Source organism: Pleurodeles waltl, chromosome 3_1 (assembly GCF_031143425.1).
Source record: "Pleurodeles waltl isolate 20211129_DDA chromosome 3_1, aPleWal1.hap1.20221129, whole genome shotgun sequence".
In the NCBI taxonomy this organism is placed as follows: Eukaryota; Metazoa; Chordata; class Amphibia; order Caudata; family Salamandridae; genus Pleurodeles; species Pleurodeles waltl.
Window position 1 is genome coordinate 293,059,788 of NC_090440.1, and position 144,179 is coordinate 293,203,966.

A 144,179-nucleotide genomic window follows, 5' to 3' on the forward strand; every position below is an offset into this window, starting at 1 on the left:
CCCAAGAAGGCGGGCATCTCCTTCGCCCCAGGCACCTCAGGCCCTGCCCCTGTTACCCCTGCTGCCCTCCGTGAGGAGGTCATTGACCTCCTACAGACCATCATTGTTGGGCAGTCTACCCTTTTGAATGCCATCCAGGGGGTAGAGAGGGAGGTGCATCGGAGCAATGCATACCTGGAGGGCATTCATTCGGGTCAGGCTGCCCATCAACGATCGTTCAAGGCTCTGGCCTCAGCACTGACGGCAGCCATTGTCCCTGTTTCCAGCCTCCCTCTTCTAACTGCCTCCACCCTGTCTCTGTCTCCTGTTCCTCAGCCTATCCCATCCACACCATCAGACCAGCCTGCACACACCTCAACACCCAAGGGCAGCTCATCCAGACATAAGCACCACAGATCACACAAGCATTCACCCAAGCAACACCCAGATGCAGACATGCCAACAGTCACTACCACCTATGTGTCCCCCTCCTCCTCGTCTCCCTCCTCCCTCCCTGTGACGTCTCCACTCACACCTGTATGCACACCACCATCAGCCAGTACTTCCATCACCAGCACACCCTCCAGTACAGTCCGCACACGTGCAGTCACCACCCCCACTGCCATTTACACGTCCCCTGTGTCCTCTCCCAGTGTGTCTGTCACCCCCTCTTCCAAGACACACAAACGCAGGCAGCCACCCACCCAACAGCCAACCACCTCACGACAGCCTACGTCACAAGCACCTGCACCCAAAGACAGCACACCTGACTCTCCTACAACCACATCCTCTTCCTCCACTCCCATACCCACTACACCTACCCTTTACATTGGTCCTAAAAAACTTTACCTCTCCAAACTTAACCTCTTTGACCCACCTGACCCACCCCCTCCATCTGCTAAGAGTCCCAAGAGCACCTCAGCCACCACCAGCCCTGCTTCAAGTGTCACCATTGTGCACGGGTTTTGGAGTCCACCCTTTCCCAGCACTGATACATCGGCCAGCAGCAAGGGGACAGCCAGCCCCCCCCCTGGAAAGAGGACCCGTAAAATCAAGGGCCGCCGCGAGAAGACTGACACAGCTGCCCCCAAGGAGCAAAGTCCTGGGCCGTCACCTGCCACAACATCCAGGGGAGGCAAGGGCCAGAGAGCCTCATCGAAGGAGGGCAAGGGCAGCAGGGCGGAGAAGTCAGCGAGCAGGGTCGCAGACCAGGAGGGCCCCACAAGCCCCATCCCGGGTGTGAGGGAGGACACCCACGGGCCCAGGACTCCGTCACAGAAGGGTCCAGCAACTGCACGGTCGGAGGGCGGCTAAGCAGGGAGTCCTGGCCAGGTCTGGCTCCCTTGAATGACTGGACAAGCACCGCTGAAGAGGGCCCCGCCGTGCAGAAAGGCACCGCTGAAGAGGGCCCCGCCGTGCAGAAAGGCACCGCTGAAGAGGGCCCCGCCGTGCAGAAAGGCACCGCTGAAGAGGGCCCTGCCGTGCAGAAAGGCACCGCTCCGCTGGGCCCCGCCGTCTCAAGCACCGCTCCGCTGGGCCCTTCCTATCAAGCACCGCTCCGCTGGGCCCCGCCGTCTCAAGCACCGCTCCGCTGAGCCCTTCCTGTCAAGCACCGGTCCGCTGGGCCCCGCCGTCTCAAGCACAGCTCCGCTGGGCCCTTCCTGTCAAGCACCGCTCCGCTGGGCCCTTCCTGTCAAGCACCGCTCCGCTGGGCCCTTCCTGACAAGCACCGCTCCGCTGGGCCCTTCCTGACAAGCACCGCTCCGCTGGGCCCTTCCTGACAAGCACCGCTCCGCTGGGCCCCGCCGTCTCAAGCACCACTCCGCTGGGCCCTTCCTGTCAAGCACTGCTCCGCTGGGCCCTTCCTGTCAAGCACCGCTCCGCTGGGCCCCGCCGTCTCAAGCACCGCTCCGCTGGGCCCTTCCTGTCAAGCACCGCTTCGCTGGGCCCTTCCTGCCCATTGACAGTGCCGGTTCTGTGTCGAGCTAGTGTTCACGTTGCACTCGGGGCACCCTGCCTCCTCCATTACCTGTGGAGTCTGTAATCCACCTGATGGCCTGTGTCTCTGCACTCCCCAGGATGGCACAGTGGGCAGACCACCCACTGTAGAGACTTGTGAGACTGTGGCTTTGCACTCCCCAGGATGGCACAGTGGGCATGGTGGACCCTTCGTGGATCTGGCGTCGTGGACTCATGTGGCTGAGGTGCCCCCCCTTCCCTTCCCCCTGAGGTGCCTGTAGTTTTGTCATCTGATGCCCCAGCAGTGTTCTCTCCAACGGACTCAGGTCTCCTGTGTGGGCTTTGCCCATGTGCTGATACACTTTGGCCCACGGACAGTGGAAATTTAAGTGATTGTGCAGGACTTATTACCTATGTTTATCGGTTTCGCAATGTTCTTACTTGATTTTTTTACAATTCATATTGCTATTTTACCATGACTTCAAAGAACCTCTTTTATACATAAATTTTGTTTCTCACTTTAATTATGTCTTTGCATTATTCCGGGGGGTTTGGGTGGTGTCACTATGACTTGGTGCTCTGCAATGGTGTGTAGATAGTTGGGGGGGGGGGGTCGCATATGTGTTTGCCCGTAAGCTTTTCTCCTCCCCCCTCCCCTGTGTCGTAGGTGCAGTACTCACCGTTGTCGTCTGCGCCGGCGTTCGTACTCGTGGTAGATGAGCAGGTAGACAATAGCTGGTAGGATGTTTAATTCGGGTTCCATGCTGTTCTCCGTCCTCGTGGAGTGTGTATAGGTGAGCGTTTTCCCGTTCGTCGTCTGTTTCCGCCGTGTTTTTATCGGCGGGGCTCCCGCCCCGGAAAAGGTGGCGGATTGGTGAGTTGTGATAGTGTGGGCGGTACATTGTCTGCCGTCTGCCTGTTGGCGGTGACCGCTGCGCTGTTTGTGTGTCCCGCCGTGGCGGTCGGAGTGTTAAGGTGGCGGGCTGTGTTGGCGGTTCCCGCCAGGGTCAGAATTCCCTTTTTTTGACCGCCAGCCTGTTGGCGGGTTGGCCGCCGCTTTAACACTGACCGCCAGGGTCAGAATGACCCCCTAAGTGTGAAGGTAAACTTTTAACCGAGGCCTCCCGCATCCTGTAGCCGAGCAGGGCTCCATCGCGGTCGGCCTTAAACTTTGACTTTGCCCTGGTCGAGGTGCAACCAGATGACCCGATTGGCGCTTTTTGTTTCTAGGTGCTGAAAAAAAATCTTTAAAAATTCATATCTCCGGTTCCCCTTATCCGATTTTATTCGTTTTTGTGTAATTTCAAAGATAAAAATATAATCTATTTTTATAAATTGGTTTTGGATTTTTAAACTGTTTCCTGTGTTTTATTTAATTACTGTTTTGTGATATTTGAATGCTTTACACTCTGTCTCCTAACTTAAGCCTTGTCGCTCATTGCCAAGCTACCAAGGGTTGAGCTGGGTTTAATTTACTGAGACCTAACTGGACCTAAGTGGAGGTTAGTGGCTTATTGCTAAGTGTAGGTACCTACCTGCCCTTACCAATAACCCATTTTCCAACAGGTGGTGTTATGGGGAGTTTGCAACCTTGCCGTGATGTGTGGCGCTATCAAGTGCAGCTGGTGTACGATGGACTCACGGTTGACTCTGTACATCCGGACCACATCCTGTTCCCTCATTCCTAATATGCTGATTCCCTATTGGAAAATTGGCTCCCTCCTTCTGTGCTGCCTCTGTGGCTGTTGTGGTGGCGTTTGTAGTTGCTCTACTGGTGGTGGTTGGATCTGCTGTCTTTGCAGTGACCTTCGGCGTGTACCAAGCTGGAGCAGTAGCACTTCCATGTGGTCCTGGTAGTTTCCAAAGCTTTTTCTGGGTTTTTTCTATGAATGGTGGCGTGTGAGCATCTTTTTAATGCCTGTGTCTGACCAGGTGTTTATCTTTGGTGCTAATCTGACTTTGCTCCATTTTTTGAGTCCGCTTCCTTTGTTAGCACGGTTTTTGCATCGGGGAATAAATATGGCGGTAGGGGGTTAGTGTCGTGTTTAGGATGGGAACTCCTACCTTGCATCTCATTAACTCAAAGTGGTTTTGCACATCCTAAACATAGAGCTAATGCCAATATTTTTACTTTAGATGCATCTAGCTTCAAAATATAAATATGGAGTTACGTTTGCACCATTTCAGTGTCAAAGTAAATGATGCTAAAATGGTGCAACCATAGTATCAATATGCCCCCAAGTTCATAGAGTTTGTCAAAGAATGTGAAGAAAAATCAGAACTTTGCAAGCACTGGGGGATGTTTTACACATGATAGCTCTAGTGAAAGACTTGGTACATGCTTATCGTATGGTGATTGGGAGCTGCATGTGAAGACTGTGGAGTTGCTGATCGTTGTGTTTCACAAATTCAATTGCATATACTACTTGAGATATGGTTCCTGGTATTTGCAAAGAGTGAAGAAGCAAGAGGTGTAAAAACCATATGTCTGCAGAAAATTCATCCAAGGACATTTTGTGATAAAAGACGGAGAAGGAAGATTCAATGCTGTGGCTCCAGATAGGAAACTGGAACAGATGATCCAGGGATCACAGAAAAGCTCCAAGGGAACTGTTGGTCAGGCACATAAAAGTGAATTTGTTGCTCAATGGCAGCTAGTCCTTTCTATTTGCAATGTTTTCAGAGAGATGACAAATTCACAATTAATGGATCATTGTGAAACTGTTCCTCACCATGAACTTGTAGGAAAGAGAGGGGAAGGTTTTAATAAACATGTGGACAGCCTTCTTTGCTTCATTCAGCAGCAAGGAAACCCCTTTGAGATGACTGAGCCTGTGCGACTTCAGAACTTTGTGACTAAACAATATGTGGATAATGATATAAAACCACGTCAGCTAGATGTCCTGGAACATGGATCAAAACTGTACGCAGAACTGAAGCAGGGGAGATTTGTATTGAAAGAGAAAAAGCTGCTTGACATAATCACTAACGCAACATTTCCACACTTTAGTTGCCATAGTAAGGTTTGTTCAACCTAGCCACTACAAAGCAAGTTACAAAAAAACAGGGCAGTGATCTGCGCGACGGGTGCAACTGCACCTCCCGCACAGAGGCATTCACGTCAATGTCCCGGCCGGGCCTTTCTGTGAGCCGGCGGGCAGAAACAATGTTTCTGCCTGCCGGCCCACAGAAATGTTCATAATGTGGCGGCGGGGTTCCGGGGTCGCTGGCGGTCAGGGTTTTGACCGCCAGCATGAACACGGCGGTTGTTACCGCCATGTTCCTAATGACCACCTGAGTTTCCAATTACTGCAAGTGGAATGATTGTCAATGAAGAATTAGTGCTTGCAGAGATATATTCAAAAGGTACAGACCATATTGTTCAAGTACTTAACAGTAAATTGGAGGAATCTGACCTTCGTGTCAAGCCACATGTTGAGGGGGTGTTCTAAATGGTTCCAAATGAGTTCCAAATGACACAGATGTTCTAATTGTGCTACCTAGATTTGTTGCAATGTTCATAAGTCAAGGATTGTTGGAGTTATGGATAAGTTATGGAACAGGCGAGAAAAGACTCAATCCTGCTTCATATTCTTTTCACGAAACTTAACCCTGAGATGCCCAGCATTCTTATCAAGGCACACATTCTTACAGGTGATGGCACTGAGCAAAATTGAAACAAAGCTTGTAGCTCTAACTGATGAACCTGTGAAGTTTCTAAAAGGATTTGCTGAGAGAGAAGAAGAATGTGACTTTCAAGATGTAGAAAAATGCCTTGTGCTTCTGTGGAAAATGATTACTGACTGTCAGGCATTTGTCAATCATTGGTACAGTAAGTTCAACAGATCAATCCCGCTAAGTGATCTTCCACCGATTTTATATTCTGTGCATAGACACATTAAAAGAGTGTTCTATTCGATCAGAAGATGTGTAAATGATTTGGATCATGCATATGTAGAGAAAGATTCATGTGAATTTGGCTGGGAAGTTATCAATGGGGTACTAAAACCTACAAAGTTTCTGAAGCCTCTACCTATAGAACTGACACGCACATATAGTTGCAAAACCTGTGCTACAAAAATATGTTCCTGTCAATATGCTCTTCTGAAATGTTCAACATTCTGCAAATATATCATAAGTGATTGCTGAAACAATTAAATAAAGTGAACTATGAAAATGTGTCTGAAACCGGAGTGATAAACATCATTTTTTTCATATTTAAATCATAAACATTGTATGGTGTATACATAAAAGGATTAAAGGCAAGTCTGTTTGGGCGCAAGCCACCCCCACAGGACACTGGGCCAGGTAATACAACATCAGAGAAGCTAGCTATGTTGGAATCAGCTGACGTACTACTTGGAGATCATGCTAGAGTTGAGAATTAGAATTCTGGTAGTAAAACAGAGGTTAAAATTTTCCAAAAAAGACTGATGATTTGTTTTGCCACTTCTAGGGTTATTATGATGCAAGACTGTAGTAATTTTGAGTTCATTCTCAAATGTATGCTAATGACTGTCTGTTAGAAATGGGATTTCTGGTTGGCTAGGGTATGCACATAAGCCAGGCAGAACCCAACCACTCTAGTCAGGGCAAGGGAGTTACACGTCCAAGATAGCCCCTGCTCACCCCCTTGGTAGCTTTGCATGAGCAGTCAGGCCTAACCCGGAGGCAATGTGTGAAGCTTTTGCACAATCCACACAACACACGTGACTCACTATCCCCACCACAAAGGAAACACAACACCAAGTTATGTGAAAATATACTGTATTGTACATAACACAATTATTAGACCAAATATCACATATCAGTAGAATCCTGCTACCTTAGCAGTTATCAGAACGTTACACATTAGTTACTCTGCAAGCTAGCAGTAATCACAGATAACACACAGGTTACTCAGTATTCTGCAACATAAGCAGTAGTCAGGAAACACCTTATTACACCAAAGCACTTGTCATAAGAATATCATAAACACCCATATTAGGAACATTGTAAAACATATGGCAAGTCAGAAAAACATATTACCATGTTGTGCCCATAAAACGAACATTTGCACACATATATGAGAACATAATCAAGATGAAGGCACCTCCAGTGCCCAAAGAACGAAGAAGGGGACCCTGGAGCTCCTCTGTGTAAAATGGGGGCTTTCTGAGAGTTCTGGGGCAGAGGAGGGTGGCACGCACCCCTCTGTATTACTGTCGGGCCCTCTGCTTAAAGGATGGCCCCTCCTGGGGCCTGCAATCACTGGGGGCCCCCAGGTCTCCACCAGCCCTCACGAAGGGGGGCCACAGTCAGGCAAAGATCCCAGAAGGAGGGGGCACCACGCACTTCCTCTGTTTTAATGACAGGCCCCTCCTGGGGTCCACGATATCTGAGGGGCCCCCCGGGCCTTCACTGGCCCTCCAACAAGAGGGGGGCCAACATTCTGGCACTGGCCCACAAGAGGCCACACAAAAGGGACCGGCGTCGCGGGGGACCTCCGATGAGGCGTCCGCCCCGCCCGCAGTCCTGCTTCCAAAAACAGCCTCGGGCTCCGGTGGGGCAGGGAGAGACTTCCTTCTCCCCTGCACTTCCTAGAGCGAGAAACAGTGGCCATGAGCCAATGAGGCCTTCGTCCCTGCCCACCTTCAACAGCAGCCCTCTGCGGGCCGCCCGGCCGTCCAAGAGGGCAGGCACCAAAGTAGGTGCCTGCCTGTGCCACAGGGGTGCTCCACGGAGCGCCCTTCACCCGGGGGCACGATAGCAGAGAGCTAGCTCCAATCTTCTGTTTTCGTGACTCCGGCGTTGCACTCAATACAGCCCGGGTCGTGATCTTTTTCCCTGCAATAAAGTGCTTCTCAAGCGCTACAAGAATAACAGAGGCAGCGCTTTCACAGCACTTAAGGAAGGAAGCGGTGAAGCGTTTTCCCAAGCGCTAGTTTTTGCAAATACCGAAGCACTCCTAGGGCTTCATATGGTGGCAGGGGTCAGGGGCCACAGCGCCCTGCCCCTGGGGAGCAGAGTTCCAGGAAATGGCCCACAGGTGGAGGGGCCCAGCAACAGGCCAGCACAAAGAGGATACAAGCAGGTGGCAAGTTCTTAAAGTGACCATGCAGGTCACAGGTCAGCACAGCAACAGCAGTCCATGGCGGTCCCTGGTGAGTCCTTCAAGCATTTCTGTGTCCAGTTCCAAGATGTCTCAAAGAGTCTCCAAATTGTTAGGAAAATTCTCCTGTGGTTATACTCAGTCCTTACAGTGTTTTACAATGGTGAGGGAGAGAAGGTTCCAACCAGTTACACTGGTTCTGGGAGTGCCCCCTCTCTCCTCCAGCACAAGCTCCAAACATCAGTTGGGGGTAAACGACCCTATTGTGTGAGGCCAGGGCACAGCCTTTACAAATGCAGGTATGCCCCGCCTCTCCCTTCTCTCAGCCCAGATGCACCTCTGTGACACCTCCACCCTCCCTGTGTACAGGCTGTCTGAAAAGTATGCACAATGCCCCAACTGTCACTCTTCCCAGACGTGGATTGGAGTCAAGCTGCAAAACACCAGAGTCATAAACACAGAGAAATGCACACTTTCTAGAAGTGGCATTTCTATAATAGTAATAAAAAATACACCCACACCAGTAAGCAGCATTTATTATCACCATCACAACAATACCAAACATGCCTACGCTACCCCTCATAAATCAGACAATACCCCTTACACATAAGGCAGGGTTTTTATAATGCAATCCTATGAGAAGGCAGCACTCACAGCAGTAAGACACCAAGTTAGGCTGTTTGCCACTACCAGGACAGGCCATGCAACCTGGCACATGTCCTGCCTTCTACATACATGGCACCCTGCCCATAGGGATAGCTAGGGCATACCTTAGGGGTGATCTACATGTAGTAAAAGGGGAGTTCTGGGCCTGGCATGTAAATTTAGATGCCAGGTCCCTGTGGCAGAAAACTGCGCACACAGGCCCTGAGCTGGCAGGCCTGAGGCAGGTTTTGAAAGTCTACTTCAGCAGGTGGTGCAAGCAGCGCTGCAGGGCCACTAGTAGCATTTCATTTACAGGCCATGGGTATAGAGATACTACTGGACAAGGGATTTAAAGGTAAATTAAAAAGTCAATGAGGTATAAGCCAATCATACCAACTTTAGATGGGAGAGCACCTGCACTTTAGCACTGGTCAGCAGTGATAAAGTGCTCAGAGTCCTAGAGCCCACCGCGACAGGTCAGCAGAAATAGGAGGCAGGAGGCAAAAAGATTGGGGATGACGCTGCAGAAGGAAAAAAGTCCAACACTGTCTTTACTTAAGCATGCTGCAGTAATCTACAGCCTTATTGCAGATGCAGATATGGTAATACAATTTGTGATAGCAAGCTGGCAGCCAGTCCATTCTGGCCTTGACATTACAAAGCATTTCATAATATAATTAAGGATCATTCAGTAAGGACATTTGTCAAAACTGTCCTTATCTTCAGGGATGTTTTTTCATTTCATGTACTTGCAATCTTTTTTATCAGATTTACCGTGAATCATTGGTTGATAAATGCCTACTTCCGGTCAGCTATACAGTTCCATTGATCATTGGGTAGCATACCTCTGGCGGGAACAACTTTCTTCTCTGCTGGCATACTATTGTTAGAGGCACCTACATTTATGATTAATTTGCTATGTTTACTCCAGCATGAGACTTTCTTGATTACATGACTCACACAGTGGTTCACTTAGAATCTATGGTGACACGTTGCCAGCTAACCTAGGGGCTGATTTTGAGTTTGGTGGGTTTAGGGTACTCTGTCAGAATGACTCATGATATTGCTCCCACCATCTCAAGGAACCTCTGCCCACCGTGTCTAGAGTTGTCCCCCAGCCTACCAGATATTGCAGAGATTCTGCTTTTGCAGAACGGTGCCATGGGACAACAGCACATCAGAATGCAGTGGCTGTGCCACTTCTGCCAAATCAGTACTGTCATACTAAATTACCCAACTAACTGACAGTGCCTTACTTGCAACCCTAATCTCACAGAGTGCCAAGCAATTGTGGCAACCCAAAAAGCAGGACAAACTAGCCCCCTCTGAGGGAACTGTAGTGAAACAGGTCAGTCCTTTTTGTACATTATCTCAGTCACACATATCCATAGCATCAGTAAAAAAGACAAAATGAAAGTTCACAATTTATTTATTGTAACTAAAGTAGTCTATTGTTAAGCAAATTAGGTGTGATTACAATACTGGCAATAATTATTCAAGTCAGAATAGCAGTTAGAAAACTGCATAACACAAATAGTGCTATCATGATGCAAATCCAGTGGCCTAAGTCTATCCTGTTATGGTGTGCGCAGGGAGACTTATTTTTATTATTAGTGATCTCTGGGAGCAGCAAGCCCATTTCCTCTGTTTGTGTAGTCAAGTGGTCCTCATTGGGAAGTGTAAAACCAGTTTACACAGGCTGCATGCCCTTACGGCATCTGTTCCAGAGACGGGTTATCTCTGCTAGAATCCTCCTGTCTAAAGCTAAACACTACCAGACCTAATTTATAACATTAGCTTGATACAGTGAAAAAGTACTGTGTTATGTCTATCGGAGCCTAGGAACACTTGCTGGGTGAACAGAAAACAACGCCTGGCACTTGTTGCGCCCTCTGAGCAGTCAGAGAATGTACAGACAGAATCCCAGGAAAGTGGCTGCACAACAAGTGGCATTACAGTGTGTTTCGAACAATGTCTCAAAATAAAAATGTATAATGTACAACAGTGCAGAGCGGAAACATCATAATTACTGGAGTGCTAAGAAATGAGGCATAACTATAGTCATTCAATGTATGGGCCTCATGACAGACAACTCTAAACATTATCAGGAACCCCTGAGATGGGGGAGTCTGACTACAAATACTCAACAGAACAAGCCCTATGCACGAGACTCTGAAAGAACTGATAGGAAGGATGGGGAAGGGAGAAATACTGAATGGCTCGTAGACTTCTTGGGACTGCTATCCTTGCTCTATAGTTCTCCATCACCGAAGGCAAGATGTAGTATTTTAAAATATGTGGATATCAATTGGAAAGCAATTCTCATGATATTTGCCAAGTCAATCCATTATCCACACTATGTGTAAACAGAACCCCAGTAGTGGACTCAGGGGACAGGAAGAGATGGTGACAGTCTGACCCTAGTGAATGGTTCACTGATTTCTAGTGGATCCCAATTTTTGCAGGACTTTTCTTCCTTAACTGCACTCCATCGCCTATGAGGAGTCTCCATCAGGAAGCTCCCCTGATAGCCATTGAACGCGATGCATGTTTACATCATGGCACCTTACATTCCTTGATCCAGTTGTGACACCAGACTGCTGTGGGTGCATGCTTCTTGCCAGATGCTTTTTAACATGAATAACAATTATGACTCAATGCTGCACCTTTGATTTTCCCTGAGTGAATAGTCCTGAAATCTCTCCACATCATGCATCCTTTTCTTGTTTAAAAAGCATACCATGGTTCTTTGCTTGCTTCGATAAAATCATTTCTTGGCATTTCAAACAGTAGCTTTTACATTCTCCGTTGTGTCCTTATGATGAGCTGTTAAATTGAAAGGTATTGAAACGCCATTGAGAGGTATTTGGCAGGAAATACAAATATTGATTGATTCTATGCAAAGAACCTTAGTTTCCAAACATTTAAGTAACTTTTCTCATTGCAGTTTAATAGAATTTTATAAGTTTTATTCCCTATTAATTACAGTCTAAAAGCAGATGCGTTAATCTCAACACCAAGAAACATAATAGCATAATCACGATATGGCAACTTTGATAAGATTTCATTAATGCGAGAATCACAATCATCAGAACATAACAAGGCGTGAACATAGATCAACTTAGCAGAGTGTCAATATCGACAGTTCAACAAAGCACAGATTCAGTCATTTTTTCTATTTGTGTCAGTTTAGTGAACACCAGCCCTAACCACTGATTAGCATTAGCATGTTGGGTTTCATGCAAAACAATTTAGAACAACAATTTGGAAAACATCTAACTATGGTCGCTGTCAAAAGTAAGCAGTTGGTACCTAGAAAGGAAAAGCAAACAGACAAATCACAATTGCATTGTCATAATTACCCTCCAAGGTTTAGGTCAGCTCACAGGTTCTGTCTTCGTCTTCAGGACATCAGTCAATTCGCCATCAGTCAAAACTCAGCTCCGGGGCAAAAGGGCACTTCCCTCATAAGGAGGCAAAGTGTAAAATGGACAATTTTAAGGGCAAGGATGGTTTTAAGTAAACCAACAAGTCACCAAACAGAGTGACAAAGTTTCTGGATAAAATCAATAGCATTCCCTACCTAATTCTAAATGACTCCCCTTGACATGGGTTTTTATCCCTTTTCCATTGTACATTCCCCCAAAATTCTATTGGTCATCTGTTATACCCCACTATCTTTAACCTATCAGAAAATACATTAGGTAACCTAACTCTTCACCCCATATTATTTTACAAGTCTTTGATTGGGCTTCATAATTGACGTCTTCAGAGGTGGCACGTCCGGTATGATTTCATCTTTCTGTAATTCTTTGCACATCTTTTGGTCGGCAGTTCCATTGTTTTCACCGGTTTGAAAGACCTTGTACATTACATTAATCTACACTGTTTCAGTTTGTTTTTAACATTTATTCTGCAAACAAGAAAAGGCTGTGAGAACGGATCTAACATGGTTACATTCGTCTTTTAGCTTGGAGGAGAAAATAATAATAAGGTTGTGTCCTTTTATGAGTCAGCACACTGCAAGATAGAAAAATACATTTAATATGAAAGCCAAGCAGCTAAACTTCGGCTCATGCTAACTTAAGGCCTATGAGGATTTCAGCACAGATTCAATAATGCAATCATTAGTATAAACTTATTTAAACGTAATATAAAACATTTTGGTCATTATTATTAGTCTACGTATACATTGACGGCCACTCCCCTTGGTCACATTTCAAGTGCACGTTTAAGCAAAAATTATTATTATTGTTTCTATGCAGCATTATCACACATTAATTCATAAACATTTTATGTTAATATAGATTATATAAGTTACGCTCTCTCAGTACCAACATGGACTCTGTTGTTTTCAAACATGAAAATTATGAAACCACCTCTCAACAGTGACAAATACTCGTTATTAGGTTAGTGCTGCTAGTGATGCCCCGATAGTGGAGAAAATAGTGAAACGTATGGAAATATGTAGCTGTTTCCCTTTTTACAATCTGGCTTTACAGTGCAGCTTTCGCCAGACAATTGTGTGAGAGCACTAGGAGAGGGGCTTTGCTTCCGCCCACATGCTGGGAGCCAGAAGTAAGTTTTGTTTGGGCATAAGTTGTGTACATCCACAAAAATGTGCTTGCTCTCCACACAGCTGTAAACAACATTATTCTATACTTCTACAGTTCTTTGCCTCTACCTAAGTACATATCCAGTCCCATGCTATCCTCTTGTAATACTTGACATTACCATATAACATTCTTTTAAAGCAAGAGCTATTGCCATTTCCAATGCTTGTTACTATTATTGCACTCTGTCCCTTAGGGCATGCCAAAAGGATATATTTACAATTGATGGCCTAATTCAACATCCACTCTTGGCAATGAAGCATTTGATGCCAGTTCCCTTTTAGACTGAGTGGTGGGCAAAGCATAAATTATCCTTTTTGAATGACTTGCACTCACAATTGGTGTATCAGAAGTAAGAGTGTTCCCAGAACTGATCAGGGAGAGACTGATAAGTGAGTCGAGGAGTGTTTTGTCTAATAAACATGCCTTAACATGACTAACATTGCACTCGCAAGTATGGTGTGTGAATACAAAATAAGACTGAGCAATAGGAAATATCTTTCTCTGAAGAGGGAGTCTCAGGAGTGAGTCTTGATTTGTCACTTTGGGAAAAAAGAACCCGTAAGAATATGTGCCTTGATAAGAACACTAGGCATCTCTGGGTCAGTTTTTGTTGTACAATACATGAAGCAGGATTATGGGCTAGATGTATCATGCTCCCGGTTTGCATTTCCTAAATAGCGATTTTTAAGAAATCGCTATTTAATAAATGCAAAATTAGATGTATGAAAATTGCGATTCGGTAATAGCGATTTCTTAAAAATCGCAATCGCTATTACCGAACCGCAATTATGGAATGTGACTCCATTGATCCCTATGGGCCTGGAGGCCCATAGGTGCGAATGGTTTTGCATTTCCGAATTTTCGAATTCCCGTTAGGAATTTGCAAATTAGGCAATGCAAATCCCAGGGTGCTGGGGGCCTGAGGGCCTCCTTTGATGCACACCAAAAAAATATTAGAGGACATGTGAAGTGTACACATGCCATAGGAGCATGCGTGCACTACATGTCATTTTTTAAAATGCATTTATAATGCATTTTTAAAATTGCACATGGTTCCCACCAAATTGGATTTGCATAATTCGCATTTAGGAAATGCATGATATATGTGCTTTGGAAGTCGTAAGTAGGAGTTCCCTATTTGTGAATTCCTATTTAGAGAATCACAATTTGCGATTATCTAAATAGTGTCACAATTTCAGGGAATCGCTATTTTAGCGATTCCATGAAATTGCACTGTGAATGCCTTTCATAAATCGTGAAAGGCATTTTTGCATTCGCAAATGGTGGAATTTTGAGATTCGCACCGTTTGCGAATGCAAAAAGCTTTGATACATCTAGCCCTGGGTGTATTTTCTTGCCTGTTCCATAACGTACGTTATAACTCTGACAATCTTTGACTTATAAACATTTCAACACATATAAGTTACACAATAATAACATCTGTGCCATTTGACAGTACAATGACTCGATTGGAACTATTTCGAACAGTCCACTCAACATGTGGCACAAGACGAAGGTCAGCTTACTCCAATTTGCTGTTAAGTTCTTGAACAATACAGCCCATACCTTTGAATATATCTCTGAAGACACCAACTCCTCATTGACAATCATTCCACTTGTGGAAATTCATTGTTAAGTGTAGCATCAGCAATGTTCTGGCAAGTTAACATCTCCACGTCAATCTTTTCGATGTTGATGACCAGAATTTAACAAGTTGCACAGGTATAGGTGTCGAATTTTTGATTGCAGGCAAAGTTGTCAAAGACAATGTGCATTTTTTGCAAGGTGCACACTGACTTTTATATCTGTAGAACAGTCTGAATGATCTCTCTGAAGTTTTGAATGAATTAAATCTTGACCATTCGCAATTGTGATTTATATTCAATAACAACAGCAGTTTTCAATGAGGACACTCTTTTGAATTGAAATACTTCAGGTGAAAGTTTTTTTCAAGCTCTTGTATAAGTGCTTCACTGGTTTGGTTGCAGCATCTCCATCAAATAATGTGTTTGTTGGAAGAAGATCATGTGACAGAAGGTCCTTGATAAATTCACTGCTTGCTTTTGCTATATTCATCTCTCTATGTGCTGGTGGAAGTTATTTTTTGGAACCTGTATTGTAGTGACTGGTTGGCCGAAACTCCTACAATGGAAATTAAAGCTTGGAAGATTAGCTTTAGTGATTATGTCAAACAGCTTTTTCTCTTTCAATACAAATCTCTCTTGCTTCAGTTCTGCATATAGTTTTGTTCCATGTTCCAGGAAATCTAGTAAACATGCCTTTATGTCGTTATTCACATATTGTTTGGTCACAAAGTTGTGTAGTCGCACAGGCTCAGTCATATCAATGGGGTTTTCTTACTGCTGCATGAAATGAAGAAGGCTGTCAACACATTTATTAAAACCTTCCCCTCTCTTTCCCACAAGTTTGTGGTGAGGAACAGTTTCACGATGGCCCATTCATTTAGAATTTTTAATCTCTCTACAAACATTGAAAATAGAAAGGACTTCATGGTAAACTAGCTGCCAGTGAACAACATATTCACTTTTACATGTCTGACCAACAGTTCCCTTGGAGCTTTTCTGTGATCTCTGAGTCGTCTGTTCCAGTTTCATATCTGGCGCCACAACATTTAAACTTCCCTGTCGGTCTTTCACCACAAAATGTCATTGGATTAATTTTCTGTATAGTTATGGTTTTTACACGTCTAGCTTCTTTAGTCTTTCCAAATACCAGGACCCGTATCTCAGGTAGTTTATGCAATCAAATTCACGAAACACAGTAGTCATTGACTCCAGAGTGTTCACATGCAGCTCCCAATCAAGTTGCCGATCAGCACGTACCATGTTTTTTAGTACAGCTATCATGTGTAAAACATTTCCCCAGTACTTGCAAAGTTCAGATTTTTCTTCTCATTCTTTGACAAACTTTAGAAACTTAGTTTAAATTCAGTGAAATCAGCTTTGCAAACAGCAGCATCAGTTAGAAGATCAATGTCCTCAGCCACTTTGAAACCTTCTAATAGACTGGGACATGTTGATTGCTTGTAGTGATTTTGCACATTTTGGCAAGGAAGTTGGGTTTGGAGCTTCGTTTGTTTATGCCTACAGCGGACATAGCTTCTTTTCTTGCAGCTACTTCAATGGTATAATCTTGAAAATGCACCATGGCAGTATCATGTGTGCTGGATGTTCCAGACAAAGAAGAGCTGTCTTCAAAATCAAAATTATCAAGAGCAGCGATTGTAAATCCTTTCCTGGCAAAGTGACTTGAAAGTGGTGTGCTGTCAGATTCACAAGATTTTACAGCATGAGCTGCAAACAAATTAATGCGCCGAACTATGTCATTATAACTTGTTGATACACTAATCCTATTCATTAAAGTGATTAGCTCTCAACTTTTGCGCTTGTCATAGATTGCGTGGGCAGTCATCATGTGTAGAAGAGTTTTGCTTTTGCCATGATGTAATTCATAATTTGGAAAAGACAGTGCATTTGTACAGCATAAGCCTGTCAGTTCATGGGATTGTCTTCCACTTCTTTGCTTATATCTTCAAAGCCATCATCATTATTGTCCACTTCTGGTCTGGAATCAAGAACTTAGGGGGTCATTACGAACCCCGGCAGTTCAGACCGCAATGCTGGCGGCGGCGGCAAAGACCGCCACCGGCACGGCGGTCTGAACCGCCATATAATGCAGACAGGGAGGGCCGCCTGTGGCTGCCCTCCTCCGCCGACAGGCAGCATTACGGTGGAGGGAATCATTTTCCGACAGGACAGCGCTGCAAGCAGCGCTGTCCTTTGGATAATGATTCCTTTTTTCACCAGCCTTTCCCTGGCGGGTTCCCCTGCCAGGGAAAGGATGGTAGAAGGGGTGCTCCGGGGTCCCCCTGTGGGCCCATGCACTGCCCATTCACTTGGCATGGGCAGTGCAGGGGCCCCCGTGCAGTGCCCCATCGCACAGGTCACTGTCCGATTTACGGGCAGTGATCTGCGCGACGGGTGCTGCTGCACCTGCCTCACACCAACATTGGCAGCGGCTACATTTGGAGCCACTGACAGTGTTACTGCCCTTTTCCCTGCTGGGCGGGTGGGCAGAAACACTGTTTCCACCCGCCAGCAAAGGGGGGAAAACATTATATGGCAAGGCGGGGGGAGGGTAGTCGCGCTGGCGGTCTTCGATTGACTACCAACGCGGATCTTGGTGGTTTTTACCGCCGAGATCAGAATGAGGGCCTTAGTTTGTAACAGTTTTGCTTTGCTGATATTAAGCGATGATGTATAAAATATTAAGACAACATCAGGCATTCTTGTTGACTCCAATGATTTGCAGAGCTCCGAGGCATCACAAAAGTTGCCATTAATGTTAGAAATGGGGTCTTTGGTTTGCAGTCAGGTTACCCCCTGTCCAAGCAAGGACTCTAACTCTAGTCAGGGTAAGTCACACACAATCCAAATTATCCTGTGCCCACCCTCTGGTAACTTGGCACTGAGCAGTCAGGCTTAACTTAGAAGGCAATGTGTAAAGTATTTGTGCAATAAATCATGCAATCATACAGTATAGCACCACAAAAATACACCACACAGTGTTTAGAAAAATATATAATATTTATCTGATAAGATGCAGGTCAAAACAATGAAAATGCAATAAGAATATGTTGAGATATCACTGTAAAAGTGATATAAAGTGTCTTAAGTCTTTTAAAAGCAATACTTGTCTCTTTCAAGCACAAAGAACCTGGTTTGCGTTCAACATCTCCGCAAAGAACCGCAGAGGAGATGATGTGTGTAAAACAAGGAGGTGTGCGTCAATTTCTTGGGCTGCACACGGCGATGCGTCGTTTAGTTTTCACGCAGGGATGGCTGTGCGTCGATTTCTGACGCTCGGTCGTGGATCCTCTTTGGGTTGCGGGGTTTTCGGATGCCCCGGGGATGATGCATGTATTTCTGGCGCTGACAGGACAAAGTCACAGGGGCTGCGTCGATCGGGTGGGCGTAGTGTGGAAATTTCTACCGCACGGCAGGCACTGCGTCGATTCCTCTCTGGAAGTCGTGCTGTCTCATTCCGGCTCGGTTGTGCGTCGATTCAGTGGGCCGTGCATCAAGTTTCCGGTCTCTATGCTGGCGCTGCCTCAATCTTCTTGTTGCAAAGTCGGGCTGCGTTGTTCCAGTTCAGCGTGCAGTGAATTTTTCACCACGTTGCAGGCTGTGCTTCTTTTCTGGCAGGCTGTGTGTCGATTTTTGCCACCCAAGGAGTCCTTCTTGTACAGATGAAGGGGGTCATTACAACCTCGGCGGTCTGCATGGCAGACCGCCGAGGTTGCGGGCAACAGAATACTGCCATTGCTGGTGGTATGGCTGGCTCCCTATTTTGACATTTCCGCTGGGCCAGCGGACGGTAACAGAGTTACCGTCCGCTGGCCCAGCGGAAAAGTCACATCAACATTGCCGCCAGCTCGTAATTGAGCCGGCGGCAATGCTGATGTGCAGCGGGTGCAGTAGCACCCGTCGCGCATTTCACTGCCCGAAATTCGGGCAGTGAAATGCGCGATGGGGCTCTGCCTGGGGGCCCCTGCACTGCCGATGCCAAGTGCATGGGCGGTGCAGGGGCCCCCAGGGGCCCCCTGAGTCCCCTTACCGCCAGCCTCTTCCTGGCGGTGCAAACTGCCAGAAACAGGCTGGAGGTAGGGGAGTCATAATCCACAGGGCAGCGCTGCTTGCAGCGCTGCCCTGGCGGATTATCTCAGCTGGGGCTAAAATGGCGGTATACCGCCAGCCCCGGCGGTGCGACCGCGGCGCTACCGCCGTGGTCAAAATACGCCGGGAGGCACCGCCAGCCTGTTGGCGGTGCTCCCGTCGTTTTGGCCCTGGTGGTCAAACACCACCAGGGTCATAATGACCCCAGAAGTCTTTTTGTTCCTGAGACTTCAGGGAACAGGAGGCAAGCTCTATCCAAGCCCTTAGAGAGCACTTCTCACCACAGCCAGAGAGCAGCAGAGCAGCAAAGCAGCAGGGCAACAGCAAGGCAGAAGTCCTTCACAGAAAGCAGTCGATGAGTCCTTTGGGCAGCCAGGCACTTCTTCTTGGCAGGATGCAGGTTCTGGTTCAGGTTCTCTCCTCCAGGAAGTATCTGAGTTGGTAGGGACAGAGGCCCTGTTTAAATACCCAAATGTGCCTTTGAAGTGCGGGAGACTTTAAAGAGTGGCTTAGAAGTGCACAAGGTACCCTTTCAGTTGCATCCTGTCTGCCAGGGTCCCAGTAGGGGGTGTGGCAGTCCTTTGTGTGAGGGCAGGCTACTGTCTTTTGACATGTAAGTATCAGGCCCTCCACCCTCCCAGCCCAGGAAGACCGATTCAAAATGCAGATGGATGAAAGTGAGGCTGAGTATCCTGTGTTTGGGGTGTGTCTGAGTGAATGCACAAGAGAGCTGTCAACTGAACCCAGCCAGACGTGGATTGTAAGGCACAGAAGGATTTAAGTGCAGAGAAATGCTAACTTTCTAAAAGTGACATTTCTAAAATAGTAATATTAAATCCAACTTCAGCAGTCAGCAGGATATTTTATCACCATTCTGGCTATACCAAATATGACCTTAGGGGTGACATTTAGAAAAAGGGGAGTTTTAGGCTTGGCAAGTACTTTTAAATGCCATGTCGAATTGGCAGTGAAACTGCACACACAGGCCTTGCAATGGCAGGCCTGAAACATGATTAATGGGCTACTTAAGTGGGTGGCACAATCAGTGCTGCAGGCCCACTAGTAGCATTTAATCCACAGGCCATAGGCACATATAGTGCATTTTACTAGGGACTTATAAGTAAATTAAATAATCCAATGGGGTATGATCTATTGTTATCATGTTTAAAGGGAGAGAGCATGAGCACTTTAGTACTGGTTAGCAGTGGTAATGTGTGCAGAGTGTTAAAACCAGCAAAAACAGTATCTACAAGGTGGAGGGAGATAGGCGAAAGTTAGGGGTGACCACCCTAAGGCTGTCAGGTCTAACAAAGTCGAAAATCTAAATATTTCAGGATGTTATTTAAAATGGTTCCTGTTGATTTTACTGCATCCTGTGATCTTATTTTGGCAGCAAAATCCTCAGGAATGAAATCAGCACAGAACACCATAAGTGGCACATTCTTTTTGGTTAGACTGACCAAATGAATTTTGTCATTGTACATCCTCACCAGAAAAATCTTAATTTCATTATTATGGTTCAATACAGTTTCATCAATGCTGACTATTATTATCTCTGATCTTTCTGAGTGTGAACCCGCAGCCACACTCAAAAGTTGCTTTAAAACTTAATTTGCTTTTTCAAAGAGTCCAAACTTAACTGAAGGCTGGTTATTAATTCGCTGCTGGGTGCTTGTTGTACATTCATATTTTAGAATGTAAGCATGCATGCAGTTCGGGTGGGCATACATATCCACTGCAAATACATTCACCTCGCTATTTAGATTAGATACTTAGCTGAAAACTTCATCTTGGAAGAAACTAACAGCAATTAAAAACATGTTTTCCCTTTGAGACTCACATACTCTGTAATTTGTTCTTTCGTCAATCCCTTTGGCACTTGTTCTGGTTAAACCACAGATAAAACATCCTCTGCATTCTGACCAGTTGTCTGAGGTGGATTAGGGTTTATCTTCTAAGTGGATGGGCATTGGGTATGGCTGACTTCACTTTCTCAGTAGATTCAGGTTCTTGTTGTGATTCACTGGTTTCTGCTATTTGTAACACATTTTTCCCAGGTTTTTTTCATTCTATTTGATTTGTAGCACTTGTTACATTGATAAAATATTTGATCCTCTTCACCCATCAGTTACAATCTTTGGTGAACTTCTTCTTGCCGTATTTATGCAGCATCTCAAACTCTCTTCTGACCAGTTGCAGTTGTTTTTAGCCTTTATTCCAGATTAGTTGGCATATGATAAATTTTTCTTTGTTGAAGTAGTCCTCAGATTTTGTAGTTAGAAGCTCTCTGTCATTGGGTGAAGATCCTTTGCTACTACCTGCTGCACTCATGTTTATGAATTTGAATTAACACAAACCTGAAACAAAAACTAAATTAAAATAAGTTACCATTGTGATGGCTAAAACACATCATTATAGAGCCACCATTTTGGAAAAGGGCCAATAGGTTGTTCTGAAGAAGTATTTTCTGTCTCTATAAGACTACTTGACCCCCAAAACCTATGTTTTGACACCAAAATTAAGTATATAGGTCTCATGGTTCCTGAAATATGACATCATCACTGCAACACATCCACCATTTTTAAAAATGTTGGCCAGAAAACATTTGCCTGGATTAGCAATGTCTACCCAAGCTAAATTACTTCTCTGGTGATACAAAGACACACATCAAAACCTCTGCACAAAAATTTTGTATGGAGTTATATCAAGGGGCCAGGACTAATAAATATTTAATTGCTGGTTCTAAAGTCTCAAAACTAAAGATATGATCGAACATCATTATATATATATCAATATATCAAAGTTAATGGTCTTTAAATGCATGAGTATTATGATGACCTATATGGAAGATGCCACCTTGTTTAAGTAATTACTATACTGACCCAATTCTTATATGCCTCACATCCACACAAGTATCTCTTTACTTCCTTTTTTTTAGGAATTGGGACCTCTGTTCCAATCCGGTGTAGTTGTGCCTTGCCATAGTGCACATTTTCTTTAATTAGTTATGGTAGTAGTGTTGGACCTGGCCCTTTCTGCAGGGTCATCCCCAGATGTTTTGCCTTTCTCCTCCTATTTTACGCTTATTTCTTTTTCGTTGGTCTTACAACTCAGTGCATTATACCACTGGTAACCAGTGCTAAAGAGCTTGTGCTCTCTCCTTGAAACATGGCAGAACTAGCTACACCCCGTTGGCATATGTAATTTACTTGTAAGCCCCTAAATGAGTGGCACAACATGTACCCAGGGTCTGTAACTTAAAGGCTACTGGTGGGCCTGCAGCACTGAATGTGCCACCCACTTCAGAAGGCCTTTAATCATATCTCAGGTCTTCCATTGCAGAGCCTGCATGTGCTGTTTAAACTGCCACTTTGACCTGATAAAATAAACCTTTTGCCACACCCAAACGTTCTATTTTAATATATATAGCTCATCCCTATGGTAGGCCCTAGACAACCCAGACAACCCAGAGGGCAGGATACAATGTATGTAAAAAATAGGACATGTACTTTTAAGTTCTACATGTCCTGGTACTGAAAAACTCTTAAATTCATTTTTCACTACTGCAAGGCCTATCTCTCCCATAAAATAACAGTGGAGTTGCCTCATAACATTTTATAAGTGTAATGTCCAAATGGAACAGGTTCATATTTCATGCTTGATGTCTCTGAAGTCACAATTTAAAATCCTAACTTGTGGTGAAGTCAGATTTTAAATTGCAATTCTGAAAATGCCACTTTTAAAAAGTTCACATTTTCTTGGAAACATGACTGGGTGGGGATGACATTTGGGCTTTGTGAATTCTTCCTGGACAGCCACGAACAATGGAAGCTTGGGTGTGTTAGCGCGTCTGACCTTAATAAGTAAACTTACAAGGGGACGCAAATGGGTCGATGAACCTTTTAACTCACAATTAAGATGTTTTTACCATAGATCCAGTACATAATCAATACACAATAATCAATAATCATTAGTGATCAATAACAACAATAATCAATGGAGTCAGTAATTGTCACGCACCATGACCTTTCAGTCATAAATAACAACACCTTTAGTAAAAGTTTAGAATGTTTATTTCTCTATATTAAAAATGCTAAGGTCATATAAATTAATCTCAAAATCAGATGAAACACATATACAAACAACACTGATTGTCCAAAGCGGCAGAAGAAATGCAATCTGTTGGAAAATGGGTTATTGGTAGGGCAGGTAGGTACCTACACCTAGCAACAAGCCACTAACCTCCACATAGGTACAGTTAGGTCTCAGTAAATTAATCCCAGCTCAACCCTTGGTAGCTTGGCAACGAGCGTCAAGGCTTAACTTAGGAGACAAAGTGTAAAGCATTCAAATATCACAAAACAGTAATTAAATAAAACACAGGAAACAGTTTAAAAATCCAAAACCAATTTATAAAAATAGTTTATATTTTTATCTTTAAAATGACACAAAAACTATTAAAATCGGTTCAGGGGAACCGGAGATATGAATTTTTAAAGAATTATTACTTTTCTAGCGCTTAGAAACAAAAAGCGCCAATCGGGTCATCTGGTTGCACCTCGACCGGGGCAAAGTCAAACTTTCAGGCCGACCGCGATGGAGCCCTGCTCGGCTACAGGTCGCGGGAGGCCTCGGTTAAAAAGTTACCTTCTGACTTAGTCTTTATTTTGAAGATTTTCTTCAGCGGGACGAACCTGCCAGTCGAATCCGACCTCCTGGAGCCCTTGTCCGGATACGCGATGCTGGATTCCTCGGTGGAGATTTTTACCTTCGGACTTAGTCGTTTTTTCGAGGTGAAAATCCTTCGACCGGGGTAAACCTGGATCTTGATCCGACGTCCATGGAGCCCTTCTCGGATACGATGGCTGGGAGGTCCCGGTCAAAAAGTTACCTTCGGACTTAGTCTCTTTTTCGGAGATTTTTCTTTACCGGGACGAACCACCAAATCAGGCCGGGTCGTGGTTGAGGCAAGCCGGCTAGAATTTCCGCGGCGGGTCGGTCCCTCTATGGAGCTTTTTTTCAAAAATTCTCAAATCTTCTCCAAACTTCTGGGGCTTCACCCAGATGTCCTTTTAAGGTTCTTTTGGGGTCCACAGCTCACCCCAAGGGTCCAGAAGTTCTGTGATGGTCCTTGGGGGGTGCGGACTTCAACTCCCAGAATGCACCTGGCGCAAACTCCTTTTTGGCCACTGGGCAGTGGTCAACTGGTCTCTTTTTTTCAGGAGTTGGTGCAGGGGACTCTGGTTTAGCAAATTTTCACCTGTAGCAAACAGGGAGTCCCTCCTTGAACCAGTTGAAGCCAGGCAAAGTCCTTCTTGTGGTGAAGCCCAAGTGTGCAGCTGGTGCAGTCCTTCTGAGTGCAGGGTCCAGGTGCAGGCCAGGGGTCCAGCAGGGCAGTCCTTCTCCTTAAGTTCTTTCTTCTTGAAATTTGGTGGGGATCTGAGGTGTGGGTGCAGGTCTGCCAGTTTTATCCTTGCTCCTGGGTGAAAAGCAGGGGGGCTCTGGTTCTCCAATCAGGGACAGGGTCGTCCCCCTGTGATGACCACTTCCTGGGAAGTGTGGCAAAAATCCATCCCAGAAGGCAACAGTCTCTAAAAATCCAACATGGATGAATCTGATTTTTGGAGGTTACATCTGGCTGAGCCCACCCACTGGTGTGGCTAAAAATCATAAACACACCCCTCTCCTGCCCTCTCCTAATCTAATCAAGGGGGCACCTAATTGTCTGGGGTTGCAGGATGTGGGGGTGTTGCTGGGTGCTCCAAATGTCCTTCTCAGCTTTTGAAGACCAGTTTGGCAGCCCTCCCCCTTCCTGCCTCACCATCTGCTGAGGGGAGATTCTTTCCCCCAAGCACATTCCTTTGTGTGAAGCCAGGCCACTTCACACCTCATCAAGGCAGCCTGGCAGAAGCTGCTGCAGGCTGGCCAATCAGAGCACAGCAGCAAAAACAATGCAGAGCTGAAATTGGCAACTTTTTAGGTAAAGTCTAAACTTTTTACCTGAACAAGTTATATTAAATCCAACAACTGGAAGTTGTGGGATTTATTACAACAATTAATTTGATACCAAATTCTTGGTATGTAACATTTAAGGAGACTTTAAAATTTAAAATAAAGTCTGCCCATTCTAGCCTATGAAGGCCATTTACTTCAATGAGGGAAAAACGAATTTGGCTGTTTTTACCTCACCAGGGCTTATAAATCTATTTTTATAAAGTCCCTGCTTATAGTTACATGGCACCCAGCCCTAGGGGCACATAGGGCACACCTTAGGGGTGACTTATATGTAAAAATAAGGTAGTTTAAGACTTTGGAAGTACCTTTAATTCCAAAGTCGAATTTGCATATAACTTTAATTTAAAAGCAGCCAGCAAAGCAGGCCGTCTTTAAAATGACACTGGGCACCTCAGCAGTGCACCTAGGTGTGCACCACCTATGCTGTGGTCCCTAAACCTACATGCCCTACCATATACTAGGGACTTATAGGTAGGTTAACTTAGCCAATTATAATTAGCCTAATTTGCATATCCATTTTACTCAGAGCACAGGCCCTGGGACTTGTTAGCAGTACCCAGGGCACCATCAAAGTCAGGAAAACACCAGCAAAAAGAGGAAAATGGGGGCAAAAAGTTATGGGGCCTCTGCAATCAGCCCTGTTTTCTCACACAATCTAATCAAAGCTTGAACTACAACACCATCTAAGGTTATGGTGCAAATCAATAGCAAAGTCAACGGTGTCAACGTTATAACATACATGAAATTCAGAAGAGAAATTCATCAAACATTAGTCCCTGTTATCGTATGTCATTAGTGAGATTCCTTAACTAACATAAGATTAGCATCAGCATGCTGGGCTTCATGAAAAACAATTTAGTAAAACAAATTTGGAAAAACATCTAACTATGGTAGAGCCATAGACAATCGGTTCAGTTGGTACCTAGAAAGAAAAAGCAAATGTGCATAATAATCACAGTTTTGGATATACCTCAGGCTGGATCAGCAAAGCAGAATCAGTCTTCGTCATCAGGACATCATTCGATAAGCAAGACATCAGGCTTCAACATCAGAATTTAAAAGGGCAAAGTCTTTAAGCATTCTCTAATCAAGACGCATAAGAAAGTAGTAGCCTCTCAGTCAGGAAAATAATGGGCAAAATGACTGCATGAAGGCAAGGGCTGTAAGCAAGCATGCCAAGTTATTTCTATGTGCATAAGCTGTGCCAAATGTCAATGTAGGTTCAAAACCTCTAACTATTACTATGCCATTATCTTTCGTTACTCCACTCCAATACCTAAACAAACGAAAACATAACATCGTAGTTTAAGTAAAAATACTTGATTTACTCCTGGTTATAAAATCTTGTTAGTAACAGACTACAACTTATCCCGAAGGTTAGAGGTAAGCTACTAATAGGTGACTCCTTCTTTGACTGATGAAGGAATCTGCGTACACACAAATCAATTCTTCGCATTCATTGTCTCAACATAATCAATTAGTAAGTGATAGAAAACATTAGAAGAAAGTTCTCCCTGCGCATTAGTATCCTCATACAAATATTTCTCATTTAACTTAAACTTCTCTAATGCCATTAGTGCAGTAGTCATTTCAAAAGCAGAAGTATGGTTGGCTCCTCTCTTATCAAGAACAGACATACCCACAATCAACACCACAAATAATATCCCACACATAATCGCCAAACCAATGCTCATATAGTTACAGTGCCTAGCACCTCTACCTTGTTGACTAATGTTACTCATGATCTGTAAAGAATCAGAAAGGAGAAGAAATTTTGAAAACTTGCAGCAAAAATCAAAAATAGACAGCTCTTCTTTCAGCAGTTCAGTTCACTTCCAGGATCCCTTGTCAAAATCGGTTAGCAGCTTTGTCAAAATCAGGTTTCAAAGGTCAAATCAGGTTATCAATGTTTCTTCCGGTTATTTTAAAAAGTCAAATCCGGTTGCCAATCTTCCGGTTATTTTTAACAGTCTCAACAGTCTCTTTCTCAAAAACAATTCTCAGATTGTTTCAACAGTTCAGTTCATTAGCTTCCTTCATGTGCCAGAATACTTACCCAGAACTTCTCTATCAAAACAAAAAGAGAAAAACTCTTGCTGCGGGGGGCGGGGCCAACCAACATGGCCGATCAGACGTGAGCTTCGGCAGCTCCGTCAAAAAGCCCCTCAGGCCATGTGTGAATGAGAATCGAGGGGGAACACCTTGACCCCCCGCTCGGTAGAGCTGCTGTGAGTCACGGGGAGGGGAGCGACCCGCCAGAGACAGGCCCCCTGGGCGGCATGGGATGTGGAGCGGAAGCCCCCGGCCAGGCGACCGGTCCGCCTCGTGGTGGGGGGCCGGAGGCGATTGGAGGAGGAGCGGAGTGGGTGAGGTCAGGGGCTGGAGCCCTTTGAAAGAGCTGGGGGCTGCCACGCCGCTCGGAGGAGGGGGGAGCTGGCCCACCGCTGGGCGGACAAGGAGCTGAGGCGGGTTCCGCTGGGACAGGAGTCTGTGAGGCAAAGAAGAAGTGCGGCCGGGCCCAGATGGTTCGGGCCCAGCGATATTTGGGGCTGCGGCCCAAATGCAGCTGGAGGTAACGGCCCATTGACTGAGTGGGGCCGCTGGTGGCACCCTTTGGGAGGAGGTGCCGGCCACCTTGTCTTCTGGAGGTATTCTTGCGGGCTTCCCTGTGGTGACGTGCCGAGGCCAGGAGAGACCAGTTACTCCCGGGAGGTGGGAGCGGAGGACGCCATTGCAGGCGAGGTGGCCCGGTAGAGCCCAGGCGCGGCACACCAGGACACGACGGCAGCTGGGGTAGAGGCCCTTAGGAGATGGGAGCTGAGCCCTCGGGATAGCACTGGGTGGCTGACCTGCGAGGGCTCTGGTGAGGTCTTGAGAAGGGGGAGTGGAGACTGTCCCCCCCCTCGCTACGTGGGTGGGCCCCCTCGGTGAGCTGAAACGCCCCTGTGGGGGGAGCGAGACGGTGGCAGTGTGCATCTCTGAGCGATCAGTGCCTGGGGGGAGCATATGCCTTGGCGGAGGGCGCAGGCCAACAGGGTCTCCAACTATTTTGCACCAGCTGGAGCGGGAAGTGCTAGCTTGTCACAGGAGGGAGAGATGGCACTCACGAAGGAGGACCTCCTGTCCTCCCTTCGCATCTTCAAGGCAGAACTCCATGAGGAACTCACGCCGACATTAAGGCGACGTTGGACATGTTCCAGGTGGACTTTAATGGGAAATTGTCCTCACGTCAGGCTGATGTGGACTCGATTGGAGCCCGCACTCTGGATCTGGAAACGCAGATGTAGGAACTGCAACAGAAGGTTGCCCCGGTGGAGATTGAGATCACGAGTACTAAAACGCAACTTCACCTCGCCGCGCTCAAGTGCGAAGATCTAGAAAATCGTGCGTGCAGGGACAACATCAGGGTGCACAGTCTGGAGGAGGTCCAAGGGGTCAGACCTGGAGGTATTTGTAGTTTGCTTTTTCTCCACCCTCTTGGGAGAGGATCAGCCGGAGGTTCAAGTGGAAACGGTGCACCGAGTGGGCAACCGGGCCACCAGCAAAGGGAGAAGGCCTAGAGATATTTTGGTCAAGTTGAGCTCATTTAAGGTCAAGGAACGCATTCTTTTATGGGTGCGACGACAGGACACTGTCTCCTTTCAGGGGGTGCATTGCACTCTTCACCAGGACATCGTGCCAGCGGATTGCAGATCTATACCATGGAGATCAGCTTTGTACGTTTGCTAACTGTTGCAGGGATTTTCATCTCCCTTCATCCGAACACTTCCATTATACGCAGTTAGTGCATTGGGTCGGTCACATAGCCTCATATGTGGGAGGCGGCCATCAGGGATCTTCTCCCAATTGAACGTTTTGTGCAGCGGGAAGGAGTGGCGAGGGGCAGTATATCTATGCTGTACAACATATTGGCCTCAGCGTAAAGGGCGCCAACCCCTCAACCCATGCCCTTTTGGGAACAGGTATTGGGCACCTCGGTGGGTATGGACCGTTGGCAATACCTATTTCATGACATATCCAAATATAATCGATGGGCGCCAGGGAAACACACTATAAACTACTCTACAATTGGTACCTCTACCCAGAGAAGCTTAAGAAAATATACCCCCAGGCATCCAACAGGTGTTGGCGAGGTTGTGACATGCTGGGGGACTTTAGGCACATTTGGTGGGACAGCCCTGCGATCCGCCCCTATTGGAACAAAATCCTCTCCCACTTAAAAGAGATAATGAGTTACCCCGTACCGACATCACCACAGCACATCCTGTTGGGCATTCACGCCTCGGGGCTGAAACGTCAATCGTAGGGGGATCGCGCCATTCTGTGGTTGGCGTTGGGGGCTGCGAAGACAACTTTAGCGTCCTTCTGGAAGAAAGTTGACCCACCCCCAATAGCCCTGCGGTTCACGAGGTTGTGGCGGGGCCTCACCATGGAGCGTCTGGCTGACAAAATGGACGGCTCGCACAGTGGTTTTGACTTTATCTGGGACCCCCTGGTCAGGTTTCTCTCATGGGGCCTACCCCTTACAGCATGTAGTCCACATCTTCGGGTGCTGCCCCTTTTCCACGTATAGGAGCCAAGTGCAGAGGATAGTTGAGTGTGATTGGGACTGTTCTCCCTAACTCGGGGAGAGAGGCTCTCAGCCCAATGGCCTCTTAATTCGCTTCTGACACGTAAAAGTAATAGGACACTTGTTGTGTTGTAAGGTTTCGTTCTTTATTTGTTTCAATTATTGGAAGCTGATGGCTGTGTTCACCATGTGCAGGGAGAAAGCGATGCCCTAAGCATGTGTTTCTCGCTGATATTTGTTAAACTTGCTGTGGGATGGGAGAGATAGAGAGAAGGCACAGACCATGGTGGGAAGCCTGAAGTCTTCTGTACATGGGCATGTTAACTTTATTGTACCGAAATATCAATAACAATTATTTTTACAAAAAAAAACCTCTTGCTGCCATTCGTTAGTAGTTGCATATGCCCATTCAGGACCTGCAAATCTTTTACTTGCTATTCTCTTTCTCTTCAATTTTCGATCACCATTCAGCTCTCCTTCACTTAGATCTTCTTTCCTTGTTGTGTCTACTTCTTCCTCAATTGTTGGTTCAACAACCACCACTTTCCCTTTCTCCACTTGCGATTCCGGCAAATTATCTACTTTCAGTGGACCCTTTGTCAGTATTCTCTTCAGGATTGAGCTTGACCTTTTCCTTGTTGAGTGGTGTTTTCTCTTGACGGTTCAGGAGGAGTCAGATCACTTTGACTTTGATTCACCTCAACTCCTTCCCCTTCTGGGTCTGGCAATTGCTCCTTTTGTCTCTCAAGATCATCTGCTTCTGGGAAAGCCCTCCTCTGACTAGGCTATCCTGCTTCTTCAAGTGAGATAGGCTCTCCGTCACCCTTCTGGATGTCTCCTCCCTTGTCTCTCACAGGATTGACTGAACCGTCAACAGCGAGCTCAGATCCGGTCTCAGTTCCCCTTTGTTCTCCTTCCGGCCCTGAGACTTGTCTCACTGTCGGTGGTACTTTCAACAATGCTTCTTCATGATCCAGTGGACATGCCACTTTCTTCATGTGACTTGTGTGAATCCAGTTTGGAATTCCTCCACACTTCACAGCTGTGGTAGTTGTCAAAACTACCTGATAACGTCCCTTCCAACGAGGCTCCATACACGTCTTTCTCGCGTGCTTTCACATGACAACCCAGTCCCCAGGTCTCAGGTTGTTTCCTGGGTCATGGATCGGTGGCAGTGTGGTGGCCTCCACCTGCTGAGAAAAAGAGCTGAACACATCAGCCAGACCTTTGCAGTAATCCAACACCATATCATCTGTAATGTTGACAAGTGCATTTGCAGGCACCTCTGGTAACCTCATTGCTCTGCCCATGAGGATCTTATGTGGCGACAGTCCTGTCTTCTGTTTCTCATTAACATCAACACTAAAGGCAAATGCGTCAGGCAATTTCAAATTCATAGCCACACACATCTTTGCAACTCTTGACTTCAATGTACCATTCATCTGTTTCACTAGTCCTGATGCTTCAGGGCTGTAACTACAATGCAGCTTCTGCTCAATGTTCAATGCTGCACACAGTAATTCAATTACTTCGTTGTTGAAGTTAATTCCCCTATCTGATTCTAAAGAGATCGGAAACCCGACACGCGGTATCAGTTCCCTAAGCAGTAGTTTTGCTACTGTGAGACTATCATTTCTTCATGTACCCTTCAATCCAGTGACTAAAGATGCAAACAATCACCAACACATATCTCAAACCTCCACACACAGGCATCACAATAAAATCCATTTGCATTTTGCTGAATGGACCTCCCGCTCTTCCAATGTGGCTCAAATTAATCACTGTCTCTTTTCCTGCGTTTAGTTGTTGGCAAATGACACATCAATGACAAATTGCTTCAGCAACCTGTCTAAACTTTGGGTTGAACCAATCATGTTTGAACAAACAAATCATTGCATCCCTCCCAATATGTGGTTGACCATGATAGTTCCTCGCCATTTGAAAGAACAGGCTATTTGGCAAAACCAATTGACCCTCCTCAGAAACCCACAATTCATCTTGTCTTTGTACACATTTCATTTTGCTCATTGAAAGTTTCTCCTCCCTGTCAACATTATTCTGCAATCCTTTTAATTCTTCCAAAGTGTCAATTATTTTCAATGCATAGCTTGTACAAGTTTCGTCTTCTTCAGGTAACAGTTCCCACTTGTCTTTGAACAATACACAGTTCAATGCACAAAACCTTGTGACTTGAACTGCATATCTATTTCCCAATGACACATAGTCCTACGACTTCAGATGTGCACTGCATTTAACCACGGCAATCTTTTCTGGCATTTGAATAGCATGTAATAACTCTTTAAATTCTCTCACCATTTCTCATTGGTGAACCAGAAGAGATCAGGAAACCTATTTGTGACCACAGTTGACCAAAATCATGGACTATTCCACATCTATAATGGCTATCCGTATAGATTGTAACTTTCAGCTAAGCAGAAACATGGCACGCTCTAGTAAGGGCTGCCAGTTCCGCTACTTGGGCAGAATACACTCTTCGAAACCAAGAAGATTCCAAGGTACCTGTAACTGCGCAGACAGCATATCCTGCTCTGTGTCCCTGTATTGTCTCTCAGACAAGACCCATCAACAAAAATAATTTGGTCATTTTCTTCCAATCGGGTATCTCTAATTTCAGGTCTCGGTTTTGTGCACAAATCAGTTACTTTGAGACAGTCATGTACAACATCTTCCTCTTTTTCAATTTCAGTATTTTCACTCAGAAGTAAGGTTGCCGGGTTCAGCACTGTACATCTTTTCAATGTCACATTTGGTGACCCGAGAATACTTGTTTCATATCTAGTCAACCTCGCACCAGTCAAGTATTGGGTTTTCATCCTTGTCAGTAGAATTTCGATGGAGTGAGGGACCATTACAGTCAGGGGATATCCCATCTCAATGCCCTCACACTGTGTAAGGCTTTGACCAACTGCGACAACTGAACGCAAACAACCTGGTAAGGCTGCTGCGACTGGGTCCAAAGTAGCTGAAGAATATGCTACTGGGAGGTTTATGCCTCCATGGACCAGTGTCAAGACAGACAAAGAACATGCATCTCGCTCATGACAAACAATGTGAAAGGCTTCGTGTAATCAGGCATACCTAATGCTGGAGCCCTGCACAAACCCTCTCTCAATTCAGTGAACGCTTTCATTTCATTCCGTTCTAACACTATGTGATCAGTGACTTCGCCATAAGTCAGCTTCTGCAATGGTCTTGAAATGACTGAAAATTTTGAAATCCATTGGTGACAATATCCCACTATTCCCAGAAAGATCCTGACATCTCTCTGTGTAGTCGGGGGACTTATCTGCAAAATCGTTGTAATCCTCTCTCTGGATAATTTTCTTGAACCCTTCTCAATATGGTGACCCAAATACTTCACTATTTTCTGACAATATTGTAATTTCAGTGGAGACATTTTATGACTATTCTTTCCCAAATGGTTCAACAGGGCAATTGTATCATACTTGCACTCTTCCCTTGTTTTGGATGCAATCACTAAGTCATCAATGTACTACACCAAGGTTAATTTGAAAGGCAATTCCAACAACTCCAAATTCTTTTTCAAGATCTGATTGAATATAGAAGGTGACTCTGAATACCCTTGAGGAATTCTGCACCAGCAATAGACTTGGTCCAGGAATTTAAAACAAAAGAGAAACTGGCTATCCTCATGAAGAGGCACAGAACATAATGCTTGTGACAAATCAATGACAGTGAACCACTCGGCATCACATGGAATCTGGAACATTATCACAGCTGGATTTGGCACCACAGTACAACATTTGACCATAATCTCATTTATTTTTCTAAAATCCTGAACAATCCAAACCTCCCCACAGGGTTTCTTTAAACCCATTATTGGTAAATTACATGGACAGCTCAATAATTTTTCAGAACCCCTTGCTTTACAAAGTCTGCAATTATCTGAGCCACTTTCATCAGAAAATCTTGCGGTATGTGGTACTGTGGAAGGTGAGGAAAAACTGCATTCAGTTTTATAGTAACTTTGACTGGCTCCACTCCCTTAATCAAACCCACTTCCTTTCCTGTCAAATCTCACACCTTCTCCTTTACCATTCCCTGCAAATCAGGATGGAGCTCTTTCGCTGTGAACATCAGGAAAAACTCAATCAAAGGGTACTCCTCATTTGCAGTTTCACACTCTATTTCTGGGACTTGGTCCTCTTTATCATCACTTTTCAACTGAATCTCAATTCCATCATTTGAGCAAGTAATCAAACACTTTGTTTTACACAACAAGTCTCTTCTCAGTAGGGATACCAGACTTCAATTGCAGACTACAAATTTATGCAATCCCTGGAAATTGCCAATCTCGACTTGAACTGGATCTGTTATCGGGTTTGTCAAATACTGGTTTTCTACCCCCACGCCCTGAACTGTTCTACCTGAAAGAGGCAAATTCAGAACTTCTGCACTTCTCACTGTAGAGCGTGTAGACTCCCGTATAAATCAAGAATGACTCTGTGACCCATAACCTTTCCCTTCACATAGGGCCCTCTCTGACCTACCTCTAAGGAAGTCGCAAGCACACATGGCTCCTCATCTGAACTATCACTTGTCCATTCACCATTTATTCTATCCTCACTCTGTAACGGGAATTGATGCACTACATTACTATTTCTGTTTTGCCTCTGTCCTGTGACCTGTTGAGAAATCATCATCTGTTGCTGCTCTATTGGGGCTTGAGGTATTTGAATTTGCTGTCTAGGTACCTTTGAACCTGCTATTGCATCGGCTGCAACTGTAACACTTGTGCACTGGGCATTTGCACCTGCTGTATAGGCTGAAAATTCTGCACTTGATTCACATTATTCCGAAAATTTGGATTAGGACCCCTTACTCTTGGTCCTCTCACATTCTGGAATAAATTGATGTAATTACTCTCCTGAACAACACCTTCCTGCACCATCATCGGACACTCCCATTTCCAATGTCCCATGGCTCCGCAAATGTGACATGGCAATAGCTTCTTCATTCCCTGCACATCATTCTGAACCACTACAGTTGTCGCGCTGCCGCGTGCGGCACGAGCCGAATATTCGGCTCGGGCCGCGGCACGCGGTCACAAGACTCACCGTGCCCCTAGGCTGATCTGCATCCTTCGAGGCCCCAAATTGGGCATGGGGCCTCGTTTTCCTTTCTTATACTGCGCTCACAGGCAGGTCTGACCCCCCCACTCACCTGCTCTTTTCTTTTCTGCCTTTTCTGGCTATCTGGTTGTGCCTTCCTTTATGTTTTTTCTCCCTTCCCATATTTCCCTTCTTTTCCCAGCATTCCTTGTTCCCTACTCTCTATGGCTCCTAGTCCATTCTATTCTATGTATCTTTTCCCTATCTAAGATGGTGTCCTTGTACTTCCTGTTGGTTGCTTCCTGTTTGTTGGTATTTAAGGTCTGTGATTCTTTCTCTCCTTGCGCTGCAAGACTTCCTGTTTGGATGGTGTCTTCGCTTCTGTTTCCTTACCTTCCTATGCTGGTTCTCGTCGGTTCCAGTATATTTCCTGTATTTTTGCCTCTGTTGATTCCTGTTCTTTTGTTCCTGTTTCAGGAACCTATCTTTTTGGAGGTTTTTTCCCCTTTTCAGGGTTTTTTTCCCTCTGGCGCTACTTCTGAGGGGCACGGTCTGCTCTTGGCGTTTCCATTGCCTGCAGCACCGTGGCTACCAGAAAGAGTCGCCCCTACCTGGGCCAAGGCCGAACATTGAAGACCCACGCCACTCGATCTGCGTACTCCAGGTTTAAGCAGCACGTAAGTCGTGACAACAGTATTCTAGTCTGGGCCACGATTCATATTACCTCCAAGACCTTTACTTCTCATCTGAGGCAGAAACTACATATTTCCCTGCTGCTGCTGTGGCAACTGCTGTGAAAAATTCCCTTGCACTCCTGTTTGATCTGCATTAATCTGCATCACCATCGCCTTCTCTTTCAACTTTTTCTGCTTCCACTCAATCTCATCACTACAGTATTTCACAACCTGCAACAATTCATAAATCGGCTTCGCTTGCCAGCAAATCAAATGACTCTTAATCATCTGGCTAATTTCAGTTCTCAAACCTTCCACAAATCTGAACACAAAATGCAGTACGTCTTTCGCTTCAATTGTCTTTGTACCACTGTAATGCTTGAATGCCTGCAACAATCTCTCATGATACGCATGTATCGACTCTTTTGCTTCCTGAGCTGTCCTGTCAATTCTCTGCCAATCAATATTCTTGGGTGAAATTCTCGATTTCAGAAACTCAATCACTTTATAGTAATATTTAATTACCTCAGGAGACGGTGCACCTGTATTCTTATCTCTCTCCGGTTTACTTGTTGGCCAGTCTACACTCCTCTTGCACTCAATCCACAAATCAGCTGGAACCACTATCTCTAGTAATGTGTTCAAGTCTTCCTACAAACACTTTGCAAGTTTCACAAACCTGTCTGTCTGCTGACACCATTCTACTGGATTTTCTCTCAATTTTGGATATTCATTTGTGAATAATAAAATGTCACTTCTGCTCCAAGGGATGTGAACAAAATTCCCCCCCCTGGAATCTCTCTCATCGGTAAAATCTTTACTGGATCTTTATCCTGCTGCACATTTTCAGTCAGCTCCAAAGAATCCCTTTTGCTCTTGTCTCTTTTCTTTACCCATCTGACTTCCCATTTATCTAATGCTCCCCAGGTCTGAGCACTCTGCAGCAATTCCTTAAGGTGTGCCTTCATTCCAGCAAATCTCATGTGTTCAAAATCTATTGCCTCAAAATCTAATCTGTAACTCCTTTTCAAATGCTTAGTTTTCTCTATCTCTATGCCGTATTTCTCTGCTAAGTCTGATAATCTCTGATGCACTTTGCTCACGTCTCTCGTAATCTTTAGGCACAGATATCTCAACTCTGCTTCTGTGTAGGATTCTAACCTATTCACCCCCATCGTTCCCTCAATGAATTCACCCGCTTCCATGCTTAGTCTAGCACAATTCAAATACTCCTCTCCTTTAGGGGCACTCTGTGGGGTATTCGGCTTGTCTAACTATTCAGTTAACTGCTGAGGTGTCAGTCCTAGTAACGAAATGTTACTTGCTGTGACCGGTGGCACTTGCTGTGCAACTGCATTCGGAGCCTGCAGTGTCAATCATTTCAAACTCTGACTATCATTTGGCCCTTTCACAGCATATGGAAGTGCTACGAATGGATTAAGGTCTAACACTGATCTGGATCCGTCAAAAGTCTGTCCCACAGGCTGAACATGTTCATTATGTCCTCCCCTTATTAGGCTCTGGGACATTGTTACCTGTTCACCTACAGTCGGCTTCTTCTTTGTGAATAAAGGTACTTCTGGACCAACAGTAATAGGTAGCGAAATAGCATCTGGTGCTGCTCTGGCACCTGCACTCTGTGGGAGAGTAACTCCCATATTTTGATTCATTATCTGAGTCATATCTGACTGTGTCCCTGTCACTGGAGTAAATCTTGGTCTTACCTGTGGCTGTACTTGGGGCAACAAAATCGGAGTTGGCTCAGTCTGAACCAGTATTGGTCTCGGGAAGACCTGCTCTGTTGGCACCACTAAGTTCAAAGTCGTTTCCATAAAGGGCACATCAGGATAAATTCTCTGCACCTGTGGCGGTTGCATCTGTGTCTGCACTACAGGAGTAGAAGGCGCATTAAGACCACTTTGCACTGCATTCTATGTCAGGTTAGCATCAACCTGCACTGGACTCACTGTCCCATTAACCTGTGTCGGGATGTTGGTTCAACACTAGTACTTGGATCACTCTCATGTACTGTATATGGTGGTGGTCGATAACTGTGTAATAAGCTCTTCATCGTCCGAATCCTCCTCTACTGTTGAGGACTTTATAGCCTCCTTACTCTCGGACGGACTTTTATTAGTTTTCCTTGTAGCCTTCTTTCCTTCCTTCTCATTTTCCTGTGTAATTGCTGGAAACCATCCCTTGCAAAGTCTCTGTTCTCCATACCTTCTGAACACAATCCCATCTAGCCTCCGCTAGAGTCTTTTCTGCCTTTCTGATCCTCCTCTCAAATTTCAATTACTTTTGCTGTCTGGCTACCAGCTCCCAAATCACTAATACCTCAAACTGTGCTGGTCTCGAAAGGGGCTTCGATTCATATAGCTCCATCTGTAAATGCTCCAAAACCCTCCAATTGAACGTCCCATTTGTAGGAAACAACAAGTTCCCATCTTTCTCTGTCAATTTGCACCATTGCTTTAACCAAAGACATGGCGCGACACCTCTTTCTTCCATTACAATGTAAGCTGGTGTATTCTCTGGCGGTATAGCCTCACCTACACTCACTGTAATATACGTATCTCCCCTTAGGGCACTTTTCAATGCTTTGAAAAACTTCATGTTTTCTACCTTTTGTTATTCAAAATCAAATTAGGAAGTGACTTTTACGACCCTTCTCACTAACCAACCTATACCAGCGCAGCTCAAATGACATCACACTCACACGTACTGCGGCTGACAAAGTCTTGCGGCTCGTCCTTCTAAACTCCAATTCGCACAAAAATAATGCAAAATATTGCGAACACTAATCAAAGCTCAAAAACAAATCTGCTGGTTTACTACAGTAAAGGTAACACAATTGATTCAGAAACCTTACGGATTTTTCACTGATGGCTCTTCCCGCACTTACAGCTACTCTTCTTTTTCTGTCTTCCAGATTCGCAAGCAAAATTTGACCGGCAAATTTTACTCTCAACTGATCAATGGGTCTGTCCTGCTGCACATAGGACTCGCCAAATCTCAGTCAAAATTTTCTTACACTCACTTTAACTCACACACTGACTTGTTGACCACGCCCAATCAACCTACTAAACCAGACAAATTACAACATATAACCAAGTGTCTCATACACTTTTCAATATACTCCGGAGGCTTAGACCACGCAGGGTCCGTACATCAACAACCACAGGACAGTTTTTGAGCAAAAAGAGCCACACTCATATGAAGTTCGACGACTTCCCTACTCTCATACTGCGGAGTACGCACACTCCTACTACAACTTCATTTGGAGTACTCAAACTCCCTAAAAACCTCACAGACCTCACAATTCACCTGTGATTTGCATAAGCTGTGCAAGCGCAACCTATTTCACTCACACTATCACTAGAACGCCGGGAACATCCTCAAACAACCATTAGCAGGATTCAGGATCTGGGCAAGTAATTTCTGGGCTTAAGGTAACATCTTCTCTCCAGTTATCATCATTGAAAAACAAAATCCAAATCTCAATAATATTGAACTCTCAAAGAACCAACTCATAAAGCTGCTACCATCTCTGGGAACACCTGTTACTGTGTACTGCACATCTATGATAAGCTTTTAAGGAGACTAACCATCAGTCTCTCTTACCACCTCCGTTAACTCCTGTCACTCTGTACCAGACGTCTATGGTAAGCTCCTAATATGAACCATCCTCTGCTACCATCTCTGTTACCGCATCTGACCTTAATAAGTAAACTTACAAGGGGACGTGAATAGGTCGATGAACCTTTTGAAACTGAATTAACCTCTTAGCTGCTGGGCCTCCCCACCCCCAGTGCTGAGCCCTTTTTTGGCTATTTGGGGTAGTTCGCGCTTAGGCCTTAATAACTTTTTGTCCACATGAGCTATCCACGCCAAATTTGTGTTCTTTTTTCCCAACATCCTAGGGATTCTAAGGGTACCCAGAGTTTCTGGGTTCCCTTGGAGGAGACCAAGAAATTAGCCAAAATACACCTAAAATTTTGTTTTTTTCAAAAGAATTACAAAAAAGGGCTGCCAAAGAATGCTTGTGGTTTTTACCCTGAAAATGGCACCAACAAAGGATTTCCTTTGCTAAAATCACCATCTTCCCAGCTTTCAGGAACAGGGAGCTGAATCAGAAAATCAAAATTTTCAACACAATTTTGGCATTTTAATGGGAAATACTTCATTTTTACTATTTTTGGTGCTTTCATCCTCCTTCCAGTTAGTGACAGGCATGGGTATGAAACCAACACTGGATCCCGGAAAGCTAAGTATTTCTGAAACGTAGACAACATTCTGAATTCAGCAAGAGGTCATTTGTGTAGATCCTAGAAGGTTTTCCTACAGAAAATAACAGCTGAAAAAATAAATATTGAACTTGAGCTGAAAAAAACAGCGTTTTAACTTTTTCCTGCAATGTCAGATTTTTTAAGCAATATACCGTTACGTGTGCTGGACTCTTCTGGTTGCAGGGATATATAGGGCTTGTAGGTTCATCAAGATCCCTAGGTACCCAGAGCCAATAAATGAGCTGCACCTTGTAATGGGTTTTCATTCTGTACCGGGTATACAGCAATTCATTTGCTGAAATATAAAGAGTGAAAAATAGGTATCAAGAAAACCTTTGTATTTCCAAAATGGACATAAGATAAGGTATTCAGCAGCAGTGGTTATTTGCCCATCTCTGAATTCCGTGGTGCCCATACTAGCACGTGAATTACAGGCCATTTCTCAAATAGACGTCTTTTTTACACACTGTCTTACATTTGGAAGGAAAAAATGTAGAGAAAGACAAGGGGCAATAACACTTGTTTTGCTATTCTGTGTTCCCCCGAGTTTCCAGATAAAAATGGTACCTCACTTGCGTGGGTAAGCCTAATGCTCGCGACAGGAAAGGCAACATGGACACATCACATTTTTACATTGAAATCTGACGAGTTAGCTGTGGATTTTGGCTTCTAGCTCAGCGGGCACCTAGGGAAACCTACCAAACCTGCAAATTTCTGAAAACTAGACACCTAGGGGAATCCAGGATGGGCTGACTTGTGGGGCTCTGATCAGGTTCTGTTACCCAGAATCCTTTGCAAACCTCAAAATGTGGCCAACAAAACACTTTTTCCTCACATTTCGGTGACAGAAAGTTCTGGAATCTGAGATGAGCCACAAATTTCCTTCCACCCAGCATTCCCCGAAGCCTCCCGATAAAAATTACACCTCACTTGTGTAGGTAGGCCTAGTGCCCGCGACAGGAAATGCCCCAAAACACAACGTGGACACATCACATTTTCACAAGGAAAAAAGAGCTATTTTTTGCAAAGTGCCTAGCTGTGGATTTTGCCCTCTACCTCAGCCGGCACCTAGGGAAACCTAGCAAACCTGCACAGTTTTGAAAACTAGACACCTAGGGGAATCCAAGATGGGATGACTTATGGGACTCTGATCAGGTTCTGTTACCCAGAATCCTTTGCAAACCTCAAAGTTAGGCCAAAAAAACACTTTTTCCTCACATTTCGGTGACAGAAAGTTCTGGAATCAGAGAGGAGCCACAAATTTCCTGCCACCCAGCGTTCCCCCAAGCCTCCCGATAAAAATTGTACCTCACTTGTGTGGGTAGGCCTAGTGCCCGGGACAGGAATAGATCACACAATGGTCAATGTTGGTACTTACATGAGGCAACTGTTGACCCTGGGGTGATCCATTCCTTACGCAGGCACTAGGTATAGGAACTCAAGTGGGGTAGTGTTTTTATCAGGACAGTTGAGGAATCACTGTGTGGTAGGAATTTTGTGGATCCCAGCATATTCCTGTAGTTTGTGTGACAGAAATGCAAGAAAAATAGAGTTTTTCATCAACATTTCAGATTTGCAGGGTATTCTGGGTAAGAAAACTTTGGGGAATCCACACAAGTCACACCTCTGTGGACTCCCCCGGATGTCTAGTTTCCAGAAATGTTTGGGTTTAGTATGTTTCCCTACATCGCCGTCGAACCCAGGACCAACAACACAGGTGCCTGCCTTACAAAACCAGTTTGTTTTGTGATAGATAATTTTGATGTCTCCACAATTCAATTTAGGCAGTGGAATTTGGGACTCGACCAGTGGGCGACACCACGGAGGATTTTCTTTTTTTTTTTTAAAGCCCTGGGAGGCACAGAAGCTCATCTGTGTCTTTTTCTACGTTATTTTACTTTCTACACAAACGTATTATTCAAAATACATAAACACTCATTAATAATTTGTATTTAGACACCTGCGCTAGAAGGTGTGACTGGATAGATTATCACTGGCAAGATGGAAGAGAGAAGCTGGGCACAGCCCCCTTATACTTGAATAGGTGAAGCCCTGTATCCAGCCAAAGGGATGCATACCCCTTGTAGTTAATCTGGTGCCAGGACCAGGAAGGCAGTTCATCTGAGCATTTCAAAGGCATGCCTCTAGAAGCTTCTCCACACTTCAATGGCACAACTGTATTTAAAAAAGGACCTCAGACACCAACTCTTCAGTACATTTCTGGACTACTATGCCAAGAAGATGGTCCGCTGTGCTACTTTAAGGACTACCACCATGCTGGACTGCTGCTCTAGAGGACCTGCTGCCCCGTTGTGCTGACCTGCTGCCCTCTTGCCTGGGAAGAAGGACTGGACCTGCAACTTCATCTTCAAACCAGGATCCCAGAGTGACTCTCTGAGCCTCAGGGATATGAAAGGCTCCCCAACCAGCTCCTGGACCTAGCTGCAGCAATGCTGATACCCAAATGGTGCATCTCAGGTTCTGGACCCTTGATGTGGCTAAAGAGATGTCGAAATCGAGCTTTTGGGCTCTTTGTGACAGCGAATGGGCCCAGACACACCAGAAACATGCCTCTTGCACTCATATTCAGTGCGGGCGTCGCCAGACTGTCTCTTTGCACAGCAAGTGTCGATTACCCTCGGAGGACCACCAATGCGAGCCTCAAGCCTGTCATCTGTGACATTGAGACTGCTGTTCACACCACGCCACCACCGTCCGTGATGCTTTCCTTGCTCCTTGTTGCCCTCTCCAATTTGAACGAGACTCTGCACAAAACTTGAGAAGGTAAAACTTCAGCATGACTAATCTGGGAATGTATCTGACCCACTCTCCATCATGGTCGGCCTGAACTTTTGATCTATGACCTGATCGAGTGCAACCAGATAGTTGCGGTTGGCGAGTTCTACTTTTAGGTCTTATTTTTCACATTATTATATAATAATTCATAGCTCCAGCTCTTTTCTTGGTGTAGGATCTTTAAGTGTGTTTTTTTATTGTTTTACTGTTTGAAGTGTTGTGCATATACTTTACACATTGTCTCTAAGTTAAGCCTGACTGCTCTGTGCCAAGCTACGAGAGGGTTGAGCACAGGATAATATGGGGTTTGCTTCTGCCTTACCCTGACAAGGACTGTGATTGCTGTTTGACCTGGACCCACACTCCAGTCAACCAGTAACCCAAATTCTTACAAGTATATTGATCATTTCACATTTTATTCTTTACTCTTCTCTCTAGCCTTCTCTCTGGCTTTTTTAAATTCATCAGTCTTGATGATGTCCCATATACAATGTTGGTTTGAGTCACCATTCAACTTTTACCTTTTCAACCAAATTTCAATATATTCACAGTACTTAAGAACCCCTTTCAGAGGGCCATGGGGCACACAAGAGTTAGTGGGCCCAACCAGTTTGTAGAGGCCTTTAATTCTTGATATACTGGGGCCCGACCTATTATGGATCCTGCTCAACTGGACCAAGTGCCCCTTCTGTACTTTACTCTCAGTGGTAGCTGTGGGTAAGCAGTTAAGGCTTCCTCAGTGGGATGTAGATACAGGTTAACAAGACTCATAACTCAAAATGACAGCATTGTGAACAATACATCAATGTCCAGCCAGATGCTTGCATTTACACGAAAAAGTAGTATTTTATTTTTAATTCTACACAGGCAAAAAATAACACAATCCACTTGGAGACCTGGGCCATAGTAGCTGTTAGCCGAATCCCTGTCCCACCCTCCTTTGTGTAACATGTTCAGGGTTATTCCCCATTTACTATTGGCTGCATCAGGAAATGCAAACTACTAGGCTGTACTTCTGACCTTGTAGGAAATTAATCAAAGGTTTCTACGATGCTGCAGCACCATTAACAGCAGGTCCCCCCGGGCTCCAAAGGCCCGATTTTAGTTTTACCCACTCAAGCGGTATGACAGTGTTCAGCAGTGAAGTGAGTGCCCTCTCCTCGGGTGCTCCCAAGTCTCTACTATGTACGGTGAAGTTGGGCTGCTTGCAATGGATGCAGAAGCATGTGGCGGTGCAGGCTATCCCATCCAGCAGCACTGCTAATTGGTTTCCTGTGATCAGAGCTGCTATGCTCCTAGACACAAAAGGTAAGTTGCTCTTCCCTCCACCAGAGGGGGGGTGATGGTGTGATCCACCAGCTCCCAACTGGAGCTCCAATGATGGTGTAATGTCCTTGGTGGTGACTCAGTGAACCTCAGGGACTTCGTCAGGTGCAGATCATGGTGTACAGACTTGACCAGCTGGCACAGCAGTTCTCCTTCGGTCTGGGGCAGTGGCCAAAACTCTCAACCAAAGTGGTTCTGGTAGTCCCTCCTGTCATATTGCATTGCCACAGAACTCACAATCAGGGGGCAGATTCTCCTTCACTGATCACCCTTACTACTGCGGCACCTCATGGCACATGAGGTCACCGATCTCAGCAGTCATGGATCATCCTCACCTGGTCCAAACTCAGTTTACTGGTGACCACTTCTGGCATACGGGGTCACAGTGACACAGCGGTGCAGAACGGTGCTGCCTAGTGCTTCCGATATGATTGAGAAAAAACATTCCTCTCTTTGAAGTTGTATGTTGGGGTTCTGCTTCTTTTGAAGTAGGCACTTCTTCTTTACATCATCTTTAATGTAAGAGGTCTTTCACAGCAGGCATGACTCTGAAGCTGATTGTCCTCAGCACAACTCATGGGAGTGACTAGAGTTTACACCTGGATGCCAGCCACAACATCATAGGGGTAATCCCTCAGCACCAGTCCTGCTCTTTATGATTCACTTATCAGCCCCATCTCCCTTCCTGAGATATGTCCAGACCTCTTCTTAGTGATCTATCAATGAATCAAAGAACAGTATTTTGAGATGTAAAGAGAGTCTCCTCCTTCCCTCCAGTGTGCCCCTACCCAGCTCCCAAAATGCAACAATACACAAATCTGTCTGGGGGATTCCTCTCCTCTTCATGTCTTCACTAGGCAGAGCTGGGCTTCCTAAAATGGAACCTAGGATCCGCCATACAATGTACCATTGCAGGCACACTTTCTCAGTCTATTTCCCAGCACACTTTGGGTCCAGCACTGTTAGTTCCATGCATCTTACCCTTATATGTACATATGTACTCAGTAGACACACTCAAGCGGGGTGCACTGTTCAGCACTAAAGCTTTCTTATATTTAACCAGGGTGCGCTCTTTGCAAACACATGCACTGCAAGCACACACATTCACTATGTGCACGCTGCACAACTGTTCACCCTTCTTGTAATGTACTGCAAACAAGCACCAATATACCCATCACAGATGGTCCCTGCACACACTGCACAGCACTACATTTCTCATGCACTATATTCCTTTCAGGCATACATGCACCCAGCGTTGTACTAACTACACATGTACTGCACAGTACTGCTCCATCCTTGTACTGTTCCTTTCCCAAGCACACATGCAACTAACGCAGTCGCCACTCCTGCACTATGCAGCACTCCACATCTACCTAGGCCATGGGTGAGTTTAGCACACAGCAGCAGAACTTTTAAAAAGTTGAATGAGACTGTAGGCCTCACTCCAGTGACACAGGGTACAGAGGTCATGTTCACTACTACTGATCACTACATGGTATGCTGCCACCACCGTGCTTATGCTAGTTAGCTCCTAGTGAAGGTGGTAATGATCCGTGTCTACTTATGACAAAAAATCAGCATTAGGGATCCAGACAACAGTAAATTTAGACTCCCAGGGCAGAGGTACACATCCCTTGCCATGCAGAGGACTGTTCCATCTCAACACAGTAGCTTCATATCAAGTATGTGATTGCATTAATTGCGTTAATGATAGTTTAAATTACATGCAAAGTTGCATGACAAGGATGCTACAATATGTGTGGGGAATCTATCTTAGAATCACAAAAGCATTGTGTGAGAAACTGGGTTATTGGTTTATTATGAAGTGAGCTCTGGTCAACCAGAAACTGCAGTCCTTTTCAGGATAAGGCACAAACAATCCCAAAATTAACACGTAATCAACTCCCTGGTAATATGGCACAGAGCAATCAGGCTTAACTCAGAGGCAATGTGTAAAGTGTTTGTGCATACCTCAAACAGTAAAACAGTAAAAAACATGACACACCAATAATACCACACCAAGTTAGAATAAACAGAGCTGAATTTAATAAATAAAGCAGGACCAACACAGCAAAAACCCAATCAGTAGAGACAGAAATATTCAATTTTGAAGGTTTAGGTAAAAATAGAGCCAAAAAGCACAAAGCGGCAACTGAAGAAATCTGGTCACGCCCGACCGGGTCCTGCGCAAGGGATGCGTTGTGAAGTTGGGGTGGTGCGGTTGTTCTAAACAGCTGTAATGCAATATGGGTATTTGCAAGAGGGCCAATCCACGCAGCAGCGGTGATGTGCTGGTTCTGCTTGGGTTTTCGCTGCGCAGCAGAGAAGATGCATCTGTTCTGTTGGATCCACAGAGCTGGAAGAGCACCTTAAGCCCACTTCAAAGGGTTCAGGACTGGGGTGGCACTATTTGGCAGGATAGACTCACAGATGGCAGTGTTCAGGTGCAGATGCATGATTGTTGAAGCCTGTTATGTACGTGAGGCTTCAGATTAGGAGGCCAGCCAGCTAGCCTTTGGAGTCACTCTGGTTCTCACCCAGGCAAAGCGCAACAGGCAGCAGATGAGAACAACAGCAGGCCAGAACAACAGAGCAGCAGTTCCTTCAGAGCAGCAGTCCAGCAGAGTGGCAGTCCATATAGCTGCACAACAGTCCCTGATCCTGGCAGAGGCAGGTCACAGGCACCAAATGGCTAAGGCAAGAAAATGCCAACTTTTTAAAAGTGGAATTTTCATAATTACAATTTACCATACGACTACACCATAATTTAGGAGTTTAAATTCTGATTCCAGAGACACCAAAAATTGAGGGGGTTACCTGATTTCATTTGGAAATTAGTCTGATATGGTAACCCCAATTTTATCCTATGTGAGAGGTAGGACTTGCAGTAGTGAGAAATTTATCTAAACAGTTTTCACTACCAGACCATGTAAAACTTAAAATTACATGCCCTACTTTTTAAATAAATTGCACCCTGCCCTGAGGGCTGTCCAGGGCCTATGTTAAAAAGGAAGGTTTGGTCCGCGAAAAAGGGTTACTTCACCAGGTCTAAATGGCTGTTGAAAACTGCTCCCACAGGTTCTGCAATGGCAGGCCCCAGACATGTTTAAAGTGCTACTTAAGTGGGTGGCACAATCTGTGCTGCAGACCCACTAGTAGCATTTAATTTATAGTCCCTAGGCACACGAAGTGCCACTTTACAAGGGTCTTACAAGTATGTTAAATATGCCAATTGGGTATAAGCCAATATTACTATGTTCTAAGCAGAGCCCCAAGAAAAGTAAAGTCTGCAGAGGCCTAAGGCCAGCATAATTGAAGTCAGCAAAAAGTTGGTGGAACCACACCAAGGATGCCAGGTCTAACACATTGACTTTTTTGTACAAATGTAAAAATAATTTAATTTTGATAAATTAACCAAAAATAATCTTATATGTATAGCATACAATTAAGTAACATTAATTGTGTTGAACAAAATCAGAAAAGTTTCATTTCTTTCTAGTTTGGTTTAATCTAGAAAATAAACTTTATTTGTTTATTCATAAGTTATAGGTTTATTTATTTAAATTGTGCTTAAAACAATTATAATGACATTCGTATGTCTGTTGTTAGAATAAGTCCTGTTGTTGGGAATATATATTCAGAAATATATTAGTTTAACGATAATTCGATGATTTTCCAATAGGGATTATGAATTTTATGTTATGTTTTAAAACATAGTGATGTTAATAAATATTGATCAATCACATTTATAATTGGTGATTCATATATTATTTTATATGTTAATGTTTAATTTTCAATATATGTGTTTTTAATTTGGGTCATTGTGTCTTTATTTATTTGTGTCATGTATTTTATACATAAAAAATTATGTGTGAGTACAGAGCTTCGATTATTTACAATAAATATTTTAGCACGCAACACTTTCCCCATGTGGATTACTTTGTAGTTGGAATAGTGTATGTTGCCCCTTTAATGTCCAACACTTTCCCTAGATTGGTTTAGATTGGAGTGGGAATGGTAAATGTCACCCATATAGTGTCCAACACCTTTCCCAAATTTGTTTAGCTGTAAGTAGGACTAGTAAATGTCATTCTTTTGGTGTCCACCACCTTCCCCAAATTGGTTTAGATTGGAGTGGATATAGTAAATGTCTCCCCTTTAATGACACCCTCCCCAAAGTGGTTTAGATGGAGTGGGGAATAGTAAATGATGCCCATTTAGTGTCCAACACCTTCCCCAAATTGGTTTATATTGGAGTGGGAACAGTAAATGTCACCTCTTAAAGTGACGTACACCTTCCCCAAATTGGTTTAGATTGGACTCGGAATAGTAAATGTCACCCTTTTAGCAGCCAACATCTCCCCCAAAATGGTTTACATTGGAGTGGGAATAATAATAGTCACCCCTTTAGTGACCAACACCTTCCCCAAAGTCACTTAGATTGGAGTCGGAATCGTAAATGTCATCCGTTTAGTGCCCAACACCTTCCCCGAAATCATTTAGATTGGAGTGTTATTAGTAAATGTCACCAGTTTAGTGTCCAACACGTTCATCAACATGTTTTATATTGAAGTGGGAACAGTAAATGTCACCCCTTTAGTGTCCAACATTTTCTTCAAAATGGTTTACATTGGATGGGGAATATCTAATTTAACCATTTTAGTGTTAAATTCCTTTGTTAAAATGTATTTCTAATAGACATGGTTTTTAATTTAATTAGTACTGTTGATATTTAGAAAGACAATTAACATAATTGTTGGTTGTATATTTGCAAAATATAGTATTATTATTAACAACTTTCCATAGAATAAAGATATGAAACACATTTGTTTTTCTTTTTTTTTCAAAGTTGAATGCATAATTTTACATTTGTAACATATGTAGGTCTTGTTATGAAAATATTTATATATTGATAAGTAACAATTGAATACATTTTTATTATTAACTAAACAATTCAAAACACATTTACATAGTATTGCATGTTGTACATTTTCAGTGTTTTTTCTATTGTTTAACTTTTTTTACTTTAAATCTGTTGTTTCATATACATCTTCTTAACATCATTTTTACATGTGTTTTTTTCTGTATAGATTGAATATTTGGATTTTTTTATACTATTACTTAAAGTACACTTTACAAATGTTGGTATATTTTTTAACATTTCTTAACAGGTTTTACATATTTAATGATTTTCTTTTATTTTTAAAAACCTTTCTACATTTTTGTTAACTCATTATCCCTTTCATTTTCTATATGGAAATATTATTGTTTTAGTTTTATTTAGTAGTCATTTATTTACTGCGAACTCATATTTTGTAGTTCATTTGTGTAATTGTTAGTCTATTTTCTGGGATCTGGGTTGTAGGAGGGTGCTGCTGTTTTCAGAACAGGTGGGTCCTTTTAAAAAGTTTGTTGAGGGGATTTGGGTGCTGAGGGGGTGTACAAAGGATTTCTAGAGGTTATTTATAGCGTTGTTTGGGGGGTTTTAGTACATTTTGTAGTTGTACTGTTTTCACTAGTGTGTTAGTTTAGGTTTTCATACAATATTTTAGTAATGTATCGATATGTTACATCGGGTTAAGTTCCTTGCTTTTTGATGATAAGAATAATGTATATGTTATTTTTGATCGTACTGTGTTTTTTGTGTGGGTTTCCTGTTTTACTTTGTATGGTTTTTGTTATAAATGTGTCTTATGGACATTCGGATTTTGCTCTCTTAATCAAAATCTGTTTTGTTTTCTAATAAACCAATATTTTTAAATTTGATCTGCTTTTTTTCATGTTTCCAAGAGAGTTTATTTTTCTAAACACTTTCTCTGATTTTTGTAGTTCCTACATACTTTGTATTTTTTGGGGGAAAATATTTTTCTAGTTTTTGGTGTATTATACTTTTTGACAATGTGGGGACAGATGATCTGCAGCTCAGAATAGTCGTTTATTTATTTGTTTTGGGTGGGAAATGTTACATTTTATCATTTATGCAAGTGTTCTGTGATTGCTACTTGGTATTGTGTATTTTATGTGTTATAATAATTTTACACAAGGTTTTTGGTTGGTGAGGTTTAGATTTTTTACATACATAAAATACATTATTTTATTAAAGCAGTCTTATGTAAAATGTAAATTTAATTTAATGTTTTGAATGATGTAATAAAGTATTATGTTTATTATTTATATAAAAACGGACTTGTAGATTGTAGGTCATGAAATCAGAAGGAATCCTGGGGCCCCGTGTTGAAGCTGGATCGCATGTAATTCCTGGCGGAAGGAAGGGTGACTTCCCCAGTACATCCTCATTAATATCCACATCTTTGAAGACAAGGAGGAACTGAGATTCCCAGAGAAAGAATTGTTTTTTTTTTGGGGGGTCATAAAATGCAATTATTTAAAGACCTAGAGGTTTCTACCTATACATTTTTAGGAGTTTTGTAGGTGAAGATTTATTTAATAAAATGCTTTTGGCTATTATTTCTAAGTAAGCTACTTCTTTGTTGTTTATGAAGAGTTTTACTAAATTGTAGCATTTTGTACAATCTTTTGGTTTGTTTACTAAGGTTAGGTGCAATTTGGAATACAGATTGCTGCATTTATTGTTGCTGGTAGCTTTGATCTTTTTGTAGGGCTTCCATAGATTTATACAGTGTAGGTTGGGTGCTGCTTAGTGGGGATTGGAGGACCTGGCCTGGCAGTTCGGGCGGAACTGTTCCCATGGGGAACAGGGTCGAGACTGATTGGCATATGGCTGGGTCCAAACTGGAGTGGCATGGCAAGCAAGAAAAATGATGGATTAAACCCAGATCTGTGACTGGGGTGAATGATTCGCTCTGCATTTCATCCATCAACTGTTGTTTTTGCATTAGTCGGGATTGGAAGGCATTGTGCCAACGATAGCCAGTGTTTCATGACTAAAGACATGATGACTAAAGCTATAAAAAGAATTGAGCTCTTCATAGTCCCACCTACCTATCTGTATACTGAGTTGCTATAACTTAACTTCAGTTCTGAACCATTTTTCCACCCAAACAGTTTTTTACTTGCTAGTAACATTGGAGCCTTATTAAGGTAGCACAATCAGTGCCAGATTCAAGCACCACCTGCTAAAGTCTGCCCAAAGCATCCTTACTCAAACCATGCTATTTCTCCTGTGCATTGTAATATACAAGTTTTAGTCTGTGCAAGAATCTTGATGTCACACTAAGTTTAGCTTAGATGATGCATGTGTGCAAATGTGAAGACAGGCTGTATTTTCTGAGAATGGCATAAATATGTATGATCTTATTATGAGTTCGATGTGGAGGTTGACACCATACTGGCATCCCCCACCCCCATGCCAGGCTCATTAAGAGTTTCCTGCTAGGTCAGCGAGCGGAAACCTGAATTTACGCCTGTTGGCCTAATGGGAAACAGCCTACAGCACTGTCTCTGGCTCGTAACCGAGCTGGCAGCAATACTCTGGAGTGCAAGGTGCACCAGCACCCTCACAATGTTCAGTATCTGCAAAGTAGACAGTGAACATTGTGAGGGTGCTTGCCAAGGAGGACTCTGCACCTGTTCTCCGCCAGCCTTTTCATGGCAGTTCTGCCGCCATGAAATGGCTGGTGGAGAACAAGGTAATAATTCCCATGGCAGTGCTGCTTGCAGCACTGCCCTGGCGGATTAGGACCGTCACCTACCGCCAGCCCGCCGGGATCTCCTATTCTGGGTGAGCTGGTGGTCTCCTTGCGGCCCAACCACCAGTGTTGAAATATGGAGCTTGGACCATCAGGTTGGCGGCGGTCTGACCTCCAGCTGTGAATCTGGCGGTCTAGTGACCACCAGACTCGTAATAAGGGCCGTCATCTTTGGCAACATATATGTTTCCAAGGATTTTTGGAGCAAGCTAAAATACTGTCAGTGTTTCCCTAATTAGTTGATCATCGATGTGAACATTTTCATTCGCCATTGAGAAGGATTGAAACTTCTGATGGCAACTTTGAATGGGTTGAAAGGGAGAAGCAGAGGAGACAAACATCTGCTGTACATGGATAAACAGCTAAATTACTGGAAATAGAGCCACCCAGCAGGATTCAATCAATGTCTACCTACTGGATCCATGAGAATGATTGCCAACATATTAGTCATAAAAGTCCTAACAACTGCTATCTGTGAGATTTTGACACAGGATAGTGCATACCGCTATGCGGCCCAAGCACTGTCTGTTCTTCTGCTGTGGCGCTAGCCATAACAGCTAGCAAGATGTTTCTGGCACTGCTTATAAGTGACATAAGAGGTCTTTGCTGTATTGTCTGTTTTATGTTGTTACTGGTTTTTATTCTTTGAATCTATGTAACGGCTGTAGGAAATCACATGTGCTTTTTAGACATTGCTGAAATTCATGAATTATTGCTGCTATCTATTAAATTGCATTACAGTTACTGCCTGTGCACACCTGTCAAAGACATGCACCATCCTCCATTATGGGAAATGTTCTCTACCCGGTTAAAGGCTGGATTTCTCTATCTGCTTTGGAAACCAACCCTAGAATGTACTAGCCAAAGTACATTTTAACCTTTGGGTATGTGGTTGAATGATGAATGGAGCAGCCATATTGAATTGACTCTGCTCCTGTACCAGGTAGTTTATCATCTCTCCTCACACTCCACCATATGCCCCTTTACCGTGACCCTAGTAGCAAGTACTGATTGACAAATTACACCATGGTAGTTCAATGGAACAGCATGCCTGAAGTGGTTCCCGAAGGCACAGCAGTCCATGTCACAGAGCCACAGCTGAGAGTGCTCTTTTGCCAGCATGCAAGAAAAAGCAAATCGGGAAGAGAAGACCAGAAGTGTTGGCGGTGCATTCAAGCTGTGAGGTTGGGGCAGGGACAGACAGAGCTCTATGTAGTCATCAGACATGCATGCAGACATATGAAGTGGCAAGGGGGCTCAGAGTATGGAATGTCTAGGCTGGAGCTGTCTGTTGCCAGCCTGTGGGGTACAGCAGAAAACACAGAAGATGATCAAAACTGTCTGGAGACAGTTGAGGCAAGCCTGTGATGCCAGCAGTGTAACTCACAGCAGACGAACGGGCAGACACACACTGCAGCTGTCCTTAGGTTCCATGAGTCCAGCTTTTCCTAGACTGATCTGGATATCGTAGCCCCCCAGCCCACTACCCTGCAGCAGATCAATAACCAGACATCTCTTATGGGAGAAAAGTGACCATCTCCATAGAGACTGTCTGGATTACCGAAACTGGATCCATGGACAAGACCACAGTCTCAATCTTGACAGTAGTGTGGTCAGAGTGAAATGAATGGCAAAGACTGGCAGAGGAGGACTTCCGTCTAGGGTCAAATTAGGGACTGACCAAAACAAAAGGCTACAAATTGTAATACACACAGCGAAGAGCAAGAGATGGCTATATGCGTTGTGTCAATTTATTTAATGTGGGTAGAGATGTGCAGGCAATATTTACCAAAGGAACATCACTAGTTCATTACAGGGGGATTTGTAGGCTGCCTCTGACCCCAAGTGTACAGGCTCTAGTGACAATTAACTCAGCTCAGTGGTACCACTCTAAAATTTTGCACCAAGCCATGAGAGGCTCCAAGGCAAGTGAAAATCCCTGATGGACAAGAGACACTTTTGCTGTGATAGTGCCTATGGGAGAAGTCAGAGCCAATATCATAGTGATAATGGTGGTTAGGGGAAACAAAAGTCAGCCCACAGTCAAGACGTTATTGTCAATCTAGGTCTCAAAAATCAATAAAGAGTCCAAAAGTCTCCACATCCTATCCTGTCTCCTGGCAGCTGATTGTGTAGATACTACTTACAATAATATCAGACTTCAAATCCTGATTTCGGGATCTTAAAGGAGACCTGGCCTCCCTGGCAGCCAGAGTCAACAACACTGACAGACTCATAGATGAGCAGTCAGAAGAGCAACACCAGAAAAAGGGAACCTTCCAAACTCTATCTGAAGTAGTAACATAAGGATTAGAGGACAACCCAGAGAAGCAGAAGGGAAGTGCATGCAACATGAAATGCTGGAATTGCTTCATGAAATAAGAAGGAATCTTGGGGACCCCATGTTGAAGCTGGACACATGTAATTCCTGTGCAAGGAAGGGTTACTTACCCAATTCATCCTCACTAGAATCCACATCTTTGAAGACAAGGAGGAACTGATGGCTACTGCCAGAGCAAAAGGGGTCTAGACCTAGAGGCTTCTACTTTGTGACAAAGAAAAGAGTTTAGCAGTATTACTATTTCCTCTCACAAAAGCTTGTGTATCAATTCTATGCAATCTTGCAATTGAAAGAGAAAAAAGTAATTGATAAAACACTGGGTAAGGCAAATAAAATTTCTAGGCTAGAGTATATTTACAATCAATCAAACAAATTTCTTAAGTGCACTACTCACCCGGTAGGGTCTCAAGGCGCTGGGGGGAGGGGGTGGAGGTTACTGCTCGAAAAATACATGTTTTGAGGTGCTTTCTGAATGTTAGGAGGTCTGGGGTCTTGCGTAGGTTGGTGGGGAGGGAGTTCCAGGTTTTGGCGCGAGGTGGGAGAAGGATCTGCCACCGGAGGTGGTGCGTTGGATGCAGGGACTGTAGCGAGGGCGGCAGAGCGGAGCTGTCGAGTTGGTTTGTGGAAGTTGATTCGTTCGTTGAGGTAGGCAGGTCCGGTGGCACTGAGGGCTTTGTGAGCATGGACAAGGATTTTGAAAATGATCCTTTTGTTGATGGGCAGCCAGTGTAGGGATCTGAGGTGGGCGGATGTAGTGCTTTCCTCTTATTTAGTTTCTAAGCACTAACATAACACAACAGAAATGCACTTCTGAGGTCAAAGAAGACTTTTATTGTTGTTATATGAATGACGAATTAGTAGCTTTCAAGTCCGCGTTAATCAAACAAAATATATCAGTTTGCAATATACACAGCAGGTTATATTTATAAGATATTGTGGCCCATATTTATACTTTTTGACGCTAAACTGCGCTAACGCAGTTTAGCGTCAAAAGATTTTGCGCCGTCTAACGCCATTCTGAAGCGCCATGCGGGTGCCGTATTTATGGAATGGCGTTAGCCGGCGCAAGCGGACCGGCGCTGCCTGGTGTGCGTGGAAAAAAACCACGTAGACCAGGCAGCGCCGGCGTAGGGGGAAAATGGCGTATGGGCGTCTTAAAATGGGGCAAGTCAGGTTACGTCGAAAAAAATCGTCGTAACCCGACTTGCGCCATGTTTTTTCGACGCCCATCCCCCATCAACATGACTCCTATCATTGTAAAGATAGGAGTCATGCCCCCTTGCCCAATGGCCATGCCCAGGGGACTTCTGTCCCCTGGGCATGGTCATTGGGCATAGTGGCATGTAGGGGGGCACAAATCAGGCCCCCCTATGCCACAAAAAAATAAAATAAAAATACTTACCTGAACTTACCTTAATGTCCATGGGATGGGTCCCTCCGTCCTTGGGTGTCCTCCTGGGGTGGGCAAGGGTGGCAGGGGGGGTCCCTGGGGGCAGGGGAGGGCACTCTGGGCTCATTTTGAGCCCACTTGTCCCTTAACGCCATGCCTGACCCAGGCGTTAAAAAGCGGCGCAAAAGCGCCGTTTTTGGTCACGCCCACTCCCGGGCGTCATTTTTGCCCGGGAGTATAAATACCACGTAAAGGCCTGGGAGTCATTTTTTAAGACGGGAACGCCTCCCTTGCATATCATTAACGCAAGGAAGGGGTTCACGCTAAAAAATGACGCACTCTCCGGGCACTTTGGCGCCCGAAGCGTCTAACGCCATAGTATAAATATGGCGTTAGTTGGCGTTAGTTTAGCGTCGAATTTGCGTCGAAAAAAACGACGCAAATTCGGCGCAAACGGAGTATAAATATGCCCCTGAATGCAAAGCAAAACAAATACTTCACCGTGTAGGAACTATTTACAGCTACATCTTTCTAAGGTCTGCAAGCTGATGACCCCTGTCAGCCGCGAGAAAGAGTTTCATCTACCCACACGGGATGCTGGCAGCTGGCGCCAAGCTCCAGCACGAGGTCCGGCAGATTCGAATCTCACTCTCTGCAGCCTGTTACATTCGTTACAAAGGTGTGCCCCCTCCTCTCAGACCTGGGAAACTGAGCAAGCCTTTTGGAGACTGGCCAGGTCTCCAAGACTACTCCTGTTCCCAAGCTCAAGCGAGGAAAAACAACGCCCATGTACCCTCTCTTATCAGGTCTAGTCTACTGTGAGAGCAAAACATCTTGGTTCATCTGGTGCAAAAACACAGCTTGGAAAAATACAGCTTGGATTCTCAACTGCAATGTCTAACTCCACGTTAAAGGCAATGGGCAGCTAACCTAAATATCAAATGCAATGTCATGTTAAAGGCAATAGGCAGCTAACCTAAATATCAAATGCAATGTCTAGTGTCATGTCAAAGCCAATAGGCATCTAAGCTGAATACAAAATGCAATGTCTTATATCATGTCAAAGCCCATAGGCAGCTGAGCTGAATACAAAATGCAATGTATAATATCATGTCAAAGCCAATAGGCAGCTGAGCTGAATACAAAATGCAATGTATAATATCATGTCAAAGCCAATAGGCAGCGGAGCTGAATATCATGTCAAAGCCAATAGGCAGTTAAGCTGAATACAAAATGCAATATATAATATCATGTCAAAGCCCATAGGCAGAATATCTAATAGCATGTCAAAGTCAATAGGCAGCTAAATTGAATACATCATGTCAAAGTCAATAGGCATGCAATGTCAAAGCCAATAGGCGGCTAGACTGGATACAGCATGTCAAAGCCAATAGGCAGAATACAGAATGTAATGGCTAATGCAATGTCAAAGCCCATAGGCGGCTCAACTGAATACAGAAAGTAATGGCTAATGCCATGTCAAAGCCAATAGGCACAATACAGAATGTAATGACTAATGCAATGTCAAAGCCCATAGGCGGCTAAACTGAATACAGAAAGTAATGGCTAATGCCATGTCAAAGCCCATAGGCGGCTCAACTGAACAAAACATACCATGTGCTACTGGTGAACATTGAGCAACTAATATGCGCAGTGGTGAAACACAAAGTCATTGGTCAAAACAAACTTTATCAAATGGCAGGACATTCCGCCCTTTGACCAATGAATTTTTGTTTCACATATCTCATATTTCAAAAAAAAAAAAAAAAAAATATCAGATCAAAGCAATCCCTGTAAAGCAATAGAAGTGAATTAACACATTGATTTCATAACCTTTCACATCAGATACATCTATACAGAAAAGACTGGGCAATTTTTATACTCTGAATGAGTCTCTAATTCAACAGTGTTAGCAATTTGATGTGGCATGAGTTCTGCTCATGTAAAGGTGCACGGTCCACCTGAAAGGTTTGCTGGAAGATAAGCAAAAGTCAGAGTTCCATACGAGAGGGAAAAAAAAAAAAACACAGCAAACAAGTTGAACTTGAACTGAAGGCGCAGTTTGCGCAAAATGGATCCATGGTGCTGGCACTTTACTCAGCCAGGTTCAGGTTGGGGATTCGGTCCCTTCCCCGACCCCACACGCACACACCGGAAGGGGGACCACACAGCGCACTCAGGGACAGTGGCGAAACGTGGTAGGATCTGCAAAAGAAACAAGTATGACTTTTCTTGCAAATAACATTTTTCATTTAAACTGCACCCTTCCTCTTTCTTTCCCTGTTTTATAATCAGCAGGACGTTTTTGAGGCCCTTTGTTATATTCTCTGCAGGTTCTGGAGGGTCACTTAGGGCTTCAGCCCACACATCAGCACTGAGGTTTTTATCTGCTGCGCCACAGCTTCCCTTTTCTTGCACTGTCAGAAGGGCTGGGGCAGACTCCTTCTTTACCAAACCTCCATTCACTGCATTTTTGTCAAGTTGGGCCATTCTGTCTCCAATTTGTATGAATGAATCAGATTCTTTTCTAGGTATCAGCATAATTTCGATTTTTCCTTGGTAATTTGCAGCAATCACTCTCCCTAAAACCTGATCAATTTGCCATTTCTGATCTGGTAACTTTCCTCTCCCCAACTGCTCTGTGACTGCTTGCATGACAGATTGCTTTTGTGCGTGCTGCACAGTTTTTATCAAATCTAGGGGAATGTGCATCTCTCTCATCTCTGCCCACCTGTAAGTGGCTTTTTCTCTCAGTTGTTCACATTTCTGGGGCACCCACTTAGCCATCCCCACTAAGGCAGAATTCTGGGTGAACACTTCTCTCTCTGAATTTTTCTCATTAACATCTGCAAGGTAATTGAACCAGTTAGGTACAAGCCATGTGGCTAAAACATTATCAAAGAACCAAAAATCAGCATAAAAATGACACATCTCACATAGCTCTTGCTTTAAAATTTGACACACATTATACAACGCTGTTCCTTCTACTGTGCCAGAAAACAACATTTCAGTCAATGAATCATTAGTAAAACAAACATGCTTTTTATCTTCAGTAGACACGAATTCAAATGGTGCACACAATTTCATTGATAACTCTTTTACCTGTGGTACTCTAGCCCTGTCTTGCAAGTACCAGATCCATTGTATGATTCTAGCTAAGGGCACTATTTTCTTTCCTTGTTCATGATTTAAATGTACATAAGTATTTCCTTCTTGCACTGCGCAGAAACCTAAAGTCTGCATTATTTCATTTGCCAAATCACAAGCGCGCAGCTGCATATAATTTTTCACAGTGACCATATACAAAAGTGTTAGGATTTCTCTCAAATGAGGGCTATTCTTTTTCCAAAAATCAAACAAGCTGATGAAACTCAGTGTCTCTTTCTCTAAAATCTTTCCTTTTACTTGGTAAATCACATTCTGGTCTCTCTCGTCGGTGTTATCAGTTAAGGAATGCATTTTGTCTGCCAAAAACCCTGTCTCACACGGAAACTCAGTGCAGCTGCAGCTCGGAGCTGTCTTAACCCCCTCATTACTGAAATGGGACAAGAAAGATTCTTCAAAAACAGCCCTTTTATAACTTTCAGTCGGGCTAATTTGCTCACGTAAATTCCTATTTTCATGTTCCAACTTCCTACATTTCTCCTGCATTTCTCTGTAAGCAGATAAAGGTATCCAGACCTTTCTGTCATCATTACTTCCAAAAGACACGTTTTCTACATATATACAAAAGGAATTATTTCTCAAAACATTATCAGGCCTTTTAGCAACACATGCATTTTCTTCTGTAATTCCCCAAACAGAAAACAATTCACAGTTTTTCTTAGCACCATCAGGCAGTTCATCAACACATGTATTCTCAGACATGGTCTGCCGTGCTACTGTGATTCTCCAAACAGAAAACAATTTCTGTAATTCTCCAAACAACAAAAAAACAATTACACTTTTAAAGTGTGCACTTAGAAATCTACTAACTCGTCAAACCCCTTCTTAATCACCTCTTAATGACCGACCCCACGACTCCAGGTACCAATTGTAGTGCTTTCCTCTTGTTTAGTTTCTAAGCACTAACATAACACAACAGAAATGCACTTCTGAGGTCTAAGAAGACTTTTATTGTTGTTATATGAATGACGAATTAGTAGCTTTCAAGTCCGCGTTAATCAAACAAAATATATCAGTTTGCAATATACACAGCAGGTTATATTTATAAGATATTGAATGCAAAGCAAAACAAATACTTCACCGTGTAGGAACTATTTACAGCTACATCTTTCTAAGGTCTGCAAGCTGATGACCCCTGTCAGCCGCGAGAAAGAGTTTCATCTACCCACACGGGATGCTGGCAGCTGGCGCCAAGCTCCAGCACGAGGTCCGGCAGATTCGAATCTCACTCTCTGCAGCCTGTTACATTCGTTACAAAGGTGTGCCCCCTCCTCTCAGACCTGGGAAACTGAGCAAGCCTTTTGGAGACTGGCCAGGTCTCCAAGACTACTCCTGTTCCCAAGCTCAAGCGAGGAAAAACAACGCCCATGTACCATCTCTTATCAGGTCTAGTCTACTGTGAGAGCAAAACATCTTGGTTCATCTGGTGCAAAAACACAGCTTGGAAAAATACAGCTTGGATTCTCAACTGCAATGTCTAACTCCACGTTAAAGGCAATGGGCAGCTAACCTAAATATCAAATGCAATGTCATGTTAAAGGCAATAGGCAGCTAACCTAAATATTAAATGCAATGTCTAGTGTCATGTCAAAGCCAATAGGCATCTAAGCTGAATACAAAATGCAATGTCTTATATCATGTCAAAGCCCATAGGCAGCTGAGCTGAATACAAAATGCAATGTATAATATCATGTCAAAGCCAATAGGCAGCTGAGCTGAATACAAAATGCAATGTATAATATCATGTCAAAGCCAATAGGCAGCGGAGCTGAATATCATGTCAAAGACAATAGGCAGTTAAGCTGAATACAAAATGCAATATATAATATCATGTCAAAGCCCATAGGCAGAATATCTAATAGCATGTCAAAGTCAATAGGCAGCTAAATTGAATACATCATGTCAAAGTCAATAGGCATGCAATGTCAAAGCCAATAGGCGGCTAGACTGGATACAGCATGTCAAAGCCAATAGGCAGAATACAGAATGTAATGGCTAATGCAATGTCAAAGCCCATAGGCGGCTCAACTGAATACAGAAAGTAATGGCTAATGCCATGTCAAAGCCAATAGGCACAATACAGAATGTAATGACTAATGCAATGTCAAAGCCCATAGGCGGCTAAACTGAATACAGAAAGTAATGGCTAATGCCATGTCAAAGCCCATAGGCGGCTCAACTGAACAAAACATACCATGTGCTACTGGTGAACATTGAGCAACTAATATGCGCAGTGGTGAAACACAAAGTCATTGGTCAAAACAAACTTTATCAAATGGCAGGACAGCGGAGATGTGTTTGTGGCGAGGGAGGTTGAGGATGAGACGCGCGGCTGTGTTCTGGATTCGCTAGAGTTTTCTCTGAAGCTTGGCTGTGGTCCCTGCGTAGAGGACGTTGCCGTAGTCCAGTCTGCTGCTTATGAGGGCGTGGTTGACCGTTCTTCTTGTTTCTAGAGGAATCCATTTGAAAGTCTTTCATAGCATGCGAAGCGTGTTGAAGCAGGAGGATGATATGGCGTTGATTTGCTGAGTCATGGAGAGAGATGATGCCAAGATTGCGTGCCTGGGTGGTGGGTGTGGTCCAAGGGTGGTGGGCCACAAAGAGTCGTTGCATGCTGTCTTGTTGGGACCGAAGATGATGATCTTGTTTTTTTTCTGAGTTCAATTTGAGGTGGCTTGCTGTCATCCAGTTAGCGATGACGAGGAGTCCGGCGTGTAGGTTATTCTTGGCAGTAGATGGGTTCCTCATGAGGGAGATGATGAGCTGGGTGTCGTCAGCGTATGAAATGATGGTGAGACTGTGGGGGCGGATGATGTTGGCAAGAGGAGCCATGTAGATATTGAAAAGGGTAGTGCTGAGGAAGGATCATTGGGGGACCCCACAGATGGTCTTGGTGGCTGTAGACCGGAAAGGAGGGAGGCAAACTCTTTAGGTTCTTTCAGAGAGGAAGGAGGTGAGCCAATCCAGGGCTTTGTGGCGAATTCTGGCATAGAAGAGGCGTATGCGAAGGGTTTGGTGGCATACGGTGTCAAAAGCTGCGGAGAGGTATAGGAGGATGAGGGCGACGGTTTCGCCCTTGTCCAATCTGGTCCTGATGTCATCTGTACAGGCGATGAGGGTGTTCTCGGTGTTGTGGTTTTTGCAGAATCCAGACTGGGAGGCGTCGAGTATGTTGTTGTCTTCTAGGAAGCGAGACAGTTGTATGTTTACTATCTTCTCAATGACCTTTGCGGGGAAGGGGAGTAGAGAGATGGGTCGGTAGTTTGTGAGGTCTTCAATGAACAATGAATCAAAGTGATATCCCAGGTACAGATGTGTCAGTGAAGAAACCACAGTGAAAAACAAGCGATATCCTGAAGAGAAAGGAGGTAGCCTTCTCCGGAAGCAGTGGTGGCTGTTAGCTCTGGAGGCCAGCCACACTTGAGATCCAGTATCAAACTAAAAATGATGAACAGTAGGTGTACCACCATATATATATGCAGGATACATGTTCTGCTTTCATTTTAGGGCCCAGGGTAGTTAAGAGTGGAACATGAGTGCTAAACAGATGATCCTTGATAATATTGTAGTGCAACTTTCAAGGGTTGGCATATATTTGATGACGTTTGACTTACTTAAATGTATTTGGTTCTTTATTTCTTCATTTAGGTTTTACGTTATTTCTAAAGTGCTACATTCACTCTCCAGAAGTCTTTGTGTGCTTAATGGTACAAAAAAAAGTTATAGAATTTCATACGAGGCTCAAAAACGTGATCCTATTGGGCTTTTGTTAGTAAATGGAAATAAAATAAACCAAAGAACAGTTGCGGCTGGTTTAGGGGCAAAGAGGTGGGGCTGAGGAGGGGGGGGTACAAAACAGAAACAGAAAAAAAAACATACCTGTCCATCGCCCAATCGCTGCATCCTCTCATCGCTGCTCGTCAGGCACAGGCTCTCAGCCTGCCCTGCGGCCAATCCTAACTCTGCTCTCATGCTGCTGGCAGCATGAGAGCAGCATCAGGATAGGCCTGAGTGCCCTCAATTTTCACTCCCAGCCAGACTGGGAGCCTGTGCCTACTGTCTCCAACCCGTCAACATAGCTCGGGTTGGAGAGAGCTCAGTGCATATGTGGGTTTGGCTGCCCTGAGACGGCCGGCCGGCCGAAGCCACATGTGCACTGAGGAGAGTGCACACAACTCCTTTTCCCTCCCTGTCATCCCCCATGTTCCCGCTCCCTTGAAAAATAAAACATAAATAAACATGGACTAATATTGTTTTATTTTTCAAGTTTTGCAGCTGCTCCTCATACATTTCAGTCTTGTCAATGGGTGAACAGGCATGGTGAGTATAACCATGTTTACAACATTCTCCTAAACCGGAGTAAAGTACGTAGAGAAAGCGGGAGCTGTTTCCATGACCTCGCTGATACCACCCTGAAAGTTCCCCTACTAGATTTTTTGCATTTAGTTTTCGAGATGGTTAAGTGGTAAAGGATTGAGGCCACAGAGCTCGGGAGGGACTGTATTCAACACATTTCTAGCTTATAGGCAGCTGTTGTTATAAATCGTATGCGTCATACATGGAGCTTTAACTAAATCCATTTATCTAAAGCAAGCCTGTGCCAAACTGTGTCACTGTTTAAGATAAGGAGAGACATTATCCATTGTGCGGATAGTGAAGTCTCATTGTGGCGTTCTGATTTTTTTGTCATTTAGCAATGCATTTCTTAGGCAGCCATAAGTCAACTGCAATAAATACAATTAAATCCACTCTAGACTTTGCAAATGCATTTGCAACTGTGACATTTTGAGAAAAGGTTTAAAAAGGAAAAAAACATTGTAAGGTGCAGAAGCCAAAAAAACGCATTTGTGACATTTCTATACGGATATCAAAGACTAGGTTAGCGTCCATGAGGATGTCATGGTTCCTGTTCGAATTCGCTGCAGTGGGGCAGGTACCTACTGATGTATGCCAGAGAGAGGTCGCCCAAAAATTAACATTAGAAAACGTCCAGGCAATTTCTGATTCAAAGCAGTTCAGCTTCAGAAAGTTGCTTCCTAACCAGCTCTTTCTGCATTCTAAAGCTCCTGAGAGACCCATTTTGAGGGCACAGGGTTTCCTCTGAATTTGATCACCAGCTGTGTATTACTTTTATGCATATGTGATATCCTGAAAGTTATGTAGTAGATGTGCCTGATGTCTTTATTTACTTTGATAAGTTTGAGATATATTATGTTTTCAATATGTCGGAGATTAACCGACATAGTGAAGGCTCCAGATGGATAATTAGGCATGAGAGAAAATACTTCAGTCCACTACACTACGTGATGGCACACAGAGTCCATGTTGTTTGCTGACCTCCCTTATGAATGATTAGAGTGTGATCTTCAAAATGAATGACCTGAATGTACAAGCAAACCAGGCAGATTACACTGTCATTTCAAAGGTACGACTCAAACGGAGCGACAGAAAGGCAGGGCATAATAAGTCAGCTGCATGCTAGAAACCAGGCAGAGCAGGCAGAAATCAGTGCTTTGGAAATCAGGCAGGCCATGTGAAAGTTGAGTCACACCTGCCTCTCTACGCGTTACGTCTGTACATGTAGGAATGTCCCTTTATTTGGCATGCTTCTTCTAAGGTCCTGTGCCTGGCGAACTTCGGAGTTTCTCCTGCGCACTGATGCGCTTTTCCAAGAGTGGACAGACTCAACTGTGGCCATCATTCATTATAATAGTTTCTTTTGTCATTGCCGAAGATTTCATCAATATTGGTCAGCCATCCTTCACTCATTGTTTAATACAGTGAACACTAGATTGCCAGTATAAACAATGCTGGGCCTTTGTCACTCCTACCTCTACTATGGTTACGTAGAAACAAATTTCATTGGCCCTCTGTGCTGCTAGAAAATTGAGTACCTCCCTAGCATGGAAAACAGAATCACAGGTTTTTGGGACTAGTTACATAGGCTTTGGGGATAATGACAATACAGAAAATCACCTTCTCAACAGGGCCCCTTTTCTGTATTACCTATCTACTGAATTCAAGAAACTGATATGCCCATGATATTTAAGGATCTTGAGGATCATAACACAGTATAGGACTCAGGCTCCACATTGTGGGAGAGACACTGATAGATCGGAAAGATTGAGGCTGGTCTTATGAGTCTAGTCATAATGAATGGGGTTGACCACACAATAAACGGGAATTGTTTCAGTGTGAGTGATTCCGAGGTGGGGAGACTAGGGAAGGGTTGCTTGTTTTATTGTATTGTTATTTTAGTAGGATTTATGTTTACTGTTTTCTCACTGGATGATGTATATAGGTGCGCGTTTCTGCATTATACTGAGAAAAAGATTTGGTCCATAAATTCTAATAATCACACATCTATTTTCCCAGGCAGGGTCCTTTAGTTATTATGCTAAGTACTATTCTCATAGACTGATGCAGCATGATTTGCGTTGCCTGCAGACATCATTGCAGTATTAAGTCATTTACTCAATGACATCCTTTCTACGACTGTCTCCATCATTTAAGAAAGTACTTCCTAGTTGTTAGACCTGTGGTAATCCCCCAAACCTTTTGCCTTCACTCCTCCTGTTTCGCTAAATTCGTTTTGGCCTCTGTGCACTTTACCATTGCTAAAGTGCTCTCTCCCTAAAACATGGTAAAAGTGGACTATGCCTAATTGGCACATTACATTTTTGTCTAAGTCCCTAGTAAAGTGGTATTACATGTATGCAGGGCCTATAAATTAAAAGCTAATAGTGGGCCTGCAGCGCTCATTGTGCCACCCACTAAAGTAGGCCTTTAAACATGTCTCAAGCCTGTCACTGCAGGCCACCTACAGATGGTGGTAGTTTGACAATTACTTGTCATGTGACTTTTTACTTCCGGCATTTAGCCGGGTATACTTTATGCACATGCACACGAAATCCAGTGAGGTGAGCCGGACTGTTACTTGGGGTTCCTGCAGTATCACACTTGGTATTTACAGACTCGCCCCTGGATGCAGGATTTGTTTCTAGACCTGAGGATCGACTGGCTCCGTAACTGGTGAGAAAGCCTACATCCTGATAATAAGACTTTTAGGCAGTGCTTTTAACTTGCCATTGCCGTAATAATTATTTCTACCATCCATGTAATAGGGCTATATATGACCTGCATAGGAGACACCTTGATTGTATGTTTAGGAGCTCACTCTTTTGGCAAGATGCCACAGGATATTGTCCCTTTTATGCACATGATACTATTAGTTAAGCCTACTCCCATTCACTTGTTAGATATGGCATGGTACTCCATTGTTTTAGTCACTGTAGTATTTTTTCCTTTGGCATCCTGATGCCCTTTGAGCATTAATATACTTCTTTTCGCACTGCATCATGGTCAGCATCATGAATGTAACACACATAGAGGTGATTGATTTCTTTGAAGTTCGGTTTTGGACATGCCTATTCTGCACTTTCTTTTGCTCCTGTATGAAATGATTTTATAAATTGGCATTATAATGCTTTTAGACTCCGTCATGAAGATCATTGTTTCATGATGTTTTTAAATTTCTTTCTTTGAAGCAGGTTTATATACCCCTGTATTGTCCTGAGATGGCCATAAACCACTGAAACGCGTTGAACATAAATGTTTCAAGAAGCCTGCTGCAAAGACATCACCATGAACGTGCCAGACTATGGGAACGTAACTTTTTCGGTGGGAGTAACTTTGGGCCAGATGTAGAAAGATTCCAAATTGCGATTTGCAATTTGCGAGTCCCTGCGACTCGCAAATTGCAAGTCGCAATTTGGAATGCAGAAAGGTGTCTCAGACACCTTCTGCAACTCGCTATGGGGTCGCAAAGACCCACCTCATAAATATTTATGAGGTGGGTCGCAGTTTGCGACCCCATAGCAAGTCTAGGCATTCACAGGGATGGTGGCCTGCTGGAGACAGCAGACCACCATCTCCGTGACTGCTTTTAAATAAAGCAGTTTTTTTTTTCTCTTTGCAGCCCGTTTTCCTTAAAGGAAAACGAGCTGCAAATAGAAAAAAATACCGAAACCTTTTGTTTCGGTTTTTTTCAGAGTAGGCAGTGGTCCATAGGACCACTGCCTGCTCTGAAAAAATAATTTTGTGAGCATTCACAAAGGGGAAGGGGTCCCGTGGGGACCCCTTCCCCTTTGCGAATGAGTTACCATCCACTTCAAGTGGATGGTAACTGCGAGTTGATTTGCGACCGCTTTCGCGGTCACAAATCAACTTAAATCACGGTGCGAGTCGCAAATAGGAAGGGAACACCCCTTCCTATTTGCGAGTCGGAAACACATTTTGCGAGTCGGTTCCGACTCGCAAAATGTGTTTCTGCATCGCTTGAGGGCTTTTGCACCTCGCAAACGGCGTTTTTCGCCGTTTGCGAGGTGCAAAAGCCTACCTACATCTGGCCCCTGGTCCCTGCATCTGGCCTGCATACCATTGCGGTTGGCCTGAACTTGTGACTTTCCCATGGTTTAGCGTGACCAGGTGACTGTGAGCGCTGCTTTTGCACTTTTAGGCGCTATATCTAGTTAACACTTTGAAATGATCTCCAGTTCTACTGATGGGATATTTGTTGTTCTGGTCTCATTTAACCAGTAGGCTGCCTGGGGCGAGCTGGTCTCGTCCTTGCATACGGTTCCCGTGTGCCAAGGACGAGACCAGCTTGTCCTGCACCCGGCCGGCAAAATATTTTTAGGCCTTTTCTGCACCCCCTGGGGGCAGATCGGCCTATTATAATTAGGCTGATCTGCCCCCAGAGGGTAGAAACCCCTAGACACCAGAGATATATATATTTTTTTGTTTACTTGATGTTTTTATGCATGGGGAGCGACCCCTTAGGCAAGGGTCGCTCCCCTGGGGGGCAAATTGTACTTAGGCCATTTCTGCCCCTCTGGGGGGCAGATCGGCCTATTATTATTAGGCAAATCTTCCCCTAAGGGGGCAGAAACCACTAGACACCAGGTTTTTTTTTTTTATACTTACATATAAGGGGAGTGGCCCCTTGGGCAAGAGTCGCTCCCGCAGATGGCAATTTGTATTTAGGTCATTTCTGCCCCTTTCATTAGGCCAATCTGCCCCCAAGGGGGGAAGAAACCACTAGACACCAGGGATTTTTATTTTTTTGCGTCAATATCATTCAAGGGGAGTGATCCCTTAGGCAAGGGTCGATCCCCTTGGGGGCAAATTTGTTTTATGCCATTTCTGCCCCCCTTGGGGCCAGATCAGCCTATTTTTATTAGACCGATCTGCCTCCAAGGAGGGCAGAAACCACTAGGCACCAGGGATTTTTTTTGGTGTCATTTTCACACAAGGCGAGCGACCCCTTAGGAAAGGGTCGCTCCCCTGGTGGGGGCAAATTTATTTTAGGCCATTTCTGCTCCCCTTGGATTTCTATTAGGCCGATCTGCCCCCAGTGGGGTGGGGGCAGAAACCGCTTAGGCACCAGGGATTGTGGAATTTGTTTTGGGGGCAGCCCCTTGGGCAAGGGTCGCTCCCCATGGGGGCACTTTACTGTTGGCCATATCTGCCCTCCCCTTGGGGGCAAATTGGCCTATTTTTGGAATGCCCATCTGCCTCCAAGGAGGGCAGAAAGCCCGCCAGAGACCATAGAAGATTTGTTTTCTCAAAATAAGAGGGCGGGGGTGTGGCCATACCCCCACCCCAAATAAATGGGGCCAAAGACTAGACTAGACAAAAACAGCCACAACAGCAGAGAACTCTTCAGCATCGTCAAAGAGTTCTCCAACCCCAGCGCCAGCGCCAACGCCGTCACACCCTCACAGGATTTGTGCGAATCCCTCGCCACTTTCTTCCATCGCAAGATCAGCGACCTCCACGACAGCTTCGGACACCAGACCCAACCATACACCACTGAACCCGCTTCCCCGGACATCACCCTCAACAACTGGACCCACATCAACACGGAAGAAACCAAATCCATCATGAACTCTATCCACTCCGGCGCCCCTTCGGACCCCTGCCCGCACTTCATCTTTAACAAAGCCGACGACATCATCGCCCCGCACCTCCAGACCGTCATCAACTCTTCTTTTTCTTCTGCTACCTTCCCCGAATGCTGGAAGCACGCTGAAGTCAACGCCCTACTAAAGAAACCTACGGCTGACCCAAGCGACCTGAAAAACTTCCGCCCCATCTCTCTTCTACCTTTCCCAGCCAAGGTAATAGAAAAGACCGTCAACAAACAGCTGACCACCTTCCTGGAAGACAACAACCTGCTCGACCCTTCACAAACCGGATTCCGAACCAACCACAGCACGGAAACCGCCCTCATCTCAGTCACAGACGACATCAGAACCCTGATGGACAACGGTGAAACAGTCGCCCTCATTCTCCTCGACCTCTCGGCTGCCTTTGACACCGTCTGTCACCGCACCCTAATCACCCGCCTACGCTCCACCGGGATCCAAGGCCAGGCCCTGGACTGGATCGCCTCCTTCCTCGCTAACCGCTCCCAAAGAGTTTACCTCCCTCCGTTTCGCTCAGAACCCACCAAGATCATCTGCGGCGTACCTCAAGGCTCATCGCTCAGCCCGACACTCTTCAATGTCTACATGAGCCCCCTCGCCGACATCGTACGCAAGCACGACATCATCATCACCTCCTACGCCGACGACACCCAACTTGTACTCTCCCTCACCAAGGACCCCGCCAGCGCCAAGACCAACCTACAAGAGGGTATGAAGGACGTCGCAGATTGGATGAGGCTCAGCCGCCTAAAGCTGAACTCTGAAAAAACGGAAGTCCTCATCCTCGGCAACACCCCGTCCGCCTGGGACGACTCCTGGTGGCCCACGGCCCTCGGCACCGCACCGACCCCCGCAGACCACGCCCGCAACCTCGGCTTCATCTTGGACCCTCTTCTCACCATGACCAAGCAAGTCAACGCCGTGTCCTCCGCCTGCTTCCTCACTCTCCGCATGCTCCGCAAGATCTTCCGCTGGATCCCCGCCGACACCAGAAAAACCGTGACCCACGCCCTTGTCACGAGTCGCCTGGACTACGGCAACACCCTCTACGCCGGGACCACCGCCAAACTCCAAAACCGCCTGCAACGCATCCAAAACGCCTCGGCCCGCCTCATCCTCGACGTACCCCGCAACAGCCACATCTCCGCACACCTGAGACACCTGCATTGGCTCCCAGTCAGCAAAAGGATCACCTTCCGTCTTCTCACCCACGCACACAAAGCCCTCCACAACAAGGGACCGGAATACCTCAACAGACGCCTCAGCTTCTACGTCCCCACCCGCCCCCTCCGCTCCGCTGGCCTCGCACTTGCTGCCGTCCCTCGCACCCGCCGCTCCACGGCGGGTGGGAGATCTTTCTCCTTCCTGGCGGCCAAGACCTGGAACTCCCTCCCCACCAGCCTCAGGACCACCCAGGACCACTCCGCTTTCCGGAGACTCCTAAAGACTTGGCTGTTCGAGCAGCGATAACCCCCCCCTTTCCCCCCTAGCGCCTTGAGACCCGCACGGGTGAGTAGCGCGCTTTATAAATGTTAATGATTTGATTTGATTTGATTTGAAAGTTGTTTTACCCACCAGTGGGCAGATGGGGTAATTACCCCCGATACACACCCGGTGGGGCCAGAAAGTTTGCTAGATGTCAAGGAATAAAAAATAAAAAAAAATAGTGTGGTGGCTATTAACCAGTATGAGCATGGTCATGCCCCCACCCCAACTGAAGGGGGTAACAGTCTTTCAGCTCTCCCCCCGCACACTAAAACATCTTATCCCATGTGTTGGAAAATGGGTTATTGGTAGGGCAGGTAGGTGCCTACACCTAGCAACAAGCCACTAACCTCCACATAGGTACAGTTAGGTCTCAGTAAATTAATCCCAGCTCTACCCTTGGTAGCTTGGCATCGAGCGTCAAGGCTTAACTTAGGAGACAAAGTGTAAAGCATTCAATATCACAAAACAGTAATTAAATAAAACACAGGAAACAGTTTAAAAATCCAAAACCAATTTATAGCTTATATTTTTATCTTTAAAATGACACAAAAACGATTAAAATCGGTTCAGGGGAACCGGAGATATGAATTTTTAAAGTATTATTATTTTCTAGCGCTTAGAAACAAAAAGCGCCAATCGGGTCATCTGGTTGCACCAGGACCGGGCAAAGTCAAACTTTCAGGCCGACCGCGATGGAGCCCTGCTCGGCTACAAGTCGCGGGAGGCCTCGGTTAAAAAGTTACCTTCTGACTTAGTCTCTTTTTTGATGTTTTTCTTCTCCGGGACGAACCTGCCAGTTGAATCCGACCTCCTGGAGCCCTTGTCCGGATACGCGAAGTCGGTTTCCTCGGTGGTGATTTTTACCTTCGGACTTAGTCGTTTTTTCGAGATGAAAATCCTTCGACCGGGGTAAACCTGGATCCTGATCCGACGTCCATGGAGCCCTTCTCGGATACGATGGCTGGGAGGTCCCGGTCAACTTTTTACCTTCGGACTTAGTCTCTTTTTTGGATGTTTTTCTTTACCGGGACGAACCACGAAGTCAGGCCGGGTCGCGGTTGAGGCAAGCCGGCTAGAATTTCCGCGTCGGGTCGGTCACTTTATGGAGCTTTTTTTCAAAAATTCTCCAATCTTTTCCAAACTTCTGGGGCTTCACCCAGATGTTCTTTCAAGGTTCTTTTGGGGTCCACAGCTCACCCCAAGGGTCCAGAAGTTCTGTGATGGTCCTTGGGAAGTGCGGACTTCAACTCCCAGAATGCACCTGGCGCAAACTCCTTTTTGGCCACTGGACAGTGGTCAGCTGGTCACTTTTTTCAGGAGTTGGTGCAGGGGACTCTGGTTTAGCAATTTTTCACCTGTAGCAAACAGGGAGTCCCTCCTTGAACCAGTTGAAGCCAGGCAAAGTCCTTCTTGTGGTGAAGCCCAAGTGTGCAGCTGGTGCAGTCCTTCTGAGTGCAGGTTCCAGGTGCAGGCCAGGGGTCCAGCAGGGCAGTCCTTCTTCTCCTTTAGTTCCTTTCTTGTTGAAATCTGGTAGGGATCTGAGGCGTGGGTGCAGGTCTGCCAGTTTTATCCTTGCTCCTGGGTGAAAAGCAGGGGGGTCCTGGTCCTCCAATCAGGTACAGGGTCGTCCCCCTGTGATGACCACTTCCTGGGAAGTGTGGCAAAAATCCATCCCAAAAGGCAACAGTCTCCAAAAATCCAACATGGCTGAATCTGATTTTTGGAGGTTACATCTGGCTGAGCCCACCCACTGGTGTGGCTAAAAATCATAAACACACTCCTCTCCTGCCCTCTCCTAATCTAATCAAGGGGGCACCTAGTTGTCTGGGGTTGCAGGATGTGAGGGTGTTGCTGGGTGCTGCAAATGTCCTTCTCTGCCTTTGAAGACCAGTTTGGCAGCCCTCCCCCTTCCTGCCTCACCATCTGCTGAGGGGAGATTCTCTCCCCCAAGCACATTCCTTTGTGTGAAGTCTGGCCACTTCACACCTCATCAAGGCAGCCTGGCAGAAGCTGCTGCAGGCTGGCCAATCAGAGCACAGCAGCAAAAACAATGCAGAGCTGAAATTGGCAACTTTTTAGGTAAAGTCTAAACTTTTTACCTGCACTAGTTATATTAAATCCAACAACTGGAAGTTGTGGGATTTATTACAACAATCAATTTGATACCAAATTCTTGGTATGCAACATTTAAGGAGACTTTAAAATTTAAAATAAAGTCTGCCCATTCTAGCCTATGAAGGCCATTTACTTCAATGAGGGAAAAACGAATTTGGTTGTTTTTACCTCACCAGGGCTTATAAATCTATTTTTATAAAATCCCTGCTTATAGTTACATGGCACCCAGCCCTAGGGGCACATAGGGCACACCTTGGGGTGACATATATGTAAAAATAAGGTAGTTTAAGACTTTGGAAGTATCTTTAATTCCAAAGTCGAATTTGCAGATAACTTTAATTTAAAAGCAGCCAGCAAGGCAGGCTTGCTTTTAAAATGACACTGGGCACCTCAGCAATGCACCTAGGTGTGCACCACCTATGCTGTGGTCCCTAAACCTACATGCCCTACCATATACTAGGGACTTATAGGTAGGTTAACTTAGCCAATTATAATTAGCCTAATTTGCATATCCATTTTACACAGAGCACTGGCCCTGGGACTGGTTAGCAGTACCCAGGGCACCATCAGAGTCAGGAAAACACCAGCATAAAGTGGAAAATGGGGGCAAAAAGTTATGGGGCCTCTGCAATCAGCCCTAGTTTCTCACACCATGGCAAGCAAGAGGACATTTGATTATTTTGGGTTTTGTTTTACATTTGGACCATGAGAGTTTGGCTAACTGAAAATCGTCCTACTTGGAATGGTGAGGGCGGTACGTTTTGGACTTTGGAACGCTACCATGTAGAAAAATCCACAAGACCTAGACACATCTGAAAACATAACATCTGGGTGAGTCTAGGGTGGTGTGTTTCACTTGCAACCCATGCCATTTTCTTACCCACAATTCCCTGCAAACCTCCAACTTTGCTGGAAATCTCAATTTTTTTCCACATTTTTGTGATGGAACCTTCCGGAATCAGCAGGAATCCACAAAATTCCTACCACACAGCATTGTCTCATCTATACTAAACCTTTGCCCAACTTGTCAGCTTAAAAATATTTTTTTCCAAACTGCCCTTTTAGACCCGCTTTGGTTCCCCCTCAATTTAGACAAGTTTTTGTCTCTTCCCTGTCACAGGCACTTGGCTAACCTACATAAGTGAGGTATCATTTTTACCGGGAGACTAAGGGGAACACTGGGTGGTAGGAAATTTGTCCTGGTGCAATGAGCCCACACAAAAATGTGATGTTTTAGCTAAATTTGAGGTTTGCTGAGGATTCTAGGTAAGAAAACATTGGGGGATCGACGCAAATCACACCTCTCTGGATTCATTCAGGTGTCTAGTTTTCAGAAATATTTGGGTTTGGTGGGTTTCTCTATATGGCTGCTGAGCTCAGGACCAAAAACGCAGGTCCCCCCGCAGAAACAGGTAGCTTTAGAGTTTGATAAATCTGATGTGTCCACATAGAGTTTTGGGGCATTTCCTTTCGCGGGCCCTATGCCAACCCACACAAGTGAGGTACCTTTTTTATCGGGAGACTTGGGGGAACGCTGGGTGGAAGGAAATTTGTGGTTCCTCTCAGATTCCAGACCTTTCTGTCACCGAAATGTGAGGAAAAGGAGTGTTTTTGCCAAATGTGGGGGTTTGCAAAGGATTCTGGGTAAGAGAACCTGGTGAGAGCACCACAAGTCACCCCAGCTTGGATTCCCCTAGGTGTCTAGTTTTAAAAAATGCACAGGTGTGGCAGGTTCTCCTAGGTTAGGTGCCGGCTGAGCTATAGGCCAAAATCCACAGCTAGGCACTTTGCAAAAAACAGGTTTGTTTTCTTTGGGGAAATGTGGTGTTTCTATGTTGTGTTTTGGGGCATTTCCTGTCACGGGCACTAGGCCTACCCACACAAGTGAGGTACCATTTTTATCAGGGGACTTGGGGGAACCCTGGGTGGAAGGACATTTGTGGCTCCTCTCAGATTCCAGAACTTTCTGTCATCAAAATGTGAGGAAAAAATGTTTTTTTGAGTAAAAGTTTGAGGTTTGCAGAGGATTCTGGGTAACAGAGCCTGGAGAGAGTCCCATAAGTCACCCCATATTGGGTTCCACTGGGTATCTAGTTTTTAAAAATGCACAGGTTTGGTAGGTTTCCCTAGGTGCCAGCTGAGCTAGACACCAAAATCCACAGCTAGGCACTTTGCAAAAAACACGTCAGATTTAAATGTAAAAATGTGATATTTTCATGTTGCGTTTCCTGTCGCGAGCATTAGGCCTACCCACCCAAGTGAGGTACCATTTTTATCGGGAGACTTGGGCGAACATAGAATAGCAAAACAAGTGTTATTGCCCCTTGTCTTTCTCTACATTTTGTCTTTCCAATTGTAAGACATTGTGTAAAAAAGAAGTCTATTTTAAAAATGCACTGTAATGCCATGCTAGTATGGGCACCACGGAATTCAGAGATGTGCAAATAACCACTGCTTCTCAACATCTTATCTTATGCACATTTTGGAAATACAAAGGTTTTCTTGATACCTATTTGTCATTCTTTATATTTCAGCAAATTAATTGCCGTACACTCCGTATAGAATGAAAACCCATTGCAAGATGCAGCTCATTTATTAGCTCTGGGTACCTGAAGTTCTTGATACAAGCCCTATATATCCCCGCAACCAGAAGAGTCCAGCAGACGTAACAGTATATTGCTTTAAAAAATCTGACATCGCAGGAAAAAGTTACAGGGTCAAACATGGAGGAAAATGTCTGTTTTTTAACCTGAATTTCAATATTTATTTATTTCAGCTGTTATTTTCTGCAGAAAAACCTTGTAGGATCTACACAAACTATCCCTTGCTGAATTCAGAATTCTGTCTAATTTTCAGAAATGTTTAGCTTTCTGGGATCCAGCATTGGTTTCACACACATATCTGTCACTAGCTTGAAGGAGGCTGAAAGCACAAAAAATAGTAAAAATGGGGTATGTCCTAGTAAAATGCCAACATTGTGTTTAAAAATGGGGTTTTCTGATTCAAGTCTGCTGTTCCTGAAAGCTGGGAAGATGGTGATTTTAGCACCCCAAACCCTTTGTTGATGCCATTTTCAAGGAAAAAAAAAAACACAAGCCTTCTTCTGCAGCCCTTTTTTTGAAAAACAAAACAAAATTTTTGTTGTATTTTGGCTAATTTCCTGGTCTCCTTCAGGGGAACCCACAAACTCTGGGTACCTCTAGAATCCCTAGGATGTTGGAAAAAAAGGACGCAAACTTGGCATGGGTGGGTTATGTGGACAAAAAGTTATGAGGGCCTAAGCGCAAACTGCCCCAAATTGCTAAAAAAGGCCTAGTACTTGAGGGGGAAAAGGCCTTGCAGCGAAGGGGTTAATTAATTTAATCAAATTGTCTCTACGTTTCTACTTTGGTTTGGAATTGCCTCTAAATTAAGTCTGACTGATTTTGTGCCAAGATACAAGAGGGTTAAGCACAGGTTAATTTAGTGATTTTTGTGGTTCAGCCTGAGAAGGATTGTGGTTGTTGCTTGAGAGGGCTTTCCATTCACCTCAATCATTAACCCAATTTCTTATAGTGGTGTTCAGTTATGAGAGCCAGTACTTGTGTTTGTGCAGTGCCACTCAATGATTTTGTGTAACACTAATATAAATAATCTGGCATCAGATTAGACCTCTTTCTTATATTCTCCCTGATTCCATATTGTTCCTTCTTCCAAATGTAATTGTTACTACACATCCTTTTTGCTACAATGGAGTTGGAGCTGAGACCTGTTGGCATCCTCAGCAAGGTAGATGGCTGAACGTGGGAAAGGCCACCGCCAAAGTGGACCTTCAAATATCCTTCAGAACCTCTACGAATGTGAGGAGGAAACAGGTCACATCAGAAGTGCAGGGAGATGGAATTGGAGGATGAGAAGGAGGAGAAAAATGGTTTGACCTCTGCCCTTAGCTGCAGCAACAGGAGGTGGAGAGCCACTTGCTCACTGCTAGGGAAGAGAGCAGTATATCCTCCCACAACCTTCCCCCCACCCCTGGGAGCTGGAGGCCACAAGAGCTGAGAGAGAGTGTCTCAGCTGCAGTTGGCACATTGAAATTGGCTAGGGTGGAAAATAACTTGCTCTGGAGGAGAAGAAAATTCTTATGACTCATGAGATGAGTTAGAAAGAGACAGACCTCAAGGCCAAAACAACACAGAAAGCCCAGCAGTATTGGTGACAGTAATAATTCAATGTCCAGTGGAGACAGGAAAGTCCGGATTCCTAAAGATCTAGTGCCTAACTTTGTTGTGGGGGACTGTGGTTTGAGTCTTATGAAGCTACCCTAGAGATGCACAGTCTTTAGAGGGTTGGGGAGCCAGCCTATGGAGGCACATTCCCTATGAAGAGGGGGATCCACCACTGGCCCTAGAGGAGGAGGGCAGGATGAGGTATTCCCTTATGACAAAAGCACCTGTGAGGAAGTATGGCCTAAGCCCCGAGAAATAAAAGCTGAAGTTCAGGAACAGCCACAAGCTACCCTACCAATCCTGGGTAGATTATGTGGATTACTTCTGCAAGGCACTGGATGGTTGGGTGAAGGGCAGTGATGTGAGTGAGAGCACATGTTCAGTAGTTGCTTTCTAGAGCTGCACCAACACTTAATTTGCAGTGAGCTCATTGACCCCAGAGCTTGACAATGAGGTAGATGGCTGTTTCATAACAAAGCTCCACAAGAAGGTATCTGGGAAGGGTTGCCAAAAGGGTAGACAGTGACCCCACCAGAAGAAAATGGGGGAGACAACAATAAAACTAAGGATTTCTCAAAAGGCTTTCAAAACATTTCTCAGGGGAAGGATTCCCAGCCCCAACCAGACCGAACAAAGAATGGTTTCCCTGAAAATAAATCCTCAGGGAAGTTCTCCTCCAAAAGCTATGAGTGCGATAGGAACAGGCACCCCAAGGGAGATGCCAAATGCCCTAAGGGTGGCCGCATCATGGATGGTTAGTGTGGCCCTCAAGGAGAAGGTTGTCCCAGCTAGAAACTACTGTTAGGTATCATCTGGTGACCTGAGGGCATGTCATTCCTAATATATTCCACCAGGTTATGTCCAGTGGTTCTGGTTCCCTTTGAATGGGTGCCGGGGGTGTCTCAGGTCCCTAAGTGAAGCAGTGAGTCTAGCCATGCCCGTGGATTGTCTGCTCAGTAAAGACCTGGAACATACCATCTGGAAGGAGGTGGAGATCCAATTCCAACTGGAGATGTTAGGATCTCCTAAGCGGGTGTGCCATGGCCACATGGTGCATGGCAGCCTGAGAGGGAAATCAGGAGGGCCTGGAGCTTTGCAAGAATGTCCCAGGTATCTGCCAAGAAGAGGAAAGGAAGACGGTGTGGGAAACCCACTGCTAAGACTCACATGTTCTGGGGTGAGGCTGACCTGAGGGTGACAATCTGGAAGCTACAAGGGAGGGCATTGCTGCCTTGGGGGACTTATCTAGCTGGCTGGCTGGTAAACTGAGGAGGGCCATCCAGGAAGTAGTTTTGAAAACCCTGAAAACCCTGGAAGAGTACCCTAGTCTTAGGAGCCTATAGCAGCAGGCTGGGGCAGCTCATGACACCTCTGGTGATCACCTGTTTTATTGGGAGAATTATCTCCTGTATAGTGAACCTAAAGTTCCTGAACTTGGTGCAACCTGTGTGTTGCTTATCCCCAGTATTACAACACATTCCTACTGGGTTTGGCTTGTGGTGCACCCCTGGCAGGACCTTTGGGGCACGACAAGACCTTTGATAGGTGTGATACCCACTTTTAATGACCCTAGATGAGAGCGACCTCAGATCTATTCTTTTTCTACTTGCCAGGCCAGTGGAAGGTCAGGGGGAACGTGTACGTCTCCCCTGGTTCCTCTTTCTGCTGCAGGCACCACCTTTGAGATGGTGAGTATCAACATTGTTGGACCTCTGGACCCTTCAACTGCAGTAGATAACAAGTTCATCCGGGCCTTGGTGGACCATGAAACTTGGTACCTAGAGGCTATACCCCTGAGGACAGTGACTGTGCCCGCATTAGCTAATACACTGATAGGAATATTTACCTGAGTGGGTTTCTTCAAGGCGGTATAGTCTGACCAGGGCACCAACATCATGTCAGCATACATGAAGTCAATGTGAGACGACTGTGGAGTAAGCTACACATTTCCTATACCCTATCATCCCCAGACCAATGGGCTTGTTGAAAGGATCAACAAGAAAGATTCATCAAGGCCCTTAAAGGCATGATCTTGGGTCTGCCAGAGCCCTTGTGGTGGAAGTGGGCATCCTCTTGCCGGGACAGAAGGGAGTTGCTTTCAGTCCCTTTGAGCTGCTGTATGAAACCCATGTAGGAAGGCTTGTCAGCTTTTTTAAGGAGAGATGGGAGCAAGCACCCAAGAAACCTACTCAGGTTGTAGTCTGCTACATGTTGGTTTGCCAGACTCAGATGAAGCGCTTCTGAAAAAAGACTACTGAGAACCAGGAAGCTAGCCAGAAGTTTCTGAAACTCTCAGTGTGATTGAGTCAATGTGAGTGTGAACAAGAATGTGATGTGATGTTTACAACTTTGTTGTTGGCCCTGGCATACTGAAGTTAATTATTGTGTGACAGAGACACCCCGGGCAAAAAAATGGTGCTGGCATACTTGCAGCAATTCTTAGCATGACAGACACCTGTGACAAAAATTAGAGCAACAATAGAAAAATAATAGCATACTTGAGGAAATTCTTGGCACGTGGGCAACAGTGGAAAACTGCTGGTACTAGCACAATGGAGGTTCTTGGTGCAAAGGGGAACAACAAGACATATAATAGGGTGTTAACAAATAACAGTAAAATGCTGGCCTCTTAGGGCCTGATATACTGAGATTAATTCAAGGAAACAATGGTCCCTGTGGAGTAAATGTAAACCTCAACTTCCTTGTTAATAACATAACCATCCAAAGATTGATTTTGAAAAAACAGAACAATTTTATTAATTACATTTTAGTTAGAATCCAAAGAAAAAATGTATATAATTTTTTTTAACTTAAATGCTTTTAAATATATAGTGGTGCTCCCAATGACGCAGTGACACAGGGAAAGTGAAGTAGTTGAATATAAAGTGAGCAAGTGCTAAACTATAAATGTACAAGAATAGTTGCTGATAAGGATGCATTAGAATGTAATACACACTGTGGAAAAGAGTGATAAGCTCCAAATCAAATTAAAAACAGCGCACTGGTATTGGATCAATGTTTCAACCCCATACAGTTTCTCACAGGGGGTCATCATCAGGATAAAGAAATAGCGATAGGAAGCACCTGGAGATGAAAAACCAGATATCAAATGGCTTGCAGCAAATTAAACATCCAAATGGTGTAACGAGTAGATAATGTAACCTACCTAAAGTATGGCACTCCTAAGGTGGTTGCGTATTACTACAATATGGAAAGGGTCCACTGCAGAGGTTGGATGAACTAAAGTCTAAACACATTGAGTGACAGGCATAACAAATTAGCATATATGTTGCACTGAGGGATAGGTTCAAAATGACTGCGTTGTGAAAAACTTGGTACCATATGAGAGTTACAAATTTGACATTTGCACACGTGATAAACATAAAGCAAAACAAGTTTAATAAAGTAGTCAAATTCATATATTAATACATAGTGATACCAAATGAACATTTAAGTAAATTTAAATATTGTGGTTCATTTCCAAAATAATATCCTCCTTAATTACAAGTTCCAAAATATTCAGTCCATTATTAGACAGAATCAGCGTTCTTCATATATTTTCCTGTACAGTCCAAAAATAGTAACCACAAATCCAATCACATCCTACGCAATTGATCCCAAAGGTTATCAATTCAGCCCAGCGTCTTCGTCAACACGTGTTTCATCCGGGGAGTACCCCTGGATTTCATCAGGACCTCCTATAATAACATTTCCACAAACAATATTACAATAATGTAGTTGTATAAATATCAAAAACACTTCCATATTTGTTAAATTATAACATAAAGAAATACTCGGCCGTGGGAACCTATATATTGTCTATCACCATAAATTGTGAGACAAATTACAACTGGCAATCCAGGATACCAAATAAAATATTATTATATGACATAAATAAATAATCCATATAAAAGTGCTTGCACATCCCCTATATAAACCACTGTGCTCCAAATGTGATTTAAAAAATACTATTCATGATAATCCAGAATGTGAAATCTGTGAGCAAGCTAATCATACCTTTCAAATATTACTTGATTAATCGATACATTCAGTAGTATTATCTTTGATTTCCTAATCTCTATTAAATCCAGCTGTAACACAGATAACATACCGCAAATAATCAGTAATAGTTTCCTTCCAAAAACTATCATATACTGTTCTTACTGAAGTGTACCAGTGTATTCCACTCACCCACTTGATCTGTATCTCTCCAAATATTAATGGATACTCTCCGTAACCCTGTAAAAATCATGATGTAATATAAAGCACATGATTCTTCTTATCCTTACACCCCAAACCTTAATATAATTTGGAGCTTCAAATATATACTTCTGTAGGTAAGATTCCCCGTATTACACACTTACCGGCTTATGCATTCGAGCGAGTACGCTTCCAGTTATCCAAGCCGAAGCTCTGTAAACTCTAACTATTTATGGCTGGGGGTCGCGTTACTCCGTCTCTCTTATAGTAAACAGAGAAGACGGACTGTAACCACTACCATCCCCACTTCCGGGATGGTAGAGATCGGCGACGGACTACAACCGGCTATCCTGAGGGTTCAGATTGGCAGACACTAGCGTGCTGCAGGATTGGCAAAGAGCAGCACAGGATCTAAATAGGTTAGAGACAGGTGCCCACCAGGGTGGTAAGGGGGAGAACACTGCAGTATCCAGGCAGGTAGGAGACCTTCCCAGGTTAAAGATGGAGACAGAGAGCATCACAGTTGAATGACGGTTGGAGAGCAGTAGGGGTTGAAGAGGGTTTCAAATCTCCAAAGGAGTTACAGACACAAATGTTCCAGCACTACTAATTTAGGTGATAGGACACTGCTGGGTTAAGCCTGTGGTACTACAGAGTTATATGTTGAAACCACGAGTGTCTCAACCACCCAAGGCTCATCAACGACTTCGGAACAATGACTTAATTGGTATCACTAATGCCTTTACCACAAATGCCTTTACAATGATTTTTCGTTGTAAAGGCATTCCTGGTAAAGGCATTAGTGAACAGCATGCATGGTTCCAGCATGCGTCCCCCCTAGCCCCCACCCCTAAAAATTACTGTGACCTCCCTACCCCACAACCATTCCAATACCCACCCCCAAAATTACCAAAACCCCAACCCCCCTCCCCTAAAACCTAAAGCACCACAACCCGCCAACCCACTCCTAAAACCTAAACCCTGACCCCCCCTCCCCTGCCTCTAAACCCTAATCACCGAGCCCCACCCCCAAAAATGAAAAATACCCCGAGACCCCACCCCTGCCCCTAAAACCTAAAGCACCCCAACCCACCCCTAAACCCTGACCCCCTCTCCCCCTAAACCCTAATCACCCCAAGCCCCCCACCCCAACCCCAAAAAAACAGCCCTAGTCCCAGCCCAACTTACCTCCTCCTTCACCGTGTCGACTCCCTTCTTTTGTGCCTTAACCACGCATGTACGTGGTTCACACATGCGTGGTAAGGCCCTAAAACCAGGAAGTCGTGGAAAACGAAACCGTTGTTTCGCTTTCATTTTTCGCGACTTCGTGGTTTAGGAGTTGTTGTTCCGAGTGTTTCCCGTCCTACAGTCTTTCACTGCTGTTCCACCATGAACCAAATAAAAGCAATACCTAGTGCCTGCAATTTTATTCAGAAGCTTCTCTGTAAAGATAAACTAGAAGTGCCTAACAACAGTAAAGAGTAGTGAGGGGATGGTCATTAACTCTGCTCTGGCAGTGAGAGGATGGCCATACACTCTGCTTTGGCAGTGAGGCAATGGTCATTCACTCTGCTGTGGCAGGGAGAGGATGGTCATCCGCTCTGCTGTGGCCCACTGTAGGAAAGACATCCTTTTTCTCTGATCACCACCATTTTGTCACTTATACTTGAGGTCACTGACTCTGAAAGTGCCACGTGCTCTGCTAGCCAGAGTCAGGGCCAGTGCTCTGTCCTTAAAAGCACATGGTGTTTGATGAAATTATGATTGGCCAAAACACTCTTCTGTAAGCCCCTTGTATATAATAGGGCAGGGAGGTTTAGATGCCTGAGTGGACTTCATGCACTTATTTGTGCACTACTGTGGTGTCTAGTATCATTTTAAAGGCAGACCTACCTTGCAGGCTGGTTTTAAAATACAACTATGTCCAAATTGGAATTAAAAGTACTTCCAAATTCAAAAACTCCATTTTTATAACTCATAAATCACCCTTAAAGTCTGTCATATGTGTCCCAAGGGTAGAGTGCCTTGTTATAGAAAGCAGGGACTATATAATATATATATTATATTCCCTGGTAAGAAAAATGAGCCAAAGTCGTTTTTCCCTATTGTAGCACTTCTACCCCTATAGGCTAACATGGTAAGGCTTCATTAAACTTAATACAGTCTAACTATTGGAGCTAGCTAGCAATAGCATTCAAAGCACCAAAATAATGGTTATAATAAATCCAACAATTCGTAAAGGTCAGATTTATTATAACTATTACAGGAAAGTAGATGTAGAACGTACTATCATGAACTTACCTAAAGCAGCTCTGTAGCAGCCTCTCCTGATTGGTCAGCCTTTTACAGCTTGACCAAGCTTGCTCCCTGAATAGGTGTGAGGAAGCCTTGGGCTGAAACCAGACCACCATTTGGTGTGAGGACATCTGCTTCTTGGAGAAGCCAGAGAGAGGAAAGGTGCTGGGGAGATAATCTGGCCTTCAAAGACAAGAGTTCAGGGGTCATTAGACCCAGACCAGCCCCCAATTCTTTGATCTCTAGCCAGATGGATCCCCCTGCTTAGACTGAAAGAGAATCTGGAAAGGGGGTGCAGTTAGATGTTAGCCACTTCACTAGGTTGGGTTACACAGACACACACTTCAAGGAGAGCATTTCTCCATATAGATTTTTGGTGAATAATGTATTCTGGGCCAAAAAGTAGGAAGTGGTCATAGCAGAAGGACATGACTTTATCCCTTTTGTGTAAGGCGTCCCCCCTCATACCAGCCCAGAATGGAGTAAATATGGCACAGCTTCAGGAGCTCTTTGGGACACTGCCTAGAAAAACAAGAGACGAAGGAGTGCCCTGCTGGACTCTTTGACTGCACCACAGAAGGCTTGCACTCAGAAGGACTGCACCTTCTGCCCTCACAAGGCTCCACCAAAGAAAGGATTGTGTCTGTCTTAAAGGAAAGGGAGTGGAATTCCTGACCAGCAACAGCTGGAGAAGTACTAGAAGAAGTCACCTGCATGCCTGAAAGGAGGATCACCTTAGATGACCAGAGAAAACTGGACTTATCCTGGTCTGTGTAGGTGCATTCTGGGAGACTGAGTCTTAGCACCCATGTGGCAATCCAGACCCTCTGAACCCTTGGCCAATGCTAGAGTTCTCTGATCTCTCCCAAAGGAACCAGGAACCAACAAAACTACAGCTCCTGGACCAGTCTGCAATGAGGGCCTGACCTCCAGGAGGCGCCTCTCAGGTCATGGGCCCTTGGAGTGCTTTCTGAGCCCTTGTCATCCATGCTTTTGGGCTCTTTGCAAACACAAACAGAACCTTTTGCTCTGGATCTATGTTGCTCACATGAAGGATCAGCGCAAATAGGTGCAAGTTTGCCTCTTCACACATCTAGTATCACTGCCCGTGAATGCAAGGTTTCAGGCTGTCCATCCGCAACACTCTGTGGCTGTTTGTGCCTTGTGGACCACCGACAGCTGCACTCACCTTGCTCTCAGTTAACTCAAACCCCACAAACAGGACTCTTGGCACACTTCTGAGAAGGTAAAACTTCAGCAGAACTTACCTCCGACTGTATCTGACCTGCGCTCCATTGCAGTTGCTTGAACTTTTAGATTTTACCTGATCCAGTGAAACCCGATAGCCGGGTTGGTGCTTTATGCTTTTAAGCACTAAACCACAGTAATATTATTTACAAAATTCATACCCCAGTACACTACAATGGAATTTTGCTGTTTGAAATATTCTCTATTTGTATAAATTGGTGTTGGCTTTTTATTGTGTTGTGTTTTCTACTTATATACTGTTTTGGTGATATTAAATGCTTTACACTTACCTGTCTTCTAAGTTAAGCCTGACTTATTGTTGCCAAGCTACTCAGGGTTGAGCAAGAATTAAAGTATTGAGACTTGACTGGGCCTTATCAGTGATTATGTTAATATTACTAGCTGAAGGCGCATACCTCCACCTACTAATAACCCACTTTCTTACACCCACCCTCTACTTGCTCCCAGGAAACACATGAAATTCAGCCTAGTGCCTCCAGTTCCAGATTTACTGGGTCTAGAAACACTCATCTACTCATGATGGCCCCAAGTGGTATCTCATCTGAAGTTATTCCTACATATTGGATCTGCAAGTCATTATGAGGGCCTTCCTGGCATTATTACAACTGTCCTTTCCTAACTTAAGAGGTGCTCATCTGGCTGTTACAGCAGAATGACCTACCATGTTATTGCAGTACAAGTTCAACAGGGCAACAGTAATAGTGAGAGGCCGCAAATGGAATTAGGGTGAAAAGACCAGACATCAAGGGCTGGGACGCAAAAGCACAAAAGAAGCAATCTCCAGCTTGAGGAGTAGGATAACATGGAAACCACTATTCCTGGTGAGTGGCACCATGCAGTGGATGTGTCTGACTACTTGCTGTTGGACATCAATTTTAAACTCTGGATGGGACTGGAAGATGGAAGGGACAGACTGAGGTCCAGACAGGTGACAGAGAAAGGGAGTCAGGAGGCAAGAGGGTGAGACACTGTGGACATAATGGGACACTGACAATGAGGTGAAAAGAGAGGGAGCAACAATGCATGTGAGCAACAGTGGTGATTCCCAACAGTATATGGTTCTGCACTCTCAGTGGTGGCAGTTGCTTGCCTTCCACTTGGCTTGTCACAATTTTGACAGAGTCAAAAGTAAAAGGTGGGGCAAACTCACCTAAAGTCTACATACATTAAATACTAGAACACCATCGAGCACAGGTGCCTGTCAGCAAAGTAAGCCCAGTGTACTGATGTCTTTTTTACACAACAAAACTGAGAGGATGTAGGTTTACACACAACTATGAAGGTCAATTTAAAATGTATGTTCACAGCTCCTCATTGATTCCCTTTTTGATCCTGAGCCCTTAGTATCCTTTCTGTAAATTTTCATACTCATGCAACAAGTGCGGTGTTCCTTAGCTGCATGGCCCTCTGTCGCTTCCTCGGACTAGCTCAGTATGTTGTATGGAACTTGTTGAAGAAAAAGAAGGCCAGATATAGTAATTGTTCGTGCAACATATCACAGGAAACCAAATTTGCTTGCATAAGGGGAAAAAGAGGGCAGAGCCATATATACTAAGATTGACCTGTTCTCCTGTCACCCGCTGCACAGTCTCTCTAATAAGGCTGACATGTGCATCATACAGCCTCACATAAGGGAGAAGAGGTGAGTGTGCACAGCCTTGCATAGGTTTGGTACTAGAAGTATCCCTTTTCACTGCACAATTCTATTCTGAGATAAACTCAAAAGGGATTCATGCATTGGACATGTGCTGTGTACGTCAGCACACATGCAGTGCATGGGTGTTTTTTAGAATGACCACATTGCCCCTTGGTGCATCTGCATCAAGTTGCTGTTATTTCTTGAAACACAGAATAGTCTTGCAACAGAGCAGGTTTTGAATCAAAACCTATGGGTGTTTGCACAGATCAGCCCAACTCATGCCCCCTTTATGGAAAGTGATGCAAACTAGGGCAAATCTGTTCCTATACTCAGAAAGTGGCACCTTACTAGAGCAAAATACCATATGCATCCACAAGTGAATACAGAGCATCGCTTTGTGTCACTTTGTGATAGTGTAAAGCCTTAGTAACTGTCTGTATAAAACCCAAGTCAGGCTGCTTAGGTTCTGTTTTATCTGCGTATAGCTCTATGCCTGTAAGGGTAAGATAATGCTACAGTTAGAAAACTGAGACTGTACATTGTATGTAACACTCTCCAGTGTCTAAAGGAAATCTCTTGTGCGATCAGTTTAACCTTTGTGACAGATCTGCTATCTAAACCTAAATTGTGAGCATTCCATACCTCTTCAGGTGCAGCTCTTTTGAGCTGCACCGAAAGAGATACAAGTGATACAAGTGATTTCTTCAGAGACAAGAGAGAGTCATTAGGTCTGCCTTACTTAAAGTTATACCTTTCATGTTCAGCCGCATGCGCCCATTGACATTGCCAGGTGAGCCGGTCTGCCCCCAACCTCATGCCGTGCACGGTCACAGGCCATGCGCAGTGTGGGATTGGCATTATGTATGGTAATACAATGTTACTTTATATTAAAATAACCTAGATATTCACTAAAACAACCAAGTGATGCTGTATACTGTGACTAGGTCTCGGTAAAAACTGTTAAAATTAGAGCCCCTTATATCAGTATAAATCTTAAGAAATGAGAGGTGCAGAGAAAGCTAGAAAAACGTAGTGAGTTCCAGATGTCGTACTTATAAAATAAGATATTAATTTGTAATTGTTAAAATCGTTAGAAATTGAATCAGATGGATGTGCAGTTTTCATGTAATTTTGCTTGCAGCTCCTAGATGAATTTCCCAAATATGGCCAGTTCTGCTGGCTCATTTAAAGTGAATACCAAAGTTCCAGTCTCAGAGAAGGATCTTATGCCGTGGCGAAGGAAGAGGGGTCTTAGTAAAGTGCATTATGCGCTTAACAGCACCGGGCAGCAGCATAGCAGATGGATGAATGTCTGTGTTTTATAGCCACAGTCTGAAACAGTTTGTTGGTGAGAGAGCGCCATTTTGGATCCAGTTCTTTTATTTTCAGGATGAGCAGTCTAGTAAAAGCGAGTTGTGTCACGCAGGCGTTCCTAATTGTGCAAACTAGGTAGGGCTGGGGTGCCAGATACTGTGCCAGATACTGTGTGCCACTCTTATAGGATGCCGCCACTGCTCTTTGTACTTGAGTGTTGCTCAATTTTCCCAAGTCATGGAGAGAATTTCTATCTGTCTTTTCAGGATCGCCTTGATTGATATTTGTGACTGTGCCAATTTGTCAGTTCTGCTTGATCTATATGTAGGCTAGTTAGTGCTGTGGTTAAGTATTGTAATCATGGGTTTGTCATTATTTCAAAAATCTGGCAAAGAGCTGATTTTAGATTATTAGTTGGTGCCATGATTAATTTGTGGTAGTACTTCGAGAAAGCCCCCATATGTGCCCAATTTTGGCCAAAATGTGCCAAATTCTAACCTTATCAGATTGTTCCTTAGATATTGTGGAAGCTTGAATATTCTTTCATAGATTTTCACTTGGAGCTTTTCTATCAGCTTGGTGAGATGGCCTGGGTAGGCCTCGTGCCCATAATTTAATGCTGGAAAAGGAAAGGCGCGTTAAGAACTAGGAGAATTAATCTGGCAGTCGGGCTTTCCATGGAGTTGTTTAGCTGGCATAGTCTAGTTATTTTGAAGTTGGCTTTTGCCTTCAGGTAATGGAGGTGAACTTTGGGTTTTTCATTTGCCGATAACCAGACACCCAGGTAGTTGTTGGTGTCTGTGCTGCTGATGCTGAGTGGCCCCATTTTCCAGTGGAGGTGCCGGTGTTTCAATGGCTCACAAAAAATTATAACTTTAGTTTTTGAGGGATTCGCTGTCATTATGTTTGCAGCATTATAGTCATGCAAGCAGTTAGCACTTTCTGTAGGCCAGTTTTGGAGTGGTCCAACAAGACCATGTCATCTGCATATTGCAGAAGGGTAAGTCTGAGGTTCCCAAGTTTTGGTGGGATCAGGTTTGTGTATTTTAGTGCCTGTGACATGTCTGCTGTATAAAGTTTAAACAGCACCAGCACACACCCTTGTTTTAACCCGCTGGTGGTGGGGATCTTCTTGCTAATGGCAGAACTTGACAGCTTAACTCTTACCCAAGTTAATGAGTAAAGTAGAATTATTGCCTTGAATAATTTGCTTGGAACTCCCCAGTTTTGGAGATTTCTCCATAGCAGGTTCTGATTCACCGTGTCAAAGGCTGAAGAATAGTCTACAAAGCAAGCAAATAGTGGAGGGGTCATTTTAGTGGTTGTCTTGTGTATCAGAAAAGAGAGAGCTACTACGTTATCTATAGTTGCAGATTTTGCCCTGATGCCAGGTTGGCAGAGAAGTACTAACCCAGTGTTCTCTGCCCAGTTTTGTAATTCATCCAGGAGGACAGAGGCTAAGCCTTTTGCTTTGATGTCTAATAGGGCAAAAAGACAGTAGTTGGCTGGGTCATGCCTGTCCCCCTTTTTAAAAATTGGATGCAGTATGGAGTCTCTCCAGGCTGGGGGTATTTCCTCTGATTCTGAATCTAGGCAAGAGTAGTAGAGTGCCGAAAGAACAGAGGACCAAAGCTCTTTGTCTTCTTTGAAGATTTGTGCAGGGATGCCATTTGGACCGGGGGCCCCTGACGATCATGTTTTGCACGATAAAGGAAATTTCCCTTGGATAAGGTGCAAGATCCCGAGCCAGAGAGATATCATATGTACCAAATTTAACCAATTGATGTTCAGAAAGGGATGGGTTGGCTGTGTACAGTTTCTTGATATATTTTATCCATTCTTCTTCGTTTATCGCGTTGATTCGAAGGTCGCTCTGACCCACCTTGTATTTAATGTACTTCGATAGACCAGCATGATTGTGTTTTTTCATCAAGGAGTAGATTTGGACGACAGCCTCACTTTCTGCGTGTTTATGTTTTACATTTTTACTGACCAAATCAGCTGCTTGTGTTGTTTAACGTGTGCCTGTAGTTTTGTGGCTAGTGTCAATTTTTTCTACAGCGTTCCTGGTTTTGTTATGTTGTGCTCTCAGTCTACCAAGTCTCCATTTGCTTTTGTTGCGGGATATTGAGTGATCCTGCTTGTTGCAAGAGGTTATCGGTGATATCTGACCAGTTAGACTGAAGTGTATCGCCTGCCTTTGTCAGCATAGTTGGGCCATTTAGTTTCATCCATGAGCTGCGTAGCGGAGTTGCCACTGGTCCCCATTTTATCTGCCTAATTAGTTGTGATTCTTCCTCTTCTCATGAGGTTGCCATTAGCTTTTGTGTTTCCATGCGTCTTATCTGTTTTGATGTTTGCTATGAGTGGAAGATCTTCACTAGCGTCTACTAGCGCTTGATGATTTCCCCTGAGTCAAAGATATCATCCAAAGTACTTTTGCCATGAAAGAGTAGTTTTGGAATGTCTGTGCATGAAAGCTTGTGTTTTCTGAGTGCTGAAAGGAACCAAGGCTATGTTTGCTAAGGAAATTATTGCAGTGTTGAGTAGCCATACATACTGGTTGTTCAGCGGCATACCTTTCTCCCAAGAACCTAAGGTTAAAGTCCCCACAGATAATAAGGTTGTAATCAGTGTCGTCACAGAGTACTCCGTCCAGAGTGTCTACTAAGTGGGACATAATTTCTACTCTGGCTTTTACGAATGCATTAAAATAAAGATTAACTATTAGGGACTTTAGCTTTTGGTGTTTTGGTATTGAAGTTTCCAGCCTAATTATCTGTAGCATTTCATTTTGAATGGGAACCACTCGGACTTTGAAGTGGAGATTGACATTCAAATAAATCGAGAGGCTTCCAGACGGTCTGCCGAATATGTTTCTTTTTATTGCAACTTTTTGAATTTCTTGAAAGCCTGGGATTGACAGAGATGAGATTAGCCATGTTTCTTATAGGCATATTATGTCAGCTTTTTTTAGAAGCAGTTGTGCCCTATCATGCTTCAGTTGTCTAGTCAAGCCTGCCATATTCCATGAGACAAGTGTCAGATGGTGCTGCAGCGTCCCTAAAATGTTCTCGTTGTTAGGTATATTGCTGGTTGTTACGATGGAAGATCGTGATGCTGTAGTTAAGTATGGTAATATTACTTTATATTAAAAGATGCCTAGAAGTTCACTGCAATAGGTAAAAGTGACTTTATAGTTAGACATGGTAATAATATCTTATGTGACAATTAAAAAAAAACGTAAAAATTCACTGAAAAATACCAAAGGTTAAAGGGATGTTATAGTTAGGTCAAAATATTAGTTAAAACATACCATTTCAAACAAACAAAACCACCAGCTATGTTTATCTCAAGCAACTATAACTTGTGACCTAAATTAACTATAACTCATGCCCTGGCCATGCACTGCTAATTACCTCACATATTACGTCACTCATATTCTCTGACATGATTGATAACATCACTGCAACATATGAAATTACCTCATTGATGACAGCACTCCTGCCCTAAGGTAGCTATAACTTTCTCCCCTGTCATGCACAGTTTTTTCGTTAAACATTTTACTGCAAATATTACATTGATATTATCAATGATGTTATCAAAGATGTCATGATTGCAGTAATTTTTGTACATGAAATTACATGTACAAATTACATGAAGAGGATGCGAGGTATAGTTACCTTAGGGCACAAGTTAGAGTTAGTTTAGACATCTCTAACAATAACAGGTGAATTCTATATTCTATTTCCTAACTATAGCGTCCCTGTAACCTTTGTTTTTTTTCAGTGAATTTCTATGTTATTTGTGGGCTGTCAGCGAGTGCATGTGCATGAATGTGTATTTTGTATTTTCGCCAAGGTTCGCAACTCTGTCGCAGCGTTACACGGGGGGCATGTAGTGGGACGGGACGGAGTCACGACTCAAGGATCGTGGAAAAAAGAGTTTTGAACCATCTCAAACTCATAATGGTCCTTCAGATACTCATTGGTGAACCTCACAGGGTAAGAGTACCTTTATCCTGACTTCTTTAATTTTTTACAGCCCCTATTTCCATCCCCCGGGACGTGCACCGTTGATTAGATGGCAGCCACAACTTTCTCCACAGGTTGTGACTAACCAATCACTTGGCTTCCTTCTGCTGCGGGGAGGCCCGGCGCTTTGTGTTGGATTCACAACGTCCCTATATATACAAATTTGAAATTCCTTCAATTTCTCAAAAACTACTCAACGGATTTACACCAAATAGCAAAAAGGGCTCTTTCTGGACCAAGAGCTACCTTTCTGGCAAATTTGGTGTAATTCCTTCCAGTAATTTTGGTGCTACAGCTGTTCAAAATCCCTGTTTTGCGACCTCCCCTTTTTCTCGGCTCGCCCAAATGGATCACCCCGAAACTTTCCCAACAGCAGCTGATGTGAGCGTGAAAGTTTTTTAGAACATTTTGTGAAGATTCGTCAAGCGGTGCCAAAGTTGTTAGCAAAACAAAAAACGTTCTATCTATAGAAACTAGGTCCCAACTGTAACTACCTAGTGGCGACAGGTGATATATATATATATACATATATATATATATATATATATACACATATATATCCTGGCAGTTGCCGGTAGGAAGTTATAACTAGGACCTACTTTCCATAGGAAAAGTGTTTTTTTCTTGGTTATTTCTTTGGTGCTGTTTGACAAATCTTCATGAAATTTTCCAAAAGAAGTGTCTTCTTGGGTCTCGATGTACATGGGAAGTTTTGGGGTGATCCATCAAGTAGGAGGCAAGAAAAAAGGGAGTGTCAAAAGTGAAATTCCCATAGAGATTTTAGACCGAACTGCTGAACTGAATTACACCAAATTTGGCAGGAAGTTAGCTCTTGCTTCAGAAGGCATGCTTTTTGTTCTTTAGTGTAAATCTGCTCAGTAGTTTTTGAGATATTAAAGGAAATCCATATTAGTATATCTGGGTGAAGCCTAAGCACAGATCTCATGGTGAGATCTGACTGACTATCAGCACTTCAACCAGAAAGTGATGGCAACCATCTTGGGGCCAATATACATGAAAGCACCCCATTGAAATGCATTGAAGTGACTGGCAGGTTTTGAGGGTCACAAAAAGGAGAACCTGTAAAGGTTGATAACAGATTTTAGTTACAATATAAATGATCTGTGGCTAAGGTGATTTCACCCTGTGAAGCAGGATCTCATGAATTATATTTGTGATCAGTTTTCTCATGATTTTTCTATAGAGGTTATGGAAGGTGCTTCAGAAGCTAAATGAGAGCATATTTTCTGTAAATCCGCACTATCCATTTCAGTCATATGAGCATAATGTATGACATTCTCAGTAAAAAATGTACTTTCAACAGGAGTAGCCTGTAAGTTGATTCCCTTGTTTTCTACTGCAGCCTCTCAGTGTCCTAAAGAACAAGTAGAGAGCTAATGTTCTTACTTATGACAAAAGGTGTGGCACACTTTAAGCCATCTTGATTGAGTCAAACTTGTAAAACTTAAATCATTTAATTTAGAAAAGAACAAAATGAGGGGGTTCTATTTGTCATGGGAACTATGGTTAATGATATGGGAAGAAATATTAGGACACGTTTTAAGTGTGCTCTCATATATCTTCCTGTTGCACTTCAACAAGAGCAGCCTGTCAATTGATTTCCTTGTGTTCTAGTGTAGTCTCCCAGAGCTTTCTAAAGAACAACTCGAGTGCTGACAGTCTTACTTATGGGAAAAGTGTGGCACTGCTGAAGCCATCTTGATTAAATAAAACTGGTAAAACATAAAACCTTTAATATAGAAAATAACAAAATTAAGGGTTTCATTTTGTCATAAAAATTATGGTCAGTGCTGTAGAAAGACTTGTTTTAAGTGAGTTCTCAAATATCTTCCTCATCTGCTTCATTAAAACATTCTGATGTGTAGACTGAAACATGCACTTTCAACACCAGCAGCAGACTGCCAGTTAACTCCCTAGTGATCGGCATATTACTACAGTGTTCTAATGAGCAATTAGAGGGCTAACATTAGGAATTTATGCCAAAAGTGTGGTACCTCTGACCACCATCTTGATGGAATCGAATTGGAAACTTGAAAGCAGTTCAAGGAGAGTAGGGAGCTTCATAATAAATAAGTCTCTCAAGATGGCCACCAGAGAACAAGGAGTCCAAATGCAGCACAACTATGACCCAACTGTAGACCAAGTATAGCCTAATGATAGAATTGTGCAAAACACGTAGGCGCTTACTTCCAACCCCTTGCGCCGCCTTAGCGTCGCCACAGAGCCATTTTTTTTACGCTAAGGCAGCACTAATGTGGCCCTTCCCCCACGCTTGAATTACAATGCATGCACTGTGCCATTTTGGAACCCCATTGCGCCACATTATGCTTGCGCCAGACATAATGTATGCAAGGGGGACTTTTCGACGCAGAGAGGCCCGAAAAAATGGCACAGAGCGATTTACAAGATTTCACTGCACATTTATTTCCGTCGTTTTAAAGCCTGCCTTGAGCAGGCATTAAAATGACACATCCATTAAAATGAATGGGCCTCCCTGTGCTTTGGTGCACTAGTGTAAACATTTTAAATACTAATGCAGCAAAGCGCCACAACAGCATAAACATTCTGACACTGTTGTGGTGATGACCGCCAGGGTGAGCCGTATTGTAAATACAGCGTAACCATAGTGTTGTTAGGTGGAGCAAGGGTGACACAGGAAAAGTGGAGCATCAGGACCGATGCACCACTTTCTTGTAAATATACCTTAATTTTTTAACTGAAGGTATTGTAATGCTTTACATGAGCATCAGTTACATTACACAAGGACACATTCCTTTTGAGTTTTAGGCATGGGGAGATTAAGGCCCTCACTATGACCGTGGCGGTAAATCCCACCTACCGCCACGCTGAGGACCACCAACTTACCGCTGCAGCGGCGGATATCCGTTCACCATATTATGACGCACACACACCAATCCAACAGAATACAGCCACAGACACAAATCCACCAGCCCAAAGGTCAGTGATAAACTGGTGGTATCAAAACCCACACCGTTACGCCAACAGAACAACACCCATCACATTATGACCCACGAATCACCATGGCGGACATTAAATGGCGGTAAATCATTGGCGGTACATACCGCCGCACCCACAACGGCCACCCACGGACAAAACAACATCACATTGGACAATTCAAACAACACACACCTGACACACATACACACACCACACACCCACACCACTATAAAACACACTCCCACAGTACCCACAACCTTTTACGCATACCAATAAGGTCCACCATACTGACACCAAGACCACTGCCACAACTACATACATACACCACTTACGCCTATATATCCCTTACGCACCCCACTTCACACACCCCAACAAATTACCCAACACACCCTCACCAACACACATCACATAACACCCATGGCACCACAAAGGCACCCCTGTTTCACTGAGGAGTATTTAAGGGTCATGGTGGAGGAAATCATCAGGGTAGAGCCACAGCTATTTGGAGCACAGGTGCAGCAGATATCAATAACCAGGAAGATGGAGCTATGGCAGAGAATCGTGGACAGGGTCAACACCATGGGACTGGACCCCAGAACAAGGGACGATATCGGAAAGAGGTGAAATGACCTACGGGGGAAGCTATGTTCCATAGCAGCAAGACACCAGCTCGCTATACAGAGGACTGGCGGTGGACACCCACCTCCTCCCCCACAACTCACAGCATGGGAGGAGAAAATCTTGGCAGTACTGCATCCTGAGGAAAAGGTGATGGATTGGCATATCATAATATGGTGGGTGGAACCTTTGTCTTCCCTCTGGCTGTAGGTGGCTACCGCCATGGTGGCTGTTGTTTCCACCCTGGCGGTCACTGTGGTACATTACCTGTCTTTCAGAGATATCACCGCCATGGTCATAATTTGGCAGTACTTGCCACCAGCCCGTTGGCGGTATTACGGCCACTTTATCACCGACTGCCAGGGTCGTAATGAGGGCCTAAGTGATTTACCTAGAATCACAGGGTGTTGAGCTGACCCCGAAACTCGAACCTGGTTCCACAATTGCAAAGTCTGCAACTCTAGCTGTAACTCAACATTCTCTCCCCCCTAAGAACAACAGATAATCAAATGATCAACTGGATAAAATAAATATATCAAGATAGCATATAATTTAAAAGTGCTTTGTCACTTTTTGAGATCTCAGAAAATATGTCCTCATTTTAGTTTTTAGAGCACTAACCTTAATTTCTATGGGAAAAGGACCCTCTAATTTTTATAATTTCTAAAGGAAATGTTTTAGGTATTACAGTTTTGATTACATCAAGATGACGTCAGGCGTGACAAACATTTGTAATAATACAGAATGTTAGCAATCTATTTGTCTATTAGAATACTGTGGGGAGACAGATGTCAGGGGCATGGACAAAGATAATTGAAGGCAGGGAGGAGGGTGCAGAGGCAACAAGCGGAGCACGCTGGGCTGGCAGGAGGGGCAGTGGCAGCCCAATGAACCATGTTGGGCAGGGTAAAGGGGGCAGGGGCAACAAATCAACCAAGTAGGACAGGGAAGGGAGCTGTGGCAATATAACAGACCACTGATAGTAGAAGGAAGAGGCAGTGGCAGTACAACCATACATGCCAGCAGACCTGATTCAGACAGGAGACTTGTGATGTTTTTAAGCCCAAAGGAGCTTTATTTGATCTGTTTCCTGTCTAAAACCTCCTCTTTTTCAATGTAAGTAAATGGGGAAAATCAACTTCCCAGCTTTTCTTTTCAAAATCTCCCTCTTAGCAAGTTCAAAATGTGGCAAGTATGGTACAATAGATCACTGAGGGCAGGAGGAATGCAGTAGGGACATGGACTCGGATAACAGGTGGCAAGAGGGAGATGGGCAGGGGCACCAAACTGACCTTACTGGGCAGTTGTCAGAAGTTGCAGCAGCAATATACACCACACAGAGCAAATGGGACAGCAGTGCAGCACAATGGACCATGGATAGCAATAGGGAGGGGACAGGGCCATGTACATGGATCACAAAGAGAAAAGGAGAAAGAGGCAAGGGCAGGAAGCTGACCATACCGGACGCAAAGGAGGGATAGTTGCAGCATAACGGACCATGAAGGACAGGATGGAGGTGATAGGGTTATGACAACGGACCAGACAAGGCAGGAGGGAGGGGATAGGAGCCTGCACATGGAAAACAGAGGGCAGGGGACAAGGGGGCAGAGGTGGAGCAGCAAGCTCACCATAGAGGGTAGGAAGGATGGGCACTGGAAGCACAAAACACCATGGATAGAAACAATGAGAACATAATGATATACACACAGACAACCAAGGGAAGGTAGGAGGGGATTAAAGGCAGCAAGCTGACCACACAAGGCAGGTGGGATGGGCTGTGGCAGCACAGAAGGCTATGCATGGCCAGATTTTGCACACACAAAACCATAGAACCATAGAAATTCAGCTTTTGTAATTAGAGTTATTTCAAGTAGCTATAACTCGTACCCGAAGGTAACTATAACTTCGCCCTCGCCATGCACTGCTAATTACCCCAGATATTACATCACTCATGACATCTTCTATGACATCATTGATAATATCACTATAAAATTTGCAGTACAATTATTGATAAGGCAACTGTGCGTGGCAGGGGTGCGACAACCCACAAACATCACATCTACCAATCCAACACACCCACTGACATTCCACGCAGGCCTTGGACTGTCATCACATACAACACACATATTTATTGATGTCCCATGAAACACAAACAACACTCCCAGTAAACAGCCCTGTAATGGGCACACACATCACAGCACAATGAAAGGACGATGGGATGCACAATAGACAGATAGACAAATATACAAATATCACTATGCTAACAATACCTGCACAGTAGGAAGGGGGCATTAGGAGCATTCAGGAAACGAGGCTGCACTGGGACACATATCACTTTGCGCAGACCCTTAAACAACATGTGCACAGGAAATAGCCCTACATGTGTCTCAGGGACAAACGGTACTAGACCCAAATGTCATCCCATCTACACAATGTGGAAGTGGAAGTCAACAAAGCACATACAATTCCAACTGCATGGGACAATACCTCTACAGGAACTAGCTGCACAATACACATAGCTAAATGGAAATATGCACAGTCAAATACAAAGCTAGCAGAACTGAACACACTCCATGTCTTCACAAATAAAACTCAAGCTGACACACATCAGATGAATATATAAACCATATCAGGAGACAAGTCTACCACCATACATGCTCACACTGGAAAACACAAGATAAGCTACGTACTATGACAAACAGTGCACAATGCCATGTCATCACCATTGCATATACACCCCCATATCCATACACTCAACAGATACCCTTCTTTTGAGGGGACACCAGCATTGGCCACAAAGTCAGATACTGCAAACAACAGCAAATAGAGCAGCAACCAGGCTAAATTACACAAAACTGTAGCCACACAACCGAAGTCACTCAGTAACAATACGAAAGTAGAAAAGGAATTGGGTTTAATGAACAATAAATATTTGAAATCCAAAGGCCATTGGCCGGTTTAAAAAAATGGGCAATAATAGCACAGTGTTGTGCCTAAACATCACACCTCTGTGGCTTCTGAAGGGTAAACTCCTCAGGCCTGAATGGAACAACACATTCACACTCTGTGAGAATGACTTTCTGCATACAGTCCTTACAGGTTACTGCCAGAGTACAAACTCAAGCATCACACATGTGTAACAATGAAGGGACTGGCATGGTGGGTACAGAAAGGGTCTTCCCTGTCCATATGGGGACATGTGGAATATCAAATGCAGACTATTGCCAGTTCAGGGGGTGGGGTTCTGTGGTATGTACCTGTACCACAGGACACTCCTTTGGAAATATGTGTTCATCCTACAGAGATGGCATCCAACAGAGGCGGGAATCAACACACTGCCTGCACTGTGGGACTGTGTCATTTATGCAATAAGCCTGTACAGGACATATATTACCTGTGGGAAGATGACAACAGGGCTGTGGGAGTAAGGGACCTGTCATGAGTCAAAGATACACTTTGACAATGATGCCATGTGTACAGAGGGACTAGCTTAATGACTTACCTTTGTGCCCATTCCTAATCTAATCAAAGGAATGAGACATTCTGGGCAGGATTCTACACCAGAACCTTACACTGCCCACATGACAGGATCTGCTGGGGTACAGGGAGTGGGCACAGTGCCACAGTTGCATAACCACAGTGACTCCACCCCAGCCTAGACTAGGACTCATACTGGGAGATATATTTGTCAGGCCCTGCTCTCTGCTGGCCGAGCAGGCTGAATCTACATGATACTCCATTCCAATCACTTCCATACATGACAGTACATCATGTAGCCAACAGCAATTTGGCATTTGATGTGTGTGGCAACCTGAATGGTAGAGTGATTCATGATATGCCTTCCAAACAATATATTAACAAGGGCAATGTGTAAAGAAGTCTCTGTGGCACCATACACATTGCTCACATTACTCTCAATGGACTCATACAACATGCATACTCAGCTCATGCTGTCATGCACATACATGTTGTCTCACATATACAACTATCATGAGAAACGAGATGTCAGAGGATAGTTGCAATGTCACCTTACCTAGTTATGTGCGTCCAACATAAGTTGGATCTAGGAGCACAAAAACCGCACACACCACAATGTGAATGAACTCAACATATGGCACTGACTACCAATACTTGCACGTTGTACATCTCATTCATGCAACACAGACTGCACCTACAGGCACATAAGTAGTCAATCCAGCACACATGGGCACAATATAGCCTGTAAGGAGGGAAAGTATGGTGAAGAACAGAGGATAATGTGCACATGAGACACTTACCTGATCCTCTGGTGCACCATAGAGATGTTCATACAGGGGTAGAACTTTAGTCAGTAGCATTTCCAGCTCCTCTGGAGAGATGGAAGGGGCCCTATTATGTGCTGTATGTGACATGATTGCTCCCAGAGGTGGTACACAGCAGCTCAGTGGTGGAGGTCTTGCTGGCAGCAGTGTCAGGAGTCAAGTGAGGGATTCTGCAGAAGATGGCGGTCACGTCCGCCACGTACATGGCCGTCACGGTCGGCAGACATAGCCATGTCTCACGACCACCACTGGCAGCAATGTTAGGATCCGCCTACCTCCATGCCGACTTCAACCGGTGATTGCGGGCGGGCGGTTCCTAATGTCCAGTAGAGTAAGTCAGACAGCAGCCATTTTAGATGCCTGAAAAATGCGCAATTGGGCTTCACAAACTGCATCACACCTCTGAAAATGTTGTTGTGACCTCACAAACATGCTTATCCTGTCTTGCATTGTAGGTCTTACTACTCAAACACCATTGTAGTATGTTGCAGGGCACAGATGGCATTTAATAGTGAGGCACAGGCCACCCATGTCAAAGGCCAGTTTTGCAGTTGTGATATCCAGTCACATTTTGAGGGGCATTTTTGATGCACATCTTTGAGTTAGGTCCAGATACATGATGTGTACACATGTGTGGCAAACCGTGGGATCACATGTGACCCATGTGTCATTAGCAGTTGTGATGTGCACTGTTTTCCATGCCCATACCTTCTAAAATGTCTTGTTAAGTGTTATCACTGACATGCATCATGTATGTAGCTGTGGACACAATGACTAATGTCAGAACTAATTTCTTGTCATATATAGGTACCCAGGGAGAGAGAGGATGCATCAACCACCTGTCTTTCATCTACTGCCAGGAGAGGTCTGCCTCAATGAGACCCATGGAAGAACAAGGCGGGTAGTGGAGTGGGCTTTTGGGCTCCTGAAGGCCAGATTTAGGTGTCTGGACAACACTGGTGGAGCCCTCCTCTACTGACCGGAAATGTGTGTCAGAATACTGTGGCATGCTGCATACTCCACAGCATTGCCCTGTGGAGGAATATCCCATACATCCCAGAGGAGAGGGAGCCTTCTGGGCCACTGGGTGAGCCTCCTGAAATGTCAAGTGAGGATGACAGTGGTGAAGAGGAAGGAGCTGACTTGTGGGAAGATCTTATCAACAGCTACTTTCCGTGAATGTAAGTTTGTCATGTGATGTAGACTGTGACTGCACGAATATCTGTAGTTGTCAGAATGTGTTGAGTAGAGTGTTTTGGCAAAACTGAGGAGCAAATGTTCTGCAATACTCAGCAAAAGGGTGCTTGAAGGATTAGTCTATGACTTATCCGCAACCTTGAGGTAGTTACATTTTTTGTGTCAGTATCATTGCTATGTACTTTCCTTTCCAGATGCTTGACATATGAATTTTGTAATAGGATTTGTTAAGCCAATACCCCTTGTTTTGTCTTTGTACCTTCGTCATGACATCCTCATGTGGGCATTTCAGAGCTGTGACATTGGCACATATGTGATGCTGTTCTGACATAGAAAGTGCGGGCTCCTGAAAAAGGTACTAAGAAGGCAGTAAACCAGGGGAATATTCAAAACAACAAAAACAAAAAACAGGTTATAAACAAATGAGGAACTTAATTTCTACTTCTAAATGATATCTTTCATTGCAGCAACCAGTATAAGATTAGAGGCAAACATGGATAGCACATACGTTTTATTAGGTACCTAATCTCATTACAAAATGTATAATCTCTTCCATGATTTTTTTGTATGGATGTGTACATATACATTTGAGCTCAAAAACCTGTATGAGAACCACTGTTTTTTTAAGCATTCAGATCTCAGATCACTTTCAATATAAAAAAGTGCACAATACAAACACTCACACTCAAGCATACTGCATACACTGACCAATCACCATAACTCACTCCCAATATAAAACAATGCTAATCATGCACAGAGTATTTCAATGTCACTATTGTGGACAACAACAAAAAACTAATACAGCCACAAAGAAAAGGAAAATCATCAATAACCAGGTTATGATAGTAATATAATCCACATGGCAGAAACTAGAGAATATAACACTAATTTAAATATAGATTCTAGTCTGATGTACATACACGCAGACAAGTACAATAACGATATATATTTTGTGATCCATCCTTCCCCTATGTAGCGCTGACATCCGTTTCGGTAGAACCACACAGCAGGAACCACCTTCTTCAGGGAGAGAAGCAATGTAGATGAAACCTGTAACCCAGAACATAATCTGTAAACAAATAAAACAGAACTAGATACATCATCAAATAACATAAAATACAGAACAATAGCAAACATATGGTTGCTGCTCCAACAAATCCAAATATAACAAAATAAATACTAGGGGGAAAGGGGTGTGTGCTAGGTAGAGCCATCACCTCATGCTATGATCCACTGTGATACAGCACTTCCTACAGTGCCCACTAGTCTAGAAAGAAAACCACCTTCATCAACACCTCATTCGACATACTAACATCCTACTAACCACGCAGCTTCAACATGCGTCTTCACTGGCAGGGTCCGCAGCAAATGCCAATCTCAAGAATGTGTTCCATAATAAATAACCATAGGCAAGTCAATCAATCCATCAAGAGAGGTACCAGACAAGACACAAAGGGGGTTATTCTAACTTTGGAGGAGTATTAATCCGTCCCAAAAGTGACGGTAAAGTGACGGATATACCACCAGCCGTATTACGAGTTCCATAGGATATAATGGACTCGTAATACGGCTGGTGGTAAATCCGTCACTTTTCCGTCACTTTTGGAACGGATTAACACCTCCTCCAAAGTTAGAATAACCCCCAAAGTCACATAAGGAAATACACACACCCCCACCGGGAGAGGCCTCAATCATACTAGAGCTAGATGTTCAAATAGCGATTTTCTAATTAAATTCCTAGCTCACTGTGCCCACAAGAGAAGATATTGGAACCTCAATATGAAGGTACTCAGTCCAAAGGAGTGTTGGATCCTAATAAAAAACAAACAAAAATCCACATACAACTGGTGAACACCAGACCATCAGCCACATCTACAGGAAAATCTGTTCTACCATGCCAGAAGGAAAAAAGATAAAGCAATAGAGTAATAAAGACCCACCAACAACCAGAGATTCATGAACTAGCTCAAAAATTACACAGTAACAGGAAAATTACTCTAAACGACTCAGACATAGAAGTGAAAGCCTCAAGCGGATATAGCAGACTAGGGAGCCCACCAGTGCAGCAGAGCCTAAAGATCAAATAGAATCTCTCCCTAAAGGCGGCCACTCCACAGACAAAGTGGTAGCATATTACCATATAGCCATACAGAGTCAGACCGCACCCCCGAAGAGAACCCTAGCTAGCTAACCAAAGGCGACAATCAGATGAAAAGAGGGGATTGGCAACATACACCTGAGATAAGAAATGTGAACCAAAGAGGCCAGGGCTTACCTGAGGAAAATGTCTCAGATGATCCTAACATGTACCAGCTGGGAACATCAAAAGGTGGATACCAGAATGCACTGATACTCGTGAGACACGCCACATTTAAATACCCATATCACATGCAGCGCGCAAATCTAACTAGAACTAACAAGCACCTTAGTAGATAGCAAAAGTGGACAGCAATCCGCACAAGCCAATTGGGAGGATTAGCAAACTATGAGCGCCATGATGGAAAGAGGTAAGACTGATAGCAAAAACTCCCAAACCCAACAGGTGCAGGACCGTGCATATGCAGACACATAGAGCACCCCAGGTGTACACATAAGACCAACTACAAAAGGTGCCACACAGCACAAGATAAAACTAAAAACTGTGACACACAGCAAATAATAAAAAAGCAACAGAAACAAATATGCAAATAAGGAAGTCCCATTAGGCCACCTAACCATAAGACTGACCAAAGCGTTACTTCTTAGCATGACCACACGGGCCCAAAAAGGCAGAACATAGAACACAAGAACCTAAAAAAGAGAGTTACCTCAAAGTATTCTCCCAGGGAATAAACTCATTCTGGCATTTGTGCAATATTTCCAGTCTATATATCCAAAATACTTCTCTCATTCTCCTTTTTCTGTCGGCGTCTACTCCTCTCTTGATGGATGATCCATCTAAGTTGTTTATCTGCATGTTTTTTTCTTTTTCGTGCATCGAATGTAAGACCAATCGGTCTCCCTCTCTCTAATTTCGTCTCGCAGATTTCTATTCACTAAAGCGCTGTCTAAATTCCCTGCTCGTCTCTCCAGTATATCCAAGTTCACAGGGGCACAGGATAAGGTAAATAACATGTGCAATTCTGCAATTGGTCATATCTACAAGCTTCAGGGTTCTCTTCCCAAATGTGAACTCCTCGGACACAGTGACATCCTCACATGCGTGACAAGTACCGCACCTGTGATTGCCTCAACTGTATTAAATCCTGTTATAGATCTCTGTTTGGTGAACTCAGGATTAGAGATGCAGGTTTTGGTCAAGATATTCCTCAAGTTGCAACTCCTCCTGAATGCTAACAGGGTCTTCTCTAGAAAGCCTTCTTCTGCACTGACATTGAGGACATGCCATTGTGAACTGACAATCTGTCTAATTTTGTTGTTCAAATTAGAATGCCTTGTTACGCACACCAGTCTGTCCTCCTTCTATTAGCAAACATACTTTCCCTGTTGTAGTATCTTACTCTTTTAAAAGAGTCCTTCACTAGCCTTTCTGGATAGCCATGATTCAATAATTTGTTTCTCAAAACATCTGTGTGTTGGAGAAATTCCTTGATGCTAGTGCAATTCTGACGCAGCTGAAGACACTGGTTAAATGGAATGCCTTCTTTTTTACATCTAGGGTGAAAACTGTCAAACTGAAGAAGTATATTTCTGGTTGTCGGTTTACTGTAGAGAGAGACCATGAGGCTATGGTCTTGATGTTTAATCATGATATAAAGAAATTCCACTTAAATACGACTAGCATTGCTTATGAATTTCAGATTTGTATCACATACGTTGAGTCAGGCAGTAAACTCCTCCTATTGTAATTCATCACCCCTCCATATGAAGCAAATGTTGTCAATATATCTGGAGCACTGTTTAACATTTTCATAGAAGAGAGCAACTACATTGTAGATGTGTCTCTCTTTGAATTCACCCATATACAGATTATCTGGACAAGAGCTCCCCATGCTAACTCCTTTTATTTGACAATAGATCTCACAATTTCCAATGATTGAAGTAAGAGTCCTTGTTGCGGTGTTTTATTATTTGTCACAAGTAAGTCTTTTATTGTGGTCAGTGCTTGTTCCTAAGGGATATTAGTATATAACGCTTAGATGTCCAAGGTCACCAGGGTTTCCCTCTGTGTCTAAAACTCCAAACCTTCTATCTTAGAAATCATATGCCCCGTGTCCTTAACAAAGGAGGGCAGATCCTAAAAGAGGGGCTTTAAGAAATCATTGACGTACTTAAAGAGAGGCTCTGTTCCCGTTCCGATGGTAGACCCTATATGATGCAAAGGGGGGTCCATAAAGTTCTTATGAGTTTTGCGCACACCATACATTGTAGGAGGACGTGTGGGAACCTGACTGAGATAATCAAACTCATTCTTGCAAATAATGCCCTGATGCAGACCTTAAACACTAATGGCCATTGTTTCAGTTTCTTCTACGGATCTCTGACAACCTTCTGGTAATGTTCAAGGATCTCATTTTGGACTTCTACATATGAGAAACAAGCAACACAATACCACCTCCTTTATGACATAGCTTCACTGTGATCTCAGGGTCTTCACTAAGACTCCTAAGTTGTAGGTTTTCCGTTTTAGAGAGGTTATAAGGAGGCTTAGATATGTATTTGGTCATAGTTTGAATCTTTTAGTATGTCGAATGAGGTGTTGGTGAAGGTGTCTTTCTTTCTGGACTAGTGGGCACTGTATGAAGTCCTGTATATGGTGGATCATAGCACGAGGTGATGTCCTACTTCCTATAGGCTCTACCTAGTACCCACCCCTTTCTCTCAGGGGCTTACCACACACGCTTTTCCCCCTAGTATTTATTTTATTATATTTTGACGTATTGGAACAACCAAAGGTTTGCTATTGTTATGTGCTTTAATTTTTTTGATGATGTATCTAGTTCTATTTTATTTGTTCATAGATTGTGTTCTGGGTTACAGTCTCTGTCTACATTGCTTCTCTACATCTGTGTGCACCCTGAAGAAGGTGGCTCCAGTCCAGCTGTGCGGTATCACCGAAACAATAACTGATTATATATTGTTATTGTAATTGTTTGTCTATTTTCATATCAGACCAGAATCTATATTCAATTTAGTGCTATATTCTCCAGTTTCTCCCATACAGATTATTTTACTGTTCTAACCTGGTTATTGATGATTTTCCTTTTCTTTGTGGCTGTATTAGTTGTAGATGCTGTCCACAATAGTGACATTGAAATACCCCTGCGCATGATTAGTATTGTTTTATATTGGGTATGAGTTATGGTGTTCGGTCAGTGTGTGCTGTATGCTTGAATGTGAGTGGTTTTTTTATGGTGTATTTTTTTACATTAAAAGTGGTTTGGGACCCAGATATTTAAACATTCCAGTGGTTCTTGGGCATGTTTTTGAGCTTGAATGTATATGTGCACATCCATACAAATCAATCATGGAGAAGATTATACATTATGCAATTTGCTTGTAATGAGATTAGGTACTTAAAGTGTATGTGCTATCCATGTTTGCCTTTAATCTTTTACAAGTTGCTGCATTGAAAGATAGCAGGAATTTCATAGCAGAAGAAGGAATTAGGTTCCTCGTTTGTTTAGAACCTGAAGGTGGTTTTTGTTCTTGTTCCACTGAGATAGGAGGTATACATAGATTGTTCCAGGCAATGTAGGTCACAGATTTGGGATGTATGAGACCTGTGCAAGGCAGCTTGAACAGTGTTTGTATGGAGGGTCTGAAGTGCTGTACAATGAAACAAAATGTTTGTTGTGACCAGACACTTGTAGCACTGTGTTTATGTGTGTTGGTAGTAATCCTTAGCAGGGCATTGTACCTGTTACATATCCATCCTTGCATTAATATATTGTGCCTTCCTCATTTACTTCACATGGTCTGCCATCTCTACATAGCAAAATGTGGAACAAAAGCAAGCAGACACTGGCTTTGTGATAGCTGGATTCATTGAAAAACATTTTTTTTTTAAATTAATTGGTTCATGGTTGAAAAGAACAGTGAAGGGTTCTGTCATGGTGGATGAAATTATTGGGGTAGATGCCACACATTCTTCAGTCCAAAGTCCAGTGTACTCCTCCCAATGGAAATGGAAGGTGGTTGAAAACAGTCAACAGAGTGAGTATGTGGCACACAAAGAAGTTAGTTTAGGAAGAAGTCATTTGCTTTCAGTGGTGGATGTCTGGCCATTTGTACCTCCTGGAGTCTTTGCTCAACCACCCTGCTTGCATGGGGGTGATCTGCTGCTCCAGCGGGAGGGTTGTTTGATGAGGGTTCTGCCCCTGACAGGGTCTCACTTTCAGTGACTGGCACCGATAAAGAGCCAGGTGTTGCTGTGCCAAAGGAAGGGATAGATTGTTGTTGACAATACCTGATCAGGGTACTTATAATGTCCCTCAACACCTCTGTTAGGGAGGCCTTGTTGGTATTGTGGGCCTCCCACTTTTGAAGCATATCCCCATGTAGGTCCCTCTGCAGCTGCTTGATCTCCCGGAGTTCTGTAAGTACCAGGCCCATCACGTCTTAGGACTCGTATTAGACCCCAAGACGTGGCTGATGGTGTCTTGGCCAGGAGCATCCCCAGTGGTTTCACCCCACTGACACACAACATCCCTCCCATGCACCCTAGCCCCACGGGTGCCTGTGTCCTAGCCACAAGGTGCCCCCTACCACTTGTTCCAGGAGCATCATTGTCCAAGGTGTGGTGCTGCAACTCAGGCTTCTGGACTGGAGGGCACAAGATGGTTGCCACTGTCCTAGGGACACAGGTTGGCTGCATGTGATGTTGAGGCAACTGGTCTGGGAGGTGTTGGTGTGGCCACAGTTAGACTTACAGTTGGGGTCTGACCAGGTTATCCAGATGAACCAGAACCGAGCTCCACGTCCAGATGTCCAGGAGTACCTTCTTCACTGAGAGCTTCAGTCATGGGGGTAGTAGCAATCTCTTCTGTGGGCTCTGTGTACCCAGTGGAAGCTCGACCTGTTGATGTGAAAGATACAGTGTTACTGGTTGTATTGTGATATTCACCTCCAAAAGTTTACAGTGGCATTTTGCAAAGCCTGTGTACATAGTTGATTTGAAGGTTATCCTATTGTGACAGGTACACATGCTATTGGTTGTATTGACTTGACATTTGTGAAGCATGCCAATTCCATTTAAGTCAAGCAACTGCTGAAGTTTTCAGGTTATTAGCACTTGAAAGGATGGACAGAGAATTACATGTTGCCATCATTGCAAGCAAAACAGTGGCTGGGCAGGATGAGGCTTTGACCATTTTGGGGCCTAGTTGATTGTTACATAAGCAGACCCGGGACTTTGTTGTATATGTGTTTGGAGTCATCATGTGGTCAGTGCACTGTGAATGTGTTTGCTGCCAATACCATTCTGGTGATGCATCTTGAGTCCTTTGGGATCATTTTTGCTATACACTGGGTGAGCTGTCCTTCCTGTCCATCATAGTTTCATCTTGGCCTAGCAGTTCAAGATGGAGCTAGATGGCCAGACACGTCTCTGAGTTGAGCATGATCTGCTTTGTGGTCCCTCCCAAGTGAGTACACTTCAATTGAGAGTTATCAGGCAAGGGTTTTTGGACAAGTGACCACTGTTATGCTATTTGGAGTCACTTGAACTGTGCCTCTTGTGAGTTGCATTCAGGTCACTCCCTCTACTTCCCAACATTTGACAATAGGTATCCTCCCAGGTGAGTAAACTTCATTTGAGAGTTCACTAACAGATGCATTGGGGCAAGTGGACACTGGGCTTGTGATTGGAGTTAGCAACCCAGGGCCTATTGGGCTTTGCAGTCATGTCACTCCATCTACTTCCCAACAGTTGACAAATGGTATACTCACAGGTGAGTAAACTTCATTTGAGAGTTCACTAATAGATGCTTTGGGGAAAGTGGACACTGGGCTGGTGATTAGAGGTAGCAAATCATGGCCTATTGGGCTTTGCAGCCTTGCCACTCCCTCTACTTCACAACAGTTGACAAATGGTATACTCCCAGGTGAGTAAGCTTAATTTGAGAGTTCACTAACAGATGCATTAGGGCATGTGGACACTGGGCTGGCTATTGAAGGCACAGGTACAGGCCCTCCTGTGAGTTGCAGTCATGTAACTCCCTGTACTACAAATAATATAAAAATGGTTTCCTCCCAGGTGAGTACACTTCAATTGAGAGGTAAGACACAGAGGTCTTTGTAGGAGAGAACACTGGTTTTGTGGTTGGAGTGAGAGGAACAGTGCCCCCTGGGTTTTCAAGTCAGGTCACTCTAAATACTCCCAAATACTTGACAAATTATGTCCCCCCAGGTGAGTAAACTTCATTTTGGAATCGCCAAACAGTGATCTTTGGAGAAGAGAACACTTTGCTGGTGTTTGAAGTTACAGATAGAGAGCCTGCTGTGAGTTGCAGTCATGTCACTCACTCTAGTACAAACACTTAACCAGTGTTCTCCCCTAGTGAAGACAGGTCAAATGAGAGTTCTCTAACAGATGTATTTAGGCAAGTGAACCCTGTGCTGTTGTTTGGAGTTACAGAAACAAGGCATGCTGGGAGTTGCGCTCATGTCACTCACTCTAGTACACACACTATTCATATGTTATCCTCCCAAGTGATTACACCAAAATTGGGAGTTCCTAAACAAGGGTATATGGGGAAGGAAATACTGTGGGTGTGGTTTGATTAACAGTAAGAGTGCCTGCTGGGAGTTGTAGTGATGTCAGTCCCTGTACTACACACACTATTCATATGCCTTCTTCCCAGGTGGGTACACTTCAATTGGGAGTTCACAAACAAGGGTATTTGGAGAAGAGGACACTGGGCTGGCTGAGTGGAGTAACATTAACAGTGCGTCCTGGCCTTAGCAATCATGTCAGTCCCTGTACTACACACACTATTCAATAGCCTGTGCTTATCATAGGGCTACAGAGTTTAGGGGCGCTACGACGAGACCATTCCCATTGCCTTCCAAACGCTCCTCTCATCTACCTGCTACAAAATCCATGACAGGTTCAAACCCTGAAAGAAGTTTTCCTTTCCAACTACCTCTGAAGGAACCCATGACCACACCCCAGTGTTAACAATGTGCAGAGTGGGAACATATTGTATGTTATTGTCCACAGAAACGGAACCAGGTAGGACCGATGGAAATAGGAATAGCCAAGGGGAAGGTCTTGTGGTTGGGTAGTACAACAACCCGGTATACCACAAACCTAATCGCAAATCACCAAGTATGACGGGCATTAGTAGATTCAGGCTGCAGTCAAAGTGTGGTAAACAGAGAATACGTGCAACCGGATCAGTGGTTGAAGGGAGAGCACGTAGTCATCACATGTGTACACAGCAACAGTAAGGCCTTTCCAGTGGATGCCATACAGGTGAAGTGGCAGGGAAAAAAAGAATGAGTTGTAGTAGGGGGAATCCCAGATCTAGTAGAAGAGATCATGATAGGGATTGTTTATGTTGTATTTCAGGACCTTCTATACAGCTTAAGATTGAATAAACTGTAGAATCCTGGTGGGCTGAAACCCCTTTCTGTACAGAAGAAATAGAGGAAAACCTGTGTAATAAACAATTGAACAAGGTCCAGAAGCGAGCTCAGAAGAAACCATTTCAAGTAGGGAACAGAAAAAAGGAGGAAGAATTTACTATGCAAATGAAGAGGGTCTTATTCATCGCAGGAGAGTTTAGACAGTGCCAACGGGATGACCCTACCCTAAAAAATGCATGGCACACTGCCCTCACAGATACAAGCAATCTGGTAGGTCCTTTTTTCCTGATCCGAAACAATCTATTGTATCAAGGTTTCACCCAACAAGGAAGTAAGAAAACTCAGTTAGTAATACCCAAGGAATACTGGGCTCAGGTTTTACATTTAGCACATGGACATGCCGGGGGAAGGCACCTCGGACGAGAGAAGACTGAGGAATACCTATTGATACGGTTTTACTGGACCGGGTATATGGGGATATACAAAGACATTGTCAGCACTGTCCCAAATGCCAGCTACTAAACCTCTAAAAGCTACTAAAAGCTCCTATCTTCCTTTTACCCATTATAGACACCCCATTCACACAAGTAGGGACGGATTTGGTGGGTCCCCTAATAGCTTCCTCCAAGGGTCACCAGTATATCTTAGTCCTGGTTAATTACGCTACCAGATATGCAGAAGCCATACCCCTGTCCAGCATGACTACTAAGGCCTTTATTTATACTTTTTTAATGCCGCATTGACACAAAACGGCACAAACTTACGAAATACAATTATAATTTGACAGTTTGCACCACTTTTGCATTAGAAAATGACGCAAATGTGGCGCTAAAAAAGTATAAATATGGACCTAAGAGTGTAGCTCAGGCTATGATTGAGTTTTCTCCTGGGTGGGATTTCCCAAAGAAATTCTGACAGACCAGGGAAATCCGTTTATGTCAGGATTAATGACTGAAATATGTCAAACCTTGGGCATCCAACAAATACGAACATCAGTTTATCATCCACAAACCGATGGACTTGTAGAACGCTATAACAAAACGATCAAGAATTTATTATGAAAATCCATAAACGAAACTGGGAGAGACTGGGACAAAAAGCTACCCTTACTGTTATATGCAATACAAACACATATACAATCATCCACCGAACAAAGTCCCTTTGAGCTATTGTTTGGAAGAAATCATAGGACTTCATTAGACATATCGGCAGCACAGTGGGAAGAAACTGAGGAAGAAACTAAAGACATTCTTACCTATCCCAGGGAACTGAAAGAGACCCTTCACTCAGTGTGGGAGGAAGTACACTTCCAGCTTGAAGAGACCCAGATGACACAGAAGTCTCTTTATGACGTAGGAACACAGTTACGTGATTTACCCATAGGCATAAAAGGTGTTAATACTGTTAACCACGAAGGAGAACAAACTGCTAGCCAGATGGCAGGGACCCACCACAATAACAGACAAGCTGACTCTGTAACCTACCGGATCGAAATCCCCGCATGGTCCAATAAGAGCCAGATTTACCACATTAATTTGTTGAAAACATGGTATGAGGACGAAGAACATAACAGGGACAATGGGTTGAACCTATGCATTACTGCAACCCAACCCCTGGACATTCCGGTACTCGCTATCCTTATTGAACCTGACCAAGTAGTGGAGCCTAGTTATGGCATAGAACTAACCACAACCTAACGAAAACAAGTAGAAGAGGTAGTACAGAAAAATAGGAGAGTGTTCTCCAGAAATCCTGGTAAGACCCACCTAATACAACATCACATCCACACCAAAGATGGGAAGGTAGCAAGACAATGACCCTATCGCGTACCAGAAGCTAGGAAACAGTTTGTAGAGAAAGAAGTCACTAAGATTTTAAAAGCAGACCTCATTGAACCCTCTTCCAGTCCTTGGTGTTCTCCAGTAGTTTTGGTTATCAAACCAAATGGAACAATTTGTTTTTGCATAGACTTTTGACAACTAAATTCCCTATCGGATTTTGATACCTTTCCTATGTCCTGAATCGACGACCTAATCGAAAGATTAGGACAAGCCCATTACCTAACCATGTTGGATTTAACAAAGGGATATTGGCTTATTCCACTGCAGGAATCAGACATAGAGAAAACAGCATTTTCTACCCCTTTGGGACTCTATCAATTCACGGTCTTACCCTTCGGTTTAAACAGGGCCCAGCTACCTTTCAAAGGCTAATAGACATTATCCTGAAACCCCATCAAGAATATGCAACGGCATACCTAGATGGTAGTGTGACATACAGTACTACCTGGGAGAAACATGTAGAACAGCTTTTAGCAGTCCTACAGGCCCTACAAAAAGCCGGACTAACCATCAACCCGGAAAAATGTCACATAGGGAAAAAGTTGATTAATTACCTGGGCTATGTGATAGAAACATGGTTGATTAAACAAAAAATGGACAAAGTGCAAGCCATTACACAGATTTCTGCCCCAAAGAAAAAAAAAGATATAAGTGCCTTTCTAGGGATGGTCAGTTATTATAGACGTTTTATTCCCCATAGCTGCTCCTCTCACAGCTCTACTGGAAAAGGGTCAGCCGAACCACACAGCTAAACTTTCTGATCTACAGCATCAACGCTTTATGTCCCTCCATCACCTTCTTACATCTGAACCCATCTTGCATTGTCCTGACTTTCAGAAGCCCTTTCAATTACAAACCAATGCTTCTGATCAGGGACTCGGGCTATGTTGTCTCAGGAAGGGGAGGATGAGCAGTTCCATCCGGTGTTATTCATTAGCAGGAAACTGTTACCTAGAGAGAGACACTATCCCACCATTGAGAAGGAATGTCTAGCTATCAAATGGGCTATCGAATCCCTCCAATATTACCTGTTAGGGAGACCATTCACACTCCTCACTGATCACGCACCTTGGACTTGGTTATCCAGACATAAGGATATGAACGCCAGGATGCTATGGTGGTTCTTATTGTTGCAAACCTTTAAGTTTCAGGTGAATCATTCCCCTGGCTCCTTACTATCCAATGCTGATTTCTTGTCACAGTATCCTTCCAATCTGTGGCTCCAACAGCCACTCACTGGGGTGAGCGACTATGACGGGGCACAGGTGACGGTAGGGACGGGGGAGGACTCAGAGTTCCCCGGGGCACCCCAAAGAGTGCAGACCCATACCTATGACCGGGACAGCCTGACATGATCAAGGAGGAGGGAGAAGCCATGCAAGGAGCCGGAAGGGAAGGAGCCAACGTAGGGAGAGCGAGGAGGAAGTTACGGGATGCGGAGGAGGGAGGAGAGTATTCTCTGAGGGAACACGTGCCGGAGACAACAGAGAACGAGGAACAGAAGAAGATGACAGGAAGAGGACATTGCGGGGAGTGGAGAGCATCTTCAGAGCAGACGATGAGGGAGAGAGGGAGACAGGTACAAGAGCGGGCAGGGGAAGGAGGTGAAACCATTTAAGAGAGGGAGGAAGGAGAAATCAGGGGATGGGGGAGATCAGCATGTTTGGCACTAATGTCAGTAAAAAAAAAAAAAAGATAACATGCATGAGGAAAATAGCACGAGGTGAAGAAAAAAAAGTAATACACCACCACGGAAACCTCCCCAACAAATAAAATAAAATGTCACACTGCTAACAAAGTAAACAACGCACAACCAATACCTACTAATTCAACTCTCACAGAAAGCACAGAATGCGAAAAGAAACAGTTAGGGGAGGGGGAAATAGAATATACCAACCTACCCACTAACCTAATTCAGACTTCGTATCTTGTTTTCTCTCTCCTGATTCGGGCGAGGTGCCGGAGCTTGAGACAATTTACCTGGGGAGAAGAACAGAAGGAACATACATCAGTGTTGTGCAAGAAAAAGAAGAGAATCAACTAGAGGACAATCAAAGACTATAGACTTATTAACATTGTACACATATATTGGATAGGGATAAGGACAGAGAGGAAGAAATAAAATCCGTGTATCACGGAAACTTAATGTACTGGTGCCAAAAATTATTCAGAATTCAGATTTAAAACGGGAGAGATATCCTGGCATATTACTTACCTGTCACAGGGCTGTCATGCAAATAGTAAGAAGGTAACTTTTAAAGACAGGCTGCAAGAAGGCCTACATCTAAAAGGACAACAAGCATATAGCAGTGCTCACATTCTGTTGAGCATCTAATCCCTATGCCTTACTATATACTAGGTACTTGTAGGCAGATTGTACTCCCTTACCCTAATGTATGGTAGGGGCTTACAGTGTCTGTCTGGCCAATTGGAAGGGTACCCTAATACCTAGTGTATTCTACTACATGTGTGTGTTTTAACACAGCACTGGCCTGTGTCAAGCTAACAGGGCCCAGGGCACAGTCAGAGTCAGTTACCATCAGCACCAGTCACAGTCAGCAACACAAATTGGGGTGGACAGTATAAAAAGATGACTTTCCAACATGGCCCATACCCAAACTAAAAATGATGGGTCACTAACATGCACACAGGTAGTCCTCACCAGTGAAGTGGAAAAACCTAGAAAGTCCATCTGCATTGGCATGGGCAATCCTGGTCGGTGTTCCACTCTAAAGCCCATCCCTGTAGGGAAATAGACCACCTCAAAAGTCCTCTTGTGAGACACCTGCAAGACTCCTGGGAGAAGAAAGACATCACAAGGAAGGATTGTGATGAGTTCATATGGATGTTTTGTTTTTACCAAATAAATGTTTTTTATTTGTTGCATCATTTGCCTATTGGTTGTGTTTCTGATTACACCTTTTTGGCTACCTCTCTGACTTTGCTGCTTTCTGTGATCAGAATGTCATCATATGATTTAGATGAGAACCCTCCTCCTGTTCCTGCAAATCAGCCATATCAGCCACCCAGAGAGTCCTTGGTTTGGCAATTTTTTCAGATGAGGCCTGGTGGGAAAACAGTGCCCCCCAAATATGTGATTTGTAACATATGCCAAAAAGAGTCCAGCAGGGGCAGCTGAAACAAGCAATATTCCATGAGTACTATTGGGATGTGGCGACATTTGAGAGCTATATACCCTGAATGTCTTGCTTGGGTTGCATTAGTCTCTGCTGCAGACAGTGATAACTCCTCAGGGGCATCTACATCTTTCCAACCTGGTGACAGTGTGCCTGCCCAGATACTCAACGCACAAGCAGAAAAAAATCAGGTATATCTGAACAAAGCCCTTTTTAGCTGTTTATTCAAGGAGAATATTTTTCGTCTGTGATAATTCTACATTTTTCTCCTCTTTGTTTTGAAGCAGATGTTGTTTTTTTGACTCCCAGGTTCTTGTTTTTGTTCTATCCCTTTTTAAATTTAAATAAAATACTCAAAAAGTTAAAAATGAAAAAAAAAAAAAATACAGTTATTGAAAATGTTACATGCAACATCTCTGTTCAACATCTATGTTGTTTGTAGTATGTACCCCATTTTTTCCTTCTTCATAACTCACATGAGGCACTTGCTAGAACCATCATGCTCTCATAGCATAGTAGACTTACACAGGCCTCTTGTGAGAGCCAGGGACACAGCCCTCCACATCTACTACAAGGGGGTAGTCTTTGCTGATTTATGCTCATGAATATCTTGCAAGAGAATACTTTTCTAATGGAATTCACAATTTCACTAAATATATCCTGTTGTAATAGGTGTAATTTATATGCACCACATTTTTGCTACCCTCTGTTTTTTAACGTTCCCACAAGACTCTCGCAAGATAATAAAATTACTTTAGAGGACTTGCATATTCCTTCATTATAATACCTCTTACAATCCACACTACTAAACAATGGAGAGACACTGCCCTCTCCACTGAAACCTTGCATGAAGGTAACTTGTTTGTAGCACAGGGCATAAAGAGACACTGCCTCTCCTTTCACACTTTTCACTGGCTCAATAGTATACAGAGTAGGGTAAGATGTACTCACCTCACATGTAAGTCCTCACTATTCCACACTAAGTATAACAAGTACTAGCCTCCCACTGACATATCACTGCAGGAAAAAAACATATTTATTAGTGTGTGGGAATGGATTTCCCTGTCCACTTATAGCTCTTCCTAGCCTGACAGATACATACAATAGAATGTTGGGAACATTTGGGCCTGATTTAAGGAAAGTTGTGCTGCACCCAGTGCAGCATCACTTTCCTTGCACCCCTTAGCACCCCCTAACATCACCGTGTGCGTGCCGTTTTTAAGATACAGCGCAGCATGGCGGTAGTTAGGGAAACTGGTGTCAAAATATTTTACACTATTTCGGAGCTTTGCTGGACTAGCACAACATTTTTAACGCTAATCCTAGAAAGCCCATTGAAAACAATTGTGTGCCTCTTTTTAATGCCTACTCTGAGCAGTCGTTAAAAGTGCTGAAAAAAATTAGACAAAGAAATCTTGTAGATTTCTTTGAGACATTGTTTTGCCCCCCCTAACAGGGGAATGCCCCCTTTGCATACAGTATGCCTGGAGCAGGCATAAAGTAGCGCAAAGGGTTACATTTGTAAATATGGCTCCGCAATTTTGGCCTTGTTGAGCCACATTTGCATAAACAATTATGCTAATTTGGCATAAGGAGGGGCTAGGGGGCTCTTAAATCAGCCCCTTTGTCTTCTGCACTAACACCTACCTCAACAACAACTTGGATATGCAGTACAGTGTAGTGAACCAGAGGCATCAGTCCTCATACCCCTCCTGGGAAGAAAGTCATCGCTCTGCTAACACATCTTACCAGGGTAAGAGGTGAATCTACTAAGGTCTGAGAGAAATGTATCTTTGTAATCATGCCTCTTCTCATGGTGACAGGTATGCATAGTAGGCTGTGGGGAGAAACTGCCCTGTTTCCTGGGACAAGTCTCTTGAATTATAATTCTGCATAGTACAGTGTGTAGAGCGACTGGCCTCTCTCCTGTGATGTGTCTCTTGGATAATGCTTTTACAAATTAAGTTAAAAGTGTCTCACCTTTGTGATCACACATCTCCCAATTATGAAACAAGTAGAAGTGAAGTATACAGTATGTTAAGTCCAAATGAACATGCCAAACAGATTGTTCTTTTGAAGATGTTTTTCTTGATAGCATAAACCACTGGCACCAGTTAATCTTTTCTCCAACTCTCCCTGCAAATGTCCTTCCCAACAATAACTACAATACATTCCAATACTAAGCTCATTACATTCCAGAGCAATATTACATTCTAGAGTACTTACATTCTAACATTCCCTTAGCTGACATGCCAGTGAACTAAACACCCCCCTTAAAATGTAAATAAGAATAGAACAAACAATAATTAAAACATTGCTAAAACATAATGAATTGAGGTCCCATTTGAATGTCAACACATAATTGCACTAACATGTGAATACTAAAAGTTAGTCCTATAAGATATTTGACTAAAGTAATAAATACATACAGTGCACAAATGTAGTTCAACTAAGAAACATCTATAAGAAAACAATAATGTATACTACACACTGGTGTTAACTGCTACAAAATCATCACTATGTTTAAGTTTCGCAATCATTCTAACTGATCTGGTAACTTTTTGTTAGGTTTCCGCACTCTTCCCTTCTCTGATTATGTTCCCACTGTTCTCCACTCTCTCTCTTGACTCACTTTCCTGTAAAGCAAAGCTATGTGCCCTGGGCGAGGAACTTCCCCTTTGGTGAATGTATTATCAACCCAATCATACTTCTTTACTTTAGGTTCACCCTTCAACTTATCCCCTTTGAACACTGACAATCTCTTTGCATGCCAAATCTTTCCATCACTAAGTAGTGCCGAATTATGAAGAAATTTGACCACCTGCAAAGCGTCAAAATATCTATTCCCTCCTTTTCTAACCAGTCTTCCCCTCTTTACTTTTACAAAATCTTACTCAGAGGTTCACTTTTTTTAGACTATGCAAAGAGTTGTATCTCTGCTTATATTTCACTTGGCTCATCTCCATACAATTCCTCACTCCCCTGGGCAACCAGTCAACTCTCTTAGTACTGGTAAAGCTACCTGTGTTATCCTTAGTACGGAGTGTTCTCCCTCTCATCAATTCAAAAGGGCTATGCTCTGTCAATTCACACCAAAGCCAATCTGTAAGCGCCCATTGTTTTCAACAATTCGTTTCTCAATTCATGTTGTTGCTACTACATAATACAATAATTCCTTTCATAACCCTATTGAAACACTTAACATTCCATCCTGCTTGGGATGGTAAAGAGCTGTTGTCTTGTGTAAAATACTGCCTGTTCCATAAATGTTTTGAAGACATCTGAAATAAACTGTCCCCCATTGTCACTGATCACCAGAATGCCTCTTCCAGAAAATTTGCTTTCCCAGGCATCTGCTTTCTGTACAATTTAATTTTGGGCCATGTGGAAAAATGATCCACTGCCAGTAGGATGAGTTTTTTTTACCCGGTATACATCCTGCACCAGACCGTAGATGCTCATCCCTACCCTTTCCCAAGGAATTTATGGAACCTTTGTAGACTGTAACAGTGGTTTATATGTTACCATTGTTTTGTCTGAATTAATGCACTTTATTTACTCCATTACTATTTTTTCCATTTCTCTCTTGAATCCTGGCCACCAGTAGAACTATTTAACTCTATTCTTACATAGATGAACACCCTTTTCACACACGTCCTTAGGTGGCATTAATTTACCACTTCTCAATAAAAATCCTTCCTCCACAGACAATTGATTCTTCACCTCCCAAAACAGCATAAGTTCCTTTTCCAACAGCTTTTGTTCCATCCAACCCTTTTAGACATATCTCATGACAATTAGCAATATGCAATCTTGTGCTCAGGATGCCAACTATGCTCTAGTTTCAATGCTGTGTAAATCATCCAAGAACACCATTTCTACCAAGCATTCATCCCATTCATCACTTGTGTCTTCACTCATGGGCAGTGGTAAACTACTTACAAATTCCACAGTTTTAGTGCAAGCTCCTGGGACATAATAAACCTTGTATACCTAGTCCGACATTTGCATGGACAACCTAGTTATTCTAGGTGAAAAGTTGCTGAGTCCCTGTGAAGTGAGGTTCTTGGTTAGGGGTTTGTACTCACTTTCAACCACCACCTTGGTTCCCTAAATAAATTGTCTGAAGAGCTTAAAACCCCACACACAACCTAGAGATTTTCTCTCTATAACGGAGTACTTCTCAATTGGGGCTAACGCACATTATGCAAAAGCTACCACACGTTCTAGTCCATCATCAAGTAATTGAGGCAAGACTTCCCCAAGCCCCTTACCATTTGCATCTGTGGTAATGTAACTCCTACATCCTGGATCAAACCCTTGCAAAGCCGGAACTGTTCATATTTTCTGTTTAATACTTTCAAAAACTTTCTTACACTCATTAGACAATAGGAAAGTACTACCTTTTTTTAGCAGCTGTCTAATTTGATATATCTATTCAGAGAAATTATATGCAAACTAGGAATATTATCCACTAATCCTAGAAAAGATTGTACCTCATCTTTATTCTGTAGAGCAGAGGCCTTCCTTATTAACCAACTCTGTTTTTGGGGTAATGCCTTTGGAATTGATTTCATGTCCCAAATGCACCACATTGCTTTTAGCAAATTTGCATTTGGCTTCTTCTGCGGTTAAACCATACTTTTTCAGAATCTTTAAAACTTTACTCAATTCTTTCTCATGTCCTTGTCTGTTCTTTCCCATTATCAAAATGTCATCTTGAACAAAAATTACCTTTTACCTATCTTGAAATAATGGATGCATGAGACGCTGCAACATAGGAGCAGCAGCCAATGCCAGCCATGTGGTACCCTTTTAAACTGGAAACACCTTATGGGCTTAATAAACACAGTGAGGTATTAGTGCTGAGATGTAATGGTACCTGGTGGTTCGCTGTAGTCAAGTATATCATGGAAAAACACTTAATTCCTTTCGTCACAGACAACAGTTCACTCATATGAGATAAAGGGCACTTTTCAACAAAAATGTTTTGTTTAATTCTCTTAAATCTATACACAGATTTATATGTCCATTCGCCTTCCATGCTACAACAAGGGGGAATACCCAATCAGAGGACTCTGCCGGCTCAATCACACCCATATCCACCAAATTGCTCAATTGTTCACTCTTCTCTTCCTTCATGCTGAGTGAAATATGTCTTTATGTTCACAGGGGCGTGCATCCTTTTTTAATACTATTCCATGGTTGAACCCTTTCAGTTTACAAACTTTACCAGAAAACACAGTTGGAAATGTAATAACAAGTATGATCCCTCCTGCTTGTCATCACTTACAATCAATACATGGTCATCACTGTTGGGATCAAGTAAAATGCCCAATTCCCCTTGATCTGGCCATCCCAGGACAAATGGTCCACTCTCAGCCATGTACATCTCACATTGTTCCTTCCTGCCTTTAAAGGTGAATAGCAACCTACAGAATCCTAAGAGATTGATGGTTTCTCCTGCAAAGCTCTAAGGGTTAATTTCAGCTTTCTCCAAACTGGACCCTATCTTTGAGCAAAAAAAGATTTGTCTGAATTTCATTATTAATTATTGTGTACGGTGAAACGGATTTAGCCACCAATCCCACACAAACTCCTCTGGCCACCATAATGCGAATAGGTTTCTTTCTGCCGTGTTCATTAATGTTCATTACACTCGCTTATATACACAGAAATTGAGGACTTTCCTTTTCAGAACTCTACTGATCTTCATTTTGGTCCCACTTATCCACAACACACTTGACTATGCTAGCCTTATTAGACACTTGTCAAAGTGTACCTTAACCCCACATTTAGCACATTTCTGGCCAAGTGCTGGAGATCTCTTATGTGCTTGGTGGGCAAAGCTACCACATTCATAACATTTATAACATTTTCCTTTTAATTCTTCCATCTTTTTGTTAGAATTTTGTTTCCCTAAGTTTTTGGATTTTTTTCTTGTTGCGTTCCTGATCATCTATCATATTAACTCTTTTTAACCACATTAACTATATATTCTTCACATTCCTTTTTACTTGCAGACACAACTGCCTTAACACATCTTGAAGTAAGCTCAGCTTTTCTAATGATTGAGGTGATCTCCTGTAAGATAGATTCACCATGTAACCACAATATCCCCTGTAGGCTAGGATTATTACAATGCATTATGGCTTGGTCTTGTACCAATTCATGTTCCAACCCCTTCAAACCTAAACGAAAGAGCCAACTTACTCACAACAGCTACATAATCTTCTATCTTTTCATTGTCACCTTGTTTCCTATAATAAAAGTTATAACGATCGATAGCCTTGCACACAGTGGGAGAAAAATATGCATCAAGATCTGCTAAAGTATGTATAAGTATATCCCCTTCCTCCCCCAACAAGGTTTTTTCTCCATGCGATTATATAGTTTCAATCCTCCAGGACCTAGACAATGTAATAAGAATTGCTTTTTCCTTTCTGTTGTAAGTTCCTCATTCTCAGCTGTGGAAATATAGTTGTAATAATAGTCTTTGCGCTCCTCCCATTTCAAATTTGTCTTGCTTTCTATTATCATGAAGGGTTGTGGTGATGGTAAATTCATTAAAGTCATTGCAAATACACAGAAGACCACAAGAAAGAAGAAACAATATAAAAAATCACACAGTATACAGAACACTGGATCATCAGTAGAGTAGATTTTGCCTGATCTTCAAATTTGTCCTTAACACAGCACTCCCTCGGACTACGATCTCTTGCACTTTTTGCACAAGGTTCCTGACTCGAATAAGGCAAGGGCTTTGGTACTCTACCTCTGGGAAGTAGCCTTGGCATTGGACCTTTTGATTTTCAGGCTCAGCCTTTGCACATGGCATTTTCTTCTCATGAAGTTGCATCTGTGATAGCCCCCAAGTAGTGTTTCTTTGACATCTCTCTTACTTTTAGTAAATTTTAACCAGTTTATGTATGAGAATGATTTTATCTCACATATGTGAAAAATGGGGTGCTGTGCAGTTTTAAGCTTTTTAATATTTTGATCATTAGTTAGTATGGTGTACCACTGTGGAGTTATGCCCCAAATTTAATGATATACACACTGCCTAGAATGTGGGTTTCCCCTCTGATTTGGTCAAGAAAACTGTAAAAAAAGTAATTGCCTGTGACACACAAATATGAGCATACAGACAGAGGGAGGCGTGTCACCATTGCAGGGTTTACTGGTACTGTATGCATCTGTTATGTAATGCCTCAAAGTGTACCAAACACACAAAATGTGTGTGCTTCACCTCCGAAAAGTCAAATTACTTGCAGGTACGGCAAAGCAGAGCAGAGATGGTGACAAATGTGCTAATCATGGTAAAATCACTAATTAGTCACCTGTATATAGTTAGGTGTGCATGTCACTGACACTAGATCAATTTTCCAGAGGGAGGCCAATCCCTGCAACACATATTTCCCTTAATGTGAAATGCTTGTGTTTGATTAGGTGTGAGTGTCGGAGCTGCTTGATCCAACTACCAAATCACAGCCTGTTCGGTAACACACATACTTCATATGGTGTGCGTGTCACCATAGTACAGTACAGATGTGCTGAGAACGAGTCCAATCCAAGATGCTGTTCTCAGCATATGCCTGTAGTGTGTCCCCGACGTGCTGTGTCCGACGTGCGAGACCACAACCAGTCAGTCAGTGCGCTGAATGTCTGCATGGTCGGATTCTATGAAGTCCTGAACGCACCTGCAACCAAGGAGATGTTGCCACTTGTACAGGTACTTCAGGGTTTGCAGGGTTCCAACTGACACCGCCCTTGGCCTGTCTAATGGTATTTGCAGGTAGAGGTAGTTGTCAGTGCCAGAACACTTAAACCTTGCAGAATACTGAAGCCAGATTTAAAGTCAATTTTAAAGCTAAAGCAGATGACACACCTCAGTATAGAACCATAGATACTCTTACTAAAACATAAATGGTATAAATTGATGACCTGTGAGTCTCCGTGGATTCGGCTTCAAGTTTGAGTCACTCGTTGCCAATCTGTTAAGTCTAAATGAACATGCCAAAAAGATTGTTGTTATGGAGATATATTTCTTTTAGCTCAAACCCCTTGCACCAGCTAATCCTTTCTCCATGTCTCCCTGCAACTGTCCTTCCCAGCAATTAGCACATTACGTCCCAGCCCTCAGCTCATTACATTCCAGAGCATCATTGTACTCTAGAGTTCTTAAATTCTAACATTCCCTTAGCTGACATGCCGGTAAACACAACACTATACAGTTGGAATTATCTTTACACTCTTAAGTATATCTTGCATAAAACAATAGAGACTATAATGTGAAAACACACTGCCCTCTCAGCTGAGTCATCTCCCGAGACTAATACATGCAAAATACGATTTGGGTAGAGAATGCTGTCTCTGCTCATATCTCTCTTCATGATAATGAATGTCATTAGTGGAGTGTAAAATAAAGTATCCACTCTGTTGAAAAGTGTATCTTGCACAACCAGTGTGCACATTTGAATGTAAGGACACACTCACCTCTCTCTCAGACAACTCCTTTTGGGAACAGGCATGTGTAGCATGGTGCACACAAAGACAGAGCTCTGCGCTGAAACTTCTCTCCAGAGTAACAAGCATATATACTAAGATGTGCAAAACAAATGTCATCTCCATCAGCAGACAGCAGTGCATAGTATACTATGAGAATGTATTTGCATCTGTACCAAAACCTGCATCTTATATGAAAATCTCTATTCTACAGTGGGAAGAAGCACTAATCTCTCTATAGTACCTAAAACATACATATACACGCAGGATAACAGTTACAGTTCATTAAGAATGAGCTGCTACTTTAAGTCAACATTAAACTACTATTAATTTTCAAATCTTTAAAAGCCATTAAGGAAAGAAATCACTAGTAACTTCAAACATTTTATTTAAAAAAAAATGTAACAACATACCAAACAATAACACAAACACAACATTAAAAACAAATTTGACAAATTCTTCTTAGTAAAATGTACAAAAATGAATTCTGCAGGGGCAGCTAGAACCATGAGTACAACTGGCATGTGGTGACATACTATGGTTATGCTGCAGAGCTTAATAACTCTTCAGGGGTGTCCTTGTCTTTTGAACCTGGTGACACCATGCCTGACTATGTACTCAATGCTCAAGCACTTAGCAACCCTCCTTATGTAAATAAAACCACGTTTTTGCTGCTTTTGTAAATAGACTACTCTTTTGCTTTTATCATCAAAACAAGTAGAGTAGAGCTACAAACAACAATCTTCTCCAAGGGTATAAATGTCATCGTAGACAGTAAGAACAACATCAGTTGTGCAATTAAATTTCCTAACTTTCCACGGTTACTGTTTCATCTTTCTTCCAAAGTAAACAATTTTTGCTTTACTCCTTCTTATATTGTGTGACATGGTACAACTGTTTTTCAGACCTTCAGTTCCATTTTCTAAAAGAAGACAAAATAATTAAATATATAAAGTGATATGCTGATCAGTAAAGGATAACAATGACACATCATTACATTCTCTAAAGATTTCTAAATGTTTTACCCATAGTCACATATTTATATGTACAGCATCACTAACTTCATGTTGCTGTTAAAAATATCCCCACTGCTTTATTTTATCAACAATTAAGTTATAACATGACTTCAAACATAGCAGTTCCATAACAATTTGTAAAGTAAACATTCCCCTTTACACACCTTTCCTAACAGTGAGTACAGTGTTTTACTTTAGAAATGGCAATACCGACACTCAAACCTTTCATGGGGTCCAATATGTCACTGTAAGGCTGATGCAGATGCATTGTTTTATAATTTCAGAAACACAGCCTATTTTACTTACAACTATTCATTTTTTAAAACAACCTCCAATACTGCGTGATATCTCTTCACAATTTAAAGTCTATCTCTCAAAACCTATATTTATAAACATGCACCTCTACAAATAGCTTTTCACTTGCTAAACTTGTATAGAATTGATTTATGAACAGCAGTGCACTCACTGACACTTCTCAACAAAGTTAATAAAGTGTGTTTCTTATACTGTGGGCGTGACCACGCCGGTGACCAAGATGGCCGCACAGCACTGAAGCTCTGGCGTTCTAGGCCCTGCAGTACCCAGAGATGGGCTGAACACCACCTTCTTAAATCCATCAGAGTGTATCCGATGATATCCCTGATGCTGTTGGACATTTATGGTGTAGACTGAGCATGGCGATGTCACCCTGCGGTGCGCGCTCATTCTGAGCAGCAGGCGACTCGGCCTGCCACAGAGGCCGCCCAGCTACAGAGGCCAAGGGTGAGCCTGATGCGTGAGGCCAACCGGCCTCAACGGGTAGGCGGGACCATGACTGCAATGTCCTGTATACTGCACCAACATCAAGTCCTTTGTGGGGTGATCCTGCTAGCAGACCGTGGTTCTGCAGCCATCTGACCATGCCGCATGGCCTAGAAAGTCCCTTCACAAGTACCCGGACTACATGCAGTGGCTGTCTGCAATCACCCAAGACATCATCTGCTTACCAGTAGACCACAAACCTCACCTCTGTGTATCTTCATCTGCATTATTAATTTTTGGCCATCCCCTGCAATGAGACTTACACTGTCTTTAAGGACCTGTTGGGGCAGAAACGTTTCACTGGCAGGATTGCCTGCACCATTACGTGCTTCCCCTGAGTCTTCCCTGAACTATTGATGACACCAGGCCCTAAAGGCCCTGTGCTGGCTCTGGATCAAGAAGTTGTGACTCCTGCAACCTCTCACACCTCCACTGGCACTCGGCCCAGGGCTTATCTCCTTTAAATAGGGCCAACACTTCCAATCAGATTTCTGCACTGCTGCTGGCCCCTTCTGCTGCTACTGTACAATTGCTGTTGCTGCCACTGGTCTCCTAGATTCCTGCTATGGTAGCATGCCCCCTGGGGTACCCCTCCTGCTACCAGGTCTGAAACTGTCAGCCTTACCACCCCTCCACTTACGGCCACTCAGCTACCACTCTGACACTGCTATATTCCCAGATCTGGATTATCTGGGCCACATTCTGCCAATGCAAACTTCTTGCCCGCATTGCCTCCTTGTTAACCCAGCTCCGCTTCTGATCTGACACTGCAGACACAATCACTCCTGGCCTAATCCCTTCTTCCCAATGATGTGAACTCTGCTAGCAGGCCGCTCCAGATCTCTCCATTGTGGACTGACCCCATTGATGGACCCCTACAGATATGGTGTGCAGAGCAGCCCTGAAGCACCGCAAGCTACCCTTTGAGAAACCCAAAGCCACATACATGCAGGATCTTGCACCAGCTATGGAGGAGGCAGTGGCTGGAGGTCTCGCTGCTGAGCAACTATCTGGCATGATAGTGAAGTTCTGAGTGGGCTCTGAGGCTGGCACCAGAACAAAGGCCACTTCAAGACCAGGGAACAGGCATCTCTTTCTTTCCTGAATTCATGATGATGGCGTGTGAGACACACTTCAAATTTGTTGATGCCAGTTCTACGTAAATTAGGCAAATGTTTTAGAATGTTGTAGCCAGCTCACCTGCGGGTGGAAGTCAATGGCAATCACGCTTTTTTGATAATCCAACATATACCCTCGCCTTCTGTAAACAATATGCCAAAGACCACCCACCCTCCAAGCACAGCACTCCTGAGCGCACCCCCATGAGGCAAAATGGCACGGACTATTTCCCACCCAACTAAACTGCCCAGCTTTGGCCTGTTGGTAACTGACATATTTCAATAAAATTATTTCTGGACTTTGCACGTCTGCCCTACTTTTCTCTGGGTTGCACCCACTCTGACATTATCCATACCCTCTCAAGTTCCTCTTCCATCATTTTACTCTGCCAGTGGGGCCAGTCCTCTGCAGCATTGCTTCTGACTTTAGGCTTCTGCCATTATGTTTTCTACTGGGATTATGTTATTTTATTTGCAAGTACTTGGCGGGATTCGACAAACTTGTTTTTGCCTGTTGTAGGAGAGGGCCTGGGTGTGGGTTAAGGGTTGATTGTTTGTTGTTCAAGTTGTATTATTCCCCAGATGTAGAGGAATCTCCCTTTTCACCCCACAGCTAACTTCCTCGATGACAATGTAAAAAGGCAATTAAACTCTCTGCCCATTATAATGTGGCCAGCCTCTATGTGGCCTATCAGGTAAAGCGAAAGGAGTGATTGGAAAGTCAGGACCATCAGTGTTGGGGCCGTATGTATTGACAAGAAGAATACTCAACCCTGCTAATGTACCAGATACCAAAACATATTATTGACGGAGAGTTTAATTTACTCCTTGATCCTCAAATAAATACCACAGCAGCCACTACAAATAGTAAACCCCGCACGCTGTGCTTCCTCTGCAATCTTTGCGAAAACGACACCCTCTGCAACCCCTGGCTCTTACTATTTTGTACTATATACTTGTTTTATTCTCCTCCACATGACACATGGGCCCTTTTAACTGTTGGCTCATTTGCGGCCTCCTCACTCCTTGATTTGGTACTGTCTCACATCTTGCACGGACACTCTCAGATCACTCTCTGGTCCAGATCGGGCATAACAGTGAACAGACCACAAAACTCGTTTTCCAAGGGGTAAAAGGATGCTTTAATAGAACAGGTCTGGCAAAACAAATAACCTTGGCATAAAGCCTCACAAAACTACGTAAACCTCACTAATACATCAATTTCCTCCTATCCCCTCCCCCTCTCTCTAAATACCCCATTCAACACTACCCCTTATCCCATCCCACCTTGACCTGACCTACCCATTACCCATCCCTTCTAAAATGACCCATGCCTGTGTAAATTCCCTGTCCACTCATCTTTATATCGATCCCCTTCCCCACCCGAAAAGCTTCTTGACCAAAAACCCCCGCAGCCAGACCTGACTACCAGCGGCAAAAATAATAAAAACCACCCCCCCCACACCCTTCAAACAACAAAATGCCCTGTGGCCCCACACAGACCTGCCCTTTTAAAGTTAACCTTAAGACACAAACGTACCTTCAAAACCCAGAGAGCTAAATGAATAAAAAACCGTAACCCCCCCAAACCCTAAAAAAGAAAAACCCAACCCAATATAAAATAAACCCAAGTACACGGGAGGGCGGGAGGGCACGAGGACAACACACCTACTGGGTCTGACAACGGCCAAAGAGGCCGCCCACACCCTGCCCCTGCCTTTTATCCCCCTGCCCAATTCCCGCCCCATCCTGTACCTAAAACCAATCATAAAAACTCGGGGTGTGGACTGTACCACTGACGCCCGATAAGCCCAGGGGGCGACCGGGCAAGCCCTCTGCTCCGCCCAAGCTCCCATGACGCTGCATATTCTGTTTGGTGGGGGCTTGGAGTGACAGTGGCGGTTTTGAAACAAGGCATTACTTGATGATGTGTTCCAATCCGAGCTTCAATCTGCGGTTGTGGAGCACTTTGACCATAATGTTGAATTGGTCGCAACACTTGCTACCCTCTGAGAGGCCTTCAAGGCCTATATATGTAATATCTACATCTCTAAGCATTCTGGGAGATACGCCGGAGTCTAGGCAGCTTTGAAGCTGAAGTGATGGACATAAACAAGGCAGATGCCCAGCAGCAACACAAACCGCAATTACACTAGGGCATAACACTGTTAACGGAGTTTTGAGACCTCTCTGACCGAAGGTACATTTTTGGGGGGAATTATGCCAGGGTCTGGAGCCAGGGTGAGGGTGAAAGACCTGGCCGGATGCTAGCCAGGCTGCTCCATCCTTCTTGGGGTGCATCTTAGATTTCTGACCTGCGTCAGGGGGATGGTAACGGCTACATGGGTAATCAGCAATAACGAAATCCTTACCACACTACTCAGCTTTTACACACATCTTTACACTTCACCTTTGGCAGAGGACGCATCGAGCCTAGCTTCATATCTCAATAAAATCACGATGGTCTTGATTACAAGTACCCAGCAAAAGTTCTGCAATGAGCCGAGTTCATGTGGTGAGATTATACAAGCAATTGACTTGCTAGACAGCTCCAAAGCCGGACTCACTGTGGGCTTTTATAAAAACCTTTAACATCTCTTGGCCTGTCACTTACTGGCTATGCATATGGAATCACTCTTGGGGGTAGGTGCTCCCACTGACTTTGCGTGATGCCGTCATTGTTCTGCTCCCTAAACCTGGTACAGACCCACAGCAGTGTGGTTCATGCAGACCTTAATCGCTCCTTGATTTTGATAATGATATATTGGCCAAGATCCTCGCCAATTGCTTTACACTTCTATTAGATCAAATAATTTCCCCAATTCAGTCACCTCTTTGAACCTATGCACAGTATTTTCAGTACTCAATAAATCCAATGGCTCTCGCTGTTGTGGTGCCGCTAGGCTCTGAAATTCTTTGGAATGGCCTCTCTTGCAGGCAACTCTAGCTAAAATGGGCATCCCTCATGGTTTTGCCTCCGTAGTCACACTCTTATACTCGCAACCCACGGCTCGGATTCAGGCCAACGTATCACTCACTTCCTCCTTTGTTGACATCAGAGAGACTCAACAGGGTTGGCCCCTTTCCCCACTCCTCTTCATAATAGCTATGGACCTCAGGTGAGGCTTCACTAGGTAAAAACTTTTACATTGCACTCTGCACTTTACGCCAGACCCCTACTGCTCTTGCTTTATGTGGATGATACGCCACCCTATCATTAATCATTCACCTTTCCTCCATGAAGTAGTTAGATTTGGTGGCCTATCTGTCCTTATGATTAATTGGACTGAATTTGAATTTTCCCCCCTTACGGATGCTACTAGCACGGTGACTTGTGAGTTCCTGCTAATCTGGTGCAATAGACCAGTTAAATACGTTGGCATATTCCTACAGAGTAATAAGAATCAGGTCATGTGACTGAATTATGGCCCGTCATAGAGAAGCTCACCACCAGGTGCAATGGTGGCTTTGCTTCCCCCTCTCGATGGTCGGCTGAATTGCGATAACAAAGATAGTCCTTCCTCATTTTTTGTACCTATTCTTGAATATATCCATCTTTAACTAACTCTCTCTATGCTTCTCCAAGTATTGTGCTGTGCCTGATCTGGGCTGGGAGCTGACCCAACATTGGCTCCCCTATGAGTGGGGTGGGTTTGGCATACCACATGTTCACTTCTATTATCTGGCTGCACAATGTCAATTTGCTCAGCACTGGTATCACCCAGAGGCACACCTCCCGTACGCTAAACCTGAAAGGGACCTCGATGCACTGAGGCCCCTGTACTCGTTGCTTCCTGCTGGACTCCCTTTGGACCCAACAAATATACAACCACTTTCTACCACCTGCTAGGCCTGTAGAAAACTTTCCTGGCTGTTAGTGGGAGAACTCCTATACTCTCTGGCGCTGCCACTGGCAAACAGTAACTAGCTTCCATTAACACTATGGAGGGTTATCCAGTGCACACTGACACAATACGGTATACGTACCTTTGGTGACCTATTCCCTGACAGCCATGTGTTTTCCCAAACCAAAGACACTTGTTTCCCTACTGCTACACACGTCCTCAGACGCCTTCGCAGTGGCCTTCGAACACTGTTGTCATTTTACCTGTTGGCCCCCTATGAGTTTACTTGCGTGTCGCTTGTGGTTACTGACAGTGACGGTAAAGGGATGGTTTCCAGACTGTACCGTGCCTTCATTGCTATCCTGCCCCTGCACAATGGGAAACTTAGGTCCACCTGAGAGACTGATCCGGGACGTTCCTTAACTGACAAAATCTGGTACGCCGTTTGCGCCCAAACACATCTCATGTCATCTAACCACCAGCAAAAACTCATTCACTACAAATTCCTGCACAGAGCCTATATCAACCCTAAAATCTTAGCCTGCCTGGACCCTGCTAGGTCCTCTAGCTGTCCCAAATATCATACTGAAAGGGCAGATTTCATACACATGATGTGGCCATGCAGCATCATTTCCCACTTCTGGTGTGACCTTTATTACCAACTGGCCCTGATGATTGACATACAGATTAACCCCGACCCACATGTGGCACTGCTAAGATATGTCCTAGACATCCCAAAGAGCATCCACTGATTCACTAAACTGGTCATACTCCAGTGCAAATGCAGGATCGGTCTTCACTGTGGAAGTATACACCCACCCTCTTCCCAGGCCTGGTTGAAAAGTCCTGTGTGCTGTGAAACTACCAGTGAACTTTATACTACCCTCCAACCCTGGACTTCGAGGCTAAAATATATTTGGCAGCCTCTCCAGGATTATTTATTTACATTGGAACCTGAAACACAGGACTCTTGGCCATAACCACGGTTTGGATGAGCCGCATATACTTCACAACTATATAATGACTAAACTGGGACACTATCCACTCCCCCTTTCCCCACCTGACCCTCTGCTGTTTGACTCTTCCATCTACATACAGGAAATTATTGCAACACATTATTGGCTGATGTTATTGGTGTCCTCTATGTCACATAGAACTGTTATCATTATTATGATGTTCCCTTATATCTGGGGTTATTGATGTTCTTTGTACTTGTCATGATAAAGTCATAAATAAAGATTACAAAAAAGAAATACCTGAACATAGCAGTTTCTTATGGTTGAAGACTCCAGTCAGCCTCAATTACAAATTCAGTCACTTCTGCTGAGCACAACTTTAACATGCTTCCTTCTCCTCCAAATACACAAGAACAATCTGAGCTATCTCCGGTTATGCACTCAATCACATCACAGCATTTCTTCAACCATGAAATAAGAATGGTAACTGTTGGTTGAGCCTTGACCCTTTTTTTTTACTTTCCCCCATTTGATCTTGCGAGACTCTCATGAGATCGTAAAACACCTCAAGGTAGGCCCAGTAATTTTCCATGCAGGTCTTACAAGAGGCTAGCTGGATTGTAAAACAAACTGGCAGGCTCAGTATTTCTGCTCAGGTCTTGCAAGCCTCTCGTGAAGATTGCATGTGCCCATGCAGCAAGTTTCACTCCCTGAAGCATGTGAGATACTCTCTTGAGAGTCATGCAGAATTGCAACAAAATTGTAGGGAAATAGTAGTATGTGGGACGGACTATCCTCTCCATTGAGACCTATTTCTCACATGACAGGTGTGTGTAGTATGGTGTGAGGAGCGACTGACCTCTCCACACAGACCTCTGTCTCAGATGACAGGTGAACGTAGTAGTACTATGTATGGAAGGACTGACCTCTCCAGTGAGATGGATGATGGGTGTACATAGTAGGGTGTGAAGAGAGGCTGACCTCTTCCCTCAGATCTCTCTCTTAGATGAAAGATGTGCATAGTAGGGTGTCTGCATGCACTTCCCTCTCTCTCCATACCTCTTTCTCAGATAACAAGAGGACTGCGTAGTAAGCTGTATACATGGGCTGCCACAATTAGTGAATGTGTGTACATGGACTCTCCTTCTAGACCTCTCTCCCAGGTGGCAGGTTTGCATAGTAGGGTATATGGATAGAGACTGCCTCTCGACTAAGTCCTCTCTCTCAGACCACAGGTGTATGTATTAGGGTGTGTACATGGACTGACCTCTTCTATTAGACCTCTGTCTCAGATCATGGCTGTGTGTACTAGAGTGTGTACTTAGACTACTCTTTCCTTCCAGACCTCTTTCTCAGATGATGGGTGTGTGTAGCAGGCTGTATGGAGAAAGACTAGCCTCTCCAGTGTAAACTCTGTCTCAGATGACGGGTGGGCTTAGTGGGGTGTATACGCAGACTAGTCTCTTCTGTCAGACCTCTGTCTCAGATGATGGTTGTGCATGGTAAGGTGTGTACATGGAGTAGCCTCTCCTGCCAGACCTCTGTCTCAGATGACATGTGTGCATATTAGGCTGTGTACATGGACTGGCCTCATTATCCACAACTCTGTCTCAGATGACGGGTGTGCATGTAGGGTATGTGGAGAGAAACGAGTCTCTCCGCTGAAACCTCTCTCTTGAATAACAGGTGTACAGAGTATGCTGTGTCCAGGGACTGTCTACCCGCCGGCACCCTTCTCTCTGATAATGGATGTGCATACTATGGTATGGGAAGAACTAATATACCCTACTCACAACTCTTACAAAGTCAAAGGACATAAATAGTACACTGTGACAAATACCAGCTCCAGTAATACTTCTTCCTACAGTAGCAAGTGTGCATAATACTTTCTACTCAAAGATCACCTACTCCTTTCAGCTGTTTATGATGCCGTGAGTCTCGCAAGTTCGTAACATTTTTTATGGAAAATAGGAGTTAACCATCTATTCATAACAGTACTTATCCCTTGCGCACTTTCTCTCAAGAACTCTAACCACAACATGCATTCCTACTAATGGAGAGTATGCCGAACTCATTTACCACTTTTTACTATCCACAATCTTGCGAGAGTCCCACAAGATCGTAAAAATTTACTAAAAACAATATACATTTATTTTTTTCACTGTAGTTATCCCTTCGACACATCCTCTCTAAAGTCTAGGAGGAAAGCATGCCTTTCTGCTGCCCCCTTATATATCTTATTTATTTCATTTTCACAACACCTCAAATTTTTCACAGTAAATTGTAATGGCCACCATTTAATTTCTATCATTCCAACAGCCAATAAATCAGAGATCTCACTCCAGTGAGAGTGCAAAGGCTCACAGGAAAAAAGGCATCTTGACCAATCACAGGTCTCCATTTATAAATTTTTGCTCCCTTGGAACTCTGGCGAGCTCAACCATCTAAATATACAACTATTTTTGACACATAATTTTTCAAAAACGCCTAAACGGATCTACAAGAAGTTACAAAAAGCACAATTTGGAGACCAAAGTCTAACTTCCTGTCGAATTTGGTGTAATTCCGTTCAGCAGTTTTTGCTGTAGCCGTGTCTAATAAGTCTATGGAAAATGCATTGGGATTCTACATTTGAGTAGCTCTTTTTCTCAGCCCTCGCTTGATGGAGCAGTTCGAACTTTCTAGGAAGGAGCTGAGGTGAATTAACATTTTTTTGGAAAGTTTTGTGAAGATTCATCAAACAAGGCCAAAGTTATGAGAAAACCAAAAATCCCTCCATCTATGGAAGTGCAGACTTAACTATAGCTACCTATTGGCCTCCACCACTGGTGGTGTGGGGTTTGATGCATGAAGAGAATTGGCCACCATGCTCTGCAGCCAACTCACAGCTCCTTTAAAAAAAACAAAAAAAGAATGGTTACAGGGACATTATAGAACCAAAGGTTACAGGGACATTCTAGTGAGGTTCACGTTTTACACACAAAAAAACTATGGAAATTCAGCAGTTGTAGTTGTAGTTACACTTATGTTAAGAAACTATAACTTGTGGACTAAAGTTACTTTTTGTGCATGAATTATAGTTTCTTCAGATAAGTATATCTATAACTATAACTGCTGAATTTCTATGGTTAGTGTATGTAAAATGTGAATCTAACTATAATGTCCCTGTAACATTTGATTTTTTCAGTGAATGTCTTTTTTTTTTAACAAGTGTTAGAAATGGGGTATCTAGTAAGGTATAGACCCTTGTCCAAGTAGAGACCACAATCCTAGTCAGGGTAAGACGCACACAATCAAAATTACCCTCTGCTCACCCACTGCACTGAGCAGTCAGGTTTAACCTAGAAAGCAATGTGTAAAATATTTCTGCAATAAATCATACATTAACACAGTGAATACACCAGACAGGAATCGAAAAATAGATAGTATTTATCTAATTAAAATAAGGTCAAAATGATGAAGATTCAATAAGCACAAGTTAAAATATTGCTTTTACAAGTTTAAAAATAGTCTTAAATCTTAGAAATCAGCAGTTGTCTCTTGATTACAGAAAGTACCTGGTTTGCATCAAAAATAACATGCACAGAGACCGCAGAGGAGAAGATGCGTGGAAAAATGAGGTGTGCGTCATATGTTCCTATGCAGCACAGACATTGCGTCGTTTCTTTCAACACTGCAGGGAGCTTGTGTCGATTTTCAGCACGCAGTCTTGGTTCCTCACTGCGATGCGGGGATCTTTTGAACAGGGAACAGGGACGATGGAGGGAAATCCCGGGTGCGCCCGAAGAAGTCACAGGTGTTGCGTTGATCTGGGAGGGCGGTGCATTGAATTTTCTGTCATGCGGCAGGCGCTCCATCGATTATCCACATGGGGAATCGACTGCGTCATTCCGGTTCGACTAAGCGTCGATCTGGTAGGGCGGTGCATCGAATTTTCTCTCGCAAGGCAGGCACTGTGTCGAATTTCCACTCAGGAAGTCAGGCTGCGTTGTTCCGGTTCAGCTGTTCAGCGTTTTCTCAGTCACAAGGCAGTCTGTGCATCGTTTCCAGCAAGCTGTCCATCAATTTTCGATGCTCAAGGGGTTTACTAAAGAGATTAAGGCGCTCATTACAACCCTGGCGGATGGTGATAAAGTGGCGGTAATAGCGCCAACAGGCCGACAGTAATGACTGCAAAATTATGACCACGACGGAAACTGCTCAGACAGATAGCCACTTTAACACACCGACCGCCAGGGCGGAATCAACAGGCACCACAACGGTAACCGCCTACAGCTAGGTGGAAGACAATGTTCCGCCCACTGTATAATGACACACAATCCGCCACCTTTTCCGGGTCAGTACCAACGACATCAAAAGCCTGGCGGAAACAGAACTCAGAAGTCAAAGGACTCACCTGTGGAGACTCAGGGAAGAAACACGATGCCATGGAGCCCGAGTTGCATGTTTTCCCCATGCTTTTCTACGTCCTGCTCAACTACGAACACCAACAATGGTGAAGACGACCACAGTGAGTACTGCCGCCTAGCACAAAAGGGAGGTGGGGAGGAAAAAGAGAGTAACACATGCACGCAACACGCAACATCCCCACCCCCAACACCATACATACAAGCAGATGCAGTAACATAACATAATCACCCCATACCCCTCAGGAATAATGCAAGGACAACTGCAACAGTGTAAAAAGAGTGTAATAAGATAAATATAGTAGTAATACATGCATCCAAATCAAAAGGTATATACATATTCACAAATCAAGGGACACTGCCCAGTCCTCAATGTTCGTGGACCACAGGGCCACATCACAAAGTCCAAGGCACCACCTCACTCCAGCAACAACACGGAGAGAACACTGCAGGGGCATAAGGTCGAAAATAGCCAGGCACCTCAGGGGGATGGGGAATGAAGGGGCACCTCAACCGGAAGATGGTACAACGCCACTGGTCCTTGAGGGGGCAACATGCCAATTGATTTGTCCTGGGGAGTGCAAGGCCACAGTCTTTCAAGTGGGTGACTTGCCCACATGCTCCAGAAGGGGCAACATTACCATTGCTTTGTCCTGGGGAGTGCAAGGCCACAGTCTCTCAAGTGGGTGACTTGCCCAAATGCTCTGGAGGGGGCATCGTGCCCAGTGAGCTTCATCCTGGGGAGGATGGGGTGAGTGGATGGCATCTCCACTGGTTCTGGATGGGGCATTGTGCCCAGTGAGATTCATCCTGGGGAGGATGGGGTGAGTGGATGGCATCTCCACTGGTTCAGGAGGGGGCATCGTGCCCAGTGAGCTTCATCCTCGGGAGGATGGGGTGAGTGGATGGCTTCTACCCTGATTCTGGAGGGGGCATTGTGCCCTGTGACGCAGATCTTGGGGGTTGCAAGGTCACAGTCTCTCAGCTGGGTGTCAGACCCACAGGATTTGCAGGGGCCAGGCCACACTACACCCCATGGACACAGGACTACACATTGTCAACCGGCAGTGACAGCTGCTCAGTGGTGCCAGTGGTGCTGCTGCAGGTGGAACTGGTAGTGGTGGGGGGAGGCTCTAGCCCATCCCCTGCAGCCTCAGACGGCTGCCCACTAGGGCAAGTGGTGGTGCTGGTGGCAGTTCTGCTTGTGAAGCTGGCAGTGGTGGGGGAAGCTCCAGCCCATCCCCTACAGCCATGGACGGCTGCCCACTGGGGCAGGTGGCGGTGCTGGTGGCGGTGCTGCTTGTGGAGCTGGCAGTGGTGGGGGGAGGCTCCAGCCCATCCCCTGCAGCCTCGGATGGCTGCACCACCATGGTTGGTGGTGGGGGCTCCGACTGAGTCCAGCACCAGGCCCCTTGTCTCTACTGCCTGCTGTTGCAGGCCCCTTGCCCTTCCTTCCTGCTGCTGGGGCTGGCTCCTTGCCCTTCCTTCCTGCAGCTGGGGCTGGCTCCTTGCCCTTCCTTCCTGCAGCTGGGGCTGGCTCCTTGCTATCCTTTCTACAGCTGGGGCCAGATATTTGCCCTTCCTTCCTGCAGCTGGGGCAGGCTCCTTGCCCTTCCTTGAAGCACTTGGGACAGGCACTCTTTCCGTCCGGCTGGCTGGTGGCCGGGATCCTTTTCCACCTGAAGTTGCTGAGGACACTACTGTGCCCATGGACTGGGTGGCTCAGGTGATTGCCTGGGTTTTGACCACCTTGGCCTGACGGGAGTGACAGGGGGAGGGCTAGGGAAGAGGTGGCGAGGAAAAGCTTCGCAGGGACATTGGGGTGGGAAGAGGGAGATGGTTTGGGAGTAGAGGAAGAGGGAGTGGTGTTAGGAGGTGTCAGTCTGCTGTGTTTGGGTGCAGGTGCATGGGCTGGATGCTGTTGTGAGGTGGATGGCTGTTGGGTGGCTGAGTGCTTGTGTTTGTGTAATTTGGAAAGAGGGGGCACAGACACAGTGGGAGAGGACACAGGGGACATGTTCATGGATGTGGGGGTGGTGACTGCCAGTGAGGGGTGTGTACTGATAGGTGTGCTGGTGATGGTGGTAGTAGATGAGGATGTAGTGCATGCATGTGTGAGTGGAGACGCAACAGGGAGGGAGGTGGAGGACAAAGAGGAGGGGGCTACAGTGGAAACAGTGGATGTTGGTATGTCTGCTTCTGGATGGTGTTTGTGTGAGTGCCTGTGGGATGAAGTATGGTGCTTGTGTTTGCCATGTTCACTCTTGTGTGCTGTCCTGGGTGCATGCTCGTCTGACTGTGTGCTTGAGATAGGTTGGGGTTGAGGGGAATGGGATTGGGAAGAGGAAGTTGGAGGGGGGAGGGTGGAAACAGGGACAATGGCTCCCATCAGAGAGGAGGCAAGAGCCTGGATTGATCTCTGTTGGGCTGCCAAGCCCAATGTAAATGCCCTCCAGAAATGCTTTGGACTGTTGCATTTGGGCTGCCAGCCCCTGGATGGCATTCACAATGGTTGACTGCCCAACATAGATGGATCGCAGGAGGTAAGTAGCCTCTTCACTCAGGGCAGCAGGGCTAACTGAGGCAGGGCCTGAGGTGCCTGGGGTGAAGGAGATGCCCACCCTCCTGGGTGAGCGGGCACGGGAAACTTGCTGAGGGGCTGCTGGGAGGGGGTGCTGGTACGGGGGTGTCGGCTGTACCTGTAGCTGGGGTGGGCCCAGAGGTGCCCGCCATCACCAGGGAGCTTCCATCGGAGGAGGTATCTGTGTCAGGACTGTCCCCTCCTGTCTCTGCCGTGGTGCTCCCCTCACCCTCTGTCCCACTGGTGCCCTCACCGTCGGTGGAGTCAGCCTCCTAGGTCCTGTGGGATGCAGCTCCCTCCGTCGCCGGTGCCTCTGCTCCTCAGCCAGATGATGCTAATACACATAAGGACAGGGTGACAAAACAAAAAGGGGGGTGAAGAGACAAAGTATACACTTGGTCAATGGCGGCAACAACACCATTGTTGGCGTACACAACACACTCACACACGGGGAACAGCCCTACGCATTAGGCACTGCACTACCAGTCACAATGCTAGTCATCATCCCATGGATAGGGACACCTAATGCAAATTGCAGCTAACCTGAGACCCACAGACCCCTGGCAAGTAGTGGATGCCTTCTACCTTGGTTGGAGGACTTTCACATCAGAACCATGCCCAACATCGGACCTACTCTGCAATGCAGGGCTTGGCCTAGGGGCACCCACAGGATCCACCCCCCCGACCGGATACCACCCCACCAGGCATACGTTGTAAATTAGGGCACTGTACTCACCCCCTTGTGGCTGCTGTGATGCCCCTAAGCATCCATCTAGCTCCGGGTAGGCCACCGACAGTATGTGGGCCATCAGGGGGGGTCAGGGTTTGACGGCCACCCCTTCCTCGTTGGGAGGCCATCCCCAGCTGGGCCGTCTTCCGTGCCCGGCATCTCAGGTCCTCTCACCGTTTGCGACAGTGGGTGCTTCGCCTGCCGTAGACCCCCAGGGTCCACATGTCCTTGGGGATGGCATTCTAAATACCCTTCTTTTGATGGGCGCTGACCTGCAGGGAAATAGGCACAGGGAAAGGTATTAGTCCGACCGCATGCCTGTTACACTTATGGGCCACCATGCCCCTTTCCATCCCCATTTGCATAGACATGGCCCAGCATACATGCTGCACGCTGCCCAGGGTCCATCCACTAAGCCCCCCTACATGAAGCCTTCACACACAGCACTCCATGCATTCACACCCCATGCATCGTACTCACAGTGCACTCACCTGTTGGTCTGGAGGCCCATACAGCCAGTCTCTCCAAGTCCACTGAGGAAAAGGCAGGGGCCCTTTCCCCAGTAACACGAGCCATGGTCAGTTCCAGACACTGGTCACAGCAGCACTTGCAGTGTAGGTCCTCTCCTGTTGAAGGTCAGGTAGTAAGTGAGTGAACAGATAGAAAATGGCGGTCACGTCCACGGCCGTGCATACCGCCAGAGGCGGCGTACATCACCATTGGCCACTGTATCCCATAGGGACCAATGATAACCAATGAGGAGTTGCATGGTGGTGCTCGACCTCCTCCCGCAACGGCGCACTACGTCAGTGTAATTACCTCGTTTCCACCTGTCCCTCCATACAGTACAGGCAGACGCCATTTCAGGGGGGGTGCAGGCCATGGATCCTAACTGCATCACATTACACAAATGCACCATTTGGACATATCCCACCAAAATAATGTTACAATCACAACATGCATTGAACTGTAGTGGTCGGAATGTAGAGCTAATGACCAGCTGCTCACTCGTTTGCCCCATAGATTGCAACCACTGTGGATGAATAGGAGATGGAGACCTACCCCCGTGTACAGACCCCTGGTGGACTTGGCAACAATGGAGGTCAGGCACGTTATCCTCCCCTATAGACTTGACAGGGCCACAATCACTGAGCTGTGTGCCGAATTGGAGCATGACCTAATATCTGCTATCCGTCACCCCGCCGGGATCCCCCCTCTTGTGCAAGTGCTATCAGTGCTCCATTTCCTGGCAACTGGCTCCTTCCAAATGACAATGGGCTTGGCAGCAGGAATGTCACAGCCAAAGTTCTCAATAGTGCTGACCAGAGTGTTGTCTGCCCTGATTAAACACATGTGCAGCTACATCGTTTTCCCCCAGTTGGAGGATTTGGCCACAGTGAAAGCTGATTTCTATGCAATGGGACATATCCCCAACATTATTGGGGCTATTGATAGAACGCATATTGCATTTGTCCCACCACCCCCGGCGAAATGAAAAGGTGTTCAGAAATCGAAGGAGGTTTCACTCCATGAATGGGCAGATGGTGTGCCTGGCGAACGAGTACATCTCCCACATCAATGAAAAGTTTCCTGGGTCTGTGCATGATGCCTTTATTCTGAGGAGTAGCAGCATCCCAAATGTGGTGGCCCAACTTCAGAGGCACAGGGTGTGGCTAATAGGTGAGCCCTGGTTCCCACCCAGTATATGTTGGTGTATGGGTATGGTGTGGGCCCTAAGGGTTAGTGTGTGGCTAACAGTTGTCCCTCGATATTTGCAGGTGACTCTGGTTACTCCAACCTCTCATGGCAACTGACCCCTCTGAGGAATCCCAGGACAAGGGCAGAGGAACGTTACAATGAGGCACATGGGCGAACAAGAAGAATTATAGAGAGGATCTTTGGCCTCCTGAAGGCCAGGTTTCATTGCCTCTATCTAACAGCCAAGGATGTCTGCCAGATCATCGTGGCATGCTGTATGTTGCACAACCTTACCTTGCGTCGCCAGGTGCCTTTTCTGCAGGAGGAGGAGGCTGGACATGGCCGTGTGGGAGCAGTGGACCCTGTGGATAGTGAAGATGAGGAAGGAGAGGATGAGGATGAGGACAGCAGAAGTGCAGTCATTTGTCAATACTTCCAATGAGACACAGGTAAGACAGTGTTGATACATATATAATTGAGAGTTTGATGTGTGACATTGTCACTGGCAGGCTGTGTATTCCTACTTCTATGCCCACTCACTATACCCTTTGGCATCTCTTTTTGCAGATGTTGGTGCCCCACTATTGCTCCTGGTGTGTTCAATGCAGCCAATTACAGGTCTTTCCAATGTAAACATTACTGAACAATTGAATTGCATTCTTTGAATGTTTGTTAAACGAATACCTTTTGAAAACATCTGACATACGCAATACTTGTGTTTTATCAAGGTGTGTTTATTGCAGTGCTCTGAAGAAGAGGGGGTAGTGCAATGGGCTGGGGTGATGATGGAGGAAAGTCCAGGATAGAGTCCAGTCTCTTTGTATCACTGGTGCATTGTCCAAGGGGGCATAGGAAGTGGAGCAATGGCAGTTCAAGGTGGACAGGGTGACTGAGTGAGGCACAAGGGTGACAATCAGGAGAGTCTTATTTCCTGGCGGGGTCTTGACATTAGTCTTTGGCTTCTGCCTGGATCACAGGGAATGTTTGCGGGGTGGTTCTCCTTCTGTAGGGGGAGAGGTGATGGTAGCCTGTTGTTCCTGTGGCAGGGCCTCCTGTTCACTAGCGGCAGCAGAGGTTGAGGGCTGTTCTGGCTAGTGTCAGGGGCCCGCTGTTGTGCCACTGCCTTCCTCTTACTGTTGGCCATGTCTGCCAGCACCCCTGCAATGGAGACCAGGGTGGTGGTGATGTCCTTCATGTCCTCCCTGATCCCCAGGTACTATCCCTCCTGCAGCTGCATGTTCTCCTGCAACTTGTCCAGTATCTGGCCCAGCGTATCCTGGGAATGTTGGTATGCTCCCAGGATCACAGTGAGTGCCTCCTGGAGAGTCGATTCACTGGGCCTGTCCTCCCCCTGTCGCACAGCAGTACTCCCAGCTTCACAGTTGTCCTGTGCCTCTGTCCCCTGAATAGTGTGCCCACTGACCCCAGGTCCCTGATCCTCCTGTGTTTGTGGGGTGCCCTGGGGTCCCTGTAGTGGTGGACACACTGCTGATTGACGTGTCCTGGGGACAGAGGTTTGGGCCCCCTGGGTGGGTGCTGTGGTGGTGTTTCCTGAGGGGGAGGCTCTGTGGTGGTGTGTGACTTTGCCTGGGTAACCGACTGTCTGAAGGCCCCTGATGGACCAGGATGGTCATCCAGATCCAGGCGAGCAGAGCTGCTGTCATCACTGTGGGCTTCTTCTGTGGAGGGACTGGATGTTGCTGGCACCTCTTCGCCTGTGATTTTGGGTGGGTTACATGTGGGGATGTAAATGCAGTGTTATTGTTTCTGCATGTGATATATTGTGCATGGGTGTGTTGCCCTCTATGGTTGTTATTGCCCTGGCAGCTTTGCCTTGTGTGAGTTGTTATTTGGTGGGCTAGGTGATTCTTTCTAGTGTGCATCCTGTGGGGATAGGTATCCATGCAGGTCTGTGAGGGGTGTTCATGCATTGGCGTTGCAAGCAGTGCTTAGTATTGGGAAGAGTGGGTTGTGATGGTGGGGTATGTGGGAGGTGGTGGAGTGCTGGGAGTGAGGGTAGGGGTGGGGATATGTGATGGCGTGCAGGTCAGTGGGTGATAGTAATAGAGAGTTGACTTACCAGAATCCAGTCCTCCTCCTACTCCTGCCAGGCCCTCAGGATGCATGATTGCCAAGACTTGCTCCTCCAATGTTGTTAGCTGCAATAGAACTCACCTTCCCCCGTAGGTCGTTCCACCTCTTCCTGATGTCATCCCTTGTTCTGGGGTGCTGTCCCACGGCGTTCACCCTGTCCACGATCCTCCGCCATAGCTCCATCTTCCTAGCAATAGATATCTGCTGCACCTGTGGTTCAAATAGTTGTGGCTCTACCTGGATGATTTCCTCCACCATGACCCTTAGCTTCTCCTCAGAGAACCTGGGCTGTTGTTGTGGTGCCATGAGTGTGGTGTGGGCGGTATGGGTGAGGGTGTATGGGGTGTGTGATGTAAGGTGCGTGTGTGGTGTATAGGTGATGGTGGTATGTGGCTCTGGTTGTGTGGGTGCTCTTGCTGTCTCTCTCTCTGTTGGCAATGGTTTGTATTCGTAAAGGGTTGTGGGTGGTATGGGTGTGTGTTTTATAGTGGTGTTGGTGCGTGGGTGTGGTGTGTGTATGTGTCTCAAGTGTGTGTAGTTTGAATTGTCCAATGTGGTGTTGTTTTGTTTGAGTATGTGTATTTTCAGCGCAGAGGTATGTACCGCCAATGGTTTACTGCCATTGAATATCCTGTTGGCATAACGGTGTGGGTTTTGTTACTGCCAGTTTATCATTGACCTTTGGGCTGACGGACTTGTGTGTGTGGCTGTATAGTGATGGATTGGTATGCGTGTGTCATAATATGGTTGGCGGTTATCCATGGCGTTATGTTGGCGGCAGTCGGCATGGCGGTAAGTGGGATTTACTGCCAATTTCATAATGAGGGCCTATATGTTTAAAAAAACATCGAAATTCACTTAAAAAAACAAAGGTTACAAGGGCTCTATAGTTAGGAAACAGAATTTAAACAACCAATAGAAATTCAGATAAAAAAACAAAGGTTACAAGGACGTTATAGTTAGCCTCACATTTTAAACGTACAAAACCATAGAAATTCACCAGTTAGAGTTACCTCAACTAACTATAACTGTGCCCTAAGGTAACTATAACTCACGCCCTCTCTTTGCACTGCTAATTAACCCACAAATTACAGCACTCCAGACATGCGAGGCTAACTATAACGTCCCTGTAGCATTTGTGTTTTAAGTGAATATATATCTATATATGTAGATATATGTAGATATAGATATATATATTTAGAATAGTATTTGAATTTGAGATATACATATTCTGTAATTTAATACTTTGGCAACTGGTTGTCCATTTTATTTTCACAATATTTTTTTGTTTTAAGAATTCTTTTAGACGCACTTCATATATTTAACGATTTAATTACAACGTGCGACTGGAATTTGCATTACTAAGCCCAGGGATATCAGGTTGTTTTTTTTCAACTATTTGCCTGAAACAAGGCAGAATGTAAAATTACTTCTTTGTGTGATATCTAAATAAAACATTCACAGCTGGTGGCTGCTATTAAAACTATAAATCATTGGAATGCTGTTACATGGTCAGCTACAGCCAGCAACGATGACACAGTCCTAATTGCAGCTGCAAGGAAACGAGCATCAAATGAAAAATGAAAGCTATGACTATTGAATTAATCTTGGTGAGAAAAAAACATATAATGCAGTAACACCATATGGGTGGCTTTCCATACTAGATTTAGGTAACAAATAATTCAAAGGGAGCACAATATACATTAACAACTTGGGAAGGCAACAATTGGTCTTGATCAGGGGACAATATTTTATGAATAGCACTGGCAGCAAACTGTACTCCAACACGCTTGAAGTGTGAACATGGCGTTCATGAAACTTTCAAATGACGAAGGCCTCATTTTAAAGTTAAAGTTTACTTTGGAAAGCATTTCTCACTTTCTCGTATTCCCAGCACCAGGAACCATACAAGGGCATGCAGTCTTTACAACGAGGGCATTACCAGGCGTCACCACCACGCGC